The sequence below is a fragment of the Heloderma suspectum genome, chromosome 1 (assembly GCF_057233095.1).
Source record: "Heloderma suspectum isolate Gila_16-S chromosome 1, 16-S_ref, whole genome shotgun sequence".
Lineage (NCBI taxonomy): Eukaryota > Metazoa > Chordata > Lepidosauria > Squamata > Helodermatidae > Heloderma > Heloderma suspectum.
In genome coordinates, this window is record NC_139458.1 from 150,308,794 (window position 1) to 150,452,972 (window position 144,179).

Sequence of the window (144,179 nt, forward strand, 5' to 3'; positions counted from 1 at the left end):
GAGGAAACAAGGAGGAAGGAAATATGATTCAGTTGAGCCTTCCTATACATGCAGTGTTGCCTAAAAGTTTTTGGACAATCCTCATTGTACATAAATAATTTGATAATCGCTAACAATCACTGCAGAATGTTAGTTTTCAAAGATTTCCTAGAGACTCCTGCAAGTAATCATTAAATGTAGTCTTCTTGGGACCTAGCACCTAACAGACTGCTGGCATCCACAGTAATATTTCCAATTGACCTCAAAGCCACTATCAGGTCAGATTAATATGTTAACAGGTTTCCAAGCAGAATATTTGTGAATACAGTAAAATATTGATTTGACCGCTTATGTCTTTACAAGAGTGCTTATTCAATTAATGGTATAGGGAAAAATTGGCACAGTGTGATTTTGTTTATGATTAAAAAAAAATGTTTCTGCAAACTTCCTAAATTCATTTGATGATACAGATTAATTTTCAAAGGATATAAATGACCCTGCCCCAATATGACAGTTTACCAGATGATCTCTATATTCCTATCAACCCAGCAGGTTTCTTTTATTATATCAGTAAATGCATCTCCTTAATTTCTAGTCTGAAGACACAGAAGGAGTGTGAGCCATGATTTGTGTCCTTTCTTTTCACTTTTCACCACAGTAAATTTTCAGAGACAGGAGGGCCTTTGAAAAATATAGCACCCTAAATTATAGCAATAACTTTAAAAGGTATTAATAATGATGGCCATTTTAACTGTAACAGTCAGTTATTAATTCCTGGCAGTGGTATGATGGATATTGACAAATAGGCAAATGTCTTACCATAGTAAAATATAGAGACTTTTCCAAAAAAAAGTCTCCAGCTTTAAATTTATACAACCAAATATGGAGGTTGTTGATTTGAAATATGGGAAAGACAAGTCATTTTGATTATTTTTAGAAGTCTGTCTTCCATTCTGGGCCTTTAAAGATTAAATCCCCTTACACTGAAGCAGAAATCCAGGCTGAGAACACTAAGGAGGGAGAGAGGGAAGAACAGGGAGAGGGAGAAAAAGAGAGACAGAGAGTAGGGATGTGCAAAAGTCACTTACCTTTTTGCAGGGGTGATTTGCGGTGGGGGGGAGGTGCTCTGCACTTCCCCTCAAAATCCTAACCTGGCCAGCTCCGCTCCACGGCAACTCTGCCAAGCCGCTGGCCGGGTGCATTCACAGGCTTGTAGATAGGGATGTTGGAGAATTTCTCCACGAATCTCCGGGAGGCCGAATGTCAACGCATTTGGCCCCCCAAAATTGGTGGAGAAACGGTCCGCCACCCTCCCCCGCCAACCCTCCAGGATGGGACTTACCTTGGCCGAATGTCCCTGGCAGCGGCGGCTCCCAGCAGCTCCCGGCGGAGGTGCGGCTGAGGTGCGGTGGATGTGCAGCAGCGGTGCGGCAGTGATGCGGCGGCGGTGCAGCAGCGGCGGACGGTCTTCTGACCGGCTGCTGCCGCCGCCATTTCCAAGTGTAAAAAAACAACAACAACAACAAACGTGATAGGCTACATAAAGATTTACGTAGCCTATCATGGCTAGATTTTCAAAAAACACCGTGATAGGCTACGTAAATCTTTACGTAGCCTATCATGGCTGACTTTGGGGGGGGGAAGCGCGTAAGCAAATGGCGGCACCCATGGGCGCCGCCATTTGCGTTCCTTATTTGGGCACGTGTAGTCTATGTACACATTTATGTAGACTACGGCGAAAATAAGGGCAACGCAAATAGCGTTGCCCTTATTTTCGCTGTGGTCTACGTAAATGTGTATGTAGACTACACGTGCCCAAATAAGGAATGCAAATGGCGGCGCCCATGGCTACCGCCATTTGCATACGCGCTTTTTTGTTTCCATTTACGTAGCCTATCACAGCTGACTGCAGGGATGCAAACGGCGGCAGCTACGGCCGCCGCCATTTGCGACCCAGCAGGAGCAGAGGATTCACGGCCGGAGGGACGGGGCACCTCCCCCCCAGCCAGAATTTCGGCCGGAGGGACGGGGCGCCTCCCCCCCAGCCAGAATTTCGGCCAGAGGGATGGGGCGCCTCCCCCCCAGCCAGAATTTCGGCCAGAGGGATGGGGCGCCTCCCCCCCAGCCAGAATTTCGGCCAGAGGGATGGGGCGCCTCCCCCCCAGCCAGAATTTCGGCCAGAGGGATGGGGCGCCTCCCCCCCAGCCAGAATTTCGGCCAGAGGGATGGGGCGCCTCCCCCCCAGCCAGAATTTCGGCCAGAGGGATGGGGCGCCTCCCCCCCAGCCAGAATTTCGGCCAGAGGGATGGGGCGCCTCCCCCCCAGCCAGAATTTCGGCCAGAGGGATGGGGCGCCTCCCCCCCAGCCAGAATTTCGGCGGGGAGGAACGGAACGCCTCCCCCCCACCACGAACCAAGCTGCGGGACCAGGTAAGGGACTTTCATCCATCCTTACTTGCAGAGTCTGCAGACGCAAATGGCGGCTGCTATGGTGGCCACCCTTTGCGTTCCTATTTTTTTGCTGTGATAGGCTACGTAAATATTTACATAGCCTATCACAGCAAAAAAACAGGGGCGCAAATGGCGTAGCGGCTGCCATTTGCGCCCCTGTCTTTTGCCATGACAAGCTACGTAAATATTTACATAGCCTATCACGGCCTCCGCAGGGATGCAAATGGCGTCCCTGCATTAGCCGTGATAGGCTATGTAAGTATTTATATAAGTATTTACGTAAGTATTTACGTAGCCTGTCACAGCAAAAATGGGGAAGCAAATGGCGGCCGCAGATGCGGCTGCCATTCACAAAGCAGCGCGAACGACACCAGGTAAGTGCTCCATTTCGCGCGCCTTTTGCGGGTTGGGGGGGCGGGGGGGCTTTGTTCCGCCACGGATTTCAGGAGGCCAAATGCACTGGCATTCGGCCTCACTGAGATCCATGGCGGAATCGTCTGACATCCCTAACAGAGAGATCTTCATGCTTATAATATAGTCCACAGCTCAGACAGACAGAGGTGTAGGTTATGACACTATAGGGAAAAGTTAAAAACAGATCCAAAGAAAATTATTGTATTTGGAATTCTCCAACAATATTCTATTTTCCCTGAGGTTTCATAAGGTTTTGTTTTAGCAGCTCTGGAAAAGAACCCCTTGAGTTCTGCTGCCTTCCTATGCTTAGTTTCCAACTTCTACTCCACCTCAGTGTGTTCATCTGCCCTGGAACAGGGCTTGGGGGCCTCCATAGGCCACTTCATTTTCTGCCATGCCCCAAGAAGGAGATTAGTGGGAAGCAAAAGGGGGGCTTGGAAGAGGTGGGGGGGAATGAGAGAGAGAGAGACGGGGACAGAGTGGATGATGGCGGTGATGGTGAGAGAGAATCTGCTTTCTATTTTCTCCTGTAGATTAGATGTGTCTGGGTCCCTGTGGAAAGAGCTTCCTTTGGCCACTGTGGTGCAAGTTTTCCCAGAGATATCTCTATGGGGGAAGGCAGACAGTGGAAGCGGGCAAGAGCAAGCCAGCACAATGAAAAAGGCTTCTCTCCTTGCAGAGAGGGGCTGTTGCTTTTAGACAGAGAGAGCCTATAAGCAACTTTTGTTGCTGGAAGAAAGAAAAGGGGGGAAAGGAGGGAGGGAGGGAGGGAAGCTCAAAAAGAACTGTTTACACAGAAAGGAGGCAGATGATGGGAACAAGACAAACACCTCCAGTTTTCTTACTTGCGGTATTTATGGAAGAAGAAGAGCGAGCGACAGAGAGCATGTTTCGTACAATAAATAATAATCCAGTTGGTTCTTTACCCCTGTCTTTTGGATTTATGCCTTTTTTAATGGTGTGGGTGTCCTGTCCACCACCTCAGAGTTCTAAGACACTTTACAATGATTAACTTTATTTGATTTTTTTAAAATGCATATCCGAAAGCTATAAATTACGTAAATTGTTGCGAACCCCTCTCACAGAATTATTTGCATATTTTTCCACATAACGGGGCAGGGGGGAATCCGAATCCATCTGTGAACAGATGCCAGAACGAATGACACCGCACAATCCACGAAACACACACAGGACGGACTTCACAAAATCTGGACATCCCAGTTCCACACTATGGCGAGATGTACTGTATTACTGCTTAATTTATAATACTAATTTCTCAATTTACATCTATGCATATAAATTAGCATATACAAAAGTTATGCAAATAACTGCTGTCTTTTGTCCCCCTTTTTGCAATGCATTCCCTCTTTTTTGGCAATTCTTAAGTGGCCACCTTAATGCCAAAGCAAGTATCTCAGTCCTGGGCCCAGTGCTCTTCAACGTTTTTATTAATGACTTGGAGGAGGAGGTGCAGGGAGTGCTGATCAGATTTGCAAATGATACAAATTTGGGTGGGATAGCTAATACTTTGGAAGACAGAAACAAAATTCAAAGTGATCTTGACAGACTGGAGCACTGGGCAGAAAACAACAGAATGAAATTTAATCAGGATAAATGCCAAGTTCTGCACACAGGAAAAAGAAACCAAATGCACAGTTACAAGAGGGGGGATACCCTCAACAACACTACAAGCGAGAAGGATCTTGGAACTGTTGTCGATCACAAGCTGAATATGAGCCAACAATGTGATGTGGCTGCAAAGAAGGCAAATGCTATTTGTGGCTGCATTAATAGAAGCATAGCTTCCAAATCCCAGGAAGTAATAGTTCCCAGCTACTCAACACTGGTTAGGCCTCATCTGGAGTACTGTGTCCCGTTCTGGGCACCGCACTTTAAGAAGGATGCAGACAAACTGGAGAGGGTTCAGAGGAGGGCAACAAAGATGATCAGGGGACTGGAAGCCCTATGAAGAGAGGCTGAAAGAACTGGGCATGTTTAACCTTGAGAAGAGAAGACTGAGGGGAGAAATGGCAGTGCTCTTCAAGTACTTGAAAGGTTGTCACAGAGAGGAAGGCCAGGATCTCTTCTCAATTATCCCAGAGTGCAGGACATGGAATAATGGGCTCAAGTTGCAGGAAGCCAGATTCCGGCTGAACATCAGGAAAAACTTCCTGACTGCTAGAGCAATACGACAATGGAACCAGTTACCTAGGGAGGTGGTGGACTCTCCCACACTGGAGGCATTCAAGACGAGGCTTACGTTACACAAACATCTATTAGGGCAACATTAAAAATGACATAAGGATTTTTAATATAAATTCATTTAATGACAGGCTTTGAGGAGGGGAAATTTCATCCGGATCACAGAATTCAAGGAGAGGAATGTTATCCCTTCCTTCCCCAGTTGTGATCACACTAAAAACAGCTCCCAACCCTACTCAAATATGAGCATTAGGAACAAAAGTCCCATTGGCACTGCTGGGAGCTTTATTACAGACTTGTATCTTCATGGGAATGCAATTTTCAGCACGATGCTGGCTGGGTTGGGAAGGGTTAAAGCTCCTCTCCTTTGATGAGAGGAGCCCTGATGAAAATTGCCCTCCCCAACCCTTGCTACTAGTTTTCTTAAAGACCTGATGTTATAGACCAGCAGTGCCCTGATCTGTAAGTGGAAGGAAAAACAGGCAAAATAGTGTGCTCCCACTCCCTTCTGCCTTCTTGTGGCCTTTTTCAATTCCACCAAGTAAAAATCTAATGACCTGAAGCTGGATGTGTGAGTAGACTCCACTGAACAGTATTATATCTTAGGTAACGTCGGGTGATACATATTCTCTACTGCTGTCGTTTGATCTGTGGTAACTGTTTCACATGGGCAAATCATTGTCCAGAAATAAACATGCATTATGGTCTCTCACTAAAGTACTGTGCGGGTTCCTTCCACCCCTTGTCAAACCAAGGCTTGTGGATTCTCAATCCGTGTCCTCAATCAATAGGATACCTAGGTATTTCTAATTCTATTGACAAGTGGATATTCCTTGAGTTGCCTTTCATTTCTGATCATTCATCATGTTTTGTTGCTCTGAGGAATATCTCAGAGATCTCTGCCATTAATGCACTAAGCCCACACAATCCCATTTTGCATGTGAGGCCGCATACATAGCTATGCATTTGGTGATGTATTGCCAGCTAAGAAAAATCAATCAGGACTTCTTCTCTCTGTACTGTGAGTAGCCCAGTAAGAGGGTCAGTGAAGGTTATATGATCAAGAGGTGAATAGGAAATCTGTTAAAACTCAAGAGAATCATTCCTTCTAATTGAGAACTCAGGTGGTGAGAGCCAACGGAATGCAAACCAGGGCCACTGAGAAACAAGACGGAGGTGTCCGCATGTTTGGGGAAAACCTGAGGTGCCATTTAGAAAAGAAACCTGCAAAACCAGTCAGAGGGGGTGGAAAGCCCCGCTTGAGCCTCTGACAGCTTAAAGTATCCTAGAGGAGGGCATGGCTGGAGAGGTGGATAGAACTGGAGCTGTGTGCCAAAGGCCTCCTGAAATTCTCCACCTTATTTGCAGGCAGAGAAATTTGGGAGCCAATTTCACCGAATTTCTCCAGGAGAAGGAGAAATTCTCAGCAGTTCCTCCCAGGCAGGGCTCCCTATTGGCAGGGTTTGTAGCACCGCTTCTTTATTGGGGGGGGGGTGCTGCAACAGCGTCAACTGTCTTGGCAGGCTGGTCCCCAGTTTGCATCCACCACAATGCAGGTGGGAGCAGTGTTGTGCCCAGCTCCAGGGATGAGGTGGAGCTAGTGCTCTGCCAAATTTGTCCTCCAGTTTCCCGCAAGTTTTCTCCCCCTTGAAAGAGGCTTCCATTGTTCTGCCTCATTCAGGGTGTTTTATAATTTATTTTTGTGGTGTTTTTGAGCGTACCTAACCACAGCTAAGACTCCCAGGCTGCCTGCACATCCTGATCTGAAAAAGCCCTATGGGAGGAGTTACCTCATCTTGCCTTCCACTAGGCTTTAACTGAAGTGTGGGAAGCTGAGGAGGCTACATGCTGCCAGACAGATGACTGTACAATGAAAAACAGGACACTTGGGCTCACTCCTCAGCCACCTCCCAAGTAAGGCAAGCTGAAGAAACCCAAACCCAATCCACAAGAATTTCTCCAGAATTTCTTCACCATTGAATTTCTTTTCAAGACCAATTTCTCTTCTACCAAATTGAATGAGAATGGTCAAAAAAAGTGGGAGAAATTTTCAACACAGCACTGGCTAGAACCCTGAGCAGGAGCACTCCTACTAGAATGCAAGGATGCTTCACTGATTCATCAGCAGGGTTATTTGGACTTAGTCCCATTGAACTCAATGTGGGTTACTTCTGACTGGGCATGGGCAAGATTGCATTAATCTCTGATTCCAGCCCCTCCCCCAGTGGAGGCTGGTGGCTCCAATGTCAGTGGGGTGGTGAATCCACTCTGGGTTTCAGTCAGAACAAGTCAGAAATCTAAAGGAGCTATCCAAGGTGCTATCCGCAAAATAGGTTCAGCCTCCACTGCCTCCCACAAAAAAAGGAGCATGGAATGCCTTTTAAACCTTTGGGTCTGCTTTCAAAGAAATAATCTTTGCATGTTTTTGCAACAGCGCTTTAGAAGAAACGATTATTTATTTTGCCGTTTTGCTGAAAAATTGACAAACTGAAACAACTCATTAAGATGCAAGGAAAACCACTGCAAAATAATTAAACTGTTTTGAGCCAGCCCTGCTCTCAAGCACCCCTGGCAAATCCCAGGAAGGCTGGTGGTGTAGAAACTGTTCAACAACTGCATGCTGATGGTGCCGTAATGAGTGAGATGTTGTGTTTCTTATCAAGGCTTTCAAAACAGTCTTGCCAACATTTTTCCTGCTACTTCCTTTTCAGAGGGTTTAAAAAATATTTCATAAGTTTGTATTTATCATGCAAGAGATAGATTTAAACTTGCTTAACCCCACTACTAAATCATTTAAATATGAGTTAAATAGACATTTATTTTCTAATGCTTGCATATTACTGAGAACACTTTTCCTCGTGTAGCATATACAGGGAAGGGAGAAGGTATAAGCAAAGCAATGCCATTAGCTAAAATTATAGGCTAGCTTAATGAAAACAGCAGCCTTGCCTGTCTGTTCCCTTAAACATTAAAATAACTCAATCCTACCTGAGTGATCCATTTTAGTATTTATAGAGCACCCTTCTCCATAATAGGTAAGTGCCCAGTTGCTGAATAGCTCAGAGGATTTAGCTATTTTTTGAAAGTCACCACGCAATATAATTTCTTCTAGCCAGAAAATACTATTGCGGAACTTTTTTGTAACTTTATTACATGACTAGCACTATATTATCTTAAGTACCATATTGGAAGGAATGAAAAAGGTGGTGGTGGGGAGAGAACCCACATCCCCCCCAAAAAAAAGAATTCAAGAAGGAAGGAAGGAAGGAAGGAAGGAAGGAAGGAAGGAAGGAAAAACTCCTGCATGAGCAGGTTTACCCATATATTTAATAGCAATGGGAGCTCCATTTACAGAATTCTGCAACCTGAATATATGATCCATGCTTGCTTGTTGACATGCATAATTGTTTCTGTTTGCCTAGCCATGGTGAGTAGCAAGGAGCTATGTAGACCGGGGTAAGCAACCTTTTGGGGCCCATTTGGCAATTTGAGAAGCTGGCCTAGGCAGGACCAAAAAACCACAAAATGGCTGCCATGGGAGGCAACCTGCCCAAAGGACAAGTAACCTGCTCAAAAGACTGAGTGGATAGCAGGGGTGGGGTCTGAGCCCTAAAACACTAAACAGCTCCTCTGAACCCACAGTTTTCTGCACCAACAGCAATCCCAATTACAGATAAGAAATGTGTTAAATTGGGCAGAAAAAGTAGTGGGAGAGGTAGGGAACCTTGGCACACACCAAGAAAGATGTCCAGGGTTGCATTGGTGCTCACGGACACCATTGATGTAGTCTATTAAAGTCCAGCAGCTCCCAACACATGAAAATCCTGCTCACAGGGCACCCCATATCTGGTTTCTAAAATGTGACTAGACATTACTCCTCTTCAGAATGATGGCCAGTGAATGTGGAAGCAAGGGAATCATGCTTGTTGTGCCTTCCCCCAACCTCTGTACATTCATATACACATACATATATGTGTTCTGTACAGAACCGATTGTGCAGGCAGCTTCCGCAGAGGAAAGTCCTTTTGTGCAATCCGAACTATGCATTTTGAGGATACCAGAGAACCTAAACATATACAACTTGTATGAGAAAAGACTCATAGTGTCATGTCATACTATGCAGGATCATACCAGGCCAGGCAGGACCTTAGACAGATCCATTGTGGCAAGTGCTAACTGAAACCCACCCAATTTATTTTATTTATTTATTTCTATACCGCCCAATAGCCAAAGCTCTCTGGGCGGTTCACAAAAATTAAATCCAAGCAACACACAATAAAACAATTTAAAATATACAGAACATTAAAACCACAATATAACAATACAACCACAATAAAACCTAGCAGCAGTGCAGGAGTTTAAAATACAGATTTACAACAGCAAAGATAAAAATTTAGAAAGCTAAAATGCCCAAGGAAAGGTGTTGTCTCAGCCACATGCAGAAGCCTAAGGAAGACTGGCTGATCTGGACCTGCTGTTAACCCCACTTCCTATGAGGAGATCTCTGTGTTCCTTAAGGGGACATTACCCAGTTCTGCACCCCCTGGCTCCTACAGCAGGAGGGAAGGGGGAAGACCACATCCAAGTTTGAGGAGTCTGGTAAACCCCTGTTCTCTGGCCTGGAAAGTCCTGGAGTAGCAGCTAATGGTTCACAGAATGATGCCTCCTATATCTCTGAGACTTTCTTAGAACCAGAGGGGGAACTGAGGCCAGAGAACTTGACAATCTCCATCCACTACACCACACTGGCTCTCTGCCAACCTATTCCTTTGTGAAGAACCAATGCCAGGTTTGGAACACATCAAATGTGCTCCAAAATAGAATAAAGTAGCATGGTGAGTATGTTTCACAAGGTGTTTTCCATGCACAGCCTGAATACATTGGATGATCTGGGAACAGAACCTGTTAAAAAGTGTCCTTTTTAACACGGATGTATGCCTGAGTGTGCACCTTCAGACATACAACCCTGACACCTGAAGGGGTGTTTTTAAATGTTGAACCCCCTTTAAAGCTTGGCATCTAAGGGTTAAGGGATTTGGGGGATTGAAGACACAGTTACCTAACTAGGCAGTAATTTATTGAGAAGAATTTAGAACATACATTCACAGGACAGACTAATGCAACAGGCATTTATAAAGTTAAAATTCATTTATACAGACAAATGGTTCTAATGATTAAAACAGACACATTTAAAGCAATGGTTTCATGTAACTGACTAGCTCGGGGTTGAGGGGAAGTCCTGGCAGTGGGGAGAAGAAGGAAGTGTTTACTGGTAAAATGAGGAACATTGATCCAAATTTCAATGCAATTTGGGACTGGAGCAATATTTTGGAATGTAAAGAGAGAGTGGATGGAAGCAGGGAAGGGGGTGCCTTCAGAGGAAAGGGAGGAGAAGTGGTGGGGGAGAAGGAGTGAGCAAGTCACACAGAGCAGAGGAAAAGCCAAGGAAGAAGGAAGCTACCTGAGCATATGAGCAAAATGAGGAAACAGGGAAGTCCAGCAAGCTAATGGATATTCTGGGGATGATGTTAGGAAGGGGCAGGCACCTGTCCTTTAACTGCAGAGTTTTGAGGTGGATCCAGTGGGGTACCTCTTCAGCAATGGAGCGGTGGGAGAAGGGCAAAGGGAGATTCCAAAGGACTCCTCTTGTGGGAGAGAATGAGGCTTCTTTGGGTCAAAAGAGTCCTAGCCACTTGGATTACTGAATGCTTCTTCTGTGCCCCAAACCTGAGTTTAATTATTAAAATTCAAACAATGACAAAAAACATGTCTCCAGTGGCTCCTGAAACTAAATAAATAAATAGCAGAATATCAGGGGGCTTGGTAACAGACCATGGTTGAGCCCCCAAACCAGACTTGAGCACGCAAAATAAAGCCCCAGCAACTTTACTATATGCTACCTCTCTGTTGTCATAAGGATAAATCCTGAAATTTGTCAAGGCTGGTTTCAGCTGTGACAATTTATTAGATTGATGGTTTCCACTAAGGAACGGATTGCCCTGTCATTAAATGAACTCTAGGGAGTTGGTGCTTACATATTCAGAAGACATGACAAATTAAGCCCAAACAAAGCAACATTGTGTTAGACACTAGCAATTATTTCCCTGATGTCTGTCACTCTCATTCTCCCAAACTACTTAAGCTGCAACTAAAAAAATAAACATGCACCTGCTGTAATGTGTAACACTTCACATGTACAGATTTTTCTCCCACAAAAACGTGGGGAGGGAAATAACATGTGAATCAGGCTGTTGTTGTGCATTATTAATTATTTATTATAAGTGTGGTCCAAGCCCCAGCTTCAACTTGATCCTGCTTCAGTGCTCTGGAATATGGCCAGATTCAGCTCAGACTAATTCAGAGTACAAGCCCAAGTCAAGGTTCAGAAATCCGAAGTTTCGTGCTTCCCACTGACTACCCTGAAGAAAAAAATGGCTATAACTTTTGCTCTCTTTGTAAGATTTAGGGATGTACAAAAGTCACTTACCTTTCCCCGGATTATGTTGATGGTGGGGGGAGAGGCGTTCCGTCCCTCCCCCCGGAATCCTCAACTGGGGGGAGGAGATCCGTTCCTCCCCACTGGAATCTTCCATGGCCGGCTGTGCTCCGCAGCAGCTTTGCAGAGCAGCCAGCCAGGCCCAGGCCAGAGCTGTCCGCAGCCGGATTTCTGGCCGCGGAGGGCTCTGGGTAAAATATATATATATATATGCGTACACAAATGGCGGTGGCTACGGCCGCCACCATTTGCATTCCTTATTTTTGGCTGTCTTAGTCTACGTATATATTTATGTAGACTAACACAGTGAAAATAAGGGGGAACGCAAATAGCGTAGCGGGTGCTATTTGCGTCCCTTTTTGATTCGCCATTTTAGCCTACGTAAATATTTACGTAGGCTAAAATGGCGAATCAAAAAGGGGCACAAATAGTGCCCGCTACACTATTTGTGTTCCCCTTATTTTTGCCATCTTAGTCTACGTAAATATTTACGTAGACTAAGATGGCCAAAAATAAGGAACGCAAATGGCGGCGGCCGTAGCTGTCGCCATTTGGTACGCTTTTTTTTTTTACCCAACCATGATAGGCTACATAAATCTTTACGTAGCCTATCACGTCTTGTTAAAAAAAAAAAAAAAACCGACAAGACTGTAAATGGCGGCGGCGGCAGCCGGTCAGAAGACCAGCCGCCGCAGGAGCCGCCACCACCCGGAACATCCGCCCCAGGTAAGTCTCATCCCAGGGGGGATCCGCGGGGGGGCAGGGGGGGCAGGCCATTCCACCACAGATTTTGGGGGGCCGAATGCACTGGCATTCGGCCTCACCGAGATCCGTGGCAGAATTCTCTGCCATCCCTAGTAAGATTTGGATGAGATATGTAGGCATAGTAGCCCCTTCGGAAGCGATTAGGCCCGACAAATGTCATAAAAATAGATGCAGGGGTCTTTGGGATGGGAACTGCTAATACAATTTTCTTTATTATTTCTTGACATAACTGGATGAAATTGTGGGGATATTGGCCCTTCTGGGTGAATCAATCTTGCCACATTGCCACATAGCTGCAAGAGGTTTGTGCAAGAGCAGCCTTAACAGTTTAAGGGTCTCCAAAGGAGGATGCACTTATTTCCCTAGATTCCTTATGGACCAAAGTTCTGAAAATAACAGATAGCCTAGAGGTGGCCCTAAGTAAGAAACTTACAACGTTTCAAAAGAATAGGTGGAGCAGTTCATGTGGAAGGGGAGTACTCGATTTATTGGGGGGGATTGATTTCCTTTGCTTCCCCCCATGTTTGGGGGGGCAATTTGTATGAAAATGGCACACATAATAGAGCTGCCTCAACAGAAGAGACCTGCAGAGTTTCAGAAGGATACATGCAGGGGCTAGGGAAATATGTTTAAGACTTCTTGCATAGTGAAACCTGATGGTGTTGGAAGAATGGCAATCTTATGGTCCCCAGCCTTGCCCTCCTTGAAAGCACAGTGATCATTGGAGCTCCTGGTAAAATGTGCCCTATGAATGATTAGAAGGCAGACCTGTCATTCACTCCACCACACTCCCTCCTCCTTCTGCTGTTCATTTAGAGAAACAAATGAAAACAAAAAAAGGCTATATTTGCATGAGATATAAAGTCTCCATGTCCCCTGCATTTCTGAAACACTGGTCTCTAACAAAGCCTCATTCTGGAGCAGGTTCAATTCTGTGTTGGATTTGGAGGGAAGCCTTAATTTTTTATTTATATATATATATATATATATGTATGTATGTATGTACGTACGTATTCTGAGCATGTGCATTGTAGACTCACTCAGATCATAACACCATCATGACTACAGGAATAAAGTGGAATTTACTTCTGCTGCCCTCATTACCTGCTGCTATCTGAGTGGTCATTTGGGGGCCCTCTGGGCTATGGGACCCTGGTCTTCAGCCCCAAAGTCCAGGCCTAGCTTCACCACTACCCCAACCTGGTCCCTTCCAGATGTTTTGGACTACAACTCCCAGCATTTCTGACCATTGGCCATGCTGGCTGGAGCTGATGAGAGTTGAAGTCCAAAACACCATTCCTGACCATTGGCCATGCTGGCTGAGGCTGATGGGAGTTGGTCCAAAACATATAAAGCAGGCAGGCAGGGAGGGAGGGAGGGAAAGGCTGCTTTAATATAAGTGATGCATGCATTGTTCATTGGGATATTTAAAGACTGGTCATCCCCCCCCCCCCATTAAATAGTGATTATTTACATTTGGTATGGTTTTCTTTACTTTGCTGAAAGTACTTGTTTAAAAATAATTAAACTGAAGTTTTTCAAAAGCACAGGGAAGTATTGCTATCTGTTCTCTATCTGGGGATGGAAGAAGCTAAGTATGCTCCACTTTGCTCTGTTGCTCTGTATTGTCTAAAGGGCAATAAGCCAGCCACTCAGGCAACCTGAGAAGACTTATTACAGTCGTGCTGAAACATCATGGCATAAAAGGGTTTTACAACTCACACATCATTAGCTGTTCTGTGAGCATTCCTTTCTCCCTAAGATGAAATGGTCTCACCATGCTTTATAAGAAGTGACAGCTTATTAGAGACTTGAACCAGAGAGCTTTGCTCCCATACAGGTCCTACTAGAGAATGCATAAGAGCTGAGCTTAGGGGCTTCTGCCCTGGAACTTCCTCTGATGTCTTCTGTAATGGCACACTGTCTTGAATTCATTGGGCATTCATCCAGATATAATGTGTCCCCTCACACATTTCCATTCCAGTTAACCTGAATTAACATTTAGCAGCCTATATCCTTAACAGCATGTAAAGAATGGGACAGAGGAGACTATTGAACTCTCAAAGGGGGTTCTATATTAGGACATCATCACAATTTCCCCACCTCCCCAGCCACTTCATGCAGCATCTGTGTTGACCTAAAAAGTTGCATCCTTGTCTTTTTGACATGAAGTCATCACAAACTTGGTCAGCAGCTATGAATGCCACACACAGTCATATTGAAAGACCCTGCTCCTTTATATTTCTTCCATTCACTTTATCTATTGAAACCAAATTCAGGATGAATGAGAATGAAATCTTGATGGATTTTTCCAGTTCAGCCCTGGTCGATTTCATTCCATTTCCCACCAGTGGCATCAACTCAAGCAGTAGCATGCTGATTTCAATATGTGGATTTCAGAGTGCGTGTGTTTTAATTGCAGCAATTTGTGCAAATTAGATTGTTGTTGGTTTTTATCTTGAAATTTGTGCAACTGGGGTCGTGGGGGTTTTATTTATTTATTTATTTATTTATTTATTTTAAAATTGGACATCTTGTGCAAGTGTTCACAACCACAAGTCCTGTCTGCTATGTAGCCACAGAGGCATATTCCCCTCTTGTAAATATCCTTGTCAGTTTTATCCTCTTTTTTGTTTAGCCCAGCAAAGCAAAGCCATAGTCCATACTTGTCAATTTCACCCATTTCCATTTCACTTGGAAGGAAGAAAAGTAGGTTAGGCTGAGAGTCAGTGACTGGCCAAAAGCCACCCAGTGAACTTCATGGCTGAGAGGGGACTAGAACTGGGATCTCTCAAGTCCCAGTCCAACAGTCTAACCACTGCACCACACTTGCTCCCTGCACGCCTTGTTTTTTTTTTGCAAAATTGCTGAGATTGTTGCTGCTGCAAATTCAGTGGAGGCAGAGGACTAAAAAGACACCATGGGGGACCACATGCAGCCCATGGCCCATCTGTTGCACACCTCTGATTTAATCTATGTGTTGAAAGAGAAATCAACCTCAGTTACAAAAACTCATGAACGTATCAGTAATAGAGGGAGCAATCCTTTGGCCCCTAGACAGCATCTGAGGGGCCATAGGATACTTTACATTCCAAGCTCTGAGGTTGGAGACAGGCAGCACTCTGACCTCAGAGGGGGAATCATGGCTCTGACCCCTCCCTCTTTCAGCCAGTGTGGAAAGAACCACATCGGCTATTCTCCAAGGTCCGGAACTCGACTAACTTAGAGAAGGGGAAAAGGGGGCATTCCAGTGGGTGGAGAGGGAGGAGACTAGAGAGGTCAGGTTATGAGATACCCTGAACCTCCTCCAGCCTCCTTCCCTCCCCCTCCAAAGCACCCAAGCTAGATGGACAAGAAAGTTCATCTAGCGCAAAATGTTGGGTAGGAGGACACGGAGATGAAGATAGCCTTCAGCGCTCCTCCCACCCTGCATAGAATGACAGTAAGCCTCCAAGTTTGGAAGCTCATGCTCAATACAATAGGATTGCACCCTAAGTATTCCATGGAGTTCCACACTTACTACTTACTTTTGGTTCCAAACCAAGTATTTATAATATTATCTTGCTATACCACCCACACCTGCCCCCATGCCATCATAGGAGCAGGAACAGCAAGTTCAAATGCATCACTCAGCATTCCACCTACCTCAAGCACCAATAAAATAGCTATGTTGCTAATACTACATCTTGTGTTGCAAGGGATTAAAAATCAGAGATGGAGAAAATAGTGTTTTAAGTAATGGAATCTTTTTTAAAAATGCTTTTCAATTATATGTACTCTTGCACTTTAATGCTTGAAAGTATGTTTTATAGTGACTAAAATACTCTTGTTGTTGTTGTTTATTCGTTTAACTGCAACCCAGCTTTTGCACTTTCTTCTTTCACCTTCGTCATGAGGTTCCTCAGCTCCTCCTCGCTTTCAGCCATCAAAGTGGTATCATCTGCATATCGGAGATTGTTAATATTTCTTCCAGCATTTTTAACTCCAACCTTGGATTCATCAAGCCCAGCACGTTGCATGATGTGTTCTGCATACAGGTTGAATAGGTAGAGTGAGAGTATACAGCCCTGCCACATTCCTTTCCCAATCTTAAACCAGTCCATTGTTTTGTGGTCTGTTCTTACCATTGCTACTTGGTCATTATACAGATTCCTCCGGAGTGGTATGGGTGGTATCCCCATACCACCAAGAACTTGCCACAATTTGTTATGATCCATACAGTCAAAGCCTTTTAGAATAGTCAATAAAACAGAAATAGATGTTTTTCTGAAACTCCCTGGCTTTCTCCATTATCCAGCGGATATTGGCAATTTGGTCTCTAGTTCCTCTGCCTTTTCTAAACCCAGCTTGTACATCTGGCAATTCTCGTTCCATGAATTGCTGGAGTCTGTCTTGCAAGATCTGGAGTATTACCTTACTGGCATGTGAAATAAGTGCCACTGTTCGATAGTTTGAACATTCTTTAGTGTTTCCCTTTTTTAGTATGGGGATAGAAGTTGATTTCTTCCAATCTGTTGGCCATTCTTGTGTTTTCCAAATTTGCTGGCATATGGCATGCATCAGCTTGACAGCATCATCTTACAAGATTTTAAACAGTTCAGCTGGGATACAGTCGTCTCCTGCTGCCTTGTTATTAGCAATGCTTCTTAAGGCCCATTCAACTTCACTCTTCAGGATGTCTGGCTCTAGCTCACTGACCACACTGTCAGATCTATCCCCGATGTTATTATCCTTCCTATACAGATCTTCCGTATATTCTTGCCACCTTTTCTTGATCTCTTCTGCTTCTGTTAGGTCCTTGCCATCTTTGTTTTTGATCATACCCATTTTTGCCTGGAATTTACCTCCGATGTTTCAAATTTTCTGGAAGAGGTCTCTTGTCCTTCCTATTCTATTCTTCTGCTTCCACGCATTGCTTGTTTAAAAATAATTCCTTATCTCTTCTGGCTAACCGCTGGAGTTTTTCATTTAATTGGGCATATCTCCCCCTTTCACTGTTGCTCTTTGCTTTCCTTCTTTCTTGGGCTGCTTCCAGTACCTCAGCAGACAGCCATCTTGCCTTCTTAGTTTTCTTTTTCTTTGGGACGTTTTTTGTGGCTGCCTCCTGAACAATGTTGCGAACCTCTGTCCATAGTTCTCCCGGGACCCTATCTACTAAATCTAGTCTCTTAAATCTATTCTTCACCTCCACTGCATATTCATTAGGAATATAGGTGAGCTCATATCTAACTGGTCTGTGGGTCTTCCCTAGTCTCTTTAGTGTGCTTCTAAATTGTGCAATAAGAAGTTCATGATCTGAACTACAGTCAGCTCCAGGTCTTGTTTTTACTAACTGTATAGATGTCCACCACCTTTGGCTACAAAGGATGTAGTCAATCTGATTTCAATGTCGACCATCTGGTGAAGTCCATGTATAAACTTTTAGGTTTATACATGGTTGTTATACATTGTCTTTTAGGTTGTTGGAAGAGAGTGTTTGTTATGCACTGTGAGTTGTCTTGGCAAAATTCTATCAGCCTATGTCCTGCTTCATTTTGTTCTCTCAGACCATGCTTGCCTGTAATTCCAGGTGTCGTTTCACTACCCACCTTAGCATTCCAGTCTCCTGTAATGAAAATAATATCTCTTTTTGGCGTATTATCCAGTAGGTGCTGCATATCCTGATAGAACTGATCTACTTCTGCTTCTTCAGCATCTGTGGTTGGGGCGTATATTTGGATCACTGTGATGTTAAATGGCTTACCCTGAATTCGAATTGAGATCATTCTATCATTCTTTGGATTGTATCCAAGCACTGCTTTAGCCACTTTATTATTAATTATGAAGGCTACTCCATTTCTTCTGTGGTCCTCTTGTCCACAGTAGTAGATCTGGTGGTCATCTGATGTGAAGTGGCCCATTCCAGTCCATTTCAGTTCACTGACACCCAAAATGTCTATATTTAATCTTGACATCTCCCCAATAACCACATCCAATTTGCCCTGGCTCATAGATCTTACATTCCAGGTTCCTATGGTCTGTTGGTCTTTAGAACATCAGATTCATCGTTCACCACCAGCACCATCGGCTGCTAGCCGTCCTTTTGGCTTTGAGCTAGCTGCGTCATCACATCTGGGGCTACTTGAATTTATCCTCTGTTCCTCCCCAGTAGCATTTTGACCATCTTCCGACCTTGGAGTCCCATCCTCCGATGGTATACTGACATATCTCTGGTTGTACTGATCCATTTAGTTTTCATGGCAAGAATACTGGGGTGGGTTGCCATTACCTTCCCCAGGGATCGTATTTCGTCTGACCTCTCTGCCATGACCTTCCCATCTTGGGTGTCCCTTCATGGTTTAGCTCAAGTTCATTGAGGTGCTCAAGCAAGCTCCAGCACCATGACAAGGTAATGATCTCCTTTGCTGGAGAAAATACTCTTAAGGAATCGTTATTATTCTCAGTACATCTGACACTGGTCGGGTGGGAGAAGCTGGATAGGTGAGTGAAACAGAAAGGCTTTGGCAGCTCAAGGGGGTGAATGTAGTTTGGCCCAGAAACAAAGTGAGCAATTTCCAATAGTTTGGCTTATTTCCAAGCCAGCCCAATGGACATTGGTGGTGGGGACTCCGGGAGACGTTTGCACATAAAGTAACCTTTGGCAGATCACACACTTAACACTTGTCGTTAAAGCAAACAGTTGTGTTCTGCCTTTCTTTGGCCTTGTTCCTAATAGGACCAGCAGTACAATGCAACAATACCATACATGTCTTTGTCACCCAACTTGTTATCACACTGAGTTTTGAATTTATGGTAACACCAAAAAAAAAAAAACTGCAACAAAATTTTGATTGTGAACTGTTGATTCCACAATCAGTATGTGAATTTTGGTAAGGAAATAGGACTCTGAAAGTCTGAATATTGTACAGCCCAATCCTAGGAATGTTTGCTTGAACATAAATCCACTGTATTCAATGGGACTAATCCAGCTAAAGTTAGTCATGAATAACAGACCAAGTCCTACTGATTTCAGTGGGGTTTATGCCAAAGCAAGGATACTTAGGACTGCACTTGGTCAGTGTCACAATAAAAAAAATAAATAGGACTTACATTTGTCCTGGCTAACTTTTTCCTTTGGTTTCTGGAATATAGCTGTGCTTTAGTTGTACTTTAATAAACTACTTTATTACTACTTAAGCTGTAGTAAAGTCCAACTGCAGTCTATGTTAACTTGTGTTCTGTATAGGGCAAAGGCGATATTTTCTTTTATCCATTTTAAATTGGATGAATGGCTCTTGTGTTATATCTTCAGCAAATAAATTGCACACTACTAACCATCCAATATTATATGGTTATTTTCTTATCAGTTAGCAATTAAGACTTTGATTTGAACATAATTGTTGTTGTTTTATTTTGTTCTTGTTGTTTTGAAAAAAAGATTGAAAAGTTTGGTGTTTTTGTGAAGAAGGCATTGCTTCAGTAAACAGCAATCACACCCTGACAATCACTTAAACCCACCCAGGCAGAATATCATTATTGCATGCCAATCAACCAGATGGAATAGAATTTTCCAGTCCATAGCTTCTGAGTTCCATCGCCAAGATCCAGGAATGATTGGCATCTCCATATCATAGCAGCAGCTAATTAAAACAATATTGCAGGGTCAAAATTGGCTTCACATTTCAGTTAGGTACACTCAGTAGATATTAGATGTGTCCGTGTAATTCTAGGAGGATTTTAGCTTTCTTAGTAACAATAAAAGAGGTTTATAAATGAATTGTTATCAATAATGTGGGATTAAGCCAAGAGCAACTGCAATTTTCCCAAGTATTAACTGAGCATTTCTGGAAATCTTTCCTCCAGCCTTTTTTTAAAAACAACAAAGAAACTTCACAGGCCTCGGAGGAAGATCCTCAACCCCAGCAAGGACTGGTCAATAACTCGTAGTTGTAAGTATTGGTCACACACTTGATAAATGGAGTAGATTATAGATTAATCAAATGGGCAATCTCTGAATCAGAGTTAAGCCTTAGATTATCTCTCTTCCCATAATGTATTGAAATCAGATCCAAAAGTGATTAAAGTCAATAGGAATGTCCCAACTAATTTCAAAGTTTACGACTGTATCCTTCCTGGAAGAGACAAGATGAGAAATGAAAGAGGATACAGCATTTATTATCATTTTTACACTGATGATCTGCACCTCTGCTTTTTCTTTTTCTGGTCTCAGTTTATTCCAAGCCAATTTGAGTTAAGCTGGGCTGTATCACACCCCTGACTGGAGAGACAAATGGGTCTAATCCCTCTCCCAAACAACTTTTCCCATCACCACCATGAGCAACAAAACCTAGTCCAAGCCATACAGCCATGAGCCACCCATCTGCTTAACTTGCTATTTTAATCCAAGCCAGAGAAGAATTTTTTGGGGGGGAATAAAGCTTCCTATTTGAGGTGGCCATTTTGAGCCAGCAGGATTCATAATCTGAGCCCAAGGATTATGAATTTTGGTGGAATTGCTTTTCTGATCTGTCTTCATCCTGAATTTCTATTGATTTGTCTCATTGCTATTTCTGTCACTGGATGTCTCCTCATTATCTTAAGCTTGACTTATCCAAAACTAAGCCATTGATTTGTCCTGCTTGTGCGTTCCTTTGCTCTTCTTCTGGGTAATGCTTCTAGGCTTCCTCTTCCCCAAGAATAGAACTTGAGGGCCTTAATTGGCTCCTCTTTTTCCCATTCTTCTTTTATTCAAGCTACTGAGAAAACCTACCTTTTCCAACTTTTCAATCTCTGTCCAATGTGTTATTTTTTGTATCTCCATCCAGATGACAGGGACAAGACACAGATATGCGGGGAATCTGATACAAAAAGAAAAAAAAAGTGACTAAGTCACAAAAGGGCTAATTTACTGTCCGACCTTTCAGACAGGCACACAACCCCTTCTTCAGGGGTTGCCTCCACAATCTATATCTACTAGAACAACTGACCTTTAAACTGTGGGCAAGCACACTTTTATGACTCAGTCACTTTTTTTTCTTCTTCTTTTGGAGTACACAGTGCCTCCCAGTTGTCATTTTGCTTTTTGTGAATTCAATACGGACACAAATTGGAGTGAGGTGGAATTCGGAAAATCTCGAAGAATTCGAATTTTGCTGATTGACACATCACTAGTGTGGAGTAGGCAAAAAATCCTGTCCCCATGTGCCAATCAGGTACTTAGCCCTGCAGTGACCAGTCTCACCCACCAAGCAGAAGGCAAAGAGGGTCAGCATTGGGCAGAGTGGACTTCTATAGGCTGATACCCTGCCCATGTGCCAGCCAGTATACAGATGCTATGTGCAGCCATTCTCATTCATAGCCTGATTTGGAACTTGCTCCAACGTTGCAAGCCACATGGCCCCAGCGGTCCCATTTGCCCAAAATGGGCTCAGGATGATGGAAACCCCTTTGCATCCCCACCTGGAAGAAAGAGACAAGACACAGGTATGGGCTGAACAAGAGCCACAACTTTTTTTTTCTATTTTATTATTACATTTATATCCCACCTTTTTTCCACTTGCAAGGAACCCAAGGTGGCTTACTTGGTCCTCCTCCTCTCCATTTCATCCTCACAACCACTCTGTGAGGTAGGTTAGGCTGAGACTCAGAGATGGGTCCAAAGTCCCAAAGTCTCCTGAGTCCCAGTCCAACATTCTAACCACTGCTCCACACTGGTTCTCTGTTTCAATCATTGGAATAAGATCTGCAGTGCAGTCAGCTAACTGCATAGGGATAACATCACATAAACAGGAGGAACTCCCTCAGTTTGAAGGCAGAAGAAATGGGAAAATCATACACCCATCCAGGTTTGGGATAATGGCAGGTCAGGTGTTGTTACCCTGAAAGAAATAAGAGGAAAACCCCTTCATTTCTGCTTTATAGCCTGCTCTTTCTCCAAGGAGCTCAAAGCAGCATCCATGTTTCTGCCATCCACATTATCCTCACAACAGTCCTGTGAGGTTATTCAGGGGGAGGGCTATTCAAAGGTCACTCCATGAGCTCCATGGATGACTGCATATTTGAACCTAGGTCTCTCCAGTCCTAGTCTAGGACTATAGCTACTACACCACAGTTGTTATCTCCTCTCATCTCCTCTCATCCCATAGATGACACTTCGTCACCTGAAACAGAAAATCTACATTCGCCTCCAATTATATGTATACTTGTATAGTAGAGAATTTGCTGTCCCAAATCTACTACCCAGCATTGGCCACATCACTCAACATAATGGATTGGATCCAGCAAAAGCTGCCCAAGGCACTCTCCATTGGCTCCTTCTACCCACAGAAAGCTTTTGCATTTTGATTAGGGATGGACGAAAGTCCCTTACCTGTTCCCGAAGCTTGCTTTGCGGTGGGGGGGAGGCACTTCGGTTCTCCCCCCGAAGTTCAGGAGAGGGGGGGAGGCGCCCCGCCTCGCCCGGCCAAAATTCAGGCCAGGGGGGAGGCGCTCCGTCTACCCGGCCGCAAAAAAAAAGTAAAACACACACACACACACACACCCGTGATAGGCTACGTAACAATTTACGTAGCCTATCATGGCTAGATTTCCAAAGCCAGCCATGATAGGCTACGTAAATCGTCACGTAGCCTATCACGGGTAACTTGGGGGGGGGAAGCATGTACGCAAATGTCGGCTCCCATGGGGACCGCCATTTGCGTTCCTTATTTTGACACGTCTAGTCTACGTAAAGATTTACGTAGACTACGGCGAAAATAAGGGTAACGCAAATAGCGTTCCCTTATTTTCGCCATAGTCTATGTAAATCTTTACGTAGACTAGACGTGCCAAAATAAGGAACGCAAATGGTGGCGCCCATGGGCCGCCGCCATTTGCGTACGCGCTTTTTTTTTTTCAAAGTCACCCGTGATAGGCTACGTGACGATTTACGTAGCCTATCACGGCTGACTTTGGAAATCTAGCGATGATAGGCTACGTAAATTGTTACATAGCCTATCACAGGGTTGTTGTTTTTTTTACTTACTTTTTTTTTTTGCAATAGCGGCGGCAGCTGCCGGTTGGGAGACTGGCCGCTGCCCCCACCCCCGATGAAACGCCGCCGAACCACCGCCGGGACCCGCCGCCGAGAGGGACATTCGGCCACGGTAAGTCCCATCCCGGGGGGGGAGGGGGGCCGGTGGAGAATTTCCCCATCAATTTCGGGGGGCCGAATGCATTGGCACTCAGCCCCCCTGAAGTTTTGGGGAGAAATTCTTGGCCATCCCTAATTTTGATCCAGTGGAGTTTTTCCACTGGTGGAACAGGGCAAGAGGCGATCTTCATGAAAATCCGCCTCCCCCTGCAGTCCCCTCTGTTCCCCTGCTCCAGAGGGTTGGAGAACCCTCCAGAATAGTGGGGGAGATTGTGCTAGAGACTGCAGAGGGAGGGGAAATCACCAAAGATATCACCTTCCCCCACTTTCCACCAGTGGGACTGTTCTGAGCAGAACTCCATTCAAGGACACTCCCCCTGGTAGAATAAAAACCTACAGTTAAGGCTGGCCCTTTATTATTGCTTGCAACAGGCTCTAGTCTACAGACACATGGTAGCGGGAAGCATGAATAAGGCCTATTTTCTGCTCTCGTAAGGATATAGTGCCTTGTTTAGCAATCAATCTGACAGTGGAACATGGCGAGAAGGATTGAAGCCAAAACTCTGGAGCTGTTGTTGTTGTTCAGTCGTTCAGTCGTGTCCGACTCTTCGTGACCCCATAGACCATAGCACGCTAGGCCTTCCTGTCCTGCACTCTCTCCCGGAGCGTGCTCAAGTCCATATTCATTGCATCAGTGATGCTATCTAGCTATCTCATCCTCTGCCGTCCCCTTCTCCTTTTGCCTTCAGTCTTTCCCAGCATCAGGGTCTTTTCCAGAGAGTTTTCTCTTCGCATTAGGTGGCCAAAATATTTGAACTTCAGCTTCAGTATCTGTCCTTCCAATGAGCACTCAGGGTTGATTTCCTTTAGGATTGACTGATTTATCCCACATATTATTTCAACATGTTATTTTTGAAGTCAAGGGACTGTATCATCTTACACCTACCAAGAGCTTTTGCTTAAATGGATTGTGCTTTTGCTTTGTGGATTGTGCTGGAAATGTTCATCAACACAAGGTCATTTTTGTGCTTGGCTCTTGGCATTGTTAAAGTTACTTTTTGATAGCTCAAATTATTTTGTCCTCAAGAGAGCGAAAGTCGTCCTTCAGCCTGAATTAGTAGCAGCTTTTATTAGCTTGTTATTTCCAGCATCTGGTTAGAAACTCGGAGCAATAACTATGCGGTAATAATAACAGTAGCTTATGATTAGAATTTCATAAGATCTGCAAGAGACTTAAGATCTCATCGATGGTACCTCAGAGATCAAATTGTATGCATACAAGCCCCCAATTACAATGCATAAAATGAAAGCAGTAGAGGGCGGATGACATAAACTGGATTTTAAAAAATATTTTAAAATCAAAGCTTCCAAAGAATTTTATACCATATATAATAAAACCATTTATGCCTAGACAAGTTGATACCTACGATACCTGAAAGAAATAGAAACCTGTGAAATACAATGGGATAGGGGGAGAATGTAGTAAGTTTGAGCTGCAAATCCCTTCCATCATCCACACTGTATCCATCATCCACACTGAGGCCATCCACGCACATACACTACTGATAATGATACCCACAAATGCCTCACCTTACAAATCATGTTCAAACGCCTCGTTTCAGTCATACTGTAGCTACTGGCAATTGTGAAGCCAAAGTTTCATCGTCATAGTACTCTCCTCACCACCCCCATGTTGTCAGAATCTACAACTCCATCTTTCCTCCCCTCCTTTATTCCTTTTTCCACAGTTCGCAAATACTCAGAACTTCCCTACTCACAGCCTTGTACACAAATGCGACGGGCAGCCCATCTGGGGAGAAAAGCTCACACATCCCCTACCTTGAGATAGCATTAAACATGTGTATTTTTTTTTTTAAGTGAACTTTAAAATGTGCGTTTTTCAAAAAGAAACACCCTTTTTCACACTTTTAATCAATGCGGGGAAATGCACACGTTGGAAAAATGTGCAGAGAAATGCGCACTTTGCCATTTGAAATTTGCATTCTCCCCGTTCAAACAAAAAGAAAAATGGGTTGCAAAAGAAAATGAGAGTGAGGCAAACTGAGTTTCAAAGTAGAGTTTGGAGAACCACAACAAGCTGGAATTCTTAGATGCAATCCTCTCTGAACTTTAAGATATGGGAAGGGGAAGCAGGAGGAGGAAGAGGAGGAATAAAAATGATGGTAAATGACAAAGGCAGGCTTCCCTATCCACTGACATTTTAGACAATAAAGCATTAGCAATCAATTTCAAAACAAAAAGAAGCACTCATTCCTGATGTGTGTGTTTTTCCTTGTGTTAGTTTTTTAAAATGGGGAAAGCAAGCAGCATGGAATATAATTGACAAGAGCACAACAGGAGCCATTTCCTCATAAGTAACCTGTGGATCTTGCTGACATTGAGATGCTTGGTATTAAAAGAAAAATCCGCAACTATTTATTTATTTATTTATTTATTTCTATACTGCCCAATAGCCAAAGCTCCACTGATGTGTTAATAATACATTTTCACTGTTAAAATATGGGCTGCAATACAAAAAAATGGGCTGAAGCAAATAGGATATCTTAATTCCATAATAGCCCTTTATAGTTTATATGTTTAAAGTATACATTCTATACTTTATAATTTATCCATATAAACAGTAGTCTGATTTTTCCTTTCTCAAAAGCCATCTGTTTTCAAAGGATGCCACATTAACCACAGAAACTGAATTGTACTGCAGTAACCTGCCTAGAATCGTCTTCTCACAGAAACGGATGACAAAAGTATCAAACTGTGATAAGTAAAGATTAAACTACACACTATGTTAAATACATAGCATACATTTATTTATTTATTATTGCATTTATATCCCGCCTTTATTCCTCTTGCAAGGAACCCAAGGCGGCTTACATTATCCTCCTCCTCTCCATTTTATCCTCACAACAACAACCCTGTGAGGTCGGTTGGGCTGAGAGTGTGTGACTGGCCCAAAGTCACCCAGTGAGCTTCCATGGCCGAGTGGGGACTAGAACCCGGATCTCCCAGCTCCCAGTCCAACGCTCTTGCCACTACACCATACAGCTGATCCTCATGGTTTTTCTTATTTCAGTGTAAGCCCATGGGCCCCTGATCTGGATCAGAACCACTGTACGTGTGTAGGGAAAGTGTAAACCTTCTCACCCAGCTGCTTCCCTCTCCTTAAATTCTGCCCCACACACACACACACACACACACACACACGAGCTAAATAATTTCACAGGGATAGGAGGAGAATGTGGTAAGCAGGGAGTATGAGCTGCAGATCATTCACACTCTATGCCCACTGATCATTGCACTCATAAGGCAGTACAAAATTGTATATAATTGGATGCAGAAGTGGGTGTATTATTAAGAAAGTTGTTGCCTAACATAACTTCCCCGAAAGACTTCTTCAAACAGCCAAAAACACAGTTCTCTCCCTAATCCAAATTATATGGTTTTTCTCTGATAATTTAGGAAAGTCCTGTCCTTAATCATATACTATCAGTGCTTTGGGACTGCTGGTAGTATGATCTCCTTAATGTTGCCCTGTTAATCCCAGCTCAATTTTGACCTAATCCCTAAACCAAAGCAAAGGCATGCCTCCACAAATTTGCAGCTATTGAGTTGCAAAGCAAAAGATGAAATGCTAGGGGTCAGGCCCAAAGCAAAGAGTAGCTTCAGAAGAACATAGGAATGGGAAGGAAGGGTTAAATTCCACATCAACATTTGCTCTGATCCTATTAATTATCACCCCCCACCACCACCCAGAATACCTGCTGATGCCAATTACATTTTTAATAACCTGCAAAAACACATTTAAATATTTGGCCCTGGGATGCAAAAACGCATTTAGACATTTGGCCCTTTGTCATTAGTTCCATAAACCCCTTTGCGGATCCCAGTGTGGTATTCTCCATGCTAACACTTACTGTTAGAGCAACTGCATTCTGAGTATATTCTGACCAACTTACACCATATCAATTCTCTTTTAAGGAATTTAATCTTTTAAAATTATTTTTGGGGTAAGTGTTCCCATCGGTCGTGTCTTCCTGTCTAGGTGCTGCCACAGAGTACTTGTAACTTTTATCATGTCTGTATGTCCCATTAATACTAACTCCTGGACCACAGCACTACAACACCTGCTTTTTTATTATGCAGACATTACTCCCTTGCCTGCTTGATTTGTTCTGAACTAATATATGCAGAGATAGCATAAGCCCCCTAAAGGCTTGACACAGAACATACACAACAGTCCTACCCCGCTTAATTAAAAACACTCCAAAAGGACATTTAACGTTATAACATTTAACAATTATAACTAAGGAGCTACTCCGAAATATCCTACTTGTTAACTGATCTGTTAGTTCAATTACAGGCGTAGCTTGTCAGATGGTTTCCTCACACGAACAAGGTAACATTGGCTTTCAGGTCCTGCATTTCAGCATCTACATGAAATCACTGGGGAAAATCATCCAGGGGTTTGGACTGTGGTGTCAGCAGTATGCTAATGATGACACCCAGCTCTGCCTCTGTTTTCCACATGAACATTCTAGGGAGGCTGCGGAACACTTGGAGCCGATCTGGGGATGGATGGGGGTGAACAAGTTCAAGCTTAATCCAGACAAGATGGAAGTGCTGTGGGTAGGCGTAGTGGATTTTTGCAGAAGAGAGTGGCGAGGAGCCAAGTGTGAACTTTTCACAGAGCCATATACGGTGTCTAGTAGCATATGTATACTTATTTAGTAGAGTAGTTGGCAACTTTTATGGAGTTGGTTCAGCAGTACACAAATAGAGTGAAGGTCAATGTTTCTTGCTACTAAGCAAGAAGCATTACCAAGAAGATAATGCTCAGTGGCCGTCCTGTACATTTCATACTTTTTTCTAGGGATGTACGAAAATCACTTACCTGTTTGCGGATTATGCTGATGGTGGGGGGGGAGTTCCGTCCCTCCCCCCGGAATCCTGGATGAGGGGGAGGTGCTCCGTCCCTCACCCCGGAATCCTGGACGGGGGGGAGGCGCTCCGTTCCTCCCCCCCAGAATCCTCCTTGGCCGGCTGTGCTCCACGGCAGCTCCACAGAGCAGCCGGCCAGGCCCACCCAGGCCAGAGCCCTCCGCAGCCGGATTTCCAGCAGCAGAGAGCTCTGGGGGGAAAAAAAACAAAAACCGCACACGCAAATGGCGGCGGCTATGGCCACTGCCATTTGCGTTCCTTATTTTTGACGTCTTAATCTACGTAAATATTTACGTAGACTAAGACAATGAAAATAAGGGGAACGCAAATAGCGTAGTGGACGCTATTTGCGTTCCCCTTAGTTTCGCTGTAGCCGCCGCCATTTGCATATGCGTTTTTTGTGTTTTTTTGTACCCAGACAAAAAGTTTTTACGTGGCCTAAAACGACTAGGTAAAAAAAAAAAAAAACCCGCAAATGGCGGCGGTGGTGGCAGCCGGTCAGAAGACCAGCCGCCACAGCCGCCACCGCCGCAGCTGCCGCCGCAGCAGCCGCCACCCAGAAAATCTGCCCCAGGTAAGTCTCGTCCCGGAGGGATCTGCACGGGGGCGGGGGGGTGGCAGGCCGTTCTGCCACAGATTTCGGGGGGCCGAATGCACTGGCATTCGGCCTCCCTGAGATCCGTGGCGGAATTCTCTGCCATCCTTACGTTTTTTCTTTCTCATAAAACTATTATTCTCTGCTGTGAGAATAGAAACTTTCTTTCCTACCAAGAAGTTAAGGCCTCCCTTTTTCTCCTTGGTGAAAAGAGAGTTGTATGTGTGTGTCTTCTGACAGTTTCTGGAATTTAGGAGAGACACCTATAAAATCCAAATATTTCATCATCCACCCATCACCGGAGTCAGCTTTTTTTTGTTTCCAAATTTGCGCCATTTTGCACATGCAAAAATGCACTAATTCCCCTTAAATGAATATTTCCTCATATAGCCTATGGGGAAAATATGCATTTTCAGCCGTTTTTTAAAAAATGTGGCATATTTTTCGAAAGCGAAATTTGTACAAAATTCAGGAAAGTTAGAAAACTGGTCCACAAGTCTGTGGAATCTGCCTGACAGGGAAAAGCTGGTCCGCTGTGGAGTCCACAGGTTGGATTCATGAAAATCCAAACTCATTTGGTTCCATTGCAGACTTTTCCGACATCCCTAGACTTGAATCATATAGGTATCCTCAAATCTGTTTAGTTTGGGTATTGAGTGGATCAGGCCCCAGGTTTAAGACAGTAGGGTAACAGGCAGATCTTGGTAGAAAGGTGCAACTTCTTCTGGATGGGGATTCAATCCTACTGAATGACCAAGTTCACAGTTTGTACTCAGCACTGATTGCAGATCACAGTGGTAGTGATGGCCAGGAACTTAGGCTTGTATACTTGCTGCAAGCTACACCAGGTACATAGATCTATGCACTAGTTCATAATTCATGCATGCACTAGTATATCCAGATTGGACTCTGTGGGGCTGCAGTTACAGTAGTATGGCAACAGTGTGACTTTATCTCATCTTCATCACTTGTATTATATCTGTGTGTTCCACACATCTCAAAGTCTCATCCTCATCTAAATGTTTAGGTATTTTGCTCTTAAAGTTGGGTTATAAATGTGTCAGAAATAAATAGTAATAAATACTCAGCTTCTTGCTTTTAGAGAGCTGATTGGTCTAGCTTAATTGCAAGTTGTGATCTGATTGCCCTAGCTTCCTTATTATCCTTAAAGACTTGGCTAAACAAGGAAGTGATTTTGATAGTCCTCATTGGGCTATTTTGGGAGATCCCCACCCATTGGGGTGGTGTGTAATTATATATCTTCTGCAAAACTTGGGGATCTCCAAGCCTGCTGATACCTCCCTCTTGTGTGCAGATGGTACTGTTTTGTTGACATAAGCAATAGCACTCATCATTAGAACATCAGAAATAGAGAGAATGATACAAAGCTGCCATATTGGTCTACATAGTCCAGGATTCCCTACTCTGACTGGTAGCAGCTGTTTAAGATCTCAGGCAGGGATTTCCCCAGTCCTGTTATGAAAGAGATATTCAGTTGAGTTTCTAGGAAATAATGCTTTGCCCAGTGTGCTAGTTGTGGGGCAGGGGGTGATTTTGGCCTGCTCCTCATCAAGGCAGAAGGTACACAGGGAGGCACCTTTTCCCCAAGACAAGGAAAACTCACCAATCAGGCGTGACCACCAGAGAGCCTTAAAGCCTGGCCATGCCCTCAATTTGGAAGCAGTTTGCTTAGGGCAGCAACCCACCCATCTGCCCTACTGGTGAGAGCATGGGAGAGCCAGTTGCTGGTGTTCTAGGGCTTATTTGAGGGGGCCGCCCTTCATAATTGGCATCCGGAAAGCCCCCACCCTTTTTTCATCTACTTCATGCTATACCCTGTGTAGCTTTCATCAGGCAGATGTCTTGACTACTTGGTTCCAGACAGTTATGGCATACTAGGTGATTACAGCGCAGGCTGGAAAGAGCATAAGAATAGGCTAACGCAGTGAGCAACCTGAGGCATCCACATGATGAAGGGATACTCCTCCAGTTGACCACTTGCAGCCAGCTGACATGAGGAGTTTCAGAATAGCAGCTTCCCTTGAGCTATGGCAGCCCCATCACATCTAGGGTCTTCTACAGTCATGGTGCAATGGAACTGCCTGGGCCTCCTCATCACACCAGCTTTGTGGGCTTGCCAGGGCAAGCACTGAACAGGCAGCATTCTGATTCGGAATCGGAACTCAGAGCCAGCACGCATTTGTCCTTTACATGTAGGCAGTCGGAGCAGCCATCTTCACCACTCTCAACTGACCAACTGGAGGAGCCCACACTGAATGGCTGTTAACCCTGGGGCTAATCTCATTGCAAATTTGGTTACTGAGTAAGGTTGTGCCCAATTGAGGCCATCTTTTGTCTCCTGTCTTCACTCACAGTAAGGGGGGGGCATTGATCATGGGACATTCTGCATGCAAGGAATGTGCCCCGTAACCAAACTAGGGTCTCTGCTCCAGTATATTTCTATTAATTTGACCAGAGAGTAATAGCCCCCAATGTACATGTAGCTTCTCCTTCAAAGTTTTGAAAAATTTTTATCAAACTAACTGGGCAAAGAAAGCATTGAAACAAGATGTGTATCTTCTTATTGTCTTGGTAATGTCACAGCAGTGTTTTCCAGTAAACAAGGAAAAAGTAGATTGATTTAGACCACCATTTTTTTCCACTTCTTGGTGATATTAATATGATGACCATGAGATTAGACTTACGGAAAACTAAGAGTTCATTATTCATTTTGCAGTCAGCTCTAAGACTGACATAATTCCAGCAAAGTCAATGAACATCTGAGTTCACCATGGTACTTACCATGTGGTGACTGTAAAATGTCATCATGTGGTGGAAAAATAAGTCTAACTATATGTTACAAGACACACAGGTCTACCTCTGAAAACGGTCGCCCAGTGTTAAGCTCCCGCTCCCTCCATAACGATTAGCGCACTCATCCTTTCTCCTAATGTTATTGTATGTTTCTCTGCCAAAAGCACCCAGTGATGTGGGTTGTATACAGAGAAATGCATTAGAAGTCATAGGAATTCCTTGTAACATCTAGTTTCACTCAAGAGCCATAATATATCATTATCAGGGCTTACCTCTGAAAGGAAAAGCCATAACAAAATGGCTTGCATTCTTTGCAGATCTAACCTGTTAACTTTCTGGAGGTGCCACTGATAACGTTTCACCAAACACATGCCCAGGTAACCACAAAAGCAGCAGACAGACTGGTTAGCACTGGAAGTGAAAGGCTATTAAAAATTTAAATTGAGTAAGTGCCACCATCTGGAAAATTAATGAGTTTTTGTAGCAACTGTCTTCAGTTCAGGGTTCCACTCTGTCTCCCTTAGCTATCCTAGCTGGACTGAAGCCCAGATGAAGTGGGCAGGAGAGAAAAGGAGCCTAATGAGAATGAATGGGAATTGGTTTAGCCCTCTCATTATCCAAAGATTAGTTACCTGGTTTCAGGCAGACATACCAAGGATTTCTGTAACAGAGGATCACAGAAGCAACATGTCTAACTCTTTAACTGAAAATAAGCGTTTTTCATGAAAAGGATATGATTTGCAACAAAACTCTCCCTGAGGAGATCATCACTTGGGATTTGGTATCATTTTAACAGAGGTCAATTCCTGACCTCTCTCACACATTAAAAGTTTCTTTAGAATCGGTGACTACAAAAGCAGGAGAAGAATCCATTCTGCTACCACACAGTATGACCTCTTTTTTTGCAGAATGTAACCTTTCTTTCATTATAATTGTGTTTTAAATATTTTCCTCTTCCCATGGGGAACTTCTTTCAGATAACAGGGCTTTAACAGGAGTTTAATAATGGCTGTATTACTGCTTGTTTTATATTCTATTTGAATAAGAAATGTACTGCTCGTTTTATATTCTATTTGAATTAGAAGCGTCTGCCCCCAAAATGCTTCTTTCTGGAACTGGGTAGAAATTTTGAAGTGAACATTTCCCAGTTCATAAAGAGAGTTGCCTGGTTTTGTTTATTTATTTCTAAGGTTCTAAAGACAATGGAGAACAATAGTTATAGTCACTGAAGACCTCTGTATATCACCATGATTGGTAATGTTCTCACCAATTGGCAGGTGATCAACAGAACCACTACTGATGCCCAAATTACCTCAGGGACACAGACAACCATTTTACCACAAATCAGGTGAAGATTTGTGGTAAAATGGTTGTCTATATCCACAGGGTCAACCAACCTCTCCTACCTGAGAGTGTTTACCCTGACCCTGAATTAGTTTGGTCACCTGTGTAATCCCTGAAATACTCTATCAAGAAGTGAAAAAGTAAAATCATCCTTACCACTTCAAAAGCTGACAACCAAAGTGAGAGAGTTTACCCTAAAGCAGTTCTGTCATCTGTTTGACTGTCTGCATTATTATCCCCACCAACAAGGGTGATTTTACTGTACACTGGTTGCAAACATGTGGTCAGCTAGCCATCTGTTTTTAACTGTGTTTAAATGTATTGTTTTCTTTTGGTTTTAACCAAGTTTTATTTATCTATTATTGTAAGCCACCTTGAGTGCCATTTTGTTAGTAGAAAGGTGGGGCACAAATCAAATCAAATAAATAAATAAATAAATCTGTATCTACCCAGTTTATCAAGTGGTTACTAGGGATGTACAAATCAGCAAAACTTGAAGTTTGCTGATTCATCAAGGTTCTCCAATTTCCACCTCAAAGCTTGTTCTGAATCAGACACATAGCAGACTCTTGCATTCATCCATATTACTGAGTGCATTTTTTCTAAATGTATGCATTTTTGAAAAGTACACAACTCTTTCCTATGAATTAAAAGCGTGTTTGTATGCAGTTTTCATGTGCTTTTTTCAAATGTATGTATCTTTCAAACACTGTGTGTGTGTATGTGTGTGTGGAATGCAAGCTTGTCAATTTGTGGATTGCATTTGGGTCCAGGGAGATGCAAACTGGGTAAGTTCATCTACATTTATTAACACAACAAATGTCTTCCACATCCCTCATGGTGACATACCTTACCACACAATCATCATTTCTCTTTACTCACCCAAGAATATTATCCAAGCAGACCCAGCATCAGCACCCATCCTGGTGGAGACAACTCTGGGGCCTACCTGGGCTAATACCACCATCCCTTTATTTACTTTGCTAAACTGGGGGGGCACTATGGGGGGCACTGAAGTAGGGATGTCAGAGAATTCCGCGATGGATCTCGGTGAGGCCGAATGCCAGTGCATTCAGCCCCCCAAAATCCATCACAGAACAGAGCCCCCGCCCCCCAATCCATGAAAGGCGCGCGAAACGGAGCACTTACTTGCTCCCGTCTGCGCTGCTTTGCGAATGGCGGCCGTCCTGCAGCCTCCATTCACTTTGTCTTCATAGCTGTGATAGGCTACGTAAATACTTACGTAGCCTATCACGGCTAACGCAGGGACGCCATTTGCATCCCTGTGGGAGCCGTGATAGGCTACATAAGTATTTACGTAGCCTATCACGGTGGGGGGGGGGAATCCAGCATACGCAAATGGCGGCGGCTACCGCCATTTGCGTACGCTGCAGTTTTTCCCCCTGCTGTGATAGGCTTAGGGGTGCACGAAAGCCACTTACCTGGTCTCGCAGCTTGCTTCACGGTGGGGGGGAAGCGCTTCACTGCTCCCCCCGAAGTTCAGGCCGGTAGGGAGGCTTCCCTCCTCGCCCAGCCAAAATTCAGGCCGGGGGGGAGGCTTCCTGCCTCGCCCGGCCGAAATTCAGGCCGGGGAGGAGGCGCCTCGCCTCGCCCAGCCGCGAAATAAAAAGTTAAAAAAAAAAACGCCCCCGTGATAGGCTACGTGACGATTTACGTAGCCTATCACAGCTAGATCTGCAAAGTCAGCCGTGATAGGCTACGTTAATCATCACGTAGCCTATCACGGATGACTTTAAAAAAAAAAAGCGCGTACGCAAATGGTGGCCCCCATAGGGAGCCGCCATTCGCGTTCCTTATTTGGTCGCTGTAGTCTATGTAATCTTTACGTAGACTACAGCGACCAAATAAGGAACGCGAATGGCGGCTCCCTATGGGGGCCGCTATTAGCCGTACGCACTTTTTTTTTTTTAAGTCACCCGTGATAGGCTACGTGACGATTTACGTAGCCTATCACGGCTGACCTTGCAAATCTAGCCGTGATAGGCTACGTTAATCGTCACGTAGCCTATCACGGGGGCGTTTTGTTTTTTTTACTTTTGTTGGAATTGCAGCAGTGGCAGCCGGTCGAAAGACCGGCTGCCGCCCCCGCCCCTGACGAAGACCTGCCGAACCGCCGCCGGGACCCTCCGCCGGGAGGGACATTTGGGAAAGGTAAGTCCCATCCCGGCGGGGGCGGGGGAGGCAGAGAATTTCTCCCCGGAACTACTTCGGGGGGCCGAATACGTTGGCACTCGGCCCCCCCGAAGTTTCGGGGAGAAATTCTCCCCCATCCCTAGATAGGCTACATAAATATTTACATGGCCTATCACGGCTCAATACAGGGACACAAATGGCGGTGGCTACGACAGCCGCTATTTGCGTCCCTGCAGGGCTGCCCAGAGGCCGGATGTTCGGCTGCGGGCAGCCAGAGCCGGCTGGCGGCTCCGCAGCTTGGCCACAGAGCGGAGCCGGCCGGGCAGGATTCCGAGGGGGAGGACCGGATCGCCTCCCCCCCCCGTTGAGGAGCCAGGTAGGTGTTTCATATATCCCTACACTGAAGAGAAGCATTGGGAAAGTCTTTATCATCCCAGAATACCTCTGGGTCCTAGCAGCCTTGGCCTGGCCTGGTAAGCCTTGTGGAAGTAAGTGGCAGCACAGCATACAGCAGAAGGGGTGGGTGGCAAAGCTCAGCAGAGCAGCACCAGGCAAAGCAGATATAGGAGCCACTTTCTTCACTTCCCAAGAGGGCATCAGAGGGCTGCTTGCCTCTCAAACCTGGCACCCACCCTGTATCCAATTTAGAGTTATTTCAAAAAATTGGCATGACTTTCCTATGAATGTACACAAGAGCAGATCACATTTGCAGTTTTGTAATCTAATCTAAATTATCTACTGTATTCATAATCCGGAATCCACATACTTGCCTGAAAATGCAGCGCACAGGTGACCCCCTACATCTTGCAAACAGCATTCTGAGTAAGCAGAACGGGAATGATGGGAAAAAATTAGACTGGGATTTCTCTTTACTTGAGCTTGATTAAGGGAAGAGAAGGTTCAGCTAATACTGCTGCCTAGCAGTTACAATCATTTGAGCAATAGAAGAACTAAGGGGACAGAAGGGAAATGAATGGAATAAAATGAAAACTTTCAAACACACATTTAAATCACCTGATTACACAGAAAAGGATGGGGGGGCAGACATAACAAGGGCATGGGCACCTCCCACTCTGATTCCCATCTGAATAATTATGATTACTGGCAACAGATGCACTTTTTCAAAGGATGCTGGACCATTCTTCCCTAGCTGCAAAAGCACAGCTTTAACTTATTAATCATGAAATGTATATTTTGGAATTGGTCATTACCACATTATGCATTCATCTGCATTTGAAACTAGTCTCCCCTTCTTGTATAGGGATGTTAAAAAGGCTAACATCTTCAACCCAGTGGTGATGCTGCAACAGAGGAAGGGTAAAGGCAAAGCTTAAGCCAGGCATTAACTAAACTGTTCAGCAATGATTTGGAGCTGTTTATAATTTGAATTTTGCATTGGATAGTTAGACTGTGGACATGAAATGCATGCCTATGTATAGAGTTGCATCCAGATTTAGAGTAGACCCACTGAAATCAATGGGACCTAAGTTAGTCATGACTAAAGGCCCTTTCATTTCAATGGGTCTCCTCTAAGTATAACTAAATCTGGTTTCAACCCCTACAAAATAATTTAACTTGGGGGCAGGGGCTTGACAAGCATGTAAAATTTGCTATATAACTTTAAACTGGCCCTTTCCAATGTTTCAGTTTTGTCCACAAATTCTGAAACACAATACTTAATAGCAAGTTAATAGTAAGTAAAGTTTCAATCCTATACCCACTTAACTGGGAGCAAGGGTTTTGATCCCACACCAGACTTTTATCCTGCACATTTATGGGGGCTTCTGCTTCTGGATTCTTTGTGAAATTAAGATTGGCTCCTTTACACATGCTTTTTTCAGGGATTTCCTCACTCTGTAAGTTTTATATGTTTCATTATATAGCCACTAGATGGTGCTGTGGTATAGTTGTGGTATAGCAGAAGTACATGAGCTATTGGAGCACTTCAATCCATGATTAAAATTAAATGTTGTGTTTTTCCCATTAAGAAAAAAGCTGCAGTAATGGTCAGAAAGCATGGGAGAGGCCCTGGATGATGTCATGTAAAGGACCCGCAAACTACTGTGAGTGACCAATCACAAGCACACAATAAAAGCCTCGTGTAGAAAAGCCCTAAGTCCCATTCCATCAGGGTATCAAATCTCTTTCAGTCCGAGGGCCAGTTTACATGTATAGGATTTTATTAAGACATACAGTCACTTTACTAGAATCAATATACCTTTCAATGTTGTTGAGCTCACAGGACACATGTTATTTTACATAATGGGAATTAGGTTAAAGAAGAACAAGATAGTAAGAGACGTATCCCTTCACTGACTGATAACAAAGGAGTATATGCTGTGAAATACACATGAAATACATAAATTTCATGTGTATTTTTGGTCCCAAATTGGACTGGTAGACCTTCCAACTCAATACACATGGGTGGTCGAGAAAAGCAAAATTAGACAGTATGTTCAACACTGTTGCCACTGAAAATGGCTGACCCTTGTACCTCTCCCTCCTCCCATAGCATTTAGGAAAATGCAAAGCAGGCAATGCCATTATGTTGTGCATTCCTCTGCCAGTATCCCCAATTCCACATCATTGGCTGACAGAGACACATCAGCAACACTGGGGACTTTTCTACATAAGGCATTTATCATACAGTCTCCATTCCCTACTCACAGTTGTTTATGGGTTCTTTAGACAATGTCATGACCCTCCAGTTTGCCTCTGTCTAACCAGCACTCTCCACAAGTTTTTTTTTTTTTTAGAACAGGGAAAATGCAGCATTTAATTATGAAAGCGAAAGAATGCATGATTTCCTCTTGTGTATTTGTGGTATTTTGTTATACCACAGTGCCACCTAGAGGTTATGTAGTAGAAAAGCAGAAAAGAAAATGCTCCTCATGTAGTACTCAAAGCTCAATTCTGCGACAAAACTGAAAGTAGATGCAGTGGATTAACAGCCAATTAACCTCCTCTGTAGAAAAGCTCTGGGAAATACGTTACAGTGGAGGATGATTTGGCAAAAGTCTGACACTTTGGGTGGCAAAACCCATGTCAGGTGCAACTATCTTCCATCCACTCTTTGTAGTTTGTTTTCTTTCAGGGGAGATTCGTCTCAAGGGCTACCAAGGGAGCTCTCTGGTGTCATGAGTAAAAAAGGTGAGACTAGGGATGTACGAAAATTACACCATGGATCTCGGGGAGGCCGAATGCCAGCACATTCGGCCCCCCGAAATCGGTGGCGGAACGGCCTGCCACCCCCCCGCCCCCCCGGGACGAGACTTACCTTGGGCGGATCTTCCTGACGGTGGCGGCTCCGGCGGCGGCTCCGGCGTTGGGGTGGCGGCGGTGGCCGGTCTTCTGACCGGCTGCCGCTGCTGCCATTTCCAGTTAAAAAAAAAAAAAAGTGATAGGCTACGTAATTTACGTAGCCTATCACAGCTAGGTTTTTTAAAAAAAGTGATAGGCTACGTAAATGTTTACGTATCCTATCACGGCTGACTTAAAAAAAAAAACACCATGCGTACGCAAATGGCGGTGGCCACGGCTGCCGCCATTTGCGTTCCTTATTTTGGCACGTCTTAGTCTACATAAACATTTACGTCGACTAAGACGGTGAAAATAAGGGGAACGCAAATAGCATAGCAGATGCTACGCTATTTGCATTCCCCTTATTTTTGCTGTCTTAGTCTACGTAAATGTTTACATAGACTAAGACATGCCAAAATAAGGAATGCAAATGGCAGCGGCTGTGACCGCCACCATTTGCGTATGCGCGTTGTTGTTGTTGTTTTTTAAGTCAGCCATGATAGGCTACGTAAACATTTATGTAGCCTAACACGGCTGACTGCAGGGATGCAAACGGCGGCGGCTACGGCCACCGCCATTTGCGTCCCTGCTAGCCAGCGGCCGGATGTCCGGCTGTTGGTGGAGCCGGCCGGCGGCTCCTTAGAATCCCTGCAGAGCATAGCCAGCCGGCCAGGATTCCGGGGGGGAGGAATGGAGCGCCTCCCCGCCGGCGAGGATTCCGGCAGGAGGGACGGAATGCCTCCCCCCCCAACCATAAACATAATTCACGAAAGGTAAGTGCCTTTCGTACATCCCTAGGTGAGACCCACTCCCATTTTTATTTCCAGGCCCATTATTGTTTCATGTGCCCTACTTCCTCAAGTGGTGGGAATTTTCAGGGGTACAGCTTTTGTACCGGCAGTTCTCCTCCAAGGACAGAATACTAGAGAGTTATGGCATTTTTTGAAATATCTCTTGATTTACAAAAGATCAGGTGACCACAGGAGCAGAGCCAGTCAACTATATAAACAGTGCCAATCCCCCACAAAGAAGCACTGCATGAAGTCATTTCAGCTCTCCAAGACAGTGTACAAGTAAAAATCTTTATTGTTTAAAGCCAAAGGCCATCACAATTTCAAGTTAAAATAACAATTAAAATACATGACTAAGAGCCCCCAGAAAAGAAGGGGGAAAATGGATAAAATACATTACAGTAAGAATACAAGGGAGGAGAATTAAAATATTTATAATAAAACAATGACACACACACCAGGACAATACCATAGGCACAAGCCTTCCCCTAAGATGGGCTGGCAAGAGCAGTTAAATGCCTTCCTTCAGCTTCCTGGCAGCGCAAGCAAATTTGGCAATCTGTAGCATAATATAATCATCATTACCTGCCAGCAAAGGGCAAACCTGTTCCATAGGGGATCTATTTCCCATAGAAGAGTGTACTGGGATGGGAGGAATTTGGCTCTTGGGGACTCATAGAGGGGGCAGCGAAAGGGATAGTGATCAATATCCTCAACCTCACCGGACTGCTAGGGGTGTACGAAACCCCGCTTACCTGGCTCTGCCGGATTCCGCAGGTGGAGGAAGGTGATCCGTTCCTCCCCCTGGAATCCTCAACAGAGGGGAAGGGGATCCGTTCCTCTCCCCCCGGAATCCTGCCCAGCTGGCTCCGCTCCATGGCCAGGCCGTGGAGCTGCCAGCCAGGCCAACCCGCAGCGGGGCCTCCAGCCGCTGTTGGGCTGGTGCGGACGCAAATGGCGTCCTGTGTAGGGGACGCCATTTGCGTCCCTACGCTGGCCTGTGATAGGCTTAGGGATGTCAGAGAATTCCGCCACGGATCTTGGTGAGGCCGAATGCCAGTGCATTTGGCTCCCCAAAATCCATCGCAGAATGAAGCCCCTGCCCCCTCAACCCACAAAAGGCACGCGAAACAGAGCACTTACCTGCTCCCGTCTGCGCTGCTTTGCGAATGGCGGCCGTCCTGTGGCCGCCATTTGCTTCCTCTTCATAGCCGTGATAGGCTACATAAATACTTCTGTAGCCTATCACAGCTAACGCAGGGACACCATTTGCATCCCTGCGGAGGCCGTGATAGGCTATGTAAGTATTTACGTAGCCTATCATGGCGGGGGGGGCAAACCCAGTGTACGCAAATGGCAGCGGCTACTGCCATTTGCGTATGCTGGGGGTTTTTCCCCCTGCCATGATAGGCTACGTAAATATTTACATAGCCTATCACAGCTAAATACAGGGACACAAATGGTGGTGGCTACAACAGCCGCCATTTGCGTCCCTGCAGGGCTGTCCAGCGGCCGAATGTTTGGCTGCGGGCAGCCAGAGCTGGCTGGCGGCTCCGCGGCTTATCTGTGGAGTGGAGCCGACCGGGCAGGATTCCGGGGGGGAGGACCGGATCGCCTCCCCCCCATCAATGATTCTGGGGGGAGGGACAGAGCGCCTCCCCCCGCAAGCGGAAACAGAATGGAACAGAAGGTAAGTGTTCCGTCCATCCCTAGATAGGCTACGTAAATATTTATGTAGACTATCACAAAAAAAAACAGCAAATGTTAATGGCGGCGGCTGCGGTGGCCGCCATTTGCATTCCCTGTTTTTTGCGCTGTGATAGGCTACGTAAATGTTTACGTAGCCTCTCATGGCAAAACAGAGGGGCGCAAATGTCAGCCACTATGCCATTTGTGCCCCTCTGTTTTGCCGTGACAGGCTACATAAATATTTATGTAGCCTATCACGGCGGGAAAAAAAGTCAATGCAAATGGTGGCCGCCATAGCCGCCATTTGCGTTCCCTTAGTTTTTCCATGATAGGCTATGTAAATACTTACGTAGCCTATCACGGCTTCCGCAGGGATGCAAATGGCGTCCCTGCATTAGCTGCAATATGCTACGTAAGTATTTATGTAGACTATCACGGCTATATAGGGATGGCGGAGAATTTCTCCCCGAATCTTTGGAGGGCCGAGCGCCAACGCATTCGGCCCCCCGAAATCGGTGGTGAAATTCTCCGCCACCCCGCCACCCCCCCCCCCAGGATGGGACTTACCTTTGGCGATTGTCCCTCCCAGCGGAGGGTCCCGGCGGCGGTTCGGCGGCGGTTCGTCACAGGCAGGGGCGGCGGCCGGTCTCCCGACCGGCTGCCGCCGCCGCCATTGCAAAAAAAAAAAAACTAAAAAAAAACACACACACCCGTGCATGGGCTACGTAACAATTTACATAGCCTATCATGGCTAGATTTCCAAAGTCAGCCGTAATAGGCTACGTAAATCGTCACGTAGCCTATCACGGGTGACTTTGGGGGAAAAAAAATAAGCGCGTACACAAATGGCGGCTCCCATGGGGACCGCCATTTGCGTTCCTTATTTTGGCACGTCTAGTCTACGTAAAGATTTATGTAGACTATGCCGAAAATAAGGGCAACGCAAATAGCATGCCCTTATTTTCGCCGTAGTCTACGTAAATCTTTACGTATACTAGACGTGCCAAAATCAGGAACGCAAATGGCGGTCCCCATGGGAGCCGCCATTTGCGTACACGCTTTTTTTTTCCCCAACGTCACCCGTGATAGGCTACGTGACGATTTACGTAGCCTATCACGGCTGACTTTGGAAATCTAGCCGTGATAGGCTACGTAAATCGTCACATAGTCTATCACGGGGTCTTTTTTTTTTTTTACTTTTTGTTTTGCGGCCGGGGAGACGGGGTGCTTCTCCCCGGCCTGAATTTTGGCCGGGCGAGGCGGGAAGCCTCCCCCCCGGCCTGAATTTCAACCGGGCGAGGCGGGAAGCCTCCCCCCCCTCGCCTGAACTTCAGGGGGAGAACCGAAGCGCCTCCCCCCCACCGCGAAGCCAAGCTGAGAAAAGGTAAGTGACTTTCGTACATCCCTATGGATGAAGTGAATAGCAGCCACGGACATGGACGCCATTCGCTATGCAGTGCAGATGGCCAGGTAGGTGCTCTGTTCCAGGCCCATTTTGTGGGGTGGGGGGGAGGGGGGCTTTGTTCCACCATGGATTTTGGGGGGCCGAATGCACTGGCATTTGGCCTCACCGAGATCCGTGGCGGAATTCTCCGCCATGCCTCCTGGACTCGCATATACAAAGTCAGGGATGGACTACGGCTTTTTTAAATCGTCCATCCAGGAAAGCAGAGGGCATGGTCTGTACTCTCGGGGCTGTAAATGATTTTCTTAGGGGAGCAACAGTGAGCAGAGTGAAGTAGCGCTCCAAGCCATATGTTGTTTCATACAGGGGATACCAGCTCGAGTATGACATGTTGAGATGGAATGTAGATCTCAACGGTGTGCATATAGAGAAATTCTTTCCTTGTAGAGCTGTTTTGCTCTGTCAGTGTTAGAAGAGGGTAAAACATCTTTACCAATCCCATGGTTATATAAAATGTGTTTTACAGGTTTTACCCAAGAATTTTGTGTTGGTGTTTGCAGTTGTTCTAAAAGACACTTTTTAGAAGGGGTGTATGAAACCCCACTTACCTGGCTCCGCTGAGGTCCACGAGGGGTGGTGGTGGAGGTGATACGGTCCTTCCCCTGGAATCCTCAACGGGGGGGAGGCGATCCAGTCCTCCCCCCTGGAATCCTGCCCAGCCGGCTCCGCTCCACGGCCAGTCTGTGGAGCCACCAGCCGGGCCGATCCACAGCGGGGCCTCCATCTACTGCCGGGCTGCTGCAGCCGCAAAAGGCATCCTGCGTAGGGGACGCCATTTGCGTCCTTATGCTAGGCCGTGATAGGCTATGTATATATTTACGTAGCCTATCACAGCTAAAGCGGGGACACAAATGGCGGCCGCTACGCCATTTGCGTCCCTGTCTTTTGCCGTGATAGGCTACGTAAATATTTATGTAGCCTATCATGGCTAAAGAAGGGACACAAATGGCAGCTGCTACGATGGCCGCTGTTTGCGGCCGCAGCAGCCTGGAAGACAACCCGGAGCCGCCACTGCCACCGGAGCCGCCACCAGGTAGGTTCGTTCCGGGATTTCGGGGGGGTGGCAGGGGCGTATTCTGTTCTGCCACAGACTCTGGGGGGCCAGATTCTAAAGAATCCAGTCTCACTGGAGTCCGTGGTGGAATTCTCCAACATTCCTACTTTTTAGGTAAGCAGAAGTCATGCCTGCACGACACCTTCAGCCAGTACAGAGCAAGTGCAGCATGCACCTGTGCTTCAAGAGAGAGTATCCCTGTCTGCCTGCAATATGGGGCTGGTGTAGCTTGGGGGACAGCTAGAAGGGATGTCATGAAGGAGTTCTGCACCACCTCTAGGATATAAACATTTGTATATCCCCAGATCTCTGCACCATACAGCAATTGGATCAATATCTTCCCCAGAAATATCTCAATTGTAGGGATAGCGGAGAATTTCTCCCCGAAACTTCTGGGGGCTGAGTGCCAACGTGTTCTGCCCCTCGAACAAGTTTCGGGGAGAAATCCTCCGCACCCCCCCCGCCCCCCGCACCCCCCCGGGACGGGACTTACCTTCCCTGAATGTCCCTCCCGGCGGCGGGTCCGGCTGGCGGTTCGTCGGGTGTTCGAGCGGGGCGGGAGCGGCAGCCGGTCTTTCGACCGGCTGCCGCCCCCGCCATTGCAATCAAAGAAAAAAAAAAAGTCCCCTGATAGGCTACGTGACGATTCACGTAGCCTATCCCGGCTAGATTTGCAAAGTCAGCCGTGATAGGCTACGTGAATCGTCATGTAGCCTATCACGGGTGACTTTAAATTTGCTATTTGCGTTGCCCTTATTTTTGCCGTAGTCTACGTAAACATTTACGTAGACTACAGCAACCAAATAAGGAACGCGAATGGCGGCTCCCTATGGGGGCCGCCATTCGCGTACGTGCTTTTTTTTTTTTAAGTCACCCGTGATAGGCTACGTGACGATTCACGTAGCCTATCACGGCTGACTTTCCAGATCTAGCCATGATAGGCTACGTGAATCGTCACGTAGCCTATCAGGGGACGTTTTGTTTTGTTTTTTTACTTTCGTGTTCGCGGCCGGGCGAGGCGGGAAGCCTCCTCCCCGGCCTGAATTTCGGCCGGGCGAGGCGGGAAGCCTCACCCCCAGCCTGAATTTTGGCCGGGCGAGGCAGGAAGCCTCCCCCCCCGGCCTGAACTTCGCGGGGGGAGCAGCGAAGCGCTCCCCCCCACCGCGAACAAGCTGCGAGAAAAGGTAAGTGACTTTCGTCCACCCCTACTCAATTGCTGGTGTAACCAGGCTTTGCCCTTGAGATTTAAAGGAACACATCAGAGAATATATGGAGTGGGAGATCTTCCACTTAGCAGCCTCCAAGTGGCATTTCCATGAAAGAAGAGCATTAAACCCAAGTCCTAGATATTTAAAACTGTGCTGTTGGTCAATGGGTTTATTATCCAGTTTCCATGTATGTATTTTTTTTCTTATTTCCAAAAACTACCATTTTAGTTTTGGAATGATTATTAGATGTTCATTTGTATAGAACTTGTTCAGTTCAGTCAATAGTCTCCGCATTCCAATTAGTGTAGTTGAAAAAATGACAGTGTCATCAGCATTCAGAAGGATTGAGAGTTTTACATAGGGATGTCAGAGAATTTCGCCACGAATCTCGGGGAGGCTGTATGCCAGTGCATTCGGCCCCCCGAAATCAGTGGCGAAACGGTCTGCCACCCCCCTCCCGGGACGGTACTTACCTTGGGCGAATCTCCCTGGCGACGGCGACGGCTCCAGCGGCGGTTCGGCGGCTGCGGCAGCTGGTCTTCCGACCGGCTGCTGCCGCCGCCATTTCCAGTAAAAAAAAAAAAAAAAAAGTGATAGGCTACGTAAAGATTTATGTAGCCTATCACGGCTAGATTTTTTAAAAATATCGTGATAGGCTACGTAAATCTTTACGTAGCCTATCACGGCTGAGTAAAAAAAAAACCCGCACGTACACAAATGGCAGCACCCATGGGCGCCGCCATTTGCGTTCCTTATTTTGGCACGTCTAGTCTACGTAAACATTTACGTAGACTATGGCGAAAATAAGGGGAACGCAAATAGCGTAGCATCTACGCTATTTGCGTTCCCCTTATTTTCGCTGTAGTCTACGTAAATGTTTACGCAGACTAGACGTGCCAAAATAAGGAATGCAAATGGCGGCGCCCATGGGTGCCGCCATTTGCGTACGCACGGGGTTTTTTGTTTTTTTTTTACTCGGCCGTGATAGGCTACGTAAACATTTATGTAGCCTATCACGGCTGACTGCAGGGACGCAAACGGCGGCGGCTATGGCCGCCGCCATTTGCAGACCCAGCCGGCCAGGATTCGCGGCGGGAGGGATGGGGCGCCTTCCCCCCAGCCAGAATTTCGGAGGGGAGGGACGGGGTGCCTCCCCCCCCAGCCAGAATTTCAGGGGGGAGGGACAGGGCGCCTCCCCCCCAGCCAGAATTTCAGGGGGGAGGGACGGGGCACCTCCCCCCCACCTCGAATCACATTTCGTCAAAAGGTAAGTGACTTTCATACATCCCTAGTTACATCCAGAATTGTGGCATGAAAGAATTCCAAGCCGCTCAGTTCTTGAATGATATTGTTTATATAAAAATTGAACAGGAAGGGAGCCAAAAGGGAGCCCTGACACACACCTCTTTTGGTCAAGATGCTTTCTGAAAGCAAGCCAATTGCCCCAAGTCTGACCCTGAGAGGTATTAGAGTGGAGCATTTTAATTAAAGAGAGCAACCTTCTGTCAATATTTGTGATAGATAACTTTTCCCATAGGCAACTTCTGTCAATAAGATCAAAAGCTGAGCTGAAGTCCACAAAAGTGGCAACTAGTTCTTTTCTACCATGCTGAGAGTATTTCTGAATAAGAACAAAACATTGGTCTATTGTGGACTTTCCCTTTCTAAATCCTGCCTGTTGTTCAGCAATGACTGAGTTTTCAGCAGCCCAAGACTCTAGTCTGTGTAATAGATATTTGGTGTATAATTTAGAGATGATACTTAGCAGACTAATTGGTCTAAAGTTCTTTGGATCGGACTTAGAGCCTTTCTTATGAATTGGGACTATGATCCCCAGCCCTGAGGAGCTCTCCCATGAGAATTTATAAAAGTGAATATGGTGACGAGGACTGGACACCACCAATCAGAATTTGCTCTGAGCAATTCTCCGGGGAGCATATCCTCACCGGGCACTTTTTTTTGTAGGGAGGGAGTTGATTAAGCCTTTTATTTCATCTGGAGTAACTGGATCCCATTCAAGACAATGGGGGGACAACGTGAGTTTCGTATTATATAGTCGGGCTGTAGCAATCCAAGGTGAGGAGTGACTGTAGAGTGCAGAAAAATAGCTGTGCCATTGCACTGATGTAATTTGATTGTTAATAGGGCTACTAAACCACAGAGCCCTTTGGGTTTTGTTTTGTTTTGTTCCTGGTTACTAAAGCCCAAAATCGGGATGAGTCCCTTTCCATTGGGCTGCCAGGCCCAATTCCATCCATGATTTGCACATGTATTCATTCTTTTTTGAGCACAACAAATTTTTATATTTTCTTTGGAGAAATAAAACAAGCAAAATTTTCTACAGAGTCCTTGCACCTCAGTTTTCTTACGGCCTTTGCTAGAGTACGCTTCTGGGATATGCACTGAGCATCAAACCAATCTGTATTAGGAGGTTCCAGTGATTGGATAGCTTTAGAGGTGACTAATAAAGGTCTAATCATTTAAACCATTTTCTCAAAGATTACCAGGGGATCTCCAGCAGTCAGAAGTTTATCTCTTAGTAACAGCATTCCAGGGGACACCAGGAATTGAGATATCTCTTCCTGGATCTTTCCATTCCACTGTATATGTTCCAAGACAGTGGTGCAGCTGACGACAGACTAAAATCCAGGCTAAAATCCAGGTCACCACCACCTGCCCCACTCTCCAAATCACCACCTAGAGAGCAGCAGGTGATGAGAAGATCAGAAGCAAGCTCCAGTTTATACCTGTAGACATGATGGCATTATGATTTAAGTGAGTTTAAAATGCAAAAGTGCACATGCTCAGTGTGTGTGTGTGTGTGTGTGTGTGTGTTGGCAAACAGTTGTGCTGTTGTTGTTCAAACATATCAGGAATGTAGAAGCAGTTGAAAAGCTTGCAGGGCCAGTGTCAAGCATAGGCATGGTTAGACATCTGCTGAGGGCCCACACCCCAGCACAGGCCCACTGACAGGAGCTCTCAGGACGTGCTCCTCCCTCTTCACCATTGCAGCCTACTTGTTCACCTGCCTCTCACTCTGGCCCAGACAATGGTGGTGGTGAAAAGAAGAAGCAGGAGATGTCATTGCCTAGTAGTTCACTGGCTCTCTGCCTGTCAAGCAAAGAAGTGGTAACAAGGCTGAGAAAGAGGATGAGGAGCAATAGCAGCAAGTGACAGTGGTGGTGAGAAGGTGGTGAGACCTCCATTGAGGGCGTCTTGTCTTGTCCAAGGGCCCTCAGAAACCTGGAGCCAGTACTGAAAGCATGGAATGGCGTTGGGGTTCTAAGAGAAATGTTAGTTGTGTGCTTCAGAACTGAAGTAATGCATGTCACTATCTAAAGCTCCCCCCACCCACTGCCCCCACCATAAGATCATTAAGTCTAGGGTCTAAACTTACCAAGATACACCAGTACTCCAAGACTGGCTCCCTGCCCCTCTCACACACATACAACCAGCTACAAAACTGCAACTGCCCTCTGTTAGGAGAGAGGGAAGGAAGAAGTCGCTCCTCTTTTCTCTTTCATGCCTCCACTGCTGCTGCATGATACCCAGCTTCTAGGTAAAGAAAAGGAGGTGTCAGTGTGTTTGTGGGTGGATTTTTTGGATGGGGGAGGGTAGCAAAGGCAAGTGGAGAAGACGGAGAAGGAATTCTTCTCTGGGTTTGATTTTAATCTGAGCCAAAGAAAAATCTGGGGGTTTGTAAAGCTTGCTTCTTATTTTAAGGTGGGCTTTATGAGACCCCAGAGTTCACTCCCAAGCTCAGAAAACATCACCAGCATCTTTAGCCACAATAAGAACCATTCCATTGTTTTCAGTGGGACGTTGTCATCATGGCTAACATTTGCTAGGTGTTCTCTATTTGTGCAGTGTCTGGCACTGCACTTGGTGTACAGTTTGAAAGACTGCATAACTAAGTAGGGAAGCAGAAACTAGAATGATTATCTTATATGCTATGTGCATTAAAAGTATCATAAAATGGCACTGAGTTTGACTACTTTACTGCAGTTTTCCAAGCCTTTCTTGAGAGAAACAGGTAAACTTCGCAGGAGCTAAGTTGCAGAATAAAAACACAGTCCTTATAAGAGCTAGTCTGCAACTGCTGTCTTAAGCATTTCATAGTAGCTTCCCACCCACCCTTCCATCATGAGGCACACATTATCCACTGTTAGTCCACCTTCCTGTGTGGGGAGAATAAGGATCAGACTTAAGTTTGACTGTAACAGATCTTGGATCCAGATCTCAGAACCTGTTCTGAAAAGAGGTCGGGATATTGGGATAAACCACTGCCATAGCCAGCTGTTTCCTAGAAGACTGCAAATCCCATCGAGCAGAAGCATTTTAATTGAAAAGTCCAATTTGGTCACATAAATTTTCTTCAAAGCTCCAAAGTTCTATTTTTTTAAAAAAATGAAAGTTTTATAATGCGTGCCTCATTTGTGAATGATATATAATAAGCATGCGCTGCCTAAATTCAGTAGGATAATACTCCACCACCCTTTTGAAATATATTTTCACTAATAGAATTCTGAATATTAATTTGCCTTCAGCTTTAAAAATGACAAACCTGATGAAATCCTTAAAAATTCAGCTTTTTAAAAAAAAATAAAAAGTTGAACCAAAAGGCTCCTGCTGCATTAGTTAATGGGCATGAGATTGTACTATTGAGTATCTGAAAAATTCCAGTCTTTAAAACAAGAATGTGCAGTGTTTGATAATCATATCTGAATAATAGTATTTCTTCTTCCAAGTTTGCGTTCAGTAACTGAGTAGCCTGGAGGTTGCTATTGTAAGCACTATAGCTTACTCACACAGCACAAAGTGTTTGGAACAGTTCGACTTGAAGAGAGAGGCTACTGCTGGTAAAATGCCTTCTGATTTATTATCATGCTTTTCTGTGCATAGTAATTGACAGACACCAGCAAGTGTATCGAAAGGAGAAAAAAGGTCCATGCAGCCATATGAGAGCAAGAGATAATAGACCCAAATCTGTCTGCTTATGTTGCGGAGGTTGCTCGACTTTTGAGATTCTATGTAGTTGTTAATATTAGTAATTATTAAGGCATTAAATATAACTTCCTCCCAACTGGCTGCAGGTTCCCTGCATGTGAGTCTGTGCAGCCTTCATTATATGAAGGTAACTCAGCCATGAATTACAATTGGGCTGATTTACAAGACAACTTATCTAGCACTGCTGCCCCTGCTCCCATGGTTAAAGTGTGGTCTGGTCCAATGGAGAGAATGCTAGACTTGGAGTGGCAGTTGGGGGTGGGGGGGGGATTCAAATTCGTGTTCAGTAATTTCTTTATATCGTCTTGGGCAACTTACAAACACTAAAAGTGTCTTTGATCCCCTCTTATACTACTCTGAATATTGTTAATGTGGAGATAGCAGAAGGACATACGTTAAAAAAAATTACCTAACAGACTTGTGTAAAGCACCCTGGCACGTCAAACAGGATTGAAGTGACTCCAATGGAGTCTTTTTTTTCTCTTTTTTCACTCCCCTCCCCCTCCGCCCGTGTGAGGGGTGGAATTTCAGGGGGAAAAAATGGGTGGGAGTTTTAAACCTCCCCCTACGTATCATGGTCCCAACCTGAGTTGTGGCTACATGCACTTACACATCAATAAGCCAAACTATCATGCAAAGCTACCCTATGTGTGATTCGCAAAATGTTTCATTTGGCCCTGAGGCTTTCAAGACCAAGTGAAAAGTTCCAGAGGGTGGCCAGAAGGTAGTCATGAGGGGAAACAAAGCAATACACACACACACACAGGAGACATGAAGTCTAGATGTTTTTAAAATTAAACATTGTCTACAGAAGCCTATCCACGGGGTTATTGAATGAAGAATTTTTTTGCAGGATGTGACTCCTAATTAAGAACAGCAACAATAAAAGGGCTGCAATCCTATGTATACATACATGAGAGCCAGTGTGGTGAGGTGGTTAGAATGTTGGACTGGGACTCAGGAGATCCAGGTTCTAGTCCCTATTCGGCCATGAAGCTTCAGTGACTTTGTTTTGGGCCAGTCACTGAATCTCAGCCTAATCTACCTAGGGTTGGCGGAGAATTTCTCCCCGAAACTTCGGGGGGCCGAGCACCAACATGTTCGGCCCCCCGAACAAGTTTCGGGGAGAAATCCTCCGAACCCCCTGCCCCCCACACCCCCCCGGGACAGGACTTACCTTCGCCGAATGTCCCTCCAGGTGGCGGGTCCGGCCGGCGGTTCGGCAGGTGTTTGAGTGGGGTGGGAGCGGTAGCCGGTCTTTTGACCGGCTGCCGCCGCCGCCATTGCAATAAAAGAAAAAAAAGTCCCCTGATAGGCTACGTGACGATTAACGTAGCCTATCACGGCTAGATTTGCAAAGTCAGCCGTGATAGGCTACGTCAATCGTCTCGTAGCCTATCACGGGTGACTTTAAAAAAAAAAAAAGCACGTACGGATAATGGCGGCCCCCATAGGGAGCCGCCATTCACGTTCCTTATTTGGTCGCTGTAGTCTACGTAAATGTTTACGTAGACTACGGCGAAAATAAGGGCAACACAAATAGCAACGCAAAAATAAGGGCAATGCAAAATAAAAAGTAAAAAAAAAAACCGCCCCCGTGATAGGCTACGTGACGATTAACGTAGCCTATCACGGCTAGATCTGCAAAGTCAGCCGTGATAGGCTACGTAAATCATCACGTAGCCTATCACGGGTGACTTTAAAAAAAAAAAGTGCGTACGCAAATGGCGGCTCCCTATGGGGGCCGCCATTAGCCGTACGCGCTTTTTTTTTTTTTTAAAGTCACCCATGATAGGCTACGTGACGATTTACGTAGCCTATCACAGCTGACTTTGCAAATCTAGCCGTGATGGGCTACGTGAATCGTCACGTAGCCTATCAGGGGACTTTTTTTTTTTTCTTTTAGGTGGGGGTGGCAGCCGGTCAAAAGACCGGCTGCCACTCCCGCCCCGCTCGAACACCCGACGAACCGCCAGCCGGACCCGCCGCCGGGAGGGACATTCAGGGAAGGTAAGTCCCGTCCCGGGGGGGGTGCAGGGGGCAGGGGGGTGCGGAGGATTTCTCCCCGAAACTTGTTCGGGGGGCCGAACACGTTGGCGCTTGGCCCCCCGAAGTTTCGGGGAGAAATTCTCCGCCATCCCTATTCGCAGCACCGGGTTGAGGGTGACACCGGAAGGTCTACCTCCTCCAGAAGGGGCAGTCTGGAGGGATGGCGAGATCACCGCCACCCCTCAGGCTGGGTGTGTTTTCGCCCAAGAAGTGCCAGCTAGCCGCTGACACAGTTAGATGCCCATCCTAGTTACCCCTTTGCAGCTATTTCAATAAATGTGGCCCAATTTTCAACCCAAGCTTGTTGTCTGCGTCTTCTTTAACCCATCTCCACTCGCAAAAGGTGTTGTAGGACCGGTTTTCTTCGATACAACCATGGATAGTAACAATTACCTAAACATGTTATGCGACGTGGTGGTGCCACAACTCAGAACCAGGGCTAACTTCGCCGAACTGCTCTTCCAACAAGATGGGGCACCTCCTCATTATGCTTTTGCAGTAAGGGACTATCTTGACAACACCTTCCCACAGCATTGGATCGGACGACGTGGCAGCATTGAATGGCCGCCGCGTTCACCCGACTTATCACCAATGGGCTTCTTTGGGGGGGGGGGGCATAGTAAAGAATAAGGTTTTTGAGAGGAATCCCCGGACAGTGGATGAATTAAATGAGTTCATCTTGGAAGCATTTATGGATATAGATGTGGACCGGAATTTGTGTCGTACTGTATGTCACAGTGTTCTGGACAGGTTCGCGGAATGTTGCAACGTTGATGGAATACATTTTGAGCACTTATGAGATTAAACAGTGTTAAACAAATATAAATGTAATAAACAATGTAATAAAATGGAAATAAACTATACTGTATACCTACTTTGGGGCCATTCTGTATTTCCAAAGCTTGTGATATTGTTTGCCAAAACAAATGCACAAAAAGCTCATGTTTTTCAACAAATGCACACCCCAAAAATGGTACATTTCAAAAAATGTGCACAACAATTGTAGCTTTGAAAGAATATGCACAAAAACATTTGGCTCCTTGGGAAATTGTTTTAGAAATACATACGTTCACAGACTTTCACAAAAAAATGCATACAACACTATCTTTTTTAAAAACTGTACACAAAATCCATACAAATTTCCATGCGGATGGAAAACAAATTCAACATCCAATGGGGGAAACAAGAAAGAATGGATGTTAAAATGAAAACATGAGAACCTGAGTAAAACGGAGCTTGACAGATTCACCCATCCCTGTCTGGTAAACATTGAAGAATAGGAGTTGAATGAATGCAAATATTTAATGAGCTACTTCTGTTTACTGGTCCTGACTTTTGCCATAAGCTGAGTCATGAGGGAGTAGAGCAGGGGGACCAAACCCCTTTCAGCACAACATCTGAATTCAATTCAAGAGAAGCTCTGAGAGGTTACATTTCGACATTCTGGTGGTAAGTGGGGTCAAGGCAAAAGGGGCAGGACCAAAGGCAAAAAGGGTGGGCCCAAAAACTAAATCTACCAGCATGTTTTACCTTAAAGCTCTTATGGCCAGTAGCTAAGCCTTAGGAGAGTCATTTCAACCTTTTAGAAGGGGGGGAAACTGTGCAAAAGCCAGGAAATCTGCAGATAATTGGCGGTTGGAGGAAACCTGGTGTTATGTATCCGGGGGGAGGGGGGAGTGTACTGTGGGTTAGTTATTGTTTTGAACCTTGGCAGCTCTTGTAGAGTTGGGAATAGCAGCAGTGGGTGGAGCTTCCGCTACGTTCTGCAGTTGTGTATGTGATAAATGAAGGACAGTTGTGTTTGAGGCCTGCTGAGTCTTACAGTCATTCCCTCTACCTATACAACACCCAGATTGGGACTCTAGGCAGGCCAGATTTCACCTGCAGGCCTGAGGTTCAACACCCCTGGAGAAACAACAACAAGACTGGGGAGGAGCTTAATTCTCCTTCTTTAGGGTTTTCAAAAGTTGGTGTATAATGTATGCTATATTATGGTTGGCTGCTAACGTTTGCCCTGTTGTTCAGCTGCACCTGTTGGTTATGAATCCAAACTTCTAACTATAACTGCAGGATATACTTCTCCTTGGTGAAAAGTTACCATTTCTAAATATTCACACACAAACAAACACACACACACACACCAGTGTTATTCAAGTACTCAAGCACCTGCCTAGAGAAAACAGATTGTGGCAGTTTCCTTTAATCAATCAGATCACCGTTTTCCCCGAATATGCCGACTTGATGTGCATGCCTCTTGTGTGGTGAGGCTAGGAGACAAAAAGAGCAATTTTATATCATGTTGATAATAACAGATGCACCTCTCAGAATTCATATTAGAAATTGGGTTTGCTGCCTTCTGTTCCACTTCATCAGAAATCTTTTGTGTTCTCATCAGTCCTGCGCCTGTGTGTAGAACTAGAGCTTTGCATTTTATGAGCAGTCGGAAACGAAGACAGATGCTATCCTGTCAGTAGCCATGAATTTAATTCCCTTTTACACTATTTATGTTGATTCTCCCCCAACCACGTTCACTCTTCCTGGTTCCCCCTGAAAAAGGCCTCCATTTGCTCACAGGGTGACATGTACATTTGTGGTGCCATGCTATTTAAATGCATAATGAGTACTATTATCAAACAAAAATAACAACATTAGCTATAAAAATAACAATATTAACTTTCAAGCAGGAATGGTATATATACATCCCTTGCTTGCATTTAGCCAACAGTAAAAGTGGCTGGAAGCAGTGAATTCAGTTGCTTAAAATGTTGGGGGCAGCCTCCCCCGCCCCCCAGGGTCACTTTTTCTCCAACTACTTTCCTTACCTCTTTGCTCTCTGGTATATCATGTAACATGACTTGCTCACTTGAGTTAACTATGGGGCACCTGACGATGTATCAGATTCTGGTCTGGGTTATGTAGGTTTATTTATTTATCACAATAGTTTCTTCTTGCATTTTCAATTCCATACCATTTGGGGGCTATCCCATTTTAGCTTCATAACTACATTTTAACTACATTTTAAGTTAGATGAGGCTGAGAGTTAGTTGCCTTGAATCAGCTGTGCATTAGCACAGGCTGTGCATGTCATCCTCTTAAACAACAGGAAATCATGCTGAACTCTTCTTTGGTAGTGGGAGGATTACATGCATTCTCTCTACTCTTCCACCATATAGGCTATTAGTACTATTACTGATTTTCTAACACGGTACCAACCCTTGGCATCAAGATTAGGTGAACAGCTGAATGCACAGTGCTCACGTAGGGATGTACGAAAGTCACTTACCTTCTCACGAAATTGATTTGAGGTGGGTGGGAGGCGCTCCGTCCCTCCCCCCGAAATTCTGGCCGGGGGGGAGGCACTCCGTCCCTCCCCCCTGAAATTCTGGCCAGGGGGGAGGCGCTCTGTCCCTCCCCCCCGAAATTCTGGCCGGCTGGGTCCGCAAATGGCAGCGGCCGTAGCCGCCGCCGTTTGCGTCCCTGCAGTCAGCCATGATAGGCTACGTAAATGTTTACGTAGCCTATCATGGCTGATTTAAAAGAAAAAACACGCGTACGCAAATGGCAGCGCCCATGGGCACCGCCATTTGCGTTCCTTATTTTGACACGTCTTAGTCTACGTAAACATTTACATAGGCTATGGCAAAAATAAGGGGAATGTAAATAGCGTAGCGTCTACGCTATTTGCGTTCCCCTTATTTTTGCCGTCTTAGTCTACGTAAATGTTTACGTAGACTAAGACGTGTCAAAATAAAGAACGCAAATGGCAGCACCCATGGGCGCCTCAATTTGCATACACACGTTTTTGTTTTTGTTTTTTAAATCAGCCGTGATAGGCTATTTAAACATTTACGTAGCCTATCACGGTATTTTTTAAAAATCTAGCCATGATAGGCTACGTAAATCTTTACGTAGCCTATCACGTGGTGGTGTTTTTTACTGGAAATGGCGGCGGTGGCAGCCGGTCGGAAGACCGGCCGCTGCCGCCGCCGAAACACCACCGGAGCTGCCGCCGCCAGGAGGATTCGCCCAAGGTAAGTCCCGTCCCGGGGAGGGCTGGGGGGGCAGACCGTTTCGCCACCAATTTCGGGGGGCCGAATGCGCTGGCATTCGGCCTCCCCGAGATTCATGGCGAAATTCTCTGACATCCTTACTTGTGCATGCAGTTTCTTATCTGCCAAGAGTCTGTTTCTGAACAGGTTAGGATCAATGACTTGCCTCTCCTGTTGGCTTCAAGGCTGAGTAGGGATCTGATCTCCCTGAACCAAGTGCAACGTTCTATTCACTACTATATCACATTGACTCTTCCGGGAACTAGTGGACCTCTTCAGTGGGGGCCGGACTGCAGTTTATCCCCTAGTCCCTGTGCTGTATGTGGTGGCTGCTACATTTTCCAGATTTCATGGTGTCCCTCATTTTCTTTCATTCCTTACCCAAGGCCAGCCCTACCATTATACAGAGTGGAACAGTCGCATCAGGCAGTCAATGTTGGGAGGCGGCAGCAAGGTGTTGGAGGAGAGACCTGTGTGACATGCTACCTGCTCTGCACCCCCTAAATTAGCCTGATGCCTTCTGGTGCAGGATGCTGTCTCACAATCAGTGCTGAAGACACAATAATCAGTGAGGCCAGTTGGGTGCCATCTTGGGTGCTATCTTGTTCTTCACCTCAGGCAGCAAAATGCCTTGGGGCAGCCCTGTCCTTACCTTTTACCTCCTCCTCAGTTCTTTTATAAACTTCTAAGAAAACTAAACTCTTCACATAACAAACTCTAAATCATGACATGGAATAATCCACCATAAATTATAAATTAACTTAAATTATATTGACACAATCTATAGAATTAATTGGTTGCATCCAAAGGTTCACTTCCTCTGGGGGATGCAAGCCATAATTGTATTAGCATAAACTTCAGAAATGATTTATGAGCATGTAAATGAGATCCGTACAGCGAAGCAGCCTCCCATGTGCATAGCTGATGCCAATGTACCTCTCGATGCACATCCCCATCACTGAAATAGTTCAATGTATCTTTTGATGCAGACAGGGATGCACTTCCTTTTCCAGGACTAACAGTTGTTATGCTCAACTTACTGCTCCTGGCTAGAAGTGGATCAAGGCCCTTCATTATGGAACCAATATACATTTAATGTGCAAATTTTATTCCAAGTACAAATTTATGTTGTTCTGTTGCATGGCACACACTGGTTTGATTACAGTAGTTGGTTAATATGTATCCCCACCACCCACCCTTGTAACACAAATCCAATTACAGAGTAACAGAAGCAACAATGCTACCTGGATATAAAAACTTAATATAAACATTACCAGCCAAGGTTGAAATAAGGACAGAAAGGTTACCCCAGATAATGTGGATAATAAACACATCCGTCTTGGATTGGTATTATAAATAAAAAGGTTGTTAATTTTAACAATAGCTATATATAGACATAGGGAATGTCAACACTCATACTCTGCCGGCCTTTCTATCAGCATTTATATGGGCTCTCATAAAGAAACCAAACATTTGCTGTTAACTTTGAGACCAAATAATAGAGTGAGCACCAACAAAAAGAAGGCTGTGCGGTATAAATCAGGTCTGCAATATATAAAATGGTGGAGAGATTTATACATCGAAATGGGAACCTAAATAGCCTGGTGGTGGGTAATATAATTAATGGTAATGAAAAACACCATATATGGCACCATTATAGGGAATGCACCTAGTCTATGTAGGCACATAGTGCTGTGGTGAAGGTTATAAAAACAAATGGGGAACATTTATCATTCAGCACTGACCAAGCTCTTTACAAACATTTAATAATTACCCGTGCTCTAGCTGTCCCCCATTTATCAGAGACAACTCCAATTTTTGCTACCTGTCTCTAGTATATCATTGGCCATATGTTCTCCCTAGTTTTGCCTTTTGGAGATGCCTTTTAAAAATGCTACTATGAATGATCAGGAATTCAGCCTCTCCAACTTTCATTCTTTGGGGGAGGGGGAGTTCAGGTGATAAGTGCAGCACTCTTTTGTTAGCATGGCTCTCAGCCCCAGAGGGAATATGCAGTAAAGATTCTTACTACAGCATATGCAGCAGCTTTTGTAGATTAGAGCAAATATGGCCATCTTTGCTGAGAGACAACCCTAGGTAAACACATTGTTATTTTCTTCACCGTTGCCTTGTGTGATCTTGGTTTTCTGCTTAATTCTGGTATAATAAGATTTCAGCAGCTCATATTTTCAAGTCTAGTAGAGCAGGTGCTGTGTAAAAGGCATAATGGATGCACAAACAAGAAGAAATCAGAGATTAATACTAATTCATATACCTCTTTCATATTTCTTTCAGCTCCTCTAATATCTACCTCACTATAGAGACTCCCTTCAGAATAGTTGTGACATAGAAGTAGGGATGTACAAAAGTCACTTACCTTTTCGCGGATTGATTCGTGGGGGGGGGAGGAGCTCCGTCCCTCCCCCCAGAATCCTCGATGGGGGGGAGGTGATCCGGTCCTCCCCCCTGAAATCCTGCCCAGCTGGCTCCGCAGAGCAGCTGGCCAGGGCCATCCGCAGCCGGAGTTCCGGCCATGGACTGGCTGCTGCGAACGCAAATGGCAGTCGCCGTAGCGGCTGCAACTTGCATCCAGCCAGGCTGCCATGATAAACTACGTAAGTATTTACGTAGCCTATCACGGCAGGCAAAAAAAAAAACAGCATACGCAAATGGCAGAGGCTACAGCGGCCGCCATTTGCGTTCCCTATTTTTTGCCGTTTTAGCCTACGTAAATGTTTACGTAAGCTATTACGGTGAAAAAAAAAGGAACACAAATAGCACCCACTACACTATTTGCATTCCCCTTTTTTTCACTGTAATAGCCTACGTAAATATTTACGTAGGCTAAAGCGGTGAAAAATAGGGAACACAAATGGCGGCCGCTGTAGCCACCGCCATTTGCATAAGCTTTCTCTTTTTTTTTGCTTGGCGTGATAGGCTACGTAAATACTTACGTAGCCTATCATGGCAAAGACCAGGATGCAAATGGTGGCTGTGGCAGCCGGTCGAAAGACCAGCCGCTGCTGCCGCCGCCAGAGCCACCACAACAGCCACCCCAGGTAAGTTTCGTCCCGGGGGGAATCCGTGGGGGGGCGGGGGGGCAGGCCATTCCGCCATGGATTTCCGGGGGCCGAATGCCAGTGCATTCGGCCTCACTGAAATCTGTGGCAGAATTCTCTGCCATCCCTACATAGAATAAAATGGCATGAGACCTTATCAGTGCCACAATCCTAATGTTTACTCAGAAGAAACCCTCACTATGTTCAATGGAACTTACTCCCAGGTAAGTGGGTATCCCATTGAGGTGTTAAATTTTGTATTTTCAACTGATAACGAACCCAGAATTTCAAAATTAAATTTCTCTTCCAAGCTTTTAAAAGGGAAGGGAAGAGGAATTCAACACTTCACATGAGAACACTTGATATTTTTCAGATAACAAATCTTAATAATTCAAATGCCCAGGAAGGTAATAACTTAGGTGACTTTGAAAAAAGTGTTGTATTAGGGCATACATGGTTGGATTCAGACTCATTCATACTTAGAGTAGACCCTTTTAAATCAATAAGACAAGTTAGTCATAACTAACTTAAGTCCTATTGGTTTCAGTAGGTCTGCTCTCAGCATGCATGACTAAGTCTGAATTAGGGATGTCGGAGAAATCCACAACAGATTCAAATGAGTTTGGATTTCTATGAATCCAACCTGCAGATTCTGCAGTAGAAGACCTTTCCTGAGTCACACAGATTCTGAGGACTTGCAGATTGGTTTTTCACTTTGGGGGGAGATTTGCACTAATTCACGGAGGGAGAGATCCTATGGCCACTAGACACTGTCTAGAGGGCCATAGGATTTTTCAGTTTCTGGGAACCAAGGTCAGAGCCAGGGTTCTACACAGGGTTCCCAGAAACCGTGCCCCCAGCCCCCTCATAGCCAGCGAGGTTCTCTCTGCACTGGCTCCATCTCCTTGCTCAGAAACAGAGTGCAGAGATGGGGAAAGGGGGTGGTCCCAGGGGCAGGGAGGGGAGGAGACCACAGAAGCTGCTTTACACAGCTTCCTATGTGCCAAGTTGCCTCCTTCCCACCCCCTCCCCAAAGCAGCAGCAAGACAGCCAAAATTGGCCATCTAGCCAAAAATGCAGGGATACTCAGCAGCCTCTGACTTCGGAGGCTGCCGACTATCTCAATTGGATTGCACCGTAATTAGCACTAATGCAAATTAGCACAAGTAGAACAAAACTGTGGTTTAAAAAATCTGATTCTGTCAGTGAGTGGATGACAGAATGAAAGATGCCTGACAATCCATGAAACACAGACAGACAGGGTTTAACAAAATCTGTACATTCCTATTCTAGTTTCAAACCACAGCTTGGAGATTAATTTCATTTTTGCCTTAATTTTCAAAGAAAAAAGGGTGGAAATGACATAATTCAAAGAGAATGAAAGAACATTTGCAACAGATTTTATTACTTGAACACTGATTCATTCAGTTGGATCCAGGTTTACGCTCGGTCAACTGCACTGGTGGATGTGGACTCCTCCACCTTCCCATGGCAGCCCCTCCATCCCCCTGAAAATGCTACACAGAATGTAAAGAGACTCTGCTGAATGGGGTGAGGGGAATCCCCAAAGACTGGGCAGAGGGACCTTCTCGAGCAGAGCTCTTCCTCTTGAGGAAGGTCCCTTCCTCCCACAGAAGGCAGACCCTGGATCAAACCCATTATTTCTAATGATGTACATACGAAGCTGCCTTATACTGAATCATCCAGCCCAATATTGGCTACTCTGACTGGCAGCAGCTCTCCAAGTTTTCAGGCAGAGATCCTTTAATGGGAGATGTCAGGGACTGAGCCTGGAACCATCTGCATGCAAATCATACACTCTACCCCTGAGCTGTACCTCTCTTGATGTGCTCTCCTTCTCATTGACCTAAGCAAATCATTATCTTCTTGCTTTATTCCTGTACACAATGACATAGGAAAAATAACCCAGATCACAGGGTATGAACGAATGAGATGAAGCATTTGGCATGATAATCCAAGACTTGGCTGAACTCCATTACAACCCATGAAGAGAACCCAAAGTTTGTTGTTGGGTTGTGAACTGTAAGTGGTTCATGGTTAACAAATCACGGTCTGTTATTGTGGCTGGTTTCAGACAACATGGTACATCTCAGCAACAACCCACGGTTCAACGACAACCCACACCGCAACCCATATTCAACCCTTGAGAGTGAGTTAGCGTGCTGTGTAAACCCAGTCACTGTATCAATAACATAAGTAGAACATATCTGAAGATGCTATATAAAGGTTTACTTTTATCCTCAGAAATGGTGCAATTATTTATCTTTGGAACAGATGGCAGACTAGAGATAAAGGAAACTTGTTTGAAACAGGAAAAGTACATATAAAGGGAATTCTAAGAGTCTTGTTAATTTAAGAGAACAGTTGAAATTAGATTGGTACTAGGGGACCTTTGTGCCTTGCATAATTAAAAGTCTAGCAACTACTAGAACTGAAAGACAATTAGAGAGGTTTTTTGTTCTATTTTTTCATTTTTATAAGTAAAACAGCCAAACATACTGTTGTTCCTCTTCCATACATCAACACCAGAAACCACATGCCTTCTCCTTTATGAACCTTAAACTTTCCCATAACTCTCATGTTTAGGCCAATTCGGGTATTACGTGTTCTGTTAGTATAATGCACTGAAGTTATCTTAGTGAGTGAGTAGTCATTCCTTGCCTTGCCTTAAGGTTGGATCCAGACTTACTCAGATTTAGAGAAGACCCACTGAAATCAATGGGATTTAAGCTACTTACTCCAAAATCAACCTCCATGGTTTTTAAAAATTATTTAATGTCCTGATTTGTGGTGTTCATGTTCAATAAATATTGTTCTGTTTATGTTCAATAAATTATTACCATTCATATTGTAGGTGGAAATAAACACCATAGGTTGGGAGGTGCAAATTGGCCTTCCATTTCTAACACCCCTCCCCAACTTAATCTTCTCTCTTGATTTCTTGTTAATCATCCCCAGTGTGTTAAGAATCTTCCTGAAGTATGGAAGCTCAAACTGGATGCATCACTACAGGTGAACAATTATCACAAGAACATAAAAAGAGCCCTGTTGAATCAGACCAATAAGATCAACGGTCCATTTAGTCCAGCATTCTGTTCCCACAGTGGCCAAACAGATGACTGTGAGAAGCCCCCAGGGATGTCATGAGCGCAATAGCACCCTTCATGCTCATGTTTCCTAATAAATGGTGTAGATAGGCATACTGGCTCTGGTATTGGATGTATGTATGTATGTATGTATGTATTTATTTATTTATTTATTGCATTTTTATCGTGCTCCTCAGCCAAAAAAGGCTCCCAGAGCAGCTTACAATCAATGAACAAAGAAGACAAAGAAGAACATATAGCCAACCTTGACTAGTAGATATTGATGGCCTTATCCTACAGGAATTTGTCTACTCCCCTTTTTTAAAGCCATCCAAGTTGATGGCCCATCACTACATCCTGCAGAGGCAAATTCCATAGGGTGAAATCCAATGAAGTAGTTCTGCTGATAGAACTGCTTCTGTCAGCAGAACCAGATGGGGTAGGCTGGCCAAAAAAGAGGAAATTCATCACCAAAAAAGAGGATAAGAAAGGACACCAATCTGCATAACTAGGGATGAGTGAACTTACTGTGGTTTGGGCTGCGTGCTGCTCGCAGGCCCCCCACCAGCCTCGCTCAGCAAGTCACCGAGCCCAGTCACCTAATCCCTCGCCGAACCACCACGTTGCATAAAATGGCAGCTTGGTATTTTTTGTAAAGGTTAGTTTTATGCAAATGGCAAGATTACAGGCATAAATGGTTGCTTTACAGCTGCCATTTGCTTAAAATCAGCCTTTACAAAAAAGGCTGAGCAGCCATTTTGTGGCTTGACATGGGATCAAGGATCCCCATGCTTGCCCAACTCAGGGTACGCTGAGTATTACCTTACTGGCATGTGAAATAAGTGCCACTGTTCGATAGTTTGAACATTCTTTAGTGTTTCCCTTTATTAGTATGGGGATATAAGTTGATTTTTTCCAATCTGGTGGCCATTCTTGTGTTTTCCAAATTTGCTGGCATATGGCATGCATCAGCTTGACAGCATCATCTTGCAAGATTTTAAACAGTTCAGCTGGGATACAGTCGTCTCCTGCTGCCTTGTTATTAGCAATGCCTCTTAAGGCCCATTCAACCTCACTCTTCAGGATGTCTGGCTCTAGCTCACTGACCACACCATCAAATCTATCCCCGATATTTTATTATCCTTCCTATACAGATCTTCCATATATTCTTGCCACCTTTTCTTGATCTCTTCTGCTTCTGTTAGGTCCTTGCCATCTTTGTTTTTGATCATGCCGATTTTTGCCTGGAATTTACCTCCGACGTTTCTAATTTTCTGGAAGAGGTCTCTTGTCCTTCCTATTCTATCATCTTCTTCCACTTCCGCGCATTGCTTGTTTAAAAATAATTCCTTATCCCTTCTGGCTAACCACTGGAATTTTGCATTTAATTGGGCATATCTCCCCCTATCACTGTTGCCTTTTGCTTTCTTTCTTTCTTGGGCTGCTTCCAGCGTCTCAGCAGACAGCCATCTTGCCTTCTTGGTTTTCTTTTTCTTTGGGACGTTTTTTGTGTCCACCTCCTGAACAATGTTGCGAACTTCTGTCCACAGTTCTTCCAGGACCCTATCTACTAAATCTAGTCCCTTAAATCTATTCTTCACCTCCACTGCATATTCATTAGGAGTATTAGTGAGCTCATATCTAACTGATCTGTGGCTCTTCCCTATTCCCATACATATGGATTTGTGAAATACTTTGCATTTGGTATTCCCCTTCACCAAGGTTTGTGGGATTTTTCCATTCCTTGTAAATACTATTTTATATGCACATTTTGAATGTTAGCATGACAGCTACACCTGAAATTCCACCTAAAGTGAAATCTGAAGTCAATTTGGGTTCCTTAGGAGAAATTTGAGGGAAACCCAAAGTTTTGACAAGCTAGGGCATTTCAAGGGTGATTCTGCCCATTCTTACCTAAAGTAAGAAGCATATCAGGCTTCATTGGCTTGGATATACATTGGATGTACATTTTTGCTGAGAAATTATTTTCTGGATTTGAGTTAAAAACAATTAGATTTTCCATCAAAAATAGTTTTTTCTATTTCCATGAAAATAGCATGGTTTTCAAAACATCACTGTGACTGTTGAATTAACCTATTTCTCTGTTGCTGCCGATCTGTCTTGGATCAGTAACACTCCTGTTTCATCCATTCTACCCATCACATTTATCAACAAGACAACAAGCAGTAGAAAAACTATGGGAAGGGAAATAAATAAATACATACGTACATACCAATAAAACAGTGGGGAAATGAAACAGCCATATTGGTCAAAAACAATCTGCTGCTAAAACATTAAATACATTATGTATAAACTAGGGCACAGTTCTGCTGGATGTAAAATCATTTGGTAGAGGATTGCTTTGGCAACTGAGAAAAACATAGACCAAAACATTCAGGAATGCATGGTAGATTTTAGCATTGGTCCTCAAGGCCTGTTAGAGTGCAATCTGAAGGGATTGAAGCTTGACAGATAGAGGGCTCCAGTTCTGGAGACCTTTGTCTGCCTAAACCCCTGTATGCAAAACAGGCAGGGTGGGAGGAGGACAGAAACTTTTATAGCCTTCCATTCCTCTGTTTTAAGAATTTTCAGCTAAATGGGCCTCTCAGCCTGTCCTGCTGACTTACCAGACAGTGGGCAGGGAGAGTGATAGAGTGGCTCCTGGACCGAGTGGTTCTGTGGCTTAGTTATTGCTTTGAACCTTGGCAGCTCCTGTAGAGCGGGGAGTAGCAACAGTGGGTGGAACTTCTAAGTGGTCACTTCTGTGTGTGCAGAATTAAAGGACAGTTGTGTTGAGGCCTGCTGATTCTGCAGTCATTCCTTCAACCTATACTACATTTTGTAGCGACAAAGGTGGGATTCTGAGAGCTATACAGGCAGCAAGGGGTGTGAATCCATTCACACAGCTAACTGGTAAGCAGTCATCTAGACTAGGGATGTCAGAGAATTCTGCCATGGACTCCAGTGAGGCCGGATTCTAAAGAATCCGGATTCTAAAGAATTCTAAACCCCCGGAGTCCGTGGCGGAACCGCTTCCCCCACCCCGCCATCCCATGGAATCCCCCTTGGACGGACCTATCTGGTGGTGGATGCAGTGGCGGATGCGGCACCGGATGAAGCGGTGGCGGCAGCTCCGGCCACTGCCGGACTGCTGCAGCCGCAAATGGCAGCCATCGTAGCAGCCGCCATTTGCATCCCTATGCTAGCCCGTAAAAGGCTATGTATATATTTACATAGCCTATCACAGCTAAAGCAGGGACGCAAATGGCGTCCCCTACGCCATTTGCGTCTCTGCTTTAGTCGTGATAGGCTACGTATATATTTACATAGCCTATCACGGCTAAAGCAGGGACGCAAATGGCGTCCCCTACGCCATTTGCGTCTCTGCTTTAGTCGTGATAGGCTACGTAAATATTTACATAGCCTATCACAGGCTAGCGTAGGGACGCAAATGGCGTCCCCTATGCAGGACGACATTTGCGTCCACAGCAGCCCAGCAGCGGATGGAGTTTAAAATCCTAAACTTTTAGGATTATTGAAGATACTCACCAAATCATTTACTGTGCAGAAATTTAAATTTCATGAATAAATGCAGAAACCTGGAGAGGGCATTGCCACTTACATTGCAGAACTGCGTCATCTTTCTCAACACTGCAACTTTCGGGATTTTTTAGAGGACATGTTGAGGGATCACCTTGTCTATGCGGTTTATGATGAAGCACTACATGACACCTCCTGTCCAGCATGAGAATGCTTCCCAGAATGTCAAATGCTTGTTGAGTTCAAATCCTGTGCTTGTACATTATGATGAGAAAGAAAAACTAATCCTTACGACTGATGCTTCTTCTTACGGGGTTGGTGCTGTGCTAAGCCACAAATTTCCAGATGGTACAGAGGCACCAACTGCTTATTATTCAAGGACTATGTCATCCACCGAAAGGAAATTTGCACAAATTGACAGAGAAGCCTTGGCTGTCATTGCAGGAATGAAAAAGTTCCACAACTATCTCTAAGGCCATACTTTTGAAATATGCATGGACCACAAGCCTCTTCTAGGAATCTTTTCTCCTGGTAAGCCTACCCCTGCATACTATCACCCTGCATGCAGCATTGAAGCATTCTGCTCAATGCTTATGACTGTACATTTGTCTACAAAACTACAAGCCAGGAAAGGCAATAGCTAATGCTGATGGACTGAGTTGGGCACCACTCCAAATTCCAGGTTTTTTTGTACCTCCTCCACTGGAAGTCTTGATGCTTGAAGCCCTTCCTGACCCACATCTTCAGGATGATCAAATTGCTAGGCTGATTGCTTGAGATCCTGTACTGGCTTGTGTTTTAAACTGGGTATGGAGGGGATGGCCAGATGAGGAACTGCCAGAGGAATTTAAGCCAGTCAAACGCCGTCAGCATGAGATGTCTGCCCATATGGGATGTCTGCTATGGGGAAACCCTGTTGTTATTCCAGATAAGGGTCATCAAACCATCTTGATCATGCTGCATGCAGCTCATCCAGAGATCATTTGCATGAAAGCATTGGACAGAAGTGATGTCTGATGGCCCAGTATTGACTCAGATAGTGAAAAAAAATGTAAATGAGTGCAGTACTTGTCAAGCCACTAGGCACAATCCATGAAGGACACCTATCTTTCCATGGGAAATTACCAAGGAGCCTTGGTCAAGACTCCATACTGATTTTGCAGGACCATTTCAAGGAACAAACATCCTGGTTGGGTAGATTCTTACTCAAAGTGGCTCGAAGTAGTCTTAGTACCATCACAACCAGCGTCTGCAACAGCCAGAGCCCTGTGCCACTTATTTGCATCCCATGTGTTGCCTGATACTATAGTCTCAGACAACGGGACTGCTTTTACATCTGCTGAATTTAAATCATTTGCGGACAAGAACCTTATTCGGGCTGTCACCATTGCACCTTGTCATCACCAAGCAAATGGCCAAGCCGACGGATGGTGCAGGCAACAAAAGATTCCCTGAAGTGCATTGCAGGAGGAGACTGGCCAAAATGCCTTGCCAGGTTTCTTGTTGCTCAGCATGTTACTCCTTGTGCAACAACAGGAGTCAGTCCTCCAGAGTTACTTATGAGGCGGCGTCTAAAAATGTGCCTTGACCATCTCCACCCAGATTTAACGGAAGACTTACAAAGCAAATGGGAGTAAGCTCTGGATGCTGCCTTCTCAGCTCCTACTCTCCGTTCATTTGCCCCACGAGATCTAGGGATGTCAGAGAATTCCACGATGGATCTCAGTGAGGCCGAATGCCAGTGCATTCGGCCCCCCGAAATCCGTCGCGGAACGAAGCCCCCGCCTACCCAACCCACGAAAGGCGTGCAGGATGGAGCACTTACCTGCTTCCGTCGGCGCTGCTTTGCGAATGGCGGCCGTCCTGTGGCTGCCATTCGCTTCCTCTTCATAGCCGTGATAGGCTACGTAAATACTTATGTAGCCTATCACGGCTAACGCAGGGATGCCATCTGCATCCCTGCGGAGGCCGTGATAGGCTACATAAGTATTTACATAGCCTATCACGGCAGAGGGGAAAAAACCCAGCATACGCAAATGGCAGCAGCTACCGCCATTTGTGTATGCTGGGTTTTTTTCCCCCTTCCGTGATAGGCTATGTAAATATTTATGTAGCCTATCACGGCTAAATACAGGGACGCAAATGGTGGCGGCTACAACAGCCGCCATTTGCATCCCTGCAGGGCTGCCCAGCTGCCAGATGTCTGGCTGCGGGCAGCTGGAGATGGCCGGAGGCTCCGCGGCTTGGCCGTGGAGCAGAGCTGGCAGGGCAGGATTCCAGGGGGGAAGACCAGATCGCCTCCCCCCCCTGTCGAGGATTCCGGGAGGAGGGACGGAGCGCCTCCCCCCCCCAGCGGAAACAGAACAGAATGGAAGGTAAGTGTTCCGTCCATCCCTAACAAGATCAGGTGTTTGGTAGGAACTATGGTGCTGGACCGAGATGAGTTCCTTCCTCTGTCAATGAGGAATAGACGTAGATGCTATGCTATTTCCGTTCCCCTTATTTTCGCCGTCTTAGGCTACGTAAATGTTTACGTAGACTAAGACATGCCAAAATAAGGAACGCAAATGGCGGCGGCCATGGCCGCCGCCATTTGCGTACGCGCGTTTTTGTTTTTGTTTTTTAAGTCAGCCGTGATAGGCTACGTAAACATTTACGTAGCCTATCACGGCTGACTGCAGGGACGCAAATGGCGGTGGCTTCGGCCGCCGCCATTTGCGTCCCTGCTAGCCAGCGGCCGGATATCCGGCTGCTGGCGGAGCCGGCTGGCGGCTCCGCAGAATCGCTGCAGAGCACAGCCGGCCGGCCAGGATTCCGGGGAGGGAGGAACGGAGCACCTCCCACCCCACCATCAGCATAATATGCGAAAGGTAAGTGATTTTCGTACATCGCTATTGCCATGTTGACCAATTGAGAAGGCATTCTGGTAGGGATGGCAGAGAATTCCTCCACGGATTCCAGTGAGCCGGATTCTAAAGAATTCAGCCCCCCCAGAATCCATGGCGGAACGGCCTCCTGCCCCCCGACCCCCCCCCCGCAGAATCCCCCTGGGATGGAACTTACCTGGGGCGGATACGGCGAATTCGGCGGCGGTGGTTCCAGCGGCAGCGGTGGCTCTGGCGGCTGGTCTCCTGGCCAGCTGCAGCCAGGCTGCTGCAGCCACCATTCACGTCCTTGCAGCTGTGATAGGCTACGTAAGTATTTATGTAGCCTATCACGGCTAACCCCCCCCAAAAAAAAACCAGCGTATGCAAATGGCAGCAGCTACGGCGGCCGCCATTTGCGTTCCCTATTTTTCGCCATTCTAGCCTACGTAAATATTTACGTAGGCTAGAAGGTGAAAAAAAAAGGAATGCAAATAGCGCGACTACGTTATTTGCATTCCCCTGTTTTTCGCCGTAATAGCCTACATAAATATTTACGCAGGATAAAACGGCGAAAAAAAATAGAGAACGCAAATGGCGGCCACCATAGCTGCCGCCATTTGCGTACACCATTTTTTTGTTGTTCTTTTTTGGGGGGTGCCATGATAGGCTACGGAAATACTTACATAGCCTATCATGGCAGCCTGGCTGGACGCAAATGGCGGCTGCTATGGCGGCCGCCATTTGTGTCCTCAGCAGCCCGGCCGCAGCCGGAACTCTGGCTGCGGACGGCCCTGGCCGGCTGCTCCATGGACCCGCCGCGGAGTGGAGCCGGCCAGGCAGGATTCCCGGGGGGAAGACCGGATCACCTCCCCCCCCATCGAGGATTCCGGGGGGAGGGATGGAGCGCCTCCCCCCCACCGTGAAAAATTCTGCGAAAAGGTAAGTGAGTTTCGTACATCCCTACATTCTGGCCAGAGTGGGTTGACATCAGCAGAGGTATCTGCTGAAGATCTATCTGGAACTGATGTGTTTATTTCACCACCAGCTGAAGAACCAAAACCACTAAGTGATGAGAGCAATACTCCTTCCTTACCTACAGCAGTTACTGAAAGGAAGTCATCTGACCAAGCTACACCTACTAGTCAAGTGCAGAGACCGTGCCGTGAAAGGGTACCACCTTGATGGTTCAAAGACTATTATAGCTAAGGGGGGGAGGAATTTTATGTATCCGGGGGGGGGGGTTACTGTGGCTTAGTTATTGTTTTGAACCTTCGCAGCTCCTGTAGAACTGGGAGTAGCAACAGTGGGTGGAGCTTTTGCTAAGTGGTCACTTTCTGTGTTTGCCAAATTAAAGAACAGTTGTTTTGAGGACTGCTGATTCTTCAGTCATTTCTTCATCCTGTACTATACTATGGCTCTCAGATGCCATCTGAGAAGCCATCAGTTTGCCCTGCCAACAGCAGAAAATAGATTACTATCCATTAGAAACAGAATGGACAAGATACAGACATCTGTGTTCATCCTCATTTCTATTGTTGCCTAAAAGGCAAATAAATGTTTGTGCATGTGTTTAAAACATGGTGCAAAAGTCTGGGAAGGGGATGGAGTCCACTGGACTCCCCCCCTCCCCCTCGCTTCCCCAGACCCACTCACCAAGCAGCCACTTGTAATGTTGTGTAAATGTCCCTTTACAGCTGCCATTTACACAATTTTAGATTCCCAGAAATCCCCGAGCCACCATTTTTATGCAAAAAGTTGGCTCACTAAGTGAACAGGTGGCTGCTGGACCCATTCGCCGGGCGCATAGCTGCTCAGCAAGCAGGTCCAGGTGAGCGTGGAGGCTAGGCGAGCAGGTCCAGGAGGAATGAGCGGCAACAGCAGTTTGGCAAACACCTGGCAAAACCAGGCTGTCCATCCCTGTCTTTGTCTCAGTATCTTTAGACGACTGTGTTGGCTCTTTGCCTCATGGATTCCTGCCAATGAGGCTACTTTTGAGGATGTCGTTTCAAAAATGCTTATTGCCATTTTCAAGCCATTTAGTTTGGAGGTTTGGAGTCTAGTTAAGTGTAATAAAGGCAGTTGCTTCTCAATAATCTTCGATAGCTGAGTCTTGACAATGAGCTTTGGAAAGTTGGAAATAGCCACCTAAGCTTATCATGTTGTTTAAACAAGGGGCAACCCTTCAAAAGTAGTACAGCATTCCACTTGACTCCTAAGGATCCAGGGCATGTGAAAATAGTTTTGAGGAAAGATATAGTTGACTTTGCGTAGAGAAAACTCTCTGGAAAAGACCCTGATGCTGGGAAAGACTGAAGGCAAAAGAAGGGGATGGCAGAGGATGAGATGGCTAGATAGCATCACCGATGCAATGAATATAAACCTGAGCACACTCTGGGAGAGTGCGCAGGACAGGAAGGCCTGGCGTGCTATGGTCCATGGGGTAACGAAGAGTCGGACACGACTGAACAACTGAACAACAATAGTTGACTTTGCAAAGCTCGAGTTTTCATGACAGCATGACCTTTTCAAAGATAGTCACTACAATGGGGTTAGCAGAAAGTAGATCTCCAGATGTTTGGGACTTCAGGTCCCAGAAGCCACTGCCAGCATGTCCAGTGGTCAGGAGTTCTGGGACTTGAAGTCCAAAACATCTGGTGATCTACTTTCTGCCCAGCCATCTTAGTGCACCAAAAAAACCATCACCAGTTGGTGTGGAATATCAACTAATAGACTCTGCAAAGACCTACCAATGTGGACTATCACAAGGAGAAGGAGAACTTGACCGACTAATCCTGAATAGGGATGTCAGAGAATTCCACGACGGATCTCGGTGAGGCCGAATGCCAGTGCATTCAGCCCCCCGAAATCCATCGCAGAACGAAGCCCCTGCAACCCACAAAAGGCGCACGGGACGAAGTCCCCACTGCCCCCACCCCACGAAAGGCACGCAAAACGGAGCACTTACCTGCTCCTGTCCGCGCTGCTTTGCGAATGGCGGCCACCATTCGCTTCATCTTCATAGCCGTGATAAGCTACGTAAATATTTACATCGCCTATCACGGCTAACGCAGGGATGCCATTTGCATCCCTGTGGAGGCCGTGATAGGCTATGTAAGTATTTACGTAGCCTATCACGGCAGGGGGGAAAAAAACCCAGCATATGCAAATGGCGGCGGCTACCGCTATTTGCATATGCTGGGGTTTTTCCCCCTGCCGTGATAGGCTACGTAAATATTTACGTAGCCTATCACGGCTCAATACAGGGACGCAAATGGCAGCGGCTACGACAGCCACCATTTGCGTCCCTGCAGGACTGCCCAGCGGCCGGATGTCCGGCTGAGGGCAGCTGGAGCCAGCTGGCGGCTCCGCGGCTTGGCCGCGGAGTGGAGCTGGCCGGGCAGGATTCCGGGGGGGAGGACCGGATCACCTCCCCCCCCCCATTGAGGATTCCGGGGGGAGGGACAGAGCGCCTCTCCCCCCACCGCGGATTGCCCGGCGCAGAGCCAGGTAGGTGTTTCGTACATCCCTAATCCTGAAAAATAATACACTTTGATTAATTTGATCTTTAAAGTTTGGCCATTGAAAGTATATATTTAAGGAGACACAACCTGACTGCATAGCCAGCTTTTCTCAGTAATAGAGCTTAAAAGCTTCAACTATGATCTGTTATTCTTACAAGAGAAAATACAGCTCCCAACAGGCGAAGAACAACGGAATTAATGGACTGGAAAGTCAGAATACATACGAGTTCTCAAAAGTCTCCCCAGACTAGCAAACTGATTGTGTATATCCCGTAAGTTACCACTATCTGGTTTGGGGTGTATGTGATACCATCAAGGGAATGGAGAACAAAGGTCAATAAAACTGCAAACTACCTCCAAGGAATGAAATAACATTTCTTTGGGAAGCTTTTTAAAAAAATTGCAGAGAAACTGACATTATTTACACACAAAGGGGACCCTTTACTTGAAGGAGATCATAAATAAGCAAGCAAAAGTTGACGGAGTTCAACTGTTCTGCTGTTAAATCATTTTTGACTGAATTCAAGTTTCATGGATCATTAGAGAGCCAGGAGCAGAATTCCTGGAACTGCTTGAAACTAATGATTCTTCAGTAAATTGTTTTCTTAAAGTTCTCACGTGCTCTTCTCTGGGCCTTTACAGATTTATGTAATTTCTTCTCCTATCTTTGTTTTTGTTTTTTAAAATGCAAACAACAAACCTTTTAATTGATTGTAATTTATTTCCACTCTTAAAAGCTGGCATGTTTCTGAATCCATTTTTACTGCAATATAAATGTCACACAGGCATAGACAGAGTGCTTGCGCCTGCATTTGTTTGCTTTTGGCCAAATTTTTATATCCGGTTGGAACTGAGTAAGTACACCCTGGCCTTATTAACTTGGTGGGAGAGGGGCTGATTTACATCTGCTGGCAAAATATGGACTGAAGGCAAGTTACTGCTGAATGTACTCCTTACTTCCAATGTGCACATTATTGATTTGGGATGTACATAAGCAGGAAGCTGGTAACAATTTGACTTTATCCTGCAAGTAATTCATACCTGAGCTAAAGATGAAGCACCTAATCAAAAGGGGATGGGGGAGTTACAGCTAAACTAATTATGACTTTGTCAGCCCCATTTCTCTTTATTAAGAAGTATCAGTACGCACCTGTCCCCTTTCTTTAAGCTGTTTATGGCAGAAGTGGGGAACCTGTGGCCCTCCAAATATTGTTGGACTCCAACTCCCATTGGCCCCAGCCAGACTGTCTGAGTTGATGGAACTTGTAGTCCAGCAAGATCTGGAGGGCCACAGTTTGCCCACCTCTGACATAGGAGAAGTGGCACCCTTTTCAATAGCAAACATGCCTAAATGGGGACTGCCTTATATCTAATCTGCTTGGCCATTTGTCTTTGGCATCACAAAGCTACATGAAATACAGTGGTTTCCTTTGAGGCCCAACAACAGTATTATAGGGCTTTTTCTAAGTGCTCAAGGTGATGCATGTACATTACCTAACAGAGAAATCCTAGCCTCCAGATCTGTTGGGGTGGGAGACAGGGGCAGAGCGGAGGTGCTCTCTCACTAGCCCAGTTCCACCCATGCGGAAAGCATGGCATTCAGGGGGCATTTCTGCTTGAACGAAAGCCCCTCTGATCCCTCAAAGGCTCCAGGATCAGGCCCCTCTGCTACACCCAGTGAAATTCTTCCCCAGTGTTTTCAGTTGGGGGTGGGGGTTAAAAAAATAAAGATCCACTGGGCTGAAAGGTCTGGCAACTCCCTACCATGACCACCACCACTTCCTGCCTTGGCTAGTGTAGGCCAGCAGGGCTTTAGAAGTGGTAGAGGATCTAACACCACCACCACCACCCCCATACCAGTTAAGATGGCTCTGTATGTAATCCTTACAACAACAGAAAAGCTCCCCTTACTTCATTCACTTCAGAATCCACTTGTTTTCTGTTTGTTTTTCCTGGAGAATATTTTTAAAACCTTGTAACTGAGAAACTCTGCCATGATGGCTTGTACATATGATGGGACGGCTTGCTGGCATGACCTTAGCACTACCTCATCTAATATTATTCCAGATGGTTGAATAGGTCAGCTAGGAGCAAAAGGATCCTGAGAGCCAGTGTGGTGTAGTGGCAAGAGTGCTGGACTGGGAGCTGGGAGATCCGGGTTCTAGTCCCCACTCGGGCATGGAAGCTCACTGGGTGACTTTGGGCCAGTCACAAACTATCAGCCCAATCTACCTCACAGGGTTGTTGTTGTGAGGATAAAATGGAGGAGGAGGAACAGGAGGAGGATTATGTATACCACCTTGAGTTCCTTGGAGGAAAAAAGGTGGGATATAAATGTAATAAATAAAGAAATATTTAAAGTTCATCATCTGTGTAACAAAATTAAGGGGGTATCCAGAGTAACAAAATTAAGGGGGTTCCCTTATTTATTTACAATATTTGTATACCTCTCCATATTTAAACAGATTTCGGAACACTGAACATAAAAGGTAAAATAGTAAAAGGATAAAAAGATTAAAACACCATATTAAAATTATGCTTTTTAAAAACAGAGTGCCAATAAAACCATGGCTGGTCAGTTAACGAATGCCTCCTGGAACAGTGCTGTTCTCAGGAGGAAGCAACGCAGTGTTGGTGCATGCCTGACCTCCAGGAGCAGGGAGTTCCAAAGGAAGGGGACCACAACACTGAAGGCTCTTCTCCTGGTATGCAAAGCAAGGAAGCTCAAGATAAATTAATTCCCATTTCAAGGCTAGAAACAGCCTTCAAATGATGCTCCTAAGCACATCAGGGACCTAAGATTTCCTGCCAGGGACCATGAGGCTGTAGTTTCCTTCGCTGGAGACCTGGGATTGTATTTTTTTTCCCCAATCCAGATCAGGAGGCAGAGGAATTGGCATCATTTCTGAACATCATCTCTGTTTTCAGGAGGGACCAGCAAGGCTTGACAATGATGATGTCTTGGACGGCGGAGAATTCCGCCACGGATTTCAGTGAGGGCAAATGCACTGGCATACGGCCCCCCGAAACCCGTGGTGGAACAGCCTCCCACCCCCCACCACCTCGCAGAATAGCCCTGGGACGAAGCTTACCTGGGGCAGATGTTCTGGCAGCGGCGGCAGCAGCTCCAGCGGCGGCAGCAGCTGGTCTTTCAACCAGCTGCCGCAGCCGCCATTGTTGTCCTGCTCTTTGCTGTGATAGGCTACGTAACTATTTACGTAGCCTATCATGGCAACCAAAAACAAAAGAAAGAAACAGCGTACGCAAATGGTGGCGGCTATGGTGGCCGCCATTTGCGTTCCCTGTTTTTCACCATTTTATCCTACGTAAATATTTACGTAGGCTATTACGGCAAAGAAAGGGGAACGCAAATAGCATAATGGGTGCTATTTGCATTCCCCTTTTTTTTGCCATAATAGCCTACGTAAATATTTACGTAAGATAAAACGGTGAAAAATAGGGAACGCAAATGGCGGCCACCAAAGCCGCCGCCAGTTGCGTATGCTGTTTTTTTTTGGGGGGGGGCCTGCCATGATAGGCTACGTAAATACTTACGTAGCCTATCACAGCAGCCTGGCTGGACACAAATGGTGGCCGCTATGGCAGCCACCATTTGTGTCCGCAGCAGCCCGGCCACGGCCGGAACTCCAGCTGTGGACAGCCCTGGCCGGCTATTCCGCAGAGCCGCTGCAGAGCGGAGCCAGCCAGGCAGGATTCTGGGTGGGAGGACCGGATCGCCTCCCCCCGCCACCGCGAATCACATCCGCGAAAACGTAAGTGAATTTCATACATCCCTACTTGGAAGAAATTTGATAGCAACAGCAAAGACAATTATTTCCAGGGAGCAGCCATTAGACAATTCCTCTGATTCACAAACTGAATTGCAAGGAAGGTAAAATCCCATGTCCTCAGCAAAGGAAACACAGCCCCATGGCCCCTGGCAGGAAATCATGCACACAGGAGCACTAGGGATGTATGAACTGTATGAAATCCGGTCCATCTGTGTTTCACGGATTGTCAGGTGCCTTTTGTTCTGTCGTCCGCCCACAGACGGATGCAAATATTTTTTTCATCATGGGGAAAAATATGTAAATAATTACATAATTATTTACATAATTTACCTTCATACTAACATTTAGCATTTCATCCCCCATTCCATTCAATGTTTCCTCAGCAGAAACTTACATATTTTCCTACAAATGTATATGCATAAATTTGGGGAAAGTAAAAAAAATCATCCAAAAGTCCACGGACTCTGCGCAGCCTGAGGGGGGCACTCCACAGTGGATTCCACAGGTCAGATTCATAGAAATCCAAGCTCATTTTTAGTTCATCTCAAATTTCTCCAGCATCCTAAGGAGCACTGGTTCGAGTCTGTTTCTAGCTGGTCTTTACATCACTTATTATCCTTGCCTTTCTCTATGGTCATATTTTTGCTTGTGAAAGGGAATTGGGGGGGAACTGGCAGGGAGGGGTGGCTAGGAGGGGGCACACTGAATCTATGAACTGAATCTAAATTTGGTAGTCAGGGTCCAGCTCATAATGGACAAACTTTCTGAACCAGGGCAGTTCATATTACAAACTCCTCTAATTCTAGAAATACCTATCACAGTAATAACAAGCCTGTTGAGTCAACCAGTATCATTATCCCCATGTTATAGATGGAGGGTGAATGTCAGCCTATTTATGTGAGGTGATATTTGAATGCTGTTGTCCTTCTCTTAAGCTTCACACTACATGCCTTTAGATGGAATAACAGTTTTGCAGATTAACTAGCATCTGGATGAATGAGTGCTTCAAACTACTAGAGCAGAGGTTGGGTGCCATGGTGCCCATGGGCACCAAGGCACCCCCTGACACCTTTCTTGGAGCCCACCAACATGCCTTATCCCTCCTGCTTTAAAAAAAAAAATAACATATTTTCTTAGTGGAAGCTGAGTTTGCTGTGAAAGAGGTTTCTGTTAGTGTTGAAAACTGTGGGCTCAAACAAGTTGCTTAGTGCAGGGGTCCCCAACCTTCAGTGGGCACATTTGGAATTTTGAAAGCGAGTTGGGAGGGCTTGCCCATTCACAAAATGGCTACCATGGTGGGAGTAGCCAGTCACATAACACCCATAAGGCAAACTGGTGAAGCTAAAAGAAAAGTAGATTGCCCAAGAACAACTCCAAGGCAGAGGTAGGTTTTGAGTTCCAAAACACAAAAACACTCTTCTGAACCCACAGCTTTCTCTTCCAAAACCAGTTTTACATAAGGCAAAGTGATGAGGCTCAGAGACAAGTAACTCAAGACACCACCTCTGCCTTGTACTCAGTTTCTTGGCCAAGTTATATGTCTGAGCCTCACCACTGGGCTCAGACCCCAAATGCCAAACCATATATTACCCCCACGAAGCATAACAAAATACCCATTTCATAGAGGGCAAACTGATGATGCTAAGGGAAACACAAACCCACAGAGGCAAAACAACTGCACACACTGAAAAAAATGCAAACACAAACACAGAAAACCCAAGCAAAACACACAGACAAGATGGAAAAGCCTCCCTCCTCACTTCCCACCCCCTTCTAGCCTCCCAGGTTGCTCCATAGCATCCTGTCTACCCCCAACACCAGATGTTCTCTACTACCCCAGCTTGTTGTTGTTTATTTGGTCAGTCGCTTCCGACTCTTTGTGACTTCATGGACCAGCCCACACCAGAGCTTCCGGTCGGCCGTTGCCACCCCCAACTCCCATCACCTCCAGAATATCATCCATCCATCTTGCCCTTGGTCGGCCCCTCTTCCTTTTGCCTTCCACTTTCCCTAGCATCAGCATCTTCTCCAGGGTATCCTGTCTTCTCATGATGTGGCCAAAGTACTTCAGTTTTGCCTTTAATATCCTTCCCTCAAGTGAGCAGTCTGGCTTTATTTCCTGGAGTGTGGACTGGTTTGATCTTCTTGCAGTCCAAGGCACTCTCAGAATTTTCCTCTAGCACCTCTTCTTTTTTCTAGGTGGCTGGGCATGCTGCACCACAGAAATCCACCATTTTTGTTTTCTTTCTTAGAAAAGGCTTTCTTAGCCTTTCTTTCTTTCTTTCTTTCTTTCTTTCTGTCCCTGAGGCTTTCTTACCCTCAGGAGCCCAGAGGCATTCTTGGAAATAAAGACAGCGCTGGAGACCAGCATGCCAGCCTACCAGTTAAAAAGTAATAATAATCAAGGGTGCAATTATGCTGACTGGGGCATGCTAGGAGTTGTAGGCCTTTTCTCTGTCTAAGCATGCATAGGCTTGTGTCTTAAAGGAGGAGCAGGGAGCCTGACAGGCACCAAGGCAGGGCAGAGCACATTGGTGCTCACGGGCACCAAGTTGGAGACTCCAGCCCTATAACAGTATATAATAGTATGTAAAGCAACGCACCATACAGTAGCCACTGTTTTAGTCAGTTTTCAGTAGGCTCAGTTCAGTGCCTTGGAGAAAGTCTGCATTTCCCCAGCAATATAACACTTAAGTCTGAGTGCTGTGGAAATGGAGCCATCTAGAAAGATTCTCAGTGGGGAATTGTTCCCTCTGAAGGCACACTCACCCCTCATTGCAAGATTTAGGCAACAAGTTTACATAAGTTAAAACTGTGTGTAGAAGATGGTTGCTGTTTAGCCGAGATAAATTATTATCTCCATTAAATGTTCTCGACATTCCATCAGAGTAGAAATATTGTAATATTTACTTGATTGAACTTCTTAAATAAGCAAGTGGTTAAAAGCAACTGCTGACTAAAATATTCTTTCTTTTAAATGTGCTGCTTTCACCACCGCTGGGCTAAAACCTCCACCGCTCGCCTGTCCTGTTGCATCTTTTCAAGCTTTCAGGCACAGTCTTAGTGTGAAATAGGAGTGTGTAGAAACCAGAGTTGTTATGCTTTAGAGCTGTAAAGTCTTTCTTCACTCTCTGCTGAGATAATGTTCTACCTGGACTCCTAAGCAAGGCTTTTATTCTGTTTTAATTCACACTTTCCTTGAACAAAGTGTCCCACCAAGTCAGTGGGAGAATTTGCTTGAGCTCAGGCTGAGCTGACCTCTGAAATTCTCAAGTTTAAAATGAAAGTGTTTAAGTTGTTTGGTAGTTTTCAGTAGAGATGGCATTTTTTATTTTTTTTTATTTTGTTTTAGTTTTTTCTCTCTTTTTTTCTTTTTTGCATTTGGGGTTTCCAAAGGAATCAGACAAAATAAAAATAAGATGGGGAGGAAAACAATCTTTTGCAAAAAGTTTCCTTGCAGGAATTGTTATTCTTAAGCACTTTAACTAGTGAAAAGCTTGCTGAGTCAATACACTGTAGTTTAACTAGTGAAACCTGATTGGTACATGACCCTGAGCCTCAATCAAAGCAAGAGATGTTTGAATTGCAACTTGGTGTGCTAATGACCACTTTGCCCACTTACTTCATTTTAGGCATCAGGTTGTGCAGTTATTCTCTCTCTATTAAAATGAAAGCATTTTCCATCCTGCTGTTGGCCTCCAGGAAGAAGGATAACTAAACCAAAGTCAGTTCGACATGACCGAGGACTCTGGCAGGGGAGCAAGCAAGCCCAGCGAACAAGGCATCTGAAATTAAGTCAGATTGAGGGCTGTAAATTAAAGTGTAAATCACAGCAATGCAACGTTTCCCAAATTGCATCATTAAAGAAAAAGAGACCTGTTTCATTCTTCAAATCAGCATCCTCCCCTTCTCCATCGGATTATGCACTGTGCCATGGTTAATGAATAGGGCAAGGAAACTGACATTTGTCCAATTAATCAGAAAAATTGAAAAAGGATTTCAAAGAGAGTGCAAGCATATACTTAATCAGCGGCCCTCTATGTATATTAATCATTGTTATTGCAGTTATTATTGATAAATCTTTGTGCTGAGCTTCAGTGGTTCAGATTAACTTAAATGCATTTAGTGTTCCAAGAGGATTCAGTCACCACTTTCAGCAGCAAGCAACTTTGTTTTAATGTCTAACCTTCTGTAGATAGGTTTTACCCTTTTTCCATTTTCAAAATGATCCAGTGTTGCCCTTCTGTGACTAGGTAGGTTCCTTCCATTTCCAGAAAGCAGGGGCATTGCTAGGCATTTAAAAGATTTGGGGCCCAATCTTTCCATTGGCATAATGGGTGATTTTCTAAGCTTAGCTGCCTGCTTAGGGGAGATTGGGGGGTGCACAGGAAAGGGGGTTAACCTTTCCCTCCCCAACTGTGATCCCCTGGAAATCCCCCCTACATGGCAACTAAACTTTGAAAAAACTTCCCATTGGCACCAATAGATTGTTCCCCCCCTCCCCCTCAGTTTAATTGCCATGTAGAGGAAGTTTGGGGGCATTGCAGCATCCGGGAAGAGGAGTTAACCCTATTGGGAATGTTACAACTTCATCTACAAGTTACTGAAAGGGGGCAGTGTTGCAGTTAGTTAATCATGGGAATGACCACAGCTAACATTAGGATCTCTATAACCTACAATAGGGTTGCCTATAATTTCCTCCTTTTGCTCCTCCCCTTCCTTCCCCCCCCCAACTCTTTGACCCCCTTCATTGCTGGGAACACTTGTGTTTGCCCTCCCACTCCTGTTGGTGTAATGGAACACAAAATGGACTGAACAAGCTATTTTGAAATTCTACGCTATACCTGCATTGTATATACAAGCATACTTGTGAGTAAAACTGTTTTCTTTCCTTCAGTGAAGAGCAGTGTGGTCTCCTTTTATTATTCTAAGATAGCCTGCGAGCATGTGAGACTGGTAAACACTCATTCTGTTTTGCCTTTTTGTTTTTCTCTGCTGATTGCCTTTCTAACAGGAGCCATCATTACTAAATAATCCCATCAAACACTTCTCTCACCAGCTGCAATGCTCCTTAAAAATTGCCCCCTGCGTGGCAAATAAGCTGAGAAAAAAAACCTTTCATTGGCACTGATGGACATATTGGTGAATAGATCTGGAACTGTGGGAAATAGATTCAGGGCCAAGGCTCCATGGGCCCACAGCCTAATGCTCCTGGGAGAAGGGCCTCCAGTTGAGCAGAGACTTCTGCTGGAGGGAGAGGAGGGCAGTTTTTGATCATTTCCCTTTCTTCCTCCTGACCACCTCTGCCAAAGGCAGGAAACTGTTGCTATGAGAGCAAACTTCAGAGTAGGTTGCAAATCCGATAAGACTGGAATATTTTCCAAGGGTTGCTGTGAATGGCGTGGAAATGCTTTTCTGCCCAAGGACACTCCTGTTGGGAACATTCCAGGCAGCGTACAGGACACGAATTCATGACTTTTGTAATTTTCTAAAGTAGATAGGTAACCGATATCCTTGTTCAAATCAGACTTTCCAGCAGTTCATGATTAATGGTTATCTATAAGAAAAATGTTTAGGATGTCTTTTGGAGCGGGTAGTTCTTTTTTGTCATTGTGATTTTGCATCATGTACTGTCTTGGCAACATACTGCATTTTCTAGGCACCACAGTCAAATCATCACTGAAGTGTGTGACAAGACAGGATTACATCTATCAACTGTATTTGCAACATCCCTGGAAGTTGGTGGGTAGTGAGATTTTATTGTTCTAAGTGGAAGGATTTCTAGGTCACCACACAAATTTTCCTCTGCTTGTCTTAGGTGTTTTAGAAAGCAAAGTAATTTTGTTGTTCTTGTTGCTTACAGTGTGGGTAGCCATTTTGTCATTATTTTGAACACCATCATAGCTTGATTTTCTCTCTCTTGCCATTTTGTTTCCACTGCTAAAACCGCACTAATAAGGAACTAACTACAAATAAGAAAATGAGTGTTCATTTACAGTGCAATCCTTAAGTGCCATTGAGTTCAATGGTAAAGAGGTATAGGATTGCAGCCTTGGTCTTCAATCATGAAGGCTGTGGTTCTAAGCACACTTACTAAGAAATAAGTCCTACAATGCCCAGCATTCCCCAACCAGCATAGCAGGCTGGGGAATGCAGGGCATTGTAGGACTTTTTTTTTTCTGTGTTAACATGCATGGGATTGCATCCTTAGGCTTAGCAGAAAGAGCATGAGAAGTTGTATTTCTATGACCCATAATGATGAGGAGATGTCTAGGGCCTGTCTGAAGAAAGATACATGGATGCTTTCATTAAAGCTTCTAAGACTTCTAGGAGAGCATAGAGTGGACAAACCCCACAAAACATGCATGCCATGTGGTCCATGTTCTTAAACCGGTTTACTGCACTTAATCCTGATCTCATTCCAATAGATAGAGGAAACAATGTCCTCTCTGGTGAAAGCAATCCTTAAAAATCAAAAGTAGCACCTTAATTTGAGCCTGGAAACAAACGGGTAACCTATGTAGGTGCTGTACAATCAGAATAACATTGTCCAATCTACCATCTCAAGTTAAAACCCTGAGAGCTACATTTTGACCCAAATGAAGTTTCTGAAGGCAGCCCCATGTAGAGCACATTGCGATGATCTAACCTGGAGCTTACTAGGGGGGTATTTCCATGAGCGATTTACCCCAAGCTGGCTGAGTTTGGCGGTCATTAGGGATACATGACTTCGTGGCCATCCAGCAGCCACCCTGCATCTTATCGGGGAAAAATCAGAATTCCTGAGACTGCTTAAAGTCCTATTCTTTTCCTTAAGTCAGGTTCTCCCTGGTACAGTTGCTGTCTGCCCCAGCCCCTGCATTAACTTCAGGTATGCTAGCCCTGCCCAGGACTGTGCCTTTCACCGTGACCCTGGTCAAGGGGTGTTTCCTGTGTGTTTCCCATCCCTGCACAAACCAATTACTGTCTACTCAGAAGTAACTCCCATTGTGGTCAATGAGGCTTGTCCCCTGAATGCTCACACCAGCATTTACAGAGATCCCCCCTCAATTGAAATGGCAGATTTTAAAGCACTAATTCCCTAAAGGTTGTAAAGCACTTTCTTGACTCTGGGAATGGTTTATTGCCATTTGGAAGTAACTACTTCCACCAACCATCACCAGATCCTGCGCAGCATTGTGTTAGAAAGGGGGCTGGTTTCCTATCCCTTCATTTCCCCTCTGTCTTTCCCAGCACAAACGTGTGACTACTCAGAAGTAACTCCCATTGTTGTCAATGAGACTTGTCCCCAAAATGTGCACGCCCAGAGTTACTAGATTCCCATGAATCAAAATAACGCATGTAGGAGCCTTAAGGTCAAAGCTCTGAAGTGTCGATTGAGCACATCATCGGCTAATAAGGGCAGAAAGAACACTGTGTTCCTTTAGTAATTGTTCTTTATGGGAGTAAATAACACTGGGGCGGGGGGGGGGGGAGGGGAGAGAGAGAGGAGGAGAGTGATTTATGTAGCCCCACAGGAGGAAACCTCTTGGGATTTTAGCAAAGAGAAAATGTGTTTTTCATCCCCACCCCCAAAAGGTTAAACAACCTGGGCAGGAGGTCCTTATCCAGGTGCCCCAAGTGTGTGTGATGCAGAATTGCATTTTATGGGCCTGGGCATCAAATCTTTTAAGTCCACAGCAACACCCCTGATGGTCGCTATTAAAATCCATGTCTTATCTCAATTTTCAAGTATGTATCAAGTAAAGATACCACACTGCACCTTCCTTGGGTGTGTGATTGAGCATGAAAAGGTCATTGTTGGAAGTCAGAGTTTTATTCCAGTGCCCCAGAGCTTGTCTTTGGCTGATTCCTTCCACAATTCTGTCATAATGAAGATGGATTCCCAGAGAAAATGCATTTTTTTTTTTCCAAATGCAAATAACAATTTGAGAGTTTTGCTTTAATTAATTATAATTGGGGGGGTGTATGATCCCCATTATTTCATTTTAGCACTTATTATGGCTTCTGCCCTTCCACTATGATAGCCAATTAAGCACTAAGCTTAGAGTTCAGAAATTAATTTCATTCTAGGCTTACATTGCCCATCGATGTCTCAGATTCTAACTAGATAAATGAACAACATGATGAAAATGTAAAGGTTTAAATCCCAGAGTGAATACATTATTCTATTTCATACTAAGCACAAATTGAATTTTGCATACTTTGCCTTTTTTAGAAATGTATAATAGTTTAGAATTTTCTGTCTCGCATGATTCCCTAGCTTTTTCTTCAGCTCCCATTAAAATACTTGTCAAGATAAATAGCCACAAGTAGAAGCAAATTCCTGGTTTATATCACATGCTCTCTGTATTTTGATAGAATGTGCTTTTACTCAAACACAGAGAAAGCGACTGCCTATTTGTCTTTGAAGCCAGTCCTATTATTTATACCGTATTTATCATCCTTTCACCTTGATCTGAAATATGAGGAACTCTTCTAAGTGCATGAGAAATACAGAGACAATAACAACAAAATTACCCATGCCACCTACGTAGCAAAACTGGAACTACATTAATCAGATCCTATGCTCTATCATTATAACAGGGAACATACCTTTACCGTGACAAAAATACAAGGGTATGGTTGCTTACTTGCTCTTTCTGGTTAGCAGACACTGAAGCTGGCCATCTATATTGTAGATATCATCACAGAACTATAAAGTAACAAATGATAACGAAGTCCAACCACCTGACCCAAGACAGTAACCTCCAGGTATCAGCACCCCAGAAAGGGCAGGGGCCATAGCTCAGTGGTAGAGCACCTGCTTGGCATGCAGAAGGTCCCAGGTTTGATCCCCAACATTTCCAGACAGGGCAGGAAAAACTCCTGCCTGAAAACCCTGGAGAGCCTCTGCCAGTCAGCATCAACAATACTGGGCTAGATGGACCAATGATCTGACTCAATATAAGGCAGCTTCCTATGTTCGTAGATTGACCCACACAGTCTAGAACACAGTGCATAACAAGCAGAGAGCCAGAGAAAACAATGTATTTGGCAGTAGTACATAATGAATTAGAGCTGTGCACGAATGACCTCTAGGAATTCTCCACCCTATTTGGGGACAGAGAAATTGGGGGCACAATTTCACAGAATTTATCCAGGGAGAGGAGAAATTCTCCACAGTTTCCCACAGGCAGGGCACACCCTTGGCAGGGGTTGTAGCACAGTTTCGTTCCTTTTGCGTAAGGGTTTTTGTTTTTCTGTGCTCACACTGCAAGCGGCAACAGCATCAACTCCGTTGGCAGGCTGGCCCCCATTTTGCATCCACCACAATGCAAGTGTGAGCGGGGGCAGCATTGTGTCTAGCTCCAGGGAAGAGGTGGAGTCAAAATCCATCCTCCAAGTTCCCTAAAGTTTTCTTCCCTGTAAAAGAGGCTTCTGTTTTTCTGCTTCTTTCTCAGGGTGCTTTATAATTTATTTTAGTGGTATTATCTAATAACTGTGAGGTGGCCAAGGATGGTGTGTGTGTGTGTGTGTGTGTGTTTCTTTCTATTACATATCTCTCCATTGCTTTGCAGCTTCCCAGGCTGCCTGTACTTCCTGATTTTAAAAAGCCCTATGGAAGGAATTACCTCATGATGTCTACCCCGGGCGTTAACAGAAGTGTGGGAAACGGAGGAGACTACAGGCTGCTGGAGAGATTATTGTACAATGAAGAACAGGACATTGTGCACACCTCCTAAGTAAACTAAGCACAAGAAACCCAAGCCAGCCCATCAGAATTTCTCCGAAATTTTCTTCACCATTGAATTTATTTTGTGAAAAAAAATGCTATCAAATTGAATGAGAATGGTCGAAAAAAATGTGGGAGAAATGTTTGGCATAGCACTATAATGAACTATATATGGAGGTGGGTAAAGAGTTTCCCTTTAAAAGAAAAACTGATTTTTGTATGAGTACCACTAATAGCAGCAATTTTTATCCTTTGCTTTTAACATACAGAGAAAATAATAATATAATAAACACGATGACAAAGGTACAAGGGCAGCATGTAAATGTCCCATCAGCTGCCTCACTCCTTTCTGACAAAGCTGTCAGTTCATCTGGATCGCTTCTCCCTTCTGGCTAAAACACCTGAAGCCTTTTCATTGGTGGGAGAAGCTACCATTCCACTGCAAGGGAACTATCAAATCATACCCTTGCTGGATAAGAGTATTTGTCACAGGCCATCGCACCATGCATGACACACAAGTGACACACACTGTTTCTCATATAACCCAAGGCACTCTCTGTGTGCAGCAGGAATCCTTTGCTACTCCACAGTTGCACTTGCATAACTCTGCTGTTATTTGTGAGCAAATGCCCTAAACATCTTAATGTGTGATGATCTCAGGGTAACAAGTACATTTATTTCTTGAGCAAACAGGGACTTTTGCTCTTTCTCCCTTGTTCTTAGCAGGCTCAAAAGTAGAGGAAAACAATCAAACTAGAATAAGTCTTCAGTCTCCTACTCTCTTTCTGTGCCAGAAGCACACGCACCATAGCCTATTTCACTTCCCCGAATATGACTGAATATGTCTTTTTTATTATACCATTCAATGACAGCAAGATGCATTTCTACTGCAGAAGCAAATGAGGTACGGACACCGCTTCCTTTTATTTCCCCCCCCAAAAAAGAGAGGATCTGTGGCACACGCATCCCTGTCAGGGAAAATGAAAAAGAATATGTGCCTTTGCTTCATCTGTTTGATGCATTGTACTTTCGCTGGTTAAAAAGAGACAGGGATGCAAGCTGAAAGCAGGCTTTAGGTAAATAAGGACAGAGGTAACGTGTGGATCCTATGTATCTTTTCTAAAGCCTCCCACCTGGCTTGGCAAGATAATACTGACACATTCTAAAATATGCGGAAGAGCTCTTTACTTGTAGAGGTACTAATAAATGAAACCTGTTCTGTTCTGTAATAAAAAAAGTCTATTATTATTATTATTATTATTATTTCAGTTTCTGACACCTGTGTTGAGTTTCCAGAGTTCTTTAGAAATTACCTGAGAGTGAAAACAAAATGTGTCCTTCTTGTCATTCACAAGCATATCATTAAGCTGAAAGGAGCTCTGTGCAACGTATTTGCCACAGTCTTCCTACCCTCTAATGCATCCTGTTTGAGTCTGCAAAATCTCAACAACTGTAATTAATGTAAGCACAATGTTTCCACAAGGAAACAAAAGAGCTACTTCTTCTACCAATGGAATCCTGCCACTATTCATTTTTTCATTCATGGGCACACAAAAATTCATTTTTTATCATGGGCACACTTGTTCAGGGACAAAGATGGAAGATGAGTGTAATTTCCAACCATCTTATTGGAGGTTTGGCACACCCGTCTTTCCTGCCCTGCTGATATACTGTCTACCCATCATACGAGGTAGATGGCTTAATGGTACACACAGAAGTCCATCACATCTGGAAGCAGCTTTGCCAGACAGAGCTTCAATGAAAACTATCTGCTCCAATTGTTCCAGAATTCCCAGTGCAAAAGAATACATGGGCAATGGAGGATAACTACCTGTTTACATGGGAAATGCCATGGTGTGAACATGTTGCACAAAGGACTTGAATACACTAGGAAGAATGCCCATCTTCAAGCAAAAGTCTAATCTGTGACACCTTTGGGGATTATATTTATTTGACTCTACGGTGAAAATGGATTAGGAGCATTATTTCACCAGTGCTGTGACATTTCCTATGTGTGTCTGTCAGCCTGATGACTTACTGAATAATTTGATCCTGGTTTGATTGCAAACTATGGTTTACACAAACCATAGTTTGTCACATTCACTTCAAAAGGTAAACTGTGGTTTGCTCCAAATTCAAAGCGAGAGTTTCCCATCTCCTTTCCTCATGAGCTAAGGAGGGAAAGCAGAGGAGGATTGTGCATGCTTGAGGCTCACTGCAGCTTGTTCTCATAGCAAGTCATGGTTTGTCATTACAACTGGATGCACTCATTGGGTTGAATCCAGGATCTACTTTCTGTTGGTGATTAACAGAAAACGGATCCAACCCAGTGCCTAAATCTGGACCTGACTCATTGTTTGTGCTTTGGTACTTAAAAGTTTGGCCGTGGGATAGGGCTGTAAGCCTGCTCTTCTATTTGTCGGTTAAAAAAATTATCCAACACTATCATGTGATCACTTTTAGATACAATGCATGAAAAGAGTGGCACCTGAAGTGAGGAAAATGCATTTTGCTTATGAAGTTTTGAGGGAAAGACAATCCTTTAAAAATAAAAGATGTCCCTTAAAATAGGGGACATCTGACAACTCTACTCTTGGTGAATCAAGTTTTTATACCCATCCTATTATTCAGTCTTTGCACCTGCAATTCCAATACTGCATAGTTGCTTGACCATGATATTTTGGTTTTCATCCTATCTGTTTTCCCATCCTATTGTATCAAGATGCATTAATCTAATTACTGGCTCCATGGTTATATAGATCACCTTTATTTTGATATGTTTTCCTCCTTATCAAGCATTATCATTAGTTCTATCAATATCATTTAGCACTATCGCAGAGCACATGCAATTCAAAAATCATGATTTACTTTTCCAGAGGGTAAATAGACCTTGGTATTGTTAATATCTACTATTTCAAGTATTTTTTTAAATGTGGTTAATCCATTCTGTCATGACTCTGATTACACCATTTATTAATTTTTAATCAGTAATCTCCTCTTCTTCATTAAATGGGTCATTAGAGATGGTCATTATGCCCAGGTCATTGCATACCTTACTCAAGGTTGAAGAATTTAGCTGGGTGGTTAACAATTCTACCCATTAGTCTTCCAGTTATATGCACAACATTACTCAAGCCTAAATTCTGTAGGTCCAACCTTGCCTTACCAAAACCAGCCTTTCAGGTTGACCTGCATGGCTTTTCTGTGCATGACCTGGGGCCATATTTTATTATATAATCTAATACACATGTGCTCAACCAATAGGAAGTAGGACTCAAAACCTGTGACAGTTGGGTGTTTTACAGCATCCATGACTTTAATCTAAGCATTAGGCTAGATTAAATTAAACCTTGGTGGTTTTTCATGATATTCAAGCACTTCAGGTTTAAATAAAAACCACATTTTTAAAATGGATCCCCCATCCCAAATTAGCACTTCCATATCCACATGAAAAGCTAATATACCATATGTGTGAAAATCTAGCTTTGCCTCACTCCTCTTACAAAAGAATAGAGGGAAGGCAACTCTGCATGGTTGCTGGGCTTTTTTGATCTTTAATTTTGTGATAAAAGGTATCAAAGATGATATAAAAACATCTAAGGGCTGTATTCCACATACACCACCTTTATCCTCTCCTTTAATCTTTCAAACGCTCTGGACTTTATGGATAAAGGCCAAGTGGAGTCTAAGATGTTTCCTCAAATCCTCTTGAAATCTTCCTTTATTAACGAGAGATTCACACAAGACCTCAAAAAGCTGTCAATGCAGGTTGAAGGTTAACTTGCCACCCTGTAGATCTTGCCTTCTCTGCTCTAACGTCTAATCCACGAGACATCTAAAGTGGACGTGCTTTGTGTGGGGAAGGGGAGGGGTTCTCCTGCAGATCATCCTGTCAACAAAAAACATTTCTCCCTTTTCTGCTGAAAATCACCCCACTACATTAGATAGGGCTGGAGAAGCTTTGGCCCTCCAGAAGTCGTTAACTCCCTGATCATTAAGAACATAAGAGCCATGCTGGATCAGACCAAGGTCCATCTAGTCCAGCATTCTGTTCACACAGCGGCCAACCAGCCTCTCAGGGGAAACCCACAAGCAGAACCTAAGTTCATCAGCACCCTCCTGCCCATTTTCCCCTGAAACTGGTGCACACAGGCTCACTGCCTCTGGTACTGGGGGTAGCACATAGCCATCAGGACAAGTAGCCATTGATAGCCTTCTCCTCCAGGAATTTGTCCAATCCCCTTTTAAAGCCATCCAAAGTGGTGGCCATCACTACATCTTGTGGTAGTGAGTCCCATAGTTTAACTATGCGCTGTGTGAAGAAGTGCTTCCTTTTATCTGTCCTGAATTTCTTATCAGCTTCATGGGGTGATCACGGGTTCTAGTATTATGAGAGAGGGAGAAAAATGTCTCCCTATCCACTTTCTCCACACCGTGCATAATTCTGTACACCTCTGTCATTGGCCATGCTAGCTGAGCCTGATGGGAGTTTCAGCCCATTAACATCTGAAGGGTCACAGGCCCTAATGTACCTGATACAGGCAGCCATTCTGGTGATTTCTTCAGGAGGGTGGCCATGTGTACTCTTTTACAAGGGGCAGTCCTCTATTTGAAGGGTTGATTGAGAACGGTTCTCTTTTTCAAGGTGTCCTCTGTTTGAAGGACTGCTCTGTCCAGTTCCACTTTAAAGAACCATAAGGACTGTTGCCCATTAACAATTAGAACTTCGACACCAGGCTAGGCACACAGGTCACCTGGTCACAGGCATCTCCACTATAACAATGATATCTAAATTTGCCCTTCTCTCTCTCTCTCTTTCTCTCTCTCTCTCTCTCTCTCTATATATATATATATATATGTGGGGCCGCAGTGGCTTAGTGGTTAAGACGCTGAACTGCAGACTGGAAGGTCGGCAGGTCAGCAGTTCGAGACCCGAGTGCTGCATGACGGAGTGAGCTCCTGTCTTCAGTCCCAGCTTCTGCCAACTTAGCAGTTCGAAAGCAAGAAATTGCAAGTAGATAAATAGGTACCGCTTTGGCGGGAAAGGTAACAGCGTTCCGTCCACCTCGGTGTTCAGTCATGCCGGCCACATGACCACAGAAGCGTCTTCGGACAGCGCTGGATCTTCAGCTTAGAAACGGGGATGAGCACCGCACCCTAGAGTCGGACACGACTGGTTGGGGACACCTTTACCTTTATATATATATATATATATATATATATATATATATATATATATATATATCATACACAGATTTGATGCAAATTGCTGTCCTCTGTTTTGGTGATGCGTTTCCTCTTTTGGGCAATTCATTTGTGGCCACCCTATCAGAGGGCAATAACAATTCTTAGTTTTCTGAGAAGGGGTTTCCTGAAAGCAGCAGTAGTGGCAACAGCTTTTCCTCTTTTTTTCCCTCTGCGTTTTAAAAGTAAATGAGGTTATTAACAGGTGTCACAAGCAGCAGCAGTGGTCTTATCAACAACTGCCTCCTCCTGACACCCGCCATTGTCCCCCCCCCCCGCCCGCGCCCGGGACTCTTGGAACAATGCTAAAAAGTGCATTGTGGGCACAAACAATAGCAGAAGGCAGATGCCAAAGAAGGCACCACTGTCACTTATGGTCCCTTTTTAATAACTACTTTTAAGCACCACATTTGGGGTGGGGGAGGGACGAGAAGCTGTTGCCACTCCCATTAATCCCCTTCCTGAAAAATAATTGAGAATTTTCACCCCCTGCCTCCCATGGGCCCAGTTATTGTCTCTTTTCCGTATTCGTACCCGTCTCTAATGAACAGTTGATCTGAAAAATCTTTAGGTTAACTTTACTATTGAACCTGAGAATTTAGGCCTTTATGCCAATTCATGTCACAGCCATCTTTTTTCACTTAAAGGCATACTGGGTGGAGGAGAGATTTGCATCTCTAAACATGCAGCGGACCATGCACCAAGGAGCTACAGAATATTGCCAGTCCCTCATACATGTTTGGATACACGCTGCACAGTTCATATGGACTAAGATTTAAAAAATAAATTGGATCATACTCTGCTATTAGCAATGCATGTTGAATGTTGAAAGCTAAGAGTTTTAGATGGCAGAAATTCTTCTCAGTGTCTGATTTCTTTATGAATACTCAACATCATACTGGCACCGTTTGGAGGTATTTGCTTTGCTTAATTCACTTTGTGAGTTTCTGGCTTCTTTTGACCCACTTCAACAACTCTGACTAAAACTGAAGCAAAAAACATTTCCATTGCTAATGCATATGTTACACACACAGTCATCCAATCACAAAGTGTATAATCAGTTTGCATAATGTTACATTGACAAGTGGCAAATTGCATGGACAACAAGGTGACACATATCTTTGCAAACATCAGACATCTCCAGAATGAAAATGGGAATTATAAATTGGAGCATGTTCATATTTGAACTTGAATGTTCATTACTCCTTCTGTTTGTTTGTTATAGGGCCAGAGTTGGTTATATTCAATCAATATAACCAGAAACCAGAGGAAAAGTAGGTGCCACGGCTCATTCTCAGAAAATGGCTCAATTGATTGTTCTGAAACTTGGCAGTACAGGAAAAGTCAGTCTGAGAATGGTCCATGCCAATTTTGGTGTAAAAAGGGTAAGAAATGGCTTATTTATAGGAGTTTAGATGAGTGAACTCTAGCAGTTTGACAGGTATTATCTGTTTTCTTTCTCATACACTTTACTGGGGTTACATTTTATGAGCCATTCACATAGAATGATAGAGTTGGGAATGATCTTGAAAGTCATCTAATCCAACCCCCTGCTCAATGAATGATAGCCACGATATAGGATACCATATCATATCCATATTGCCTAAATAATGCATGGTCCTTAACAGCTGTAATTTCCCAGCATTTTGGAGCTTGAGTGAACAAGCCCTTAACAAAAGAAGAGTTAAATGAAAAGGTTTATTCATTAATTTAATACTATCTATATTGTACTGCTCTTTTGGCAGTGAAGCCTCTGATACCAACACAGATTGGTTGAGCTGGTGTGACATCGCCAATATTCCAGAAGTTCAGTTTATGTTAACGGCACCTTGTCTGTAGATTCTTTCTCTGTAGCAGTCTCACTACTTATATAAATCGGGATTGCAGTCCTTCATCCATTTGTATTGCTAGGAACACATACTCTTACCTATGTTCTCAGTGTATGTTCACCATTTCAATAACTTTGTGCAAAGTGGTATACAAATTTGTGTAATAAATAGAAAAAAAATGAAGTTTGCAATCCTATGCACACTTATCTAGGAGTAAGTCCCATTGAGTAGAATGTGTTTCGAAGTAGACATATATGAAACCAGGCTGCTGAGGACATGAACATTTCCCAAATACCGGGAAGAGAAGAATAAACTTGGGGATCCATTTTAGAACCCCAATGGATGGAAAACTAGAACAAGTTTGGTTAGATATCCTAATGCTTAGAAAAGAAATTCACAAATTTCCCAGCATGCCTCATGCAAACACAGGTAGTAAGAGTGAAGCCCCTTATCATTGCAGGTGTACAGAAAAAAAGAATACTCTGGAGGTAACTCTTTCTGGTTAAGCTATGACTTTCAGAGTAAGTTTTACATATGCTGTAACCAGGCTTGCCAACTTTTAATTAGTGTTGCCAGGTGCTAAGAGCAGGAATACCCAGAGACATTCCTGCAAGAAGCTGTAGTTCTTCTTTGTGCTCGCCAACTTTGGTGCACTGTTCTTTTGGTCCCTCACCTCCATTAGTGATGGAAGAGCTACATTTTGCCTATTCCCTCACACGCCAATGAACCCCTATGCCCCTTCCTTTCTGCACATAATCCTCTTCCCTCCTGCCCAGCCATCAATCTCCAAAATCTTCTCCTTATTGGGCCCTTATTTTCACCCCCAATTTACCATGCTGGTTATGCAGTGGCAGCAGCAAGAAGCCACAACAAGATGAGGTAAGCAGAAAGGAAGGCTAAGCCCCCAAAATAGTGCTAGTAGAGTTGCAATGTTAATAGCCCTAGGGAAAACTACATTTTCCATGGTTACTTGGGACAGTGCCTCTATGTCCTGAGCCTCTATATTACCCAGAGGAAGGAGGAGGGACCTGTCTCCCTTCTAGGGATGGACAAATCAGTCTATATGCAATCTATGTCAGTTTTGTTTTACACATATTCAGTCATAAGCCACTGTGTAAGGAGTAAGAGATGGAGAGCAACAATGCATCCTGAGAGCCCTTATAGTTGCAAAGTGACTTACACTGCAAGCTTGGAAGGATAAAAACACCCAACGTGTATTATCCAATGGTCTGAGAATCTGGCTTGTTCTCTCTGTATTTGAGCATATATCCTACAGCAGACAATCTCATTTGGATAGCTATTCAGACATATGGACTGCTTATATTAATGCATTTATCTAAGATGAGTGTAGAATCTTTGTTAATATTATTGTGAACTGACCCTATTTTTTTGTTTGTTTGGGTTTGGTTATATTGAAAATTAAAAATGAACATTCAAATTCAAAAAAATAAATAAGCCTGTCCCATCCGAATTCTGCATCAGTCTGCATTTTTTAAAACGACATGAAAATTAACAGTTGTTTTGTACACCATTTCCCTTAACCTATGTATTTTGTATGCAAGTTCCCCTAAATATGCAATTTTATACACAATTTCCCTAATATCTGCATTTTTGTGCTCCCATTTTGAGCTGAGAAATTCAGAGAAGTGCACAGGCTGAAGGATAACTGTGTTCTGATATTAATCCCGGAAGTGTAAATTAGTTTGAGTCTCTTAAAAATGCAGATCAAACAAAATTCTCCCCCCATGCTTACTCCCATCCTCCTTCTCACTTGCTGGCTGCTGGAGCACCAGTACAGTTAGCTATAGTAGAGGGAAAAAGGGAAGGGATTTGGAGGTGCAGTGGTTAATAAGATGGAGTCTGGAAAGTGGGTGGGTAGGACGAAGTTTGGGTGTGAAGGAATGCAACCATTCACCTATGTTGTGGGTTGTGTCCTTGATGCTCATGAGATAGGTTGTCTACACTGGACTGTTTTAGACCAAACAGTGACTGAGGCCACCTGGGAATCCTTCTGCAGCTTCTTTGTGCCTTTATTATATCAATTATGACACCCTTTTGTGCCTCTGAAACTTTTGTTAAAACCGTATTTAAAAACCCAAGTTCCGAGCTCTCAGTGTGCCGATTCACTAGATTGGTTCCATACTTCTGAAATCACTCAAAGCCTTGCCACTCTAGACGGGCTGCCTTTTTGATGAAATCACTAGTATCAATCCACTAGATCCGTCCCATACTACTTAAACCACCTCAGTTTCATCTGATTTTCAGAACGTTACAAACTCTGGATCCTGTGGGCAAGCCCAGAGAGTACCGCTGAAAGAGCATGGGACGCTGCTGTTCTGTCATTCCTCCGCCCATACTCAGCAGCTCCTGGCCTCTTAGGTTCTTGCCCCAACACAGGCAAAGACCCTCTGCAGCCCCCTTTTTTAACTGGACATATTTTTCCTTCACCTACTGAGGCTCAGGAGTTTCAAGCCGCTCCAAACTTCAGCTTCATTAATGGGTTACTTGAACCCAAGGAGAGATATCTTTGCAATTCTACCCTATTTTCAGGAGGTTCTTCTACAAATTGTAGCCTCCTGCTGTGCACCCTCTTTTCTATGGTGTGTGCATAATTTGGTCTAATTTTGGACAGTATTTGGTTGGAGGCCAAAATACTGGTGCAGCCTTTCCCTGGCCATGTAGTGGAAAGAATTGCATCCACAACTCTTATTTTTTCTTGCTTGCCCCTCACCCCATTGTGATGAAGCCAGGTTCTTCAAAGATACTGGTTTGATGCATGATGGCTGGCAGTTATCAAAAGAGCAAACAAGGTTGGAATAGCACATAATGTATTAGAAATTAGAGTGTGTGTGCATTTCAGCCTAGATAACCTCTTTCCCCAAACACCTTTGGTTACGGTGACCATGCATCAGGATTAACCTGATCACACCACCCTTGGTAGGACAAAGTCCCTTGAACCCTTTCTCCCACACTCTTACAAGCTCACCCCAAAACTTTATTTTCCTTTCTCAGTAGTGTTAGGGACTCCAGTTTACTTAACCCAGACCTCTTCACTGTCTCTACACTGACAAACTCAGTGCAGATCAGGCCTACCTGGAGATGCCATGGTTTGAAACTGAGAGCTTCTGCATGAAAAACCTGTGCCCTACTGGGGCCACACATGCAAATGTGTGCTGTATATTAGAGTTATGCCAAGAATGTCTCCCCCAAGTTTTTCGACCATTCTCATTCGATTTGATAGAAGAGAATTCAATGATGAAGAAATTTTGGAGAAATTTTCATGGGTTGTGTTTGGGTTTCTTGGGCTCGCCTTACGTAGGAGTGAGCATAAGTGTCCTGTTTTTTTATTGTACAATTATCCCTCTGGCAGCCTGTAGCCTCCTCAGCTTCCTTCACTTCAGAGAGCTTCAGCTATTGGGCAGTATAGAAATAAATAAATAAACGCGCAGTGAAAGGCGTCATGAGGTAATTCCTCCCACAGGGCTTTTTCAGATCAGGACATGCAGGAAGCCTGGGAGTCTAGCTGTGATTAGGTACGCTCAGCAACACCACAAAAATACAGTATAAAATATCCTGAATGACGCAGAACAACAGAAGCCTCTTTCGTGGGTGGAGAAAACTTTCAGGAAATTGGAGGACAGATTTGGGCAGAGCACTAACTCCACTTCATCCCTGGAGCTTGACACAACATTGCCCACACCTGCATGGCAGTGGATACAAACTGGGGACCAGCCTGCCAAGATGATGCTGTTACAGTACGAAAAAACCCCAAACCCTTACCAAAAAATAAAGAAGCTGTGCTACGAGCTCTGCCAATGGGGAGACCTACTTGGGAGAAACAGTTGAGAATTTCTCCTTCCCCTGGAGAAATTCAGTGAAATTGTCTCCCAAATTTCTCTGCCCACAAATAAGGGGGAGAACTTCAAGAGGCCATTTGCGCACAGCTGTACTGCATATGCTGTTGGTTCCCTGATCCTGCTGTGCAGGCTGTGTGTATAGCTCCAATTACAAAATCAGCAATTGTACCAATGAGCTGTTTGTGTGTAGAGGGGGAAGGGCTGGACAGTATGCCTCCCACTCTTATTTTTCCACTGAATAGCTGATTAATATATGGGTTCAGCTATGAACACGCTGCAAAGATAACATTTGAAATTAACATCTGCGAGTTAACCTCGTGTTTGCTTATCTAGATTGCCAGGCTGGTAAGAGGCTCCTGATTATACGTTTTTATGAGAACATCATACTTGTTGCTTCCACAGGTATTGGAAGAAGGTTGTACTTACAGTTTATTACTCTCTTCTGGAAATTATGCAACAAACCTAATCCAGCTTTCAGAGAAAAAGGAAAGGTGCTGGATTGATCTAATATCTAACATCCCATTTACACATTTAAATTCCTTTCTATGCTTCTTTTTCCAGGCCCATTTAAGTGTGAAATGCCATCCTCTGAATTGCTTAACCTCTAAGCAGCTCTCCAAAATTATATCAATGATCGGGTGTCAAATAAAAGAAAAAAAACTTTTACTAATTTAACTTCTTTCATCTGGAGAATGGAGATGTATGCCTCTGAATGCTCCATTTAAGAATGGAGATGAGAGAGCACATGCACTTTTCTACACAAGGCATTTATTCTGTGCTCATCATTCCCCACTCATGGTTGTTTATGGGTTCTTTAGACAATGTCATGATGCTCCAGTTTTGTTTCTGTATCTAAAGAGCACTTTGGGTGAGGTTTTTTTTTAAAACCAGTATTTGTGAAAGCAAAAGTGCTTTTTCACTTGTGTATTTCACTATTCCACTACCACAGTACCACCTAGAGGTTATGTAGCAGAAAAGCAGGAAAGGAAATGCTCCTCATGTAGTGCTCAGATCTGAGTTCTGCGACAAAACCGAAAGTAGATACAGCACATTAACAGCCTCATGTAGAAAAGCCCTGGGAGACAGGAAACCTGGAGGTACCATATCAAGTGTATGAAAGGAATAAGACATTCATAAGTCTGGGTGGAATTCAGGCTATTCAAAAGCTGAGCAGAATTAGTTAACTGAAAGACAACAGCTAGAACAACAAGCCTGTAAATCTGCTCTGTAGAAGGTTCGTGATACATGCTAGAAAATCAAGGCCAACTATGTTGAATTTAGATTGATAGTATATGGGGTGAAAGGCATGTAGGGTCGATAAGTTGCATAGGATGGAATACATTTGCAAGAGATCAATAAATGGGAACAAGGCATGTGAAGGAAAACAGGAATATATCCTAATGCCAATCAAACCAGTGATCCCCCCTCCCCCCGAGACTATGTCTTATGGTCCTATCATGGCCTGAAATTTCAAGTAGGAGGTTCAAACCATGGATCTCACTTGTCAAGGGATCTCACTCATCATGCAGAACTCCTCTGGCTGAAGTAGTAATTCAGGTTTAGCTTAATAAGGAAGAACATTATCATGACAGTGAATGACTAGGAACCCATTTCAATGAGGTTTGATTACCAACCTTTGTTCCTGAAGGAATCATCCAAGGTGACCACTTCCCATCAGTTTAATATGGTGTTTCCTCCACCTGTAGGCTAGCAACTGTGTGCTGCCTTGAGCTGCAATTTTGATGGTTTGGGAGTGAGTGGGAATCAGTTTATCCCCACCTTTCTGTGGAGATAGGTCTTTATCTTGGGTGATATTCACTGCTACTCCAGCCCCTATCCCAACCCTGATTTGTGTCATCAGCCATATGTGGCAGACTGAGAATGGAACAAGGATAAAGACACAAATACACAATACACAAATATATTAATCAGAGTATATTACAAATGTGGTTACTTGAGTTTGGGCCTATGAACACTGGATTCTGATGGATTACAAGTGCTTGTGAAAACATTTTACGAATAGTTTCCAAGTCCTTTTATCACAAGGAACTGGACATTCCTGGGTGCTGGAGACTCTCCTGTCAGATATCACATTGCAATATGTCTGCACACACCTACACATTTCATCTGTTTTGACTGAGTGTCGCCCAAACTCAGCCTGTCTCTGATGTGTGTGAGCAGGGTTTTGCTCACAGGGTAACAGCTGTCTGCCAGGAAGATGTTCTGAACTCATTCATGCAACCCTGAAAGCAATCAGAACTATATGTTACTTTCTTTGTTTACTGTAAAAGAAATGCAGGGGGTCCTGATCAGGAACTAGTGGGGGGAGGGCTTTAACCTTTTGCCCCCTCTGTGGTCCCAATCTGGATCAGAGGTGGGGGTTGTGCCTCTAATTTTCATTGCCAAAGAATGATCCATTTGTTTTAAGTCACATGGAGCTTGGCCCATAGTTGTGTGGAAGTGGGATGCATAGGGGGATGTGCACACAATAAAGTGGCCATATGATTACTTCAGTGTGCAACTCCAAGTCTGAGTTTTTCCGTGTGCTTAGAAAGGTAGCTATACCATAATTGGCCAATTTCCCCAAACATTTCTGGTGATGTGGTCATGGTAAAGTGTCCACTGGGCCTTGGTATATGGTGCGCTTCTTTGCACACCTAAACTCAGGTGACATACATCCTCTCAGACTTTCAGGCCACTTTTAGAGCCATGTGAATAAGACCTCTGTTCGCTGCAGGGGGGAAACAAAACTTCTGCTCACCAGGAGTATGCTGAATTTCTGAGGCAGCACCATTGTCATGGACCTACAGCAAACAATCTTGACAATTGGCATCAATCTGTACAGACCTATATTTGAAACCTACTGTTCTACCGGCAGCTATATCAGAAGTACTTTCTTCCCCATCGCTGATTATTTTAACAGCATATAAAAATCTTTGAAATGTGAACATTTAGCATGACTGCTGTGCCAACAGTGGGTAGTAGAGTCAGAATAAACATGTTATAGCACAAAGCAGGACAACAGCATGAATTAGTTTCTATGTGCCTCCATCTCATTACCTTAATGATACATTAACATGATTTGTTTGCATGCAGTGTTAAATTGTTTGTAAAGTGCTTAAGACTTGAGAAATTCTATAATTGGTCTTATATTATTATGATTACAATTCAGTAGAGCATCTGGTATGAATGAGCAATGGTAAATTGTAAGCTTTTTCTCTTTCCACTTCTGTTGGTAAAAATAAAATATTTCCTTTATAGGCTTTGACTTTACAGTGTGTAAATAAGTTGTTTCAGATGACATCTTCTCCATCTCCTTTTTCCTTCCCTTTTTTGTCGAGAGGGAAACCGCCATGGGGCACCAGATGGTTGCTATGTGAGAGCTGCTTTAAATCACTCTGCATGGTGAGCCATTTGTGTGCAGTAGTTCACCCCACAGAGTGGACAATTTTCTTTATACCATTGAAAACTCCCCCTCCCTGCCACCCCACCAAAAAACAGTCTGAACTGCTGCATTGTGTTTTAAGAGAAACAACCATGAGGCCACTGTTACATATCCTCTGACACTAAATGTCTTGTGGGTTCCTCCTCAGGCAGATTGGATGGCAGAATATTGAAGGGGCCCATTGACCTCCTCCTCCCACTTCTGCTGAAACAGCACCCCCATAAGATAGTGGCACCATCTTAAATCTGTCTAAAATGGTGCTGCTCAGAGGATGGTCTGAGGGGCAACTGCCCTAGTTAATTCATACTACGCATCTTTTAACAGTCAGTCTGTTTATTCTAACAAGGCAGGTATTTAATAACTTTCTGATGAAGCTAAAGGCCAGCTTTCCAATATGGTGAATGAATGGATGTATCAAAAGGCCCTCATACACAGGGCTGGACCAAGACAGTTTGCTGCCTGAGGTAAAGGACAAGATGGCATCCCCCCTCCCCCTCCTGTGGTCAGAAGCCAGCTGGACTGGCAGTTGAAACTTACTTTACCACTGAGGATGGGATAATGTCCTCCACTACACCTGAGGCAGTGGGCTAGTTTAGGGAACACAGGACAAGGTATGCTACCTACATAGCTCCATCCTCCAACAGAAGGAACAGCTGTGGAGTTCTGGAGAAACAGCCAGGAGGCTGCTACTGCTGCCCCCCCCCCCAAGCACCTGCCACCTGATGTGATCACCTCATTATGCCTAATGGCAGGGCTGGCCCTGCTCATACCCACACTTTTCAAATACTGAATAAAGTAAACGTGGGCATCACAGCAAAGTGAATAAAAACACCATCACAATTCTTTCTTACGGTGTTTTTCTCTAGGTTATAACCTCTCTTCCTCTTCTTTTACCATTATGGAATGTTCACTTGTCTCAGCTACAGTCTGTCCAGAACTGCAGTATGAAATTGTAGTAACACATGTTAACTTGGAATATAATTCCTATGGTAGAAAAGGGTCATGTTTACTGTGAGACATCAGAAGGGTTTCTTAAAGGATGGAGATGGGAATATCATTTAAAAAAAAAACAATGTTCCCAACAATTAAACAATTTAGTGTAAAAGCAAAGCATACATCTCTCGCTTAGGAGAACGACTTTGCAGCTGGCCAAGTGTGTGCATGTATATTAAAGTTGCAATCCTAGACGTACCTGCCTGGGGGTAAGACCTATTGAACTCAAGATCTAAACTACAAAGTGTGCTTAATGTATCATATACAACTTTGTAGGGGGCTTGGCTTGGTCATAAGTAAGTGCAGAGGCCTTGATTTGGATCAGGGCCACAGTAGACGGGAGGTTTAAGATTCCCATCCCCCAAAGTGGGAACCCCATGCAACAGTTAGGGAAAATTTAAAAACTCCCATTGGCGCCAATGGGAGATTTGTTTTTATTCTTTCTACCTGCTGCATGAGGGAAGCAGGGGGAAGGGAAGGCATAAACCCCCTCTCTCCATATGCTGTAATCCCAATCTGGATCCAGGGGCACAAACTTCTGACATATATATCCATACAAAGCCAACGTAACATGGTTGGCACTACTCAGTGGGACTTACTTCTGATTAGAGTTGTATAGGATTGCACTGTCACACAACTCTTCAAAACCTGAGGGTAAAGGCTGTAATGGAACAGAAGAAGCTGCCTTATACCTATTTAGACTACAAAAATTTGGTCACATGTACAATCCATAGGGTGGCCAGATGTCCTACTTTACAGAGGGTAGTCCTGTGTTTTGGAGAGCTGGCAGAGGACAGTCCTCTATTTGATGGTGTCCTCTATTTGATGGGCTGGCCAGTCCAAGTCTGGTTTACAGTCCAAGAACCCTAAGGAGGGGGAGCAGCAGGGGCCTCAAAGTTGTCCATCCGCAGTTAGTAGCTGGACAGCAGACTGGGCAGGCACACAGGTCACTTATTCAATCTTCCCCACTTTAGTGAGATGTCTTGTATTTCTATTTAAAGTATGGTTTTAATTTCTAAATGTGCACCTATATGTATAAATCTGCAGATGCAGATGTTATGAAACCTGGTGCCCTCTTTTTTGATGGAATTCCTCTTTTCTGACAATGCAAAAATGGCTACCCTACACATAATACAACATGTGTATCAGCACGGCCTGTGTGGGAGGGGGGAGAAAGAGAAATGAATTGAGGGAGTTGAAAGCAGTGGGAAATTGTGCATGCTCAGCCCATTTTACAAAACTCAGATTTTTCTTTTTAAAGGTGACAGTGGAGGACTCCTGAAGGATAGGTTTCACTTTGAAAACAAGACCAGCTAACTAATTCAGCAAAAACCCAGGGAGAAATCCAGAGGAAGAGAATTTTGGAAGCATTCTTGTTTGGCATGAATCCGTTGATTCTTGACTTTGTTGTAGGTACCTTGTTCTTGCCTCCAATGAAGCTGCCACTGAAGTCATCTAAATTTCACTGCTAGCTCCTTTTCTCCTTTCAACGCGTGCCGGTGCTGCACATTCTAGAGAACAGCTGAATCAAGAGATGGAAGCTTCATAGATAAGAAGAAACAGAGCATCACTCAATATCTGACAAGCATAAAGGCTGTTGTGGGCAGGTCCCCTGAGATTAAGTGCATGCCATTTACTCCTTTTAGGTTCTGTGGAAACAAGAAACTACCATCACCTCAAATGGACAGACTTCAGCTAAGCAACTGTCAAGTCCATTTATTATTGATATGGCCTGACAGGGCTGAACTCCCCGCTTGATTTTTTTTAGCCCTTTCATCCAAGTGTATGCAGCAATTACACCTGAGTTTTTGTTACTTCTAAAGCCACATTGTGCCAGAACTGGAAAGAAGGCCAACTGAGGTTCCAGTCTCAGTTCCCTGTAGCTGAATAACCTTGAGAGCCTGGTTGGAAGAAGGTTCCTTATCCTCCAAGTGATATCTCAAGTTGTTCCCCAATGTAGCCTACTTAATTGTAGCCACCCCAGAATTCAGATTGACCCTGCAGACTGTGACTTAATTAAAGGAAATCTCAACCAGATTAAAAAGGAACCAAACATAAAGCAGAAAGCCCACCTCAACACTGCAGTGCACGTTAGGCAAAAAGAAAAGAAAAGAAACTTGTTCCATGACCAATGTGTATCAAAGAGAGGAAAAGTCATACTCATCTCTAGCTAATCCGATACTGGAATAACTATGTCGACTGGGTGGTTGGCCAGTTTTACTAAGAAGTGCCCAGAGAGGAGAGTATTTTGCAGCCTTTCATAAAAAGCAAATCCCTTCCTCCCATTGGCTGACCTTCAGGCAAGCAACATAACCTGTCTCCCCCTACCTGCCTTCCCCCATTAGGGGAAGGGAAAGCCAGCAGAAGTGTGAGCAATGGAAGAGGTGTCTATTACAAAATGGTCTTTAGTAATTGTTACTAAACAAAAAACAAAAACCCTGTGGAATGGTTGCTAACTTAACAAAAGCAGCACAGAATTGAAAACCATGAATGCACTTACTATAGAAGGCTATAGATGGTATAGCTGATACATTGTTAAAATTGGTAAAGCAACAAAATATAGTCAAAGTGGGAGAAGGAAGACATCAAATGCTATATTTATTCATTACTGGAATGTAACTTATGGATAGTAATGCTGCAGAAATCTGCGGTGGAATCAAATGAGTTGGGATATCTATGAATCCAGCCCATGGATTCTGCAGTGGACCAGCTTTTCCCAAGTCACACAGATTCTGTGGACTTGCAGATGGGTTTTTTTTACTTTCCAAAATTATACACAAATTTAGTTGTAGAAAATATGTAAAATAGAAGACACTTGCCAAAAATGTGCATTTCCCCCATAGGCTATAGAATGAAAATATGAATTTGGAGGGAATTTTTGTATTTCTGCAAATGCAAATTTGTGCAAATGGAAAAAAAAAAATCTGATTCCATCACTGAGCAGACAACAGAATGAAAAACACCTGACAATCTGTGAAATGCAGACAGAATAGATTTTATAAAATCTGTACATCCCTGCTTATGGATAAAATAATATGTCAATATTAATATCTCCATGTCATCTTTTGAGCTATGGCTGTCATTATCATTTAGATTTTGTATGAAATGAACAGATTATCACTTGAATTTATGATAACACAAAAATATTTTTAAAAAGAAAAGCACGATTTGGTCCTTTGTGCAAAAGTATAGCTACTTGTAAAATGTAAAGTGTCAAGGAGAGAGTGAGGGCTTTGGGGAAAGTGCTCTGAGTTGGTCATTATTAGTTGTTAATAAAATATAAAATTATTGGATTCTCAAGGTTTTGTACTTCTTACTATCTTGGCTCCAAATTAGAAGATAACTTCTAAGTCTGTATTTCACAGGAGCAATGGAATTTAAAATAAACTTCCCCCTAGGCATAAGAGGCACTCTTACAGATTCAGATTTATTTCTATCTAATAAAGTTTTAATTAGCACTTACATTTTTTTGCATTCCTGCAGGTTGTAACAGACATAAAATTATAACATTGAGGCCTCAACTACAGCTGAGTCATTAAATATTTCTTGGTACTTTTCTGCTTATCAGGAAGAAATCCCTATACTTTTCTAGATCTGATCAACCTGTTCTTAGCTTCAATACTTGTAAAAAAAAAAAGTGTGGATTCTCTCTACAAAGGCTGGGACTGAACATTTGTACCATCAAAAAAGAGTATGATGGTTTGCGGCTATGGACATTATACAAGTGACCAAAATATATCTTAACTAAACCATCAGGAATAAATGGATAGCTTACTGTATATTATATCTTTCCAAGTAGTGCTCCAAATCAGCTCCAGATCTAACACAGATCCAAACTGAGGATACCATAGACATTTAATCAATCTGAGACCACTCTATGATTTTGGAAAGCAGGAACAGATTTATCACCTTTGAGTGAGCAATAATCCTACAGGGAGGAGCTGTAGTCTCCCTTCACCACCTACTGGAACTGTCCCTACTGCAGGAAACTACTGCAAGAGAGAGCCCTGCAACTCTCTACTATGGATCTCTCTTGCTAGAGGAGAGCCATTATCTGAAAACTTTCTTCTACCACATTCTAAATAAATGTAGTAAATTATAGGTGCTGTTTTGGAAATAACTAATCAATATACATATTTCTTTTCTTTTTGCTATTTCGCTCTAATAGACTCTTGCACATTGCTTTTAATGAGCCTTGGCAATTTGCTGTTGGTGGTGGGCATTCTAAATTTTACCTGCACTAATACTTGGCTCAGTCTCAGAATGAAAAATCATTTGAAAAACAGGGTGGAGGCATTTTATCATTTAAGTACCCAGTTAATGTTTGATTTAGTCGAGCGCACAAGTGGCCATATGCCTAGGATTTTGAAGCCAAACTTCTGTTGTTTACGTAATGGAAATCAGCTGAGAATAAGTTAAGAAAGTGGAAAAAGTGTAGTCCAAATAATTTGTGTGACTTTTAATCAACGTGAAAACACAATCTGGGATCCTGCCCAGCTCATCCACCCATGTACAATTCCTTTCACTATGTCCGCCTCTCTTCCTTAAGCTTTGTGCTTTTATTGTGAAATCACAAACTGGAGTGATTAGTCCTTTTGCCTACCATGAATTCTGTTGATACTAAATCCACATTTCTAGAACAATCCCTCTCTCCCAACATGTTTTTTTTTTCTTTAACCATCTAATTTTAGTCACCTAACAACAGTCATGCTAGGTTTCCAACTTTAATGAACACACATACACACTCTCTCTCTCTACTGGAAATGTGTGAATCTTAACGATGGACACATTACATCACTGCAGGCGTTGCCATGGAAGCAGCAATATGGGCATTCTTATAAAGGTAACCATTTCAGATTCATTGGACTCGGAGCATATCAGTGTGTGACATTGGCACCATATTAAATTTAGCAGGTGCACCTGCAGCAGGTTTAATGAGATAACAATGGAAGAACATGAATACTTAAAGCAGCACTATTCAGTGCATTGCCTATCACCCACTATGGACTTCTACAGATACCATTCAAATAATGAATCCCGAAACTCTGTATAAGTTCAAGCAGCAAAATGAAGAGCTTATTTTTTAAAGGAAATAAACATGCATGCAATAAGTAAGCATTAGAAAACAGTTAATAGCCAAGATCTAATGAACTGCATAACTCATTCCACATGCCCAGGGAGGTTTAAACAATAACGCACCACATCACAATGCAAACTGTGGGGATAGGGGGCAGGTGGTGATTTGGGGCTGGAAAATGGTTAAGAAACCCACTCCTCCTGTGTTGGTCTTCCCCTTCAGCTGCTAAATTTTAGGAAGCAAAGGAAGCTTGTAAAAAAGAATCACGGAACTACTTACAATATTGTATACTCTGCCCTTAGCATCTGTTGTGCTTGAGCTGCTCCAAATGAATTGTTATTGGAATTGCCCATTTTCTGGAGTGTCTTCAGAATAGGTCACTATAAAACAAAAAAGGTCAATCAATTATAGCCCATTTTCACTAGTCTCAGAGATCCCATCATTCCTGCAGAAGTTCAATCCAAAGACCTTGTCTTCTGCTCTGGAAAACCCTCCCAAGGGTTGATTCTGCCAATTGCTGGAGTACTGCAAGAGTGCCACAAAAGGTTTCCAGTTTCTTGGTGCTAAATCATCTTTTTCTTGAGATTGTTCTCTGAAGTAGCCAGTTTTGTTCCCTTTAATTAATATTTTCAGCAGTGTTCATTTCATGCAGAGTTTGTCCAAATGTTTCTGTACAACGAGCCAAAGCTCTTCATTGCTTGTAACTGTGGAGAATTGTTATGTACCTTTTATGGTTTAAAAAAAGAATTATGTAATTATTACAATGTTCCAATTTCATACGGTTAACTACAGAAGGTGCCCAGAACAGCAGTTCACACATTAACTGTTTCAAGTACCTGCCACCTTGGAGAAATATGGCAGTGCTGGACTGAAGAAAAAAAAAGATCAGAAAGCATCCCTTGCTGAAGAGATGTGTTATTGTTTTGTTTTCTTTTGTTTCCTTCCTATAAGTTCACTTTCTTCTTTAATGGGGAAAATATTGTTGTTGCTATATTCACAGTGCAGAAATGGTGTTTGTACAGTCGGCTGAGTGAGCCTTGTAAGTTGTCTGCCTAGTGAACCCAATTCTAAATAAAAGATTAATGTTGCCTTCATCTGCTCTAATAGCTGCAGGTCAAAAACTATGGGCCCACACAAGCAGTCAATTTAAAACAAAGAAAGAGTTGGGTAAAGAAACGATTAATTTAGTTTCCCAACTGCAGTAATATAAAGGGAGATGACATCATATAGTTCTCTAGATTTCAGTAACTGCCTAACCTCCATACCATTTCCTTTTTATTTTTAAGAGTAGATGTGCCACTTGTCTCCTTTCCCAATATCATACATGTGTATTCCAGAGTTCTCTTACATTACTTATACATCCCATGATTTCTTATAAGCCATCACTGATTACACCCCCTTTATACCCTAGAAGCAACAGTTATAATGGCTTTTAAACAAGGAATGAGCCCAATGCTGCTCTGGTAATGTTCTCACTGGTGTTACTAAATAATCCCCAGTCTTAAGATGCTCTTCACTTTAAAAGTGTTCTCTGGAACTTGAACCAGAAACTTCAAAGTTTAAGATGAGCACCTAGCATAGCAAGTCACCATGTCCACTCAGGTGCAGAAGTGAATGGGGTCAATCAGCCTCAGTCACCCTTGCTATAGGTAAACAATGGATTGGAGCCTGGCCTTCTGCTTGAAGCAAAATGTGCCTGATCTGCCCAGCTTTGACCTCAGGCCATTTACTTCAGGGAATCTGAGCTGGAGAATACACCTTCCAGGTCTAGGTTCAGGTATGACCACCCATAGCTCTAGCTGGCCTTGACCAGCAGTTCTCTACACAATGTCATGGCAAGCCTAACCAAACTAGCCTTGCTTAGGTTTCAGCTGCCACCAGAATTTCACCAAAATCAAAATTCAAAGTAAATGTTGGGGATTCTTTCTCTTCAAGCATAACATGTGAGGAAAAGAGTCTCAATGAAACAAATTGTTTTGCTGTGACCGCTTGTCTATAAGGCAAACCCATCCCAAAGGTCAAAAGGCAGGCAGAGGTCAGAAGCACAGACTAACAGTCCAATATAAGTACACTCCAAGAAACAAGGACATACGAAGAATGCAAGAATCAGCAATGACATGCACAATCAACCCTCCACCCCATAAGGTGCTGTTCCATTAGCCCTCTTGCCTAGAATTGAGCTTATAAACTGGAGCTTCCAGAGCCGCACCCAAGACTCAGCTGCAACACATCAGAGGCTTCTGGAAGAAGTCCTCCTCATGAGAAGGGCCCTACTCATGAGCAGTCCTTTACTCATGAGGAGCTTTCCTTTGCAAACAGGCACTCCTTCTTACAGGGTTGTTCTGGCATGCCTCTTGAGACATCAGCATTCTCGGGGGCTAGGTGGTCACTTACCCTCAATTTCAGAGGTGGAGTTCCTCTTCTCTTGTGAGGATGGACCTGTGGCCATTTCTCCCAAGGATCCAGGCTCCTCCTGGTCTTCTGGCACATTCTGCTCTTCGATGCTGTTTGTCTCTGGGGGCTCCAGCTCCTCCTCTGAAGAGGATTTCTCCAGTGAGGACCTGCCACCAGTGAAAGTTCTTAGGGAGCTTCTTCACATCTCTAGGTTGTTAGTTACCAGATATCATCTACAGCAAAGTGAGTTTGGATATTCATCTTCAGCCCATACTATTTGAAGCATGGTGGCCATTTAACCTAAGCGCAGAGTGGGGCATCGGGCTTCCATGAGCTGTCCCATCTGTAGAAATGATGTAACGGGTGACTTTAGGGTGTTCACATGCACATGTTTAGGGACAATTCTTCTAATCCTGCCTCTGCTTTTTGAGGGGAAGGATTGCGAGAAACATTAATATGCATGTAGTACACTTTAGGGTGTTCACATGCACATGTTTAGGGACAATTCTTCTAATCCTGCCTCTGCTTTTTGAGGGGAAGGATTGCGAGAAACATTAATATGCATGTAGTAGTGTATGCCACAGTTATGCATTCCATTATACAAGCCATGGGACGCACATATAATTCTGGTGCACCACTTCTGTGTACAGAATTTGTGTGAAGTAGCCCTACATTTTTTTGATACCTGTAATTTTGTTCAACTGTAAAATTGACATCATTTCTGCATCTTTAGTTATGGGGCATTATGATGACCAGCCAGATGGGCGATTAATAAATTTAATAATAAATTTAATAATAATAATAATAATGGGGCATTATCAAATTTTCACAAACCTCCTGCAGTAAGGCACATTGAAATCAAATTAACCCATATCCCAATAACACTCTGGTTAATTATGTGCTCCTGGGTGCAAGATGTGTGGACAGACTCCACTGTTAGTGAGCTCTTGCACAGCCCTGCTGTGGCATGTTACTGTTCATGGCGCGTGAATGGGGACTCTCCAGTGAATTGTGGAAGCACTATGGTTTAGCAGACTGTCAGCAATCTATGTTTTGTTTCATTTCATTTATTTCAGTTCTATGCCATCCAATACCCGAAAGCTCTCTGGGCAGTTCACAGAAATTACAACCACAAATACAAGATAATAATAATTTAAAAACCCAATATATTATCTTTAACATGCAAAAACAGCTAAAAAGCAATTAAAATAAGATACCAGGGCCTGGTAAACAACTGACATAATGCCCCATCATATGCCATTAAATGCCTGAGAGTAGAAGAAAGTCTTGACCTGATGTCAAAAAGTTGACAATGTTGGCACCAGGAAGACCTCAGTTGGGAGAGCATTCCACAGTCAGGGGGCCACCACTGAGAAGGTTCTCTCACTTGTTGCCATCCTCCAAACCTCCCTCAAAGGAAGCACTCAGAGAGAGCCTCAACTGTTGATTGTAGTGTCCAGGTATGTGGCAAAGAAGTACACATCCTTGGCCTCTCTGAGTTGTAAGGAACTTCCTGTAGAGTGTTGTAAAATACGAAATCTCTGCTGCCACCATTCAGCCCTAGTTAACTTGGAATACTTATATCTGATGCTGAATTCTATTTTTAGAGTGAACACTGAGGGAGTAAAATGCAATGGATTCAAAGGAAAGAGCAAAAAATGATAATAGTTTTGAAAGATTAAGTTGATTATGGGAAAGGATTGTAGCTCAATGGTAGCATACATCCTTTGCATGCAGAAGGTCCCAGGTTTAGGGCACAATCCTATTCCTGTTTAGACAGAAAAAAGTCCTACAACTCCCAGCATTCCCCAGCAAGCATGGCTGGCTGAGGAATGCTGGGAGTTGTAGGACTTTTTTCTGACTAAACAAGCATAGGATTGCACCCTTAATCTCCCACATCTCCAGGTAGGGCTGGGAGGGAGTGCTATCAGAAACTCTGGAGAGCTGCTGCCAGCCAGTGTTGACAGTACTGGGCTAGATGGACCCAGGGTCTGACTCAGTAGAAGGCAGCTTCCTGTGTTGACTATTTTGAGAACACTTCCCACACCATAGCTGTTGCCCTTAAAAAGTAATGAGACATCAAGAATGTGATGGGATGGACTTGAAGAGATGCATTCCAAATACTGGCAACATTGCACTGAAAGGGGCCCTTAGTACCCAATAATTTAAGCTGGTGTGGAGTAATTTTATATTTTATATAATTTAGTTCTTATAATATCTTTTCCTCCTTAAATGGCTATTGGCTACCATGGGAAAGCTCAGCACAGAAAATAAACTAATCCTATACATGCCTACTCTGAAGTAAACTCCATTGTAAATAAAATAGCATATATGAGGAACAAAAAATTACTACAATTGGGGAAAAAGAAAATCAGAACCAAAATATATATACTCCAGGAGCATGGCAAATGAGACAGGAGCTGGAATCAGAATCAATAACATAGGACACATGCCTGCAAAACATGATTGATTCACACCAATCAATAGGTGAAAAGGAAACAGCCCAGAGCTTATGTGATGAATAATGCAGGTGATACTATTTGCTCTGCTTAAGAGGATATTCTGCCAATAGAAAGATTACTATTTTGAAGCAGAACCATTCCTTTATCTGGATACACTTGTGGATATAGAAGCCATGATTAGAATTAAAAATGATGATTTAAATTCGAGAGTGGGCTCAAAACCAAAGAAAGCAATGCAAGAAGGAAACGTATAAAATAAAACAGATCTAAGATCAAAAAGATGCAGAGATGCAAAATAAATGCACAGCCAATGGTATTGTCAAGAAGAATCTAGTCTAGCGTGTGAAATGTACCACAAAATGAGGAAGACTCAGGCTCAGCACTCTAATGCTCTTAGGGATGTCAGAGAATTCCGCCACAGTTCTCGGTGAGGCCGAATGCCAGTGCATTCGGCTCCCTAAAATCCATGGCGGAATGAAGCCCCTCGGCCCCCACCCCACGAAAGGCGCACGAAACGGGACATTTACCTGGTGCCATTCGCACTGTTTTGCAAATGGTGGCCACATCTGCGGCTGTCATTCGTTTCTTCATTATAGCCGTGACAGAATCATAGAATCATAGCATAGTAGGGTTGGAAGGGGCCTACAAGGCCATCGAGTCCAAGCCCCTCCTCAATGCAGGAATCCAAGTCAGAGCAACCCTGACAGATGGCTGTCCAGCCTCGTCTTGAATGCCTCCAGTGTGGGAGAGCCCACTGCCTCCCTAGGTCATTGGCTCCATTGTCGTATTGCTCTCACAGTCAGGAAGTTTTTCCTGATGTTCAGCCGGAATCTGGCTTCCTGTAACTTGAGCCCATTATTCCGTGTCCTGCACTCTGGGATGATCAAGAAGAGATCCTGGCCTTCTTCTCTGTGACAACCTTTCGAGTACTTGAAGAGTGCTATCATATCTCCCCTCAGTCTTCTCTTCTCAAGGCTAAACATGCCCAGTTCTTTCAGTCTCTCTTCATAGGGCTTTGTTTCCAGTCCCCTGATCATCTTTGTTGCCCTCCTCAGTCTGAACCCTCTCCAGTTTGTCTACATCCTTCTTAAACTGTGGTGCCCAGAACTGGACACAGTACTCCACATGAGGCCTAACCAGTGCTGAGTAGAGGGGAACTAGTACTTCCCAGGATTTGGAAGCTATGCTTCTATAAATGCAGCCCAAAATAGCATTTGCCTTTTTTGCAGCCACATCACATTGTTGGCTCATATTCAGCTTGTGATCGACAACAATTCCAAGATCCTTCTCGCTTGTAATGTGGTTGAGCCACGTATCCCCCATCTTGCAACTGTGCATTTGGTTTCTTTTTCCTAGGTGCAGAACTTGGCATTTATCCCTATTAAATGTCATTCTGTTGTTTTCTGCCCAGTGCTCCAGTCTATCCAGATCACTTTGAATTTTGTTTCTGTCTTCCAAAGTATTAGCTATCCCTCCCAATTTTGTGTCATCTGCAAATTTGATCAGCATTCCCTGCACCTCCTCCTCCAAGTCATTCATAAAAATGTTGAAGAGCACTGGGCCCAGGACTGAGCCCTGCGGTACCTCACTCGTTACCTCTCCCCACTTTGAGAAGTTCCCATTGATAAGCACTCTTTGAGTCCGATTCTGTAGCCAACTGTGGATCCACCGGATCATTGTTTCATCTAGCCCACTTTGAGCTAGTTTGCTCATCAGGAGATCATGGGGCACTTTGTCGAAAGCTTTGCTGAAGTCTAGGTATATGATGTCTACAGCATTCCCACGGTCTACAAGGGAGGTTACTTGATCAAAATATGAGATCAGATTCGTCTGGCAGGACTTGTTTTTGACAAATCCATGTTGGCTTCGAGTAATCACGGCATTGTTGTCAAGGTGTTTCCAGATGGATTGCTTTATCATCTGCTCCAGAATTTTCCCAGGGATTGATGTCAGACTGACTGGTCTGTAGTTCCCAGGTTCCTCCTTTTTACCCTTTTTGAAGATAGGGACAACATTAGCCCTCCTCCAGTCATCTGGCACTTCCCCTGTCCTCCATGATTTCTCAAAGAGAATTGACAGCGGTTCTGAGAGTTCTTCTGCCAGTTCCTTTATGACTCTAGGATGCAGTTCATCTGGCCCTGGAGATTTGAACTCATTCAAAGTAATTAGGTGTCCCTTGACCATATGCCTGTCGATCTCAAGCTGCAATCCTGCCCCTTCAGCCTGTACTTCGCCTTTGCCAGGGGGGTCATAGACCCTCTTTTGGGAGAAGACTGAGCCAAAGTAGGAATTGAGCACCTCTGCCTTTTCTTTGTCATCTGTTATCGTTTTGCCATCCTTATTGAATAGCTGAACAACCATTTCTTTCCTCTGCCTTTTACTATGCACGTCGTAGCTGAAGAAAGCCTTTTTGTTGTTTATAGCATCCCTCGCTAACCTCAGCTCATTCTCAGCTTTAGCCTTCCTGACACCATCCCTGCAATTCTGTGCTACCTGCCTGTACTCTTCCTTTGTTGCTTGGCCTTCTTTCCACTTCCTATATGCGTCCTTTTTTGTTTTCAGGTCATCCCTAAGCTTTTTGTGAAGCCACATTGGCTTCTTCTGTTGTCTTCCACCTTTTCTTCTTGTTGGAGTTGTTTGTAATTGTGCCTTGAGAATTTCCTTTTTTAAAAGCTCCCACCCATCTTGGACTCCTTTTCTCATTAGCGTTGCTTGCCATGGGGCCTTACTGATCATTGTTCTGAGTTTATGAAAATCAGCTTTCCTAAAATCCAGGGTAGGCGTTTGGCCACACTCGGCTTTTGCTTCCCCTAGAACCAAGAACTCAAGTACAACATGGTCGCTTTCCCCCAGAGTTCCTGTAACTGCTACTTTATCCACTAAGTCATCTCTGTTGGTTAGGATCAAGTCAAGGATAGCCGACCCTCTAGTTCCTTCCTCTACTTTCTGTAGGAGGAAGTTATCCACCACACAAGTCAGGAATTTCCTGGAGGGGCCATGTTTTGCAGAATTTGTCACCCAACAAATATCGGGGAAATTGAAGTCCCCCATTACTACTACATCATGCTTCCTTAAAACATTGGCTATTTGCTTTTCAAAAGTTTCATCCTCATCTTCTCCTTGATTGTGTGGCTGGTAGTAGACTCCGACCACCGGGTTCCTTTTATTCTTTGCTCCATTTATTTTGATCCAGATGCTCTTGATGGGGCTACCAAGCTCATCCTCCTGTATATCTGTGCAGAGATATGTATTTTTCACATACAGTGCAACCCCACCTCCCTTTCTGTTCCTCCTGTTCTTTTTGAACAAGTTATATCCTTCAATTGCTGTATTCCAGTCATGAGAGTCATCCAACCAAGTTTCAGTTATAATTGCGTCCCTGCGGGGGCCGTGATAGGCTACACAAGTATTTATTTGCTGTAATAGGCTACGTAAATATTTACGTAGCCTAAATATACAAAAAAAAAAAAAGGGAACGCAAATGGTGGCAGCTACATTGGCCGCCATTTGCGTTCCCTTTTTTTTTTGCCTTGGTAAGCTATGTAAATATTTATGTAGCCTATTACAGCAAAAGACAGGGGTGCAAATGGCGGCCACTATGCCATTTGCGCCCCTGTCTTTTGCTGTAATAGGCTACATAAATATTTACGTATCCTATCACGGCAAAAAAAAAGTGAACGGAAATGGCGGCCACCATAGCCACCGCCATTTGCGTTCCCTTTTTTTTTTTTTTTGCCGTGATAGGCTACGTAAATATTTACATAGCCTATCATGGCAAAATACAGGGACACAAATGGCGGCGGCTACGGCAGCAGCCATTTGCGTCCCTGTGCAGGCTGCCCAGCAGCCAGATGTCTGGCTGCAGGTGGCCCCAGCCAGCAGCTCCGCGGAGTCGCCACAGAGTGCAGCTAGCCAGGGAGAATTTCAGGGGGAGGGACGGAGCACCTCCCCCCCACTGCGAATGTCACCCTTCGAAAAGGTAAGTGACTTTCGTACATCCCTAAATGCTCTTATTTATTTTAATGCCATTTTGATTTCATCAGGAGTAGCACCATATCCAGGCTTATAAAATGACTATTTATTTATTTATTTCTATACTGCCCAATAGCCAAAGCTCTCTGGGCGGTTCACAAATCTTCATGCTAACCATGGAAAATCTTCACAGAAATCTCTAGTAGCATTGGAGTCATTACAGTATAACACAGCCTTCCCCAACCCGGTTCCCTTCATATGTGTTGGACTCCAATTCCCAGCATCCCCTTGCTGGGGATGATGAGAGTTGGAATCAACACATCTGGAGGGAGCCAGGTTAGGGAGGGCTGCTATAGCACAATCCCAGATTACTACATATATATATGAATACCAGAACCATGTAGGCAGACTAACCATACTGGTCTTTTACACCTGTTCTTCCAGTTTTACACCTGGTTGGAAGAGAGATTAATGTTTGGGTGGGGAAAACCCACCTGATTTTCCACATCCATATGGCTCTGGAGTTGCTACAATAGAATGAAATTATGCTATGGGGAAACTGCACCCATCCCGCCAGAGTTATGTGTGAATGGTGAATGTGGGAAATGACTCCAGAATTTTGTAAACCAAGCCATATCTTTAGGACCACCGTTGCTATTTTGGCATGTTTTCAAAGCAATATTTTTCACTATCATTGCATCTATGGAAAGCTGTCCTGTGTAGGGATGGCGGAGAATTCCTCCACGGACTCTGGGGGGGGCAGATTCTTAGAATCCAGCCCCCCCAGAGTCCCTGGCACAATGGACCACCCCATCCCGCCACCCTGCCAAGTCCGACCTGGCCAGATCCTAGCTGGCACCGCCGGGTCCGGGTCCGGCCGGGTCCATCCATGGCCGGTGTTCAGACGCGAATGGCGTCCTGCCTAGCAGACGTCATTTGCGTCCCTTCCCGTGATAGGCTATGTAAATCTTTACGTAGCCTATCACGGTAAAGACCAGGGACGCAAATGGTGTGCTGCACAACACTGGGTGGGTGAGGTGAGTTGGCCTCCCAGGTAACCTTTATCCCCCCAATGGGCCACAAAACCCAGAGCAGGAGGCCTCAGGCGTCATCTGTCACAATAACCATGCCTCTGAATGCTCACTGTCCCCATTCTCATCCCCAATGCCCGTCCTAACAGCCACAGGGAGTGACAAGCCTATTGCTTAGTCAAACTCCCTCTACCTGCGCTGAATTACTTCCCGCAGGCCCCTCTGCAGATCCAACAGAAATATATAATTCCCTAAATCAGACAGGTGCACCCCATCTTGCCTATAGAGCTCCCCCCATGTCCGTAAAATTTCTGGATGAAAATTAATCCTATCTCCATGCTGGAATAGCCCCAGAGCTATTTCCCTGTTAACTTTCTGCCGAGCCCTTCAATGGCCCGCTGGTTCTCGACATTCCGCCAGAAAAGTCTGGGGAGCAAGCATGACGAAACGATAGTTACCCCTGGCCAACAGCGTCTAATAACCTGAAAATCCCCCAATGCTTGCAAAATAAGGCCCTTGCCTTTTAAACAACCCAGGTCATTCCCCCCAAAATGCAGCACCAAAACCTGTGGGGGGACACGCACCAGACCTTGATGTAATAGAGGGGGTAGGAGGCGCTCCCACCACATGCCACGTCTGCCAAGCCACTGTATGCAGGCATGCCAGGACAGTCTGAGCTGAGGTCTGCAGCCTGACCTGGAAGCCCTCCGACCAGCCCAGAACACCATGCTGTGTCCACATATGAGCACATGCATGGGTTCACGTCCATTCTATCAATCTAGAGGAAACAAGAAAACAGTATGAACCGGAATAAACTGGGCGGAGGGGGTCACCACCATATCAAGGTAGAGGCCTGACATAAGCCCTGAAGGCCTTGGAGCGCCATCTGCCCACAGCCTTCACCTGGTCAGTTGAGAAACCCAAAGATGTGGCTGTCGAAGCAGTCCCTATTCAGAAAGAATGTGTCCCAAAGCAAAATTTACCAAGACCAAGGGTACCCAGTGGCCTGATTGTCACACCAAAAGTGAGCCACCAGATTGGCAAGTTGGTCAGCCCATATGTGCACTGCTATGTAGATTGGGAAAAACTCCAGAAATGTTAAATCCTTAGCAATTTGGTCTGCTAACCAACCCTCAGGCCATAGTTCTGTGCACCAATGATCACCCCAGATCACCCCAAAACCCAGGGACCCGGCAGCATCAGAATGAACCTGCAAGTCGTCCTCGAGGAGCAACTCGCGCCTCCAGAAGGAGACGCCATTGAACTCCTGCAAAAATTGATGCCAAACCTCCAGATCACGTTGCATGACCAAGGTGACTCTGGTTCGGTGGTGCAGTTGCTGCAGTCCACGCATGGCTCAGCAGAGCCATCTTAGGAAGGCCCAGCCTGGGGCAACTACCCGACATGCAAAATTTAAATGACCAACCACCTCTTGCAATGTGTGCAGGGTGACTTTGCAGGAACACATTATTATATGTATCTTTTCCCCAAGGACCAAGAGTTTGTCATTTGGGAGTCTGCAACACTGGTTGATCATATTTAACTCAATCCCCCAAAACATTACAACTGAAGATGGACCCTCTGTTTTTTTGTGAGCCAGAGGGACACCTAGCTCATCTGCCACAGAAGCAAAACCCCACATTAGGTTGGCACATTGTGTAGAATCATTAGGGCCAGCAAACAAAAAATCATCCAGATAATGGACCACACTCAGCGTCCCTGTTTTATCTCTCACTGCCCATTCCAAGAAGGTGCTGAACTTCTCGAACATGGCGCAGGAGATGGAGCATCCTTTGGGGAGAGCCCTGTCCAGGTAAAACATTCCCTGGAACAGAACCCCAAAAGGTCAAAATCCAAAGGATTGACTGGCAAGATGTGAAACGCAGACTTTATATTGCATTTTCCCATCATTGCTCCATGCCCGAGATTCCGGACCATAGATATTGCAGAATCAAAGGAAGTATAACACACCGAACACAAATGCTCTGGGATCTTGTTATTTACAGAACCACTTTTTGGGAAGGAGAGGTTGTGAATCAACCTGTATTCCCCCATTGCCTTTTTGAGAACAATGCCCAAGGGAGAAACCCGCAAGGTGGGGATAGGTGGTGTTGTAAATGGGCCAAGAACCTGCCCCGGCGCAACTTCCTTGTTAATTTTGGCTTTTACCAGCTAGACCAAACTGAGAACAGAGTTCTGATTCTTAAAGAATTGTGCTTACTCTGAAAAGGGATTCTAAAAACATGCGTAAAACCTTGGTCTAGGTAAACCTCATCTTCCCTCCATGGGTATCACCCCAGGAGCGGTCCACAGGGCTCAATCCTAACCGGGCTAGGTCCCTCTGGGAGGAGGTTGTTGCCCGCCCCTGGATTTCCTACCACCTTGTCCATCTCGCATGTGACCCCGCCAACCCTTGATTCTGGGACAGGTGGTGCATGTGTGCTGTCCACCGCAAATGGAACATTCATGGCGGAAGTGGCATGGGTTTCAGGAACAGGAGCCTCTAGAACTGTACTCCCAGCAAAGCAAGCGGTGTTGAACCACCTGCCCCACATTTGGCTGAATGGTCGAAGTGGGTGGCTGTTTGGCCAAAATATGACCGCTGTCTGATCTAGTGCCAAATGCTGGCCTAGCCGGAGTCATGAACTGAAGCCATAGATCCTGTTCCTTGATGTCCCAGCAGAGGGAGGGGTCAACAGAGGCCCTCATATGAAAGGCCTCATCATAAGCCAGCCAAGCCCTGTCCTCATATTTGAAGTATGCCGTATAAAAAAATCATATCTAAATATTTAGTAAGAATCTACCCTCGCTCGGGGAATTTTTGTTGTCATACATCCATATAAATCAGAAAGCCTGGCAGCCAATTGGCCCAGGTGCAAGCGACTTTCTTTCACCTGCCTTTGTCTTGTTCCTTATCACCAGATTTCTCCTTACCTTTAGAGTCCAGTTCACAAAATAACAAGGAGAAAACATCAATGAATTCTCCACGTAAAATCTTATCCCTAGTGGCAGGCAAAAGGTGAAAACCTAGTGATATAGATGTACTACTGGTGGGTATGGCATCCTTCCCAAGATTGGCATGTGGGTCTGCATGTATCAAGGAGGTCACACAGTCTCAATAGACTGTACTCCATTGGTGGGGCTCACTGGGTCCTGCCAAACTGACGCACAGGCCGTCATTGCTGGAGAAGGCTAACGTGAACCAGCCTCTGGCAGTATGACAGGTTGCCCTGCCAGAGGCCCTGAAAGGGGTGCAGCGTCACCTCCAGGCCATGTCGGGGGGGATATGGAAGTGTCCAGTGCACTGACAGCAGCAAAGATGTCAGAGCTGGAACGTGCCATGGCTGACCCCCCTGCCAGCGTTCCTGGAACAGGTGGGGGCTGCATAACTGCCTGAGGCAAAATCTCATTCCCAACTGTGTTTGGGTCAGCTTGTTCTCCAGTAGGCGGAGAAAAGGGCCATCTAGGGGCCGACATCCATGGAAACCATCCCCATGGCCCCATCAGGCCCCACCCTGGCCAGTGGAAGGCGTTAGAGGAAGTTGTCTCACCTGCAACTGGGACAGTTGGAGCAGGGTTCCCCGGGGATGCAGTAAGCAAGGCTGACACCGTTGCCTGTGTCACAGCAGATGTTGGTCCACAGCTGCAGGGGGAGTCAGTGCGGGATTCTGTGTGAAGACAGAGCTGGAAGATGCCTCAATTGCAACTGAATGCTCTGAAAGAGAAGACAGCAATGTGCGCTGGGTCTGTCGTCTAGTCTGTTTAGGCTGCGAACCACCCGATGTGGTTGGCCTAGGTATAGGTGGTGTGATCCCTTTGTCTTTTTCCACAGCCTCCACACATGCAAGAATCAGTGCCAAATCGGGGTCCTCCTCCCCCTCTAACGAAGACTCATGTCTCCATCGAGGCCTTTTCACTGGAGGGCGAGGGACTTTGCCCTTTCCGTTCTTGCCCCCCTGTCCTTTTTTAGGGGGCATATTGGCTAGATGCTTGGGCCACAGGAGTTGGTTCCTAGGGAGCTATGGGGTCCCCACCAGCAGGGGATTAGGTGTTAGGGAATAACACCCCCCAAAGGTGGTTTTTGTTTGTTTTTTGTGGCAGAATATATAGGGTTCTCAATTGGTCACCCCTCCCACAGCCCCAGAACTCAGCACTGCTTGGTCTAAGGAAGGCAATAGCCTCCTGCACCCTTAGACCACTTCTGAGGACCCTCCTTCAGGCTTGGACAAAAAAACCCAGAAGGAAGCCCCCCCCCCCCCAGGCCATCTCCAAACCTCAGGCCAGCCGGCCCCTGAAGATCAGGCTTGGACATCCGGAGTCTCTGCCGCGCTGCAGATCCTGTGGCCCCACAGCCTCCCCTCAAGGGAAAGCCTGGGCCGGACACTAGGGTCGGCCAGGCCGTGAGGCCTGGGATTGCCTAAGTGGGCATGATCCGGGTCTCCCAAAGTCTGAGGGCAAGGAAATCCACCACCTTCTGCTACCGCAGCCGCCACCATGGCAAAAAACCTCAGCCGGTCTGCGTCCGGGCAAGGAGAGGCCACCGTTGCCACCGCCGCCCGCCAGGCACAGATGCTGTTGCCCAAAGCATCCCTCAGCAAGGAGGGAGGGCCGTCACTGATCACCACTCAAGGGCGAGTTGCCATCATTGCCCCCCACATCCTGCTGGCTGCAGAGGCGCATGGGACCCTCTCTGAGGCCACACATTGGAGAGGCGTCAGAGAGTGGTGCGGAGAGCTTATGATGCTTAAGCTCTCCGCACCTCCCACCTTGGGTGGGACCACCTCGGGCCGCCAGTCGTGGCTGAGCTTATCACCTCACCCCGTCTGTCCGCAACAGCCCACCCCAAGGCCAACCAAGCTGGACTCAGGGTGTGGCATTTTTAGTGTAATACCTTACAGTGCTATTAGTTTCATCTTTATCACTTGAGGGTCAAGTAGCCTTGGTGGCATGAAAGTCCTTCTGCCAGTTGAGGCTGGTAGGCTGATGGTGACCTCTCCAGAATAAGGATAGTCGGACATAGTTATATATGCCCTAGTAAATTTTAGGTTGGATTATTGCAATGCACTTGACATGGGGCTGCCATTGAAGATAGTTTGAAAACTGTAGTTAAGTAGGGTGGCTAGGTTCCTACTTTACAGAGCACAGCCCGCTATTTTATACCACTGGCAGAGGACAATCTTCTATTTGTCCAGTCCAAGTCTGGTTTAAAGGCAAAGCATATTAGGAGGGAGGCAGCAGGGGCCTTGAAGTTGCCCATCAACTGTTAGCACCTGGACTGAGGAGACGGCGCACAGGTCACCTGTTCGGTCTTTCCCACTATGGTGAGATGTACTGTATTTCTATTCAGATTATAGTAATTTATTTCTAAATATACAACTATGTGTATAAATTTGCATATGCAGATATTATGCAAATTATTGTCCTCTTTTCTTGGTGTTGCATTTCACATATTTTGGCAATATGTAAGTAGCCATCATAGCAGCTACTTCACAACATTGCAGCTGGACTGTTAACAGGAACCAAGTGAAGGGACAGTATTTTGTCTGTACTGAAACAACTCCACTACTTCCCTGTAGGGTTCAGAACACAATCTGAAAATTAAAAATAAAAATAAAGTGCTGGCCTTAATTTTTAAAGCCCTACGTGGCGTAATACCCAAATACCTGTTGGACTACCTTCTACTGGCCATCCACTGAGATCATTATCTGAGGCTTTTCTCTGGTTGCCTTCACCATCTGAAGTGTGGTGGGTGACAACTAGAGAGAGGGAGACTTTTCAGTGGTGGCTTCTTGCCTTTGGAATGCCCTCTGCAGGGAGGCCCAATGGCCCACCTCATTACTATCATTTGGGCACAAGGCAAAAACATTTCTGATTTCCCAGGCTTTAGGAACATCTAATGTTTGCACTTTTAAACTTAGAGTAGCTTTGATTTTACTGTATATTTGAATGGACTGTTCCTGTTTCAGTTTATTATCTTAGTTTGTATGCTTTAATTATTTATTATTATTATTATTATTATTATTATTATTATTATTTTAATTGTACTTTTTTGTTTCTTCCTACTTTGTTAGGCAACTTGGGAGCATACATTTATGTTGAAGGTGTGGGATATAAATTATGTAAATAAATAAATAAAAGTACCTTCCAGCTTTAAAGTGCAGCCATCTTTTACTTGAGTAAAACAAGCTGCTGTCAGATTTCCAAAATAATACTACCTTTTTGTTGTCTTGAAATATGTGAACTATTTGCAGTCGCTGCAGGTCTGTTGTTATTTATTACTAAATTGTCAGTCTCTTTGCCTAGGAGTGAAGCAGCAAGAAAAGAGTGAACATTATAGCCTACATCAAACAGAAGATAGCAGAATTTAACTTTTATAGAGTCCCATTTATGTTGAGAGTATCAAAAGTGATGCATTTAAAATATTAGTCACAGGCTAAAGCTATGAAGGACAAAAGAGGTGATATATGGCACTATAAAAGCTGATCTTGACAAGAGTCTTATAGGCCTTGAATGAGTTACAATCTAATCATATGGCAGCTCCCCCAACCATTACTCTTATGGAGCAATGATAGCAGCCCAGAACATGTGGCTCATGGGCCATTGGAGGTCTACAGGTGGAGAAGGTGGTCCGCTGCCAAAGGCATTCTTGTGCTGGCAGCAGAAAGCTCTGTCCCCATTGCTCCTCCACCGTTGCTGCTTTGAAAGCAGTAAGGGCTCAAAAGGGGTGGGGTGGGGTAGATCAAGGGAAACCTTGGATCTACTGGATCCAAGGCCCTCTCATTGCCCTGGTATGTCTCTGAGAATGGGGAGATACTACACCAGCCCTGGAACCAATGCGCTTCCGAGGGTGACAACAACAACAGCAACAATTAGAAAAGGAAAGGGAAAAAGCCACCCCTACCTTCTTCCCTTGCCAGCACAGGCTCAGCAAGGTTTAGGAAGTGGAATTCTCCACCGCACACTTCTCCCTCAATGCCATAAGGATTGTCTGCCCAAAAAAGTTGACCCTTTGTAATGAATGCTGCAAAAGATTTGGCTGACATAATTTCAGCACAATCAACTGCACCCATCCAGTGGGGCCAAATTTCATTCACGTGTGTACAAGAAATACCACAATCAATTACAGTCAGGGCCAGAAATATTGGAACAAGGATAACTGTTTTGGCAGTTGGCCTCTGTACACCACCACATTGAAGCTGAAAGGAAACACACCCAGATGGGAGCCAACTCAGGACTTTCAGCTGTAATTCAAAAGGCTTGACAAAAGTGGGGCACTAACCATTCAGGAAGTACAGCCAGTGGCATACACACACACCCATCATTGGTGGCTCATAAGTAATGGAACGAATGGCTGACAAGCAGCTGCATGGCCAGGTGTGGCCTGTTTCCTGGGTACCCCATGACCAATCAAGCAGATAAAAGGCCTGGAGGTGGTTCTGTGTGTTACATTTGCATTTGGTAGCTGTTCACTGGAACCCCCAACATGAGGTCCAAAGAGGTGTCCATGCGAGTGAAGGAGGCCATCATTAGGCTGAAGAAACAACATAAACTCATCAGAGAGTTAGCAAAGACAGTGGGAGTGGCCAATACAACAATTTGAAACATCCTGAAAAAGAAGGTATTAACTGGCAAACTCAGCAAAGCAAAAGGCCTGGAAGACCACGGAAGTCAGCTAAAGTGGATGACTACAGAATTCTGCTCATGGTGAAGAGGAACCCTTTCACAACATCTAGCCAGGTCAAGAACACTCTTGAGGAGGTAGGCATGTCATTGTCAACATCTACAGTCAAGAGACGGCTTATGAATGTAAATACAGAGGCTTCACAACAAGGTGCAAACCACTGGTAACGCTCAAGAACAGACAGGCCAGGTTAGCCTTTGCCAGCAAACACCTAAAAAGCCTGCCCCGTTCTGGAATAAGATCTTTTGGACTGATGAAACAAATCATCAAATGATTAAATCGGAACAAATGATACCGCCAAGCGGAGCTACGAAGAGATCACGTCAGACTTTGAAGCTTTGGGAAGGAAACTCAAGAACTTTGGGGCCCAGATAGTTTTCTCATCCATCCTTCCAGTAGTTAGAAGAGGGATAGAAAGGGAACAAAAAATACTCCGGGTGAATGACTGGCTACGAAGGTGGTGCCGACGAGAGAGATTTGGATTCTGGGACCACGGGCTATACTTCCTGTTGGCTAGGGATGGGTTGCACCTCACAAAGGCTGGGAAGAATGTGTTTGGCCACAGCATGAAGAACTTCATCAGGAGGGCTTTAAACTGAATCCTACGGGGAAGGGAGATGTAATGTTGGGGGTAACGATGGACATAGGCGCATGCACTGCAATGGAGAGAACAGCTCTGATAGCGCCCAATAATAGTCTTCAGACATATGTAGGAAGAAAGCCAGACTATGAAGCACATGGTCCTCGATGTCTATATACTAATGCCCAGAGTATGGGAAACAAACAGAACGAACTTGAACTCTTAATACAAGAGGGAAATTATGACCTGATAGGTATAATTGAGACTTGGTGGGATGACTGTCATGACTGGAATACAGCAATTGAAGGATATAACTTGTTCAAAAAGAACAGGAGGAACAGAAAGGGAGGTGGGGTTGTACTGTATGTGAAAAATACATATCTCTGCACAGAAATACAGGAGGAGGAGCTTGGTAGCCTCATCGAGAGCATCTGGGTTGAAATAAATGGAGCAAAGAATAAAAGGAACCTGGTGGTCAGAGTCTACTACCGGCCACCCAATCAAGGAGAAGACAAGGATGAAACTTTTGAAAAGCAAATAGCCAATGTTTTAAGGAAGCATGATGTAGTAGTAATGGGGGACTTCAATTTCCCCAATATTTGTTGGGAGACAAATTCTGCAAAACATGGCCCCTCCAGGAAATTCCTGACTTGTGTGGTGGATAACTTCCTCCTACAGAAAGTAGAGGAAGGAACTAGAGGATCGGCTATCCTTGACTTGATCCTAACCAACAGAGATGACTTAGTGGATAAAGTAGCAGTTACAGGAACTCTGGGGGAAAGCGACCATGTTGTACTTGAGTTCTTGGTTCTAAGGGAAGCAAAAGCCGAGTGTAGTCAAACGCGTACCCTGGATTTTAGGAAAGCTGATTTTCATAAACTCAGAACAATGATCAGTAAGGTCCCATGGCAAGCGATGCTAGCGAGAAAAGGGGTCCAAGATGGGTGGGAGCTTTTAAAAAAGGAAATTCTCAAGGCACAATCACAAGCAATTCCAACAAGAAGAAAAGGTGGAAGACAACAGAAGAAGCCAATGTGGCTTCACAAAAAGCTTAGGGATGACCTGAAAACAAAAAAGGACACATATAGGAAGTGGAAAGAAGGCCAAGCAACAAAGGAAGAGTACAGGCAGGTAGCACAGAATTGCAGGGATGGCGTCAGGAAGGCTAAAGCCCAGAATGAGCTGAGGTTAGCGAGGGATGCTAAAAGCAACAAAAAGGCTTTCTTCAGCTACGTGCATAGTAAAAGGCAGAGGAAAGAAATGGTGGTTCAGCTATTCAATAAGGATGGCAAAATGATAACAGATGACAAAGAAAAGGCAGAGGTGCTCAATTCCTACTTTGGCTCAGTCTTCTCCCAAAAGAGGGTCTATGACCCCCCTGGCAAAGGCGAAGTACAGGCTGAAGGGGCAGGATTGCAGCTTGAGATCGACAGGCATATGGTCAAGGAACACCTCATTACTTTGAATGAGTTCAAATCTCCAGGGCCAGATGAACTGCATCCTAGAGTCATAAAGGAACTGGCAGAAGAACTCTCAGAACCGCTGTCTATTCTCTTTGAGAAATCATGGAGGACGGGGGAAGTGCCAGATGACTGGAGGAGGGCTAACGTTGTCCCTATCTTCAAAAAGGGTAAAAAGGAGGAACCTGGGAACTACAGACCAGTCAGTCTGACATCAATCCCTGGGAAAATTCTGGAGCAGATCATAAAGCAATCCATCTGGAAGCACCTTGACAACAATGCCGTGATTACTCGAAGTCAACATGGATTTGTCAAAAACAAGTCCTGCCAGACAAATCTGATCTCATTTTTTGATCAAGTAACCTCCCTTGTAGACCATGGGAATGCTGTAGACATCATATACCTCGACTTCAGCAAAGCTTTCGACAAAGTGCCCCATGATCTCCTGATGAGCAAACTAGCTCGAAGTGGGCTAGATGAAACAACGATCATGTGGATCCACAGTTGGCTACAGAATCGGACTCAAAGAGTGCTTATCAATGGGACCTTCTCAAGCTGGGGAGAGGTAACGAGTGGGGTACCGCAGGGCTCAGTCCTGGGCCCAGTGCTCTTCAACATTTTTATGAATGACTTGGAGGAGGAGGTGCAGGGAATGCTGATCAAATTTGCAGATGACACAAAATTGGGAGGGATAGCTAATACTTTGGAAGACAGAAACAAAATTCAAAGTGATCTGGATAGACTGGAGCACTGGGCAGAAAACAACAGAATGGCATTTAATAGGGACAAATGCCAAGTTCTGCACCTAGGAAAAAGAAACCAAACGCACAGTTATAAGATGGGGGATACGTGGCTCAACCACACTACGAGTGAGAAGGATCTTGGAATTGTTGTTGATCACAAGCTGAATATGAGCCAACAATGTGATGTGGCTGCAAAAAAGGCCAATGCTATTTTGGGCTGCATTCATAGAAGCATCGCTTCCAAATCCCGGGAAGTACTAGTTCCCCTCTACTCAGCACTGGTTAGGCCTCATCTGGAGTACTGTGTCCAGTTCTGGGCACCACAGTTTAAGAAGGATGCAGACAAACTGGAGAGGGTTCAAACTGAGGAGGGCAACAAAGATGATCAGGGGACTGGAAACAAAGCCCTATGAAGAGAGACTGAAAGAACTGGGCATGTTTAGCCTTGAGAAGAGAAGACTGAGGGGAGATATGATAGCACTCTTCAAGTACTTGAAAGGTTGTCACAGAGAAGAAGGCCAGGATCTCTTCTTGATCATCCCAGAGTGCAGGACACGATATAATGGGCTCAAGTGACAGGAAGCCAGATTCCGGCTGAACATCAGGAAAAAATTCGTGACTGTAAGAGCAATACGATAATGGAACCAATTACCTGGGGAGGTGGTGGGCTCTCCCACACTGGAGGCCTTCAAGACGAGGCTGGACAGCCATTTGTGAGGGATGCTCTGACTTGGATTCCTGCATTGAGCAGGGGGTTGGACTCGATGGCCTTGTAGCCCCCTTCCAACCCTACTATTCTATGATTCTATGAAACCAAGATTAACTTGTACCAGAATGATGGGAAGAAAAAAGTATGGAGAAAGAAAGGAACAACTCATGATCCAAAGCATACCACATCATCTGTCAAACATGGTGGAGGCAGTGTTATGGCATGGGCATGTATGGCTGCCAATGGAACTGGGTCACTGGTGTTTATTGATGACCTGTAGGGATGTCAGAGAATTCCGTAGGGATGTACGAAAATCACTTACCTTTCGCGGATTATGCTGATGGTGGGGGGGGAGGCGCTCCGTACCTTCCCCCGGAATCCTGGACGGGGGGGAGGCACTCCGTACCTCCCCCCCCCGGAATCCTGGACGGCCGCCTGTGCTCCGCAGCAATTCTGCGGAGCCGCCAGCCGGCTCCGCCAGCAGTCAGACATCCGTCCACTGGCTAGCGGGGACGCAAATGGCGGCGGCTACATAAGCCATACTACATAAACGTCATAAATGTTTACGTCGCCTATCACAGCTGACTTTACAAAAAAAACGCGCATATGCAAATGGCGGCCATGGCCACCGCCATTTGCGTTCCTTATTTTGGCACGTCTTAGTCTACGCAAACATTTACGTAGACTAAGATGGCGAAAATAAGGGGAACACAAATAGCGTAGCGTCTACGCTATTTGCATTCCCCTTATTTTCGCTGTTTTAGTCTACGTAAATGTTTACGTAGACTAAGACATGCCAAAATAAGGAACGCAAATGGCGGTGGCCATGGCCGCCGCCATTTGCGTACGCGCGTTTTTTTTGTTTTGTTTTTTAAGTCAGCCATGATAGGCTAAGTAAAGATTTACGTAGCCTATCACAGTTTTTTTTAAAAAACCTAGCCATGATAGGCTACGTAAATCTTTACGTAGCCTATCATGTTTTTTTGTTTTTGTTTTAAACTGGAAATGGTGGCGGCGGCGGCAGCCGGTTGGAAGACCGGCCGCCGCAGCTGCCGCCGCCGAACCACCCCCGGAGCCGCCGTCGGAGCCACTACTGCCAGGAAGATCCGCCCAAGGTAAGTCTCGTCCCAGGGGGGGCGGGGGGCGGGGGGCGGGCCGTTCCGCCACTGATTTCGGGGGGCCGAATGCACTGGCATTCGGCCTCCTCAAGAGCCGTGGCGGAACTTTCGTACATCCCTAGAATTCCACCACAGATCTGTGGCGGAATGGCCTGCCACCACCCCTGCCACCCCACGGATCCCCCCCAGGATGAGACTTACCTGGGGCGGATGTTCTGGGCGGCAGCAGCAGCTGCGGCGGCTGGTCTTGCAACCTGCTGCCGCTGCCGCCATTTGCAGTCTGGAGGGGGTTTTTGTTTTTGTTTTTACAGAGTCGTGATAGGCTACGTAAAGATTTACGTAGCTTATCATGGCTGGGTTTTTAAAAAAAACACGTACACAAATGGCGGCGGCTACAGCCACCGCCATTTGCATTCCTTATTTTTGGCCATCTTAGTCTACGTAAATATTTACATAGACTATTACGGCAAAAATAAAGAGGAACGCAAATTGCGTAGTGGGTGCTATTTGCGTTCCCCTTTATTTTCGCCATAATAGTCTACGTAAATAAATATTTACTTAGACTACGATGGCCAAAAATAAGGAACGCAAATGGCGGTGGCTGTAGCTGCTGCCACCATTTGCGTACGCGGTTTGTTTGTTTGATTTACCCAGAGCCCTCCTCGGCCGGAAATCCAGGTGCAGACGGCTCTGGCCTGGGCCTGGCTGGCTGCTCCGCAGAGCCGCCGCGGAGCACAGCTGGCCATCGAGGATTCCGGGGGACAGGAATGGATCGCCTCCCCCCCCCGTTGAAGATTCCAGGGGAAGGGACAGAACGCCTCCCCCCCCTACCATAAACATAATCCGCAGAAAGGTAAGTACATTTCGTACATCCCTAATGACCTGACTGCTGGTAAAAGCAGCAGGAAGAATTCTGAAGTGTATAGGGCTATACTTTCTGCTCAGATTCAGCCGAATGCTGCCAAACTGAGATGCCGCCGCTTCATATTGCAGATGGAGAATGACCCAAAACATACAGCAAAAGCTACCCTAGAGTTTCTCAAGGGAAAGAAGTGGGATGTTCTTCAATGGCCAAGTCAGTCACCCGATCTCAACCCAATAGAGCATGCTTTTCACTTCCTGAAGACAAGACTGAAGGCAGAAAGACCCACAAACAAACAGCAGCTGAAGGCAGCTGCAGTAAAGGCCTGGCAAAGCATCCAGAGGGAGGAAACTCAGCATTTGGTCCTGTCCATGGGTTCCAGACTTCAGGCAGTCATTGACTGCAAAGGATTTTCATCCAGGTATTAAAGACGATCCTTAAGTTTGAAATGATGTTGGTTTCTTCCATTACTTATGAGCCACCAAGGATGGGGGTGTGTGTATGCCACTGGCTGTCCTTCCTGAATGGTTAGTGCCCCACTTTTGTCAAACCCCTTGAATTACAGCTGGAAGTCCTGACTTCACTCCCATCTGGATGTGTTTCCGTTCAACTTCAATGTGGTGGTGTACAGAGGCCAACGGCCAAAACAGTTATCCTTGTTCCAATATTTCGGGCCCTGACTGTATGTTTCTCCTATCCAAGCCACATTTGGGGTGGAGGAAATCCATTATTAAAGTCCTACTTGGTTAGGATCCAAATAAGGTTGAATATAAATTAAGGCTTAGATCAATTGGGAATGAGATTCAGTCATTTACTACTGATTCAGGCAGAGGAAGCCTTTTCTTCGGTGGAACCCAAATTGTGAAATTATTGCCATTTACATGTTCACTGGTGCCATCTTTTTTTTTCTTTTCTTTTTTAATCTTTAGGCATTAGGAGACATCCAGCCTGCTTTGTCATGCCTTGAAATACCATACGAGGTCCTTCTAATGGTTTTAACTGTTGTTTTTATTTGCTGATCTGCCATTCATATTTCCCTGGTTTTACTGTTTGTCAACATAGCATATTGTATTATATTGGCTTACTACTCTTGGAAAGGTCTCCTTGTTTGCAATGAGAGGTGAGCTATTAATCCCATCAATTAGTCAATAAAATGGGTGACAAGGTGAAGCATTACATTTTTTCTACAGTTCCCTGCTTGTACAAGGAGCACAGAGTGAGGGTACTTCTCCCTTTATCCAGGACACCCACTGAAACTCTGATATCTTTCTGTTTAAGGGTTGATTCTCTCTATATTAGTGAGAGAGTAGCTTCTTCTTTTTTTTACTCCTTGATACAAATGAGGAAGAATTCCCTCTCAGCTCCCCTGTGGCTTTATTTGTGCTCTTAATTATGTAATAAGTTATTATATTAGCTTTTATTGGGCTTATTGAATTAACTTCTATTTGTTTGTGACTGTAATAAACTATTTATTCATTTGTTTTTCTAAAAGAGAGAAATCCCCTCCAAACCCCAGGCAATACTATCAACTTTGGCTTCAACTGACCCCATGCCCAAGACCAATCTTCATTTTTACTAATCTAATAATGACCATATTTTGCTCTCCTCTCTGCACCCACCATAATATATCTAACGATTGCAGTTAGGATTCTTTTAACACAGAGGTAGCAACCTCTTTTGGTCTGGGGGCTGGATTGCCCCCTGGACCCACCATGGCAGGCTAAATGATGTCAAAGGGGCAGAGCTCTGTCCCTCTCTCTGCACAGAAAGTGATTCAGGCAGTGCCTGTAGGAGCCAGCTCCTGCAAACGCTGACCAAGTGCCTCCTTCCTGCTCCACTCATGGCCCAATCAGGGTGCGAGTGGCAAGGGACTTGGATGGGGCTTGTGGGACCAACTCCTGCAAGACCTGGCCAAGGGATACAAGGGTTTCCTCATGTTATCTCCAATCTCTGTTATCTCCAATCCCCTTTGCATTGCTCTCCCTCTGGTGGTGGATGAGTGACACAAAGGGGAATCCCTTTGTTATCTCTGATTGGAGATAGCACAGGGATTCTTTTCCCCAGGACATGAGGCTTGGGAAGGGAAGAGGGCAGGCTCCATGAGGGTGCTCAACCCTCCGCAGGCCAGATTAGCCCATTGTGAGCCACATTAGGCCTGTAGGCTGGAGGTTGCCCTCCCCTGTTGTAGCAGTTCTCTCAATGCAGACAACCATGGAAGTTCTGTCACCTTTATGATTAGACCCAAGAGGAAGAGAACCTTTTCATGGTCAACATTTCATGGTCAACCTACACATGATATCATGGATGGCAGTCTACTGCATGTGCAAAAAGGGTAGCGAGCAATGAGAAGGAGATTTTGAGGGCAGGACATGCATATTCCAGCACCTAGCCTTAAGTTAGTACATTCACTGCAGGTCAACCATGAGAGATAGCCTGGTGTAAGGAAGCTGTAAGTCCATCTCCTCCACTTCCCCTATCAGCTGGGAGTCCATACACAAACAAAAAATAGTACTGATGGTTTGTTCATACCATTTAAAGAGAGAGAGAGAGAGAGAGAGAGAACATGATCATTCACATGTTGTTGGAGAACCTAATTAATATGGGATGTTATCTGTGTGGTGGACAGGAGGGGCTCTGTGAAGTGGACCTATCCATTTGCAATCTGATGCATTCTTCAAAGTATCCTTGTCTTCCCAGCATTGCCTGCAACTACTGACCAAACCTTGAAAAAACAGTACAAGGCTCAAAATCCAACCTAAAAGTTGACTTCAGTCCCGGAATGCTAATATTCAGAAGGGAGGCATTATTTTAATTTCTGTCATTCCATTTTAATGTTCTGTTTTCCTTTTAGCTTTACATTTACTTATCAGCCCACGATCCTTGTTTCAGCCTTAGATATCGAATTGGAAATCTACAGACTGAGCAGAATTAATCAGGGCACCAAGATTTAATATCAGCTCAGCCTGATCCAAATGATATTAATCACTAATTAATACTTCTTTGTTTTTCGCTCGTGCAGAAAGAATCAATACTCTAATTACAACCTGTTTAATAATGTGCCATTTTTCCCCTTTCATGGAGCTGCCAATTTATTTAGATGCAAACATCTAAAGATTTTTAAAAACAATATCCCCTGAGTCTGTTTCTCTTTTAAATACTTTCATTGACACTGTTGCCTTAAAGCAATAAGCAGGACAAGCAGAGCAAGCATGAAATTACATTTTATCTCCAGAGCTTTGCAGTTAAATAAGAACTCGTTAGCCCCACTTGGTTAATTAATAGGACATCTTTACTGTGTGTTTCTGAAGATGAAATGGATAGTGATGAACACAAAATGACAGTGATGTCAGCAGTGATGATTGTGTCCCACAAATCTGAGGCAGGAGGTATGTCCTGCAACGTTTCAGAGGGAAGCTCTGATGAATGGACTTTCCTTGAGAAAACACACAGGAGACCATAGCTCAGTGGTAAAGCACATCTAAAATACTGGCTCCATGTTTCTGAGAGCCCTTGGGCAAGACATCCTCCGTGGGCTCCCTGCCTCAGTGAGTCTGCCTTCTCACCACCATTGACACCAACCACCATGGTTCCTCCCCCTCCTCTTTCTCATCATTGCTACCATTTGCTTGCTTGCTTGGCAGGCAGAGAGCCAGGGAGCAAGTAGGCAGTGGCCAGCTGCTCATTGCTCCTCCTTCTCACCACCACCTTTGTCTGTCAGGATTGATTCTGAGCACAGGGAGATAGATAGCAGCTCACATTCAGAAGAGGAGCAGCCAGACCTGGGGGAGGCTTTTTCACAAGCCAGTTCAGATATGGGTAGGCATGCTTCTCAGGTTACCAACTCCCAGATGGCCAGGCATGAAGCTTCCTCCTTGCTAGGGGTGTATGAAACCCCACTTACCTGGATCCGCCGGGTTCCACAGGTGGGGGGAGGCGATCCGTTCCTCCCCCCAGAATCCTCGACGGCGGGGAGGTGATCCGTTCCTCCCCCCCGAAATCCTGCCCGGCCAGCTCCGCTCCATGGCCAGTCCGCAGAGCCACCAGCTGGGCCAACCTACAGCGGGGCCTCCATCCACTGCCAGGATGCTGCAGACGCAAATGGCATCCAGCATAGGGGACGCCATTTGCGTCCCTGCTTTAGCCGTGATAGGCTATGTAAATATATACGTAGCATATCACGGGCCGGCGTAGGGACGCAAATGGTGGCCGCTATGACAGCCACCATTTGTGGCCGCAGCAGCCTGGCAGCGGCCGTTGGAGCTGCAGCCAGGTAGGCTCCGTTTCGCAAGGCTTTCACAGGGTGGTGGACCGGGGGGCTCTGTTCCGCCACAGATTCTGGGGGGACAAATTCACTAGAATTCGGCCCCCCTGGGATCCGTGGCGGAATTCTCTAACATCCCTACTCCTTACCCCCCTCTGTGAACAGCAGCGAGCGGGAGGAGGAGGGAACTGAGGACTGTGACCTAAGAGACATGAGGCGGAGACGCCGAGCTAAGAGGGAAACATCAGGGGTGGAGCTCAGACGGTCGACCCGGTTAGCGATGCGTGAGAGGCTGCACAGGGAAGCATCACGTGAGGGGCGGGACCTCCCTCCCTAAGTTAGCCTAGCCAGTTAGCCTCCCTTTCAAACTGCGGGCAACTTTCGGTGATCCCATTTGAATCCCCTGGAGGCATTCCATTGTAGCCAGAGAGTCTTTGGGGATTCGCATCTGTAACGAACCTGTGAATAATGAATTAAAGGCGTGAGACTGAAGCCACTCCTTTTGTGTGTTTGTGAGAGCTTAAGGAAAGAGGGGGCCAAGGGAATCATGACATTGTCTGGGCCAGAGGGAGTGGCAGGCAAACAAGCAGGGGGGTTTTATTTATTTATTTCTCTTCCAACAACCTAAGAGACGACTTTATACATGGACTTCACCAGACGGTCGACACCGAAATCAGATTGACTACATCCTTTGTAGCCAAAGGTGGTGGACATCTATGTCGTCGGTAAAAACAAGACCTGGAGCTGATTGTAGTTCAGATCATGAACTTCTTATTGCACAATTTAGAATCAGACTAAAGAGAATAGAGAAGACCCACAGATCAGTTAGATATGAGCTCACTAATATTCCTAATGAATATGCAATGGAGGTGAAGAATAGATTTAAGGGACTAGATTTAGTAGATAGGGTCCCGGAAGAGCTATGGACAGAAGTTTGCAACATTGTTCAGGAGGCAGCAACAAACAATGTCCCAAAGAAAAAGAAAACCAAGAAGGCAAGATGGCTGTCTGCTGAGACACTAAAAGCAGCCCAAGAAAGAAGGAAAGCAAAAGGCAACAGTGATAGGGGGGATATGCCCAATTAAATGCAAAATTCCAGAGGTTAGCCAGAAGAGATAAGGAATTATTTTTAAACAAGCAATGCGCGGAAGCGGAAGAAGATAATAGAATAGGAAGGACAAGAGACCTCTTCCAGAAAATTAGAAACATCAGAGGTAAATTCCAGGCAAAAATGGGTATGATCCAAAACAAAGATGGCAAGGACCTAACAGAAGCAGAAGAGATCAAGAAAAGGTGTCAAGAATATACGGAAGATCTATATAGGAAGGATAATAATATCGGGGATAGATTTGATGGTGTGGTCAGTGAGCTAGAGCCAGACATCCTGAAGAGTGAGGTTGAATGGGCCTTAAGAAGTATTGCTAATAACAAGGCAGCAGGAGATGATGGTATCCCAGCTGAACAGTTTAAAATCTTGCAAGATGATGCTGTCAAGGTGATGCATGCCATATGCCAGCAAATTTGGAAAACACAAGAATGGCCAACAGATTGGAAAAGATCAACTTATATCCCCATACCAAAAAAGGGAAGCACCAAAGAATGTTCAAACTATCAAACAGTGGCACCTATTTCACATGCCAGTAAGGTAATGCTCAAGATCTTGCAAGGTAGACTCCAGCAATTCATGGGCCGAGAATTGCCAGATGTACAATCTGGGTTTCGAAAAGGCAGAGGAACTAGAGACCAAATTGCCAATATCCGCTGGATAATGGAGAAAGCCAGGGAGTTTCAGAAAAACATCTATTTCTGTTTGATTGACTATTCTAAAGCCTTTGACTGTGTGGATCATAATGAATTGTGGCAAGTTCTTGGTGGTATGGGGATACCAAGTCATCTTGTCTGCCTCCTGAGGAATCTGTATAACAACCAAGTAGCAACAATAAGAACAGACAATGGAACAACGGACTGGTTTAAGATTGGGAAAAGGAGTATGGCAGGGTTGTATACTCTCACCCTACCTATTCAACCTGTACGCAGAATACATCATGCAACATGCTGGGCTTGATGAAGCCAAGGCTGGAGTTAAAATCGCTGGAAGAAACATTAACAGTCTCCGAAATGCAGATGATACCACTTTGATGGCTGAAAGCGAGGAGGAGCTGAGGAACCTTATGACGAAGGTGAAGGAAGAAAGTGCAAAAGCGGAGTTGCCATAAACCTCCAAAAAACCAAGATTATGGCAACCAGCTTGATTGATAACTGGCAAATAGAGGGGGAAAACGTGGAGGCAGTGACAGACTTTGTATTTCTAGGCGCAAAGATTACTGCAGATGCTGATTGCAGCCCGGAAATCAGAAGACGTTTACTTCTTGGGAGGACAGCAATGACAAATCTTGATAAAATAGTTAAGAGCAGAGACATCACAATGACAACAAAGGTCCGCATAATGAAAGCAATGGTATTCCCTGTAATAACCTATGGCTGCGAGAGCTGGACCATAAGGAAGGCTGAGCAAAGGAAGATAGATGCTTTTGAACTGTGGTGCTGGAGGAAAATTCTGAGAGTGCCTTGGACTGCAGGAAGATCAAGCCAGTCCATACTCCAGGAAATCAAGCCAGGCTGCTCACTTGAGGGAAGGATATTAAAGGCAAAACTGAAGTACCTTGGCCACGTCATGAGACGACAGGATACCCTGGAGAAGATGCTGATGCTAGGGAAAGTGGAAGACAAAAGGAAGAGGGGCTGACCAAGGGCAAGATGGATGGATGATATTCTGGAGGTGATGGACTCGACCTTGGGGGAGCTGGGGGTGGTGACGGCTGACAGGAAGCTCTGGCGCCGTGGGCTGGTCCATGAAGTCACGAAGAGTCGGAAGCAACTGACCGAATAAGCAACAACAAACCGCCCAATTAGGGATGTACGAATCCCTTACCTGGCTCTGTTCAGGGGCATCCGCGGTGGGGGGGAGGCACTTCGTCCCACCCCCCAGAATCCTCCCTGGCCGGCTCCACTCTGCGGCGACTCCACTACGCCGGCCACCATTTGCGTCCCTGCCAAGCCGTGATAGGCTATGTAAGTATTTACGTAGCCTATCATGGCAAAAGGCAGCCACGCAAATGGTGTAGTGGCCGCCATTTGTGTGGCTGCCTTTTGCCATGACAGGCTACATAAATACTTATGTAGCCTATTACAGCAAAGAGCAGGGGCGCAAATGGTGTAGCGGCCACCATTTGTGCCCCTGATCTTTGCCGTGGCAGGCTACGTAAGTATTTACGTAGCCTATCATGGCAAAAGGCAGCCACGCAAATGGTAGCCACTACGATGGCCGCCATTTGCGGCCGCAGCAGCCCAGCAGTGGCCGGAAGACGAGCCGGAGCCACCGCTGCTGCCGCATCCACTACCACCGCATCCGCTGCCTCTTCCCAGGGGGATTCTGCGGGGTGGCAGGGGGGATTGCCCCATTCTGCCACGGACTCCGAGGGGCTGGATTCTAAAGAATCCGGCCTCACTGGAGTCCATGGTGGAATTCTCCAACATCCCTACACCCAGTAGCTGAAGCTCTCTGGGCGATTCACAAAACTTAAAACCACAGAGTGGAGCATAAAACAATATAAAATATGAAGCTTAAAACCACAATATAACAATACAGCCATAATAAAACCCAGCAGCAATGCAGAGATTTAAATACAGATTTAAAACACCGGAGCAAAAAGATTAGGAAGCTAAAATGCTAAACTACTAGGGGGTTACAATGGTAAAGAGCAGGGGCAGATCCAGGTGGTCAGTTGTCACCTGCTGGAGTATGGGCCTACTTTTGATGTTGGCCATGTCTTGCATGCAGAAATGCCCAGTTCAATCACTGCTATCTTCAGTTAAGGACCAGGTAGCAGGTGACGGAGAAGACTTCTGCTGGAAACCCAACAGCTGCAGCCAGTCAGAGTAGACAATAGTGCCAGGGTCCTCAACATGGTGCTCTATTGTAGGCATCTCCTATGGTGCCCTCCAAGCTCCCTGCCCCTCATGGTTTTTTGTGTGTGTGTTGTTGTTGTTTTGCTTAATTAAAAGTAAATTAACTGGGAGGCTGGCATGTTGCAAAGCAACATGCTGGCCTTGAGTATCATCTTTATTTCCAAGAATGCCCCATGAAATAAAAAATTATTAGAAAATAAAAATGGTGGGTGGGTGGAGACCAGCAACTCATTCTGAAGCATGCCAGGCTGCCCAGAAAGAAAAGGAAAGGCTAGGCTGAAGGTGATGGGGAGCATCCTGAAATGCTAGGGGGGAAGGCAGCATTGGGGGGCTTATGCAGAGTGAGGGGTTTTGCCTGTGGGTTTGCGGGCAGGGTTGTGGTACTGACTTGTTTGTTTGCTTTGATATGGTGTGTGTTTCGCCTGGTTTTGTGTGTATGAATTTCTCTGAGCATCACCAGTTTATCTTCTGTGAAATGGGTATTTTGTTGTCCTTTGTGGAGGCAAATATGTGATTTGGCATTTGGAATTCAGCGCAGCACAAAGTACCCACCCTCCACTCCACCTCTTCCTTGTAACTTTGCCAAGGTACTTGGTAGTTCTCTGAGCCTCATCAGTTTGCCTTTTGCAAAATGGGTGCGAGAGCAGAAAACTATAGATTCAGAACAGTGGTTTTGTCTTTTAGAGTTCAGACCATACATCTGCCACATACTTGGACATGTTATTTTTCTTTTCACCTCACCTGTTTATCTTTTGGAAATGTGTGTTTAGTGATTGGTAGTCATTTTGTGAATGGGCAAGCCCCCCCCCCTTGGTAAGCATTTTGTGGAAGCACCCGCAGCACTCTTTCAAAATTCCAAATGTGTCCACTGGTCAAAACAGGTTGGGGACCCCTGCAGTACTGGATAGGTAATAATGACAGAGAGGTAATAATGTCAAGCAGCTTCCTATGTTCCCATGCTTGGCAGCAATGAAGAGATTCCTGGTGTTTGCTGCTGCCAATGTTCATTAAATAAGAGCTGGTTAAAAATTCTCCCTTCCCAATTTCATCAGCACTTTCTTTTTAACAAAGGCAGGGGAGAAACTGAGGGATATTCATGTGGGGGGAGTCGGTTGCCCTTTGGGTGGGAAGTAGTAATACTTACAACCTGAATTACAGGGTGGTCCAGAGCCTTCTTTCCTTTCCCTCTCTCTCTCTCTCTCACTCTCTTTTAACATTCTCTTTACACTTTAAAAAGCCAAGCAGCCGCTCAGCTGAGCACTCAGCAGCATGGCTGCCACGCGATTTGAAAATGGGACGGGGCTAATGCCCCTAGGAAGATGCATCATGCATCCTCATGTAGTGTCTTCCGAGGGGCATTAGCAGCTCTGTTTTCAAAGCATGTGGCAGCCGCACTGCCCGGTGCTCAGCTGAGCCATGGCTCAGCTTTTTGAAGTGTAAAGAAAACAAGAAAAAAGCAAAGAAAGAAAGAAAAAGAAAACGTCATATTTCTCTTTGCAACTGCTACATTTCATTTCATTTATTATATCTCTATACCACCCATAGCCAAAACTCTTTGGGCTGTTCACAAAAATTAAAAAACCATTAAAATGCATTATATAAAGTATAAAACCATTCATGTAAGGACATGAAATAGATAGCATGCACAAAAACATATATCTAAAACAATTTAAAATTTGTTACAATACCCCACCTAGATTTTTGCCCCGAGCTACCCGAACATCCATCCTTCTGCTGAATATTGAGGCGGGGGTTTTGTCCCCACTCCCCTCCAACCATATACTAACCAGCCACTGCTACACTTGAACGCAGCCATAAGAGCCCAAAAAGTGGCATTGCCTGTGCTCATACTAGGGGCCTTCGTAGGGCTATGCAAAAACAAAGAAGCATTCCGTTTGGATTTGGATTCATTGCTTTGCTTTGCACATGTTGCTTCATTTTGCTCCTGCTTTATAGGCTCACTTCTTTTCTTAAGCTTTGTTTGCACATTGCACTTCCCACTGGTTTAAATGGGAAATCACAATGTGCCTATAATGTTTATTCTTTTAGAAAAGAATTGGATCAAATTTACAGGGATCAGAGCCCCTTCTGAGGGATGAAGGCTACCAAATTTCAGACCAGACTCTTTTAAATTTGCACTATTTTAAATTTGAAGCATGTAAATTCTTTGTTTGCTTTCAGCTTGATTTTAAAAGGACTATGAAGCACCCTTGTTTCATTTGGGGCTACATCTACACCACTGCTTTAGAGGCACTGATAACTGTTGGGGCACAGTATGCATTCTATATACCACTTTTGCTGTGCTATTTCTTGCTTTTTATTACACATTATCCAATATACCACAACAGATGTCACTGTGTTTCCAACGAGGTATAAATGTAGAAGAGGGATATAGCATTACCATGGTGGGATCATAATGACATGACACAAGGTGTAGATCTGGCCTTGGTCTGAATCAGGTCCTAAGGAATTGCATAGCCCTAGTCTTCAACATGAGTGGGCCAAAACAGACATTACTTTAAACCTGTATCTATCAGCTATAGGGGCTTTGTTTTTATTCTAGAGTAGGTGCAGAAGGCTTGATCTGGATCTTAAAAGCACCCCTACTCCACATACCAAAGTCCCAATTTGGATCTGCCCCCCCCTGTGTCTACTCTAGGGTAAAAATGGGGGGCATAGTTGCTAGTAGATATGGGTTTAAAAATGTCTATTTTTGGCTCTTTCTCTTCAAAGAAATGTTATTATAGCAGCTATGGCACCACACAGCCTACCACACACCTTTCCTGCTCTGCAAAACAGGAGACCCAAGCCATTTCCTGGTTAAATAGCCCCTTCCTTTTCTTCCTAGTCTAAAAGGTGATAGTATCTCTTCCTTTTAAGCTGCCCTCCTCCTCCAAAATGTGCAGTTCAGTCCTGATGTCCTGATACCATTTTGATGTGTCTTGCACCATCCCTCTGCTCCAAATCATTGGCTGCTGCCATGAGGGTGTGGGAAGCATACATCATCATGACATCAAGACATGGTCTAAGCTGAACTATACGATACAGAGGGGAAAGCGAAGAACTTTGAGAGCCAATTGCTGGGCTAGTTAAGCAGGGTTTAAATACTATAATAGATAAATATGAATAAAATTAAGTCATTCAAAAGCTCTTGGTGCCAATACAAGAATGGTGAGAATAACAACTGGCCTTTCCCACGCGAAAACACAAGGACTGATTGATTAATTAATACTGGGGATGTTCTCTCTGATGAAGCGATAATGAGCTTTAAACATTTCGCATTTCACATTTTGTTATGGTTTCTTTTTTCCTAACAGCTTTCTAAAGCAAAACAAACAAACAAACCCACCCCTAAAGTAAGTACACACACAAATGAACAAACAACAAAATATATTGTTTACTGGGGAAAAATGTGTGTTTAGGAGAACCAGAGGACACAGGTAAAATGATGGAGCCCAAATGAAGTGTGTTATGTTCCATTGATCACAGACAAGGTTCTGCACCAGTCTTGTCCCCCCTGAAAAGCTCATAGCAGCTTTGGGGGAACAGTTATGATCAAGGCAAGGGAGGAAAGGTTTAGACACTCTCTCCCAGAATGCTGCTTCCCAAGAAACACATAGGACTGCTGCTTAGTAAAAATAAAAAGGCAGGAGATCCTAAAGATGGATCTCCCATTTCACAGCTAACCTGGCTGTTGTAGAGACAGGACTGGATGATGTATGGTAAAGGTCATCCATCCAAGCTTCCTATAGCCACCCTGTTTAGAACAGTCCTTAAGAGATGCTAAAAATGCCCAATGCATTCTCTTTCCCTGCAAGAGAACTGGCGTTAGGCTAGGCTAGCCCATATTATTTACATAGACAAGAAGCAGCACATTCCAGGCCCATTGAGGCTGAGCCTTTGCTTTCTGTTTAGGATTGTGTACATCACAAATACCATGGAAGATGGATTATTGAATTCTTCCTTCTTGATGCCTACCCAGAATCATTGGACAGTTGGAGCCTAACTTATAGAAAAAAGCACCTTTTAAAGACAGATATTATCATGGGAGATGAGTAGATTGGTTCTATGGAAATAATCTAAATATTAATGGACACTGAAGGAAACTTGGGTGAAATCCCATGGTACCCATCAGCCAACAGAATGGACACCATTGGTAGAAGGGATTCCCCTCCCCTCTGCAGATTCCTGTGTGCCCCAAATGGGGGAGGGGTGTACAGGGGAAGAGGAAGGGGAAGTCCCATTGTGCAATCAGAAGTCCACTTGTGTAACATTAGAATTCATTCACCCTTTCCAAGATCACATAGAAGAGAATATAGGGTTACAATCATATACATACTTACTTGGGAGTAGATCCCATTAAACATAATGGGGCTTAATTCTGAGTAAACCTGCATAGGATTGAACTGTGAGTGCTCAAAACTATTCAGATCTTCAAAAGGCCATTGAAAGCACAGAGGCAGATCAGTAATTGAAAATGGAGAGAAAGCTTTTGTATAGTGCATCATTCCCTGAAGCACTTTCTAAATAATAAATATTATCATCATTGATATACACTCACTCTTCTACCGTTGTGTTTGTCTTTCTTCCACTTTAATGAGAAAAGATGTCCCAATAATTTGAAATGGTGGCCAGCATATTTTTCATAAGCAGGAGATCTGCCATTTAATTTCCTGCAGTCAAGTTAATATTGCCTGCTGACATTGACGCCAAGTGAATATATGTGTAGTTTTGTGTGGGGGTTGATGGTTGTGGGAGGCTGAACAATAGGAAGAAACTGGTCTTCAAGTGAGTAGGTTCCAAGTGAGCAGTAGTAGCTGTTAAAAGGCAAGCATCTAGATCAAAAAGAAAAATTGGTACAAAAAAGAACTGCACTCTGTAGGTGGTTATTTAACACTTCCCATTGTATTCCTGTGGTGACTAGAAAGGTGGAAGAAAATCAAAATTGCTTCTGTATTGCTTGGATTGATCACAGGATGATAAAAGAAGCATTACTTACAATACGATTTTTAAAACGAATAAAATGAGTCAATATATGTATATGATTAAATTAATGAAAATACTGTGGGTACTATTTATATCTAGTTATGTAACCACAGTATGAGAGATGTCCAAAACTTTATTCAATTTGTCTCCTTTATCAATATAGTGTTTCCATTCCATTTCATATAGCTCAGAATTGGTGGGGCTGTTGTTTTTTGCATTTCATTTTTTAAAGAAAAATCAGTTTGGGTGTGTGGGTGGGTGTGCTTTGTTCCTTTTCAGTCTACAAAAGATAAAAAGCACAGTAAATAACAAGAAAGGGCCATAGTGTCACAGGAAAACAGGAGTGCGGGGACTATTTAGGAAAGCCATGTCACAAATGGATAGCAACCATCAAATGAAATTAGAAAACACCAGAAGGGATTTTATAAAGGTAGATATAGTGATGTTTTCAATGCCTAATAAAGAAGGACAACTAGGAAGTGAAGAGAAAGTCAGTTCGGACAGCCAGCCATTCTTATTTATTTATTTATTTATTTATTTATTTATTACAATTATATCCCACCCTTTTTCCTCTTGGAACGAACCAAAGGCGGTTTACATGGCCCTCCTCTTCTCCATTTTATGCTCACAACAACCCTGTGAGGTAGGTAAAGCCGAGAGTCAGTGACTGGCCCAAAGTCATCCAGTGAGCTTCATGGCTGAGTGGGGACTAGAACCGGATCTTCCGAGTCCCAGTCCAACACTCTAAGCACTACACCACAGTCGCTCGCTACACCACACCACACCGGCTCTAATGACACACATTTGTTTCAAGGTCAGAATTGAACCTATATCTACAATACATAAGACTGTCTACATGGAATTGGGAGGGAAGCCTCCATTAACACCAGTGGGAGATTTCCTCTCAGTGCAAATTACAGCTTTGGAAGAGCGATTTCCATCAGGATTGCAGCATGGCAGGCAAGGGTTAAGCTCTGCCTCCTTACCTGCTGCAATCCCGTTAATTAACAGTTCCCTTCAGCAGCTATTTGCAATTTTAAAAACATTTACATTAAATGCAAAGACCCATCTAATGCCACATCTGGTTCAGCCCTAATATCAACCACTTGTTTCATTATGTAAACACGAGCCTGGAAATTAGACTCTAAGGTCTGTGTCCACACCAACAGTATTGTCACATTTCATTTCACTTTAGTCTCTCGCTATTGAGGAGGTTATCGATACAATTGACTTTAAGTGCTACATTTAAAGAAGAAAACAGCTTTGAAAATGAAAGAGGCGGGACAGGGACAGTCACACAAAAGCTTGATCTTTTTACAAGGAATGGGCTGGGTGGGACATGACAGATCACAAAATATGATGCCGACTGAACAGTCTGGATCTTGCAATGCATGCCAGTGGATAATGGGAATTCTTACTTGATGGAAGACAACTTGTTGGAGAAGGCTGATCTAGTCTATTCTCTCTCTATCTAATTACCTAGGGAGGTGGTGGGCTCTCCCACACTGGAGGCATTCAAGATGAGGCTGGACAGCCATCTGTCGGGGGTGCTCTGACTTGGATTCCTGCATTGAGTAGGGGGTTGGACTCAATGGCCTTGTAGGTCCCTTCCAACCCTACTATTCTATGATTCTATGATTCTATCTGGGGTGATCATAGACTAGACCACTGGTCTCAAACTGCTAGAAAAGAGATGGGAAATCCAGAGAGAGAAAGATGAAGGGAGTGGAGTAAGTATATAAGGTAAACTATTTAAAGTGAGTCTCATGTCTGAGAAGGTTAAAGAGTGCTGGGATTGGTGATCCTTGAGAACTTTTTAAAAATTGCAGCATATTTCTTGGAATTTATCACAGAATATTATAAAACATTATGTTTTAGAAATCTTGGGGAAATATTCATTTACATGAAAGATTTCAAAGGATGTTGAACAAAAAACTTTATAACACTTAATGAAATAGAAAATGCGAGTTTATTAACCAGCTCTGAGTTCAATGCAAATATAGATCTCCATTCCC